The sequence below is a fragment of the Octopus sinensis genome, linkage group LG6, assembly GCF_006345805.1.
Source record: "Octopus sinensis linkage group LG6, ASM634580v1, whole genome shotgun sequence".
Lineage (NCBI taxonomy): Eukaryota > Metazoa > Mollusca > Cephalopoda > Octopoda > Octopodidae > Octopus > Octopus sinensis.
Genome location: NC_043002.1, coordinates 45784124 through 45928302, shown reverse-complemented (window position 1 = coordinate 45928302; position 144179 = coordinate 45784124). Strand labels below are relative to the sequence as shown.

The window sequence follows — 144179 nt, the reverse complement described above, 5'->3', positions numbered from 1 at the left end:
GATATAAAGAATGCCACAAAATTCTTCTAAAGAAATGTTTTTCTAAACTTTACCAATATTAAGATTTGCTTGACTAAACATTCCAAGGCTGTGTCCCAGCATAATAGGGAGACATTGTATAATGTAGGCATGGAAATGTAATGCTTGAAAGAAGTCATCACTGGAATGCCTTTTATAGAGTACCATACCAAATATTTGGCAAGCTGTAAACCAGAATTGGCCTGGATTTCTGGATTTTCAGTAGACAGCTTAAGAACAAACCTAAAATATGAAATAACTATGAAAAGTAAAGAACCAAACTGCATTTAAGAGATTCAAATTAATACACTTAGAAAGCAGGGTCTGTTTGATATTTATTAATCCACTTGAAATTTTTTAAATATAACATATTGTACTATGTACACAGTATAATGTTTCCAAGATGAAAATTAAATGAAGAAAAAGTTAAAACCATAATTTTACTTAACAGATACAGGTACAAATTAATACGCTTTAAAGCAGGGCATGTTTAATTTTTAATAATCCCTCTTAAAAAAGGTAATGCATAAAACTATTTTAACACACCATATGCAAATTAACCAACTTCAAAACAGGGTCTGTTTGCTCAATACAGGGTACAGTATATTGTACAGTATTTCTGGATTTCTGGAAGCCAAATGAGTGATTCAATGCTGTATTAGGCCTGCTCAATCAGGACTGAACTGGAGTTAAAGAACAAAAGAAACCATCCATCACACAAATACACATACACACCCCCAAGGAAGAGAATAAGAATAGAGAGATGATAATGTAAAAAAACATGCTAACAAAGCGTAAGCTTTAAATGTAAATAAATGCCTAAAAAATTAAAGGGTTCATTTGTTTCAGCTTTGTGAAAAGGTGCAGATAAGAAATCTCATACACCATAGGAAATGAAAAAGTTACAAAAGTGGGGATAAAAGTGTTTTTTAAACAACTGAAATTTTGAGAAACACTTTTTATTCAGAATTGTAATTATCATAAACTGAAACACAGGAATAATTTTTAAACATAGAGTAAAAAAAAATCTACCAACTTTTCATCTGGAACTCTAACAGACTTAAACAAGTTTCAAATCATACAGGAAAAAAAAATTATTGAATAAACAGTTTCAATTCTTCACATGAAACAACAAACTTTATTTTACAAAAATTTTTCTCTGTTTCAGTAAAAAATATGATTTCCTTTTTTAGCAAATGTAAATAAATCTTCTTAAAGACTCCAAGTGCATTTTCAACATTTTTCTTTAACCCCTCCCCTGCCCCATCTCTCTATCTATCTGTCTATCTATCTCTTTATATAGATATAGATATGGTCGCCTTTGTGCGTGGCAGATGTGCTGGAACAATAAGCCTTAAGGACACTGAGATTTAGATTCTCTCAAATGCCCTGGAGGCCCTCTTGAAGTAGTAAATAGTTACCTTGGTGACCAAGCAATGGCAGTGAATGCTCTGAAAGTATTGTTTCTAGAGTAAGAATAAGATGGATGAAGTTCAGAAAGCTACTATCTCTGTTTGCAGCAAAAGGACTCTGTCTCAGGCTGAAAGGTAGATAGTATGACACCTTTGTATGAATGGCTATACTCTGTGGTAGTGAGACGTGGGCTCTGAAGGAGAGGACATGCCTAGACTAGAGAGGAATGAAGGGAGTACACTCTACTGGATGTGCAGCATCAATGTGCATGAACAACAAAGTGCCAATGTGTTGAGAGAAAAGTTGAGCATAAGAGGAATCAAATGCAGCATCCAAGACAGGAGACTACATTGATTTGGACATGTGATGCATATGAATGAAGACAGCTGTATAAAGATGTGACAGTCACTGAAAGTAGATGGTACCTGTGGAAGAGGGAGACCCAGGAAGATATGGGATGGAGTGGTAAGGATTGAACTCAGGATGTTGAGGCTCACAGAGGAAATGACAATGAACCAAGATATCTGATAATATGAGGTTCTAGACAAGATTCACTCATGTCAATGAACCTGGGTTCCAAAAGTGTTGTGTTCTACCCACACGTAACACCAAAGTTTTCACACACCCTACCCCAACAAAACAAAACTACTAACTCTCTGGCTGGGTAACCATGTATTTCCTCTACAACAGCACACCTGTTTCTGCCCTCATTCTCGATTACTCTCTCTCTCTCCCTCTCTCTCTCTCTCTCTCTCTCTCTCTCTCTATCTATCTATCTATCTATCTATCTTTCTCTTGCTGGGTAACCATGTACCTCGTCTACAACAAAGCATCTGTTTCTGTCTTTCTGTCACAAGATCACCTCCTCCAGTGCTCTCTCTTCTCTCAAAGATTACTTGTCTTGCAAAGTTATTTGGTGACCCTTCCAGTGCAGGTGCCACTGAAAAAGCTTCCACTCCACATTGTAAAGTGGTTGACATTTGGAAGGGCATCCAGCAGTAAAAACCATGCTGAAACTAACCTCACCTGTACTGGTGCCATGTAAAAAGCTCTCAACCCACTCTACAGAGCAGTTGGTGTTAGGAAGGGCATCCAACCATAAAAAAACTATGTCAGAACACACATATAAGAATGGCACAGCCTTCTGCCTGGTCAGCTCCTGTCAAACCATCCAACCCATGGCAGCATAGAAGGAGGATGTTAAACGACAATGATGACAACAATATATATATTATTCAGACCAGAAATTATATATATATTTCTTTATAGCCTACAGTGGGCTAAACATAGAGGAGACAAACAAGAACAGACAATGGGTTTAAGTCAATTGCATCGACCCCAGTGCATAACTGGTACTTTTTTAATTGACCCCAAAAGGAGGCAAGGCAAGTCAACCTCAGTGGAGTTACAACTCAAAATGTAACAGCAGACGAAATACTGCTAAGCATTTCGCCTGGTGTGCTAACAATTCTCTCAGTTCAAATTTGTTTGAGACAAATTTGAATCTGTAAATGCTTTTCACTAAAGTTACCACAAAGGAAAATTTTCACTTTAGACACTATGATCAACTTAGAACGACCTCAATACACTTGTGGATACATTATGAACTCTTTAGTTCTTATCACTAGCTACCGAGACAACTCTGAGTTTACTAGAAAGCTTTGCTTCCTTTATCAAAAATCGGCAAATATCATTTTACTGATTGCGCACACTAACAAGTTAGGACAGAAAATAAACTTTTGATCAGTTCAGATATGTTTAAACCTGTAAAGGTTTTTCACTACAGTTTGCCATGGAGAAAAGTTCTCAATTAAGACCTAAAAGGTGTTAGAACACTTTACTGGGTTCAGAATTCTGTCTATGGACTGGTGAATGCATTTCAAACTTTATAGTTCTTTATGTCTCAGTCATATTTGAACTGGCCTAAAGTTTGTTTATTTTCTGTCACTGCTTAATGCACCTAACCATATATTTGTCCTGATCTAGCAGCCAGTGAGCACAATAAGTATATAACATTTACTGATTTCTGATAAAGGAAACAAAGCTTTCCGGTAAGCTCAGAGATGTTGCTATTGGTATGTGGTGCTGAAGAGAACTAAAAAGTTTGAAATGGATCCACCAGTCCATAGAAGGTGCTCTAAGCTGACAATGGTTTTACAATACCTTTGTATTTTGAAGTGAGAATTTTTCTCTGCAGCAAACTGCAGTGAAAAGCCTTTAGAGGCTCAAATATATCTCAAACATATCTGAACAGGTCTAAAGTTTATTAACTGTCACTGCTTCATACACCTACCCCACCACTACATATATGTATGTATATTGTCATCGGCTTTGTCTCGTATCCAAGAATTCAGTTTCTTCTTTGCTGAATGCTTTCTTTATTGTGATGCTGTTGATGACTGTAGACCAACTCTTGCAACCTCGTATATGTATACACACACACATACATACATGCATACATACACACACACACACATGTATATAGATATATGTACACACATACATATATACATATATATATATATATATATATATATATATATATATATATATATATATGTATATATATATCGTTTGTAAAAAACATAAATCCTAAAGAAGAACACTGTAAGATATAGAGCAGTATATATTTAAAAAAATAAGCCACCCTTCCTCATTTTATACATATATATATACATATATATATATTACTGATGAAGGCTAGTTTAGGGTTACCCTGGATTTCTCACCATAAAGGGTACCTTTATGCTGTATCTTTAGACCCTGAGACCTGTTGGCCTATGGCCTTTTTAAAATATGGAGGGGGAAATGAGATATAAACGATGGGGATTATCTCCCTTTACTGCTGGTCATCAGCTTCTGGTTGTGTCATCCTCCTTCGGCTATGCCACCTGTTGGCTATGAGGGTAAAAGGTAGGGGGTTATCTCCTACTCCAGCTGTGATGTAATTATTGCTAATACCACTATTATCCTTTCTGGAGTTCAGTATGTTCCCTGGTACATGCGAGTTTTTCAGGATTTCCATGTGTTCAGTTACGCATAAATTGCAATGTTTCGTTCCATTGATGTACGGACCCAGACAGTGGAGGATTTTCCATGATATTGAGTATGGAATTCCATCTTCCTTCAGTTGCCAGAAGAGTGATAGAGGGAGTTAAGAGCCATAACAGGAAGGCTATCATTAGACTTTAAAATGGCTTTTGATTCAGTACATAGAGGAATGATGATGAATATACTTAAAGCATATGATATTCCACCAGGAATTCTGAGAGCAATTAGTAAGCTGTATGAGAACACCAGAGCAAAAATGATCACTCTTGATGGAGAGACAGAATACTTTGAAGTCAAAGCCAGAGTATTACATGGCAACACGCTTGCACCTTATCTCTTTGCCATAAGCATATATATGTATATTTTATTAATAATTGGCAGAAGTTACAGAGTAACTCAAAGGCTAAGAGTTTTATGCATTGGCACTTCTGTCGATTATAAATAAAATATATATGTACACATACACACTCATGTTTTGAGTTCTGTTTTTCTTTTTGTATCCCCAAACATATATACATAATTTGATGATGATTACATCTAAAAAGGAAATGCTTTATCTTCACCTTTGGTGAATGCAGTTTTTGACCATGAAGAATTGATATCACCAGACAGTATTGAACATGTTTTGACCCTGAACTGTAACATCCTCCCTCAATTGGGTCACCAGTGTTGGCTAAATCACTTCCTAGCTTGCAGATTAACTCCTCTCTCTTACTCTATAACAGTGGCTCCCAAAGTGGGTGGTACTGCTCCCTAGGGGGGAGGGGGTGGAAAGTTCCAAAGGGGCATTGAAGAAAAGTGGGGTGATAATGGGGTAGTCAAAAATAACAAAATAATAGGTTAATTAGGTTAAGTTTTATTTGTGAAATGCAGTTGTTTTGAATTTGCTTCAGAAAGAGGTCTATGTTTGTGGTGGTAAGTTGGGAGGAGGGTGCTAGGAATGTAGCCTGGGTGCCAGCCCCCAAAAGTTTGGGAACCACTGCTCTATAACCAGCAAGAGACTCCTTCTGCTGTTTTTCCCATCATGTACATAGCTACTTTTTCTCCTTTTTTTCTTTTATTTCAGTGGCTGCAAGCATTCTCCATACTGACTGGGCAGTGAATCCTCAACAGCCAACTTGGAATAGCCATGCCTATCAATCTTTCTCTCTGCAACTTTCCAAAAGATTCTGGTACTTTGCATGCTTCCATTCAAAGATTAGTTACCGCGTAAATAAAGTGAAACAATTCTCGTTTTAGATTGTGTTATCTTTTGAATTCAACATCGTAAATTGAATCATCATTTGTACCTCTACGTAGTTGTTCTACTTGCTAGAAATAGCAGCCGAATCTTTACCACATCGCACCGTTTTCTCTTAGTAAAAAAGAAAGTGTGTATTGCATGTAATGCTACATACAGTGTTAAAACAACGGGATAGTCACGGTTAGAAAGTTTTTAACCTTATCTGTTCAAGTAAGGCTGAATTGGTGCTAAACGTCAATATAATTTCTAACAGAAATACAAAGTCTCAAATTTGGGGGCGGTTATAGAAGATTGAATTGATGCTGGTATTTGAATTATGTTTAATTTTGTCAGAAGCATAGAAGACGACAATTTTATGCAATAATAAATTGACTATCAAAGGGCAGATAACTGTAAATAACTTATAGAAAGAACTCTTTAACGTTTTCCATAAATTACTTCCTTTCAGCCATATTAAAAATACTGTTTGCGTAGTGAATTTTTCTCTCCAATCTAATCGCAAGTAATCTCACGTTTTAATTATGTTTAATTTATTTCAAAATAATTGCTAATTTGCTCCTGTTAATGTAGATGTTGATTATAATTTTAGTTTAATTGTTAACATTTATTATACCACATACCATAGCTTTAATTAACCACGCTAATTTTTTTTTTTTTACCTTTTCAGAAATGGTAATTCGTTGCGATTTGGCCATTGGCCTGAAGAAGGGTCATAAGGTTACAAAATTACCTGGTCGAAAATTGAAACCTTCCAGACGAAAGGATGTAAGTTTATATTCAGATTCTACATTTCATGTCTCATACTCATTGTTGCAATGAAACACGTGTTTGAAAATATCTATCATTACTATTATTTGCATTTCGATATCTCCATATTAATTGTATTCTCATATATTTAGTTCATTTCAGCGAGATAAACTCGCCGACCCAGCTAAAACAATCGTCTGAGTATAATAGAAACTGTCGTATCATTAATAAGATTTATGAGCGGTAAACAATTTAGAGTGAACGATGTACTGAAGTGTTGGTCACACTGGAACGTCTTCGCGTTATTCTTTCTATAAAATTTAGATTTGTTACAGTCAGTATATTCACAATACTGAGCAATATATGCACAAATACTAATTACATGTCACCGTGTCCGTTTTGGTTTTACATTTTGCTTCTGAACGTTTCAGCGTATGCGAAACAAGTAATGTTATAGTTCTGGTATTTTGATTTTCACTGTTTTGAGTTGCCACGTATATGTATGTATGCTTCGTTTATAGTGTTTCAGGTGAAAGTAAAGAATACGTACATCCTTTATTTAGGGTTAGGGTTTTTGTTACGCCGAAAACGGGTGGTGTACGTATTCTTTACCTCCGCCATGTTTCATATTTGCGGGACGGTTTCAGAATTCGAGCATGTAGCATTGCAGTGCACGATGATCCTTGTATATTGTGCTCGTTTCGCTTCGACAACAAGCACTTATCACTTTGTTTGGCGGTCGGCGAAATGCACCTCCTTGGATTTTGGCCAGGAATTTTTGTTTTGAATCAAATTAAATACCCTATTTAAACTAGCATTTTGTGTGGACTCTGTAGAACGTGTATCCTTAGTCCTTAGACTGTGGCCATGAATTTTTAGTCGAATGAATGGACTCCAGAACTTAATTTTTTAAAGCCTGGTACTTATTCTGTCGGTCTCTTTCGCTGAACCGCTAAGTTACAAGGACGTAAATATCAACACCTGCTGTGAAACGGTGTTGGGATATACACACACACGTTTGTACGACAGGCTTCTTTCAGTTTCCGTCTACCAAATCAACCCACAAGGTCGGTTCGGGGCTATAATAGAAGACACTTGTCCAATGTTCCATGCAGTGGGACTGAACCTGGAATGATGTGGTTGAGAAGGAAGTTTCTTAACACAAGCCACCTGCACCTAATCATTACAACTGGTTCTCATCAGTGGCCCATTCGGCCCAGATTGGATTTTGTTGTAAAAGATTATGTGCAATAAATTTGTTATTCCTGCAATACACAAAGTATTTCAATAATTTTTAAATATGATTTCTAATTATAATTATAAAAATGCAATAGGATTTTTTAAATCTAGAATGGTTATGAGGATCTAGTCAAGTAAAATAGGAATCAGGAACTACAGGCAAAAAATAATTGAAAGGAAATATTTTTTTTGCTGTTCACAAAACAAAAATGACTTAGCTTCGGCAGTTAAGCTATCCCACCAGTATAAAAAAAATTCAGGCCTTGCAGCCTTGTAAAGCATTCTATTCTTCTTGCATAACACATTAACTGTGTTGTATATAGCGTGCATCAGTAAAAGACAATTATTAATGATAATAATGAAATTATTGTATACAGTGCTCAGGTGCACCACAACTGCTCCTGCATCCACCACAATCCGTTCTGTCAAGGAAAGATAAAACAGTTGCTAAACTCGTATTTAGATGTTTATTTCATGATGCAATTCAAGTGAAATTTGATGGCAAATTTTTAAAAAGTATACTACTATAGGTACATGACTAGACTAATATACTACTATAGGCACTTGACTAGATCCTGTCGGAGCCCTTCCCCATCTCCAACGGCATAAAGCAGGGTTGTGTCCTAGCACTGACTCTCTTCAGCATGATGCTCAAGCATGCAACTGAAGATCTGGAGACTGGGGAATATTGTCAGGTACCGTCTGGATGGCAGCCTCTTCAATCTACGGCGCCTCAAGACCCAGGAGAGGCTGATCTGAGACCTCTCTTCACATACAATGCTGCTGTTGTCGCCCACTCAGAGCAAGCTCTGCAGCTCATCATGTCCTGCTTTGCGGACGCCTCGCGACTCTGGCCTGGAGGTCAGCCTCAAGAAGATGGAGATACTTCACCTGCCTGCCCCACATCACTATCTGCGGTACCAAACTGAAATCAACACAGTTCACATACCTGGGCTGCGTCTTCTCATCTGATGCAGGGATTGACAATAGACTCTCTAAGGCAAATAGCTCCTTTGGTAGATTGTACAAACATCTTTGGCACAAGAATAACCTAAAGAACAAAACAAGGATCAGCGCCTACAGGGCCGTGGTTATCACCACTCTCTTCTACAGCTCAGAGACCTGGGTCACATATCACAGTCACATCTGTCTCCTCGAGCGCTTCCACCAGGGATGTCTCTGCACCATCCTCAACATACACTGGAGTTACTTCGTCACAAACATTGAAGTTTTGGAGCAGGCTGAAATCCCCAGCATAGAAGCCATGCTACTGAAGTACCACCTCGGATGGGCAGGGCATGTCTTTGGAATGGAGAACCATCGCCTTCCTAAGATTGCCCTGATTGGCAAAGTCTCTCACCACATGTCGTGTTGACCACCAATGCTGGGCAGACCGTCATGCATGGCACCACACAATCTTCAATGCGGTCAACAAGTTTAACCCTTTCGTTACTATATTTCTGACCCTTATGTGTTTCAATTAATTTCTAACATAATCATAAATTTAGTCTGGTTTCATTAACCCTTTAGTGTTCGCATTCTTCTGCCAAAATCAATGCCTTTTTATCCACATTGTTTTGAACTAATCACGCATTATCTTGTAGCTATGAGATTTTGATGAGGTAGCTGTTAATTTTTAAACCGATATAGTAGGGTTGGTGTGAGAGACCAGATCTGGCCAGTTTAAATGCTAAAGGGTTAAACAACTATAACTTTTTTATTTATCAATATATAAATGTGATTTTTGGAAGATAATTTAATGAAATGTTCTCAACCAATTCTATACTATAATTTTTGTCACAAAGTGACTAATTGCAGGTAGATACAGGTAAATTCAACAAAATACAAAATTATTAAAATTTTTGTTCAAACATCGCTATAGAAAATGGGTTATTAGCTAATATTCAATTGGGTATACAACAAAATTTTACTATAGAATTTGTTATTCTGGGTAACTTTCTGATACTCATAATAATATTTATGGCAAAATAGGCCTTAATTTCATTTACGGTTGTGGGAAATCACAAACTATCCTTTCTTTCACTTTGTTTACTTTTAGCGTAACGGTTCGTTTCCGCCGTAATTTTCTGATACCCATAATAATATTTATGGGTAACTTTCTGATACCCATAATAATATTTATGGCAAAATAGGCCTTAATTTCATTTAAGGTTGTGGGAAACAACAAACTATCCTTTCTTTCGCTTTGTTTACATTTAGCGTAACGGTTCGTTTCCGCCGTAATGATTTCAAATAGGCTCATTTGAAAAAGTAAAAAGATATAGTCTAAGGCTTTACTCTCCTAGGAAAGACTGTGGCTTGGTCCAGTTTCTTCAGAAAAATCACTGAAAGAAACAGTTTTTAAATTTTCACTCCATTCAGGTGCCAATTCATTTTTTTTATCGCTGTCGGAGCTCTCGGATTCATTATCAAATACCACGTGCTTTTTTTTTCAGTCATAGAGTTAGATTTATCAAGGTCTTCAGTAGAAAATCCTTCGAATTCTGACTCACTGCTTGATTGATATAATGAAATTCGTATCCATTTTTTGTCAGAATTACAAATTTTGAAAACACAATAGGAACAAATTTCTGAAAAAAATCTCCCAAAATTCACGGAATTAAAATTACACTTCGATCATTGTACAAAACTGTAGATGAACTGTTTACGAAGTATAATCACGTGTTTTCACGAATGTACTAAGGAGATTTGCTCTGATATTCTCATTTAAATATGAATAGCTAATTACGGGCGGCATGGTCACATGAACCAAAATTTTTTTCAGGCGGCTTTGGGCGGTTTGGTAACGAAAGGGTTAAAGAACACAGAAGTGATGTGCATAAAGACGAGACGCAGGAAGAAGGCCAGAGCCACCTCTAACATCACACTGGATGTTACCTTTGTGGATACTGCTCACAGACCTGCCTTTGCTGCATTGGACTTGTCAGTCATGAGCGTGCCTGCAGATGATGTGGACAACCTTCCTAATCTTCGTTCGCAAAGCCAAGCCATGACTGGCATGGCTGTGTGGTAACAAGCTTGCTTCCCAACCACATGGATTTGGTAGACAGAAACTGAAAGAAGTCCATCATATATGTGTGTCTGAGTTTGGCAAAAGAGACTGATCAAATAATTACCAGGCTTTCAAAAAAAGTACTGGGAGGGGCAGATCCATTCAACTAAAATTTCAAGGCAGTGCCCCAGCATGGCCTGAAACTAAAGAATAAAACAACTTGTTTCATTATCATTGTCATATAATGTCCATGTTGGATGATTTGACAATGACTGCATCATGTTCTCATGTCTGCTTTGCTTAGTTTCTATGTCTGGGTGCTAGCACTATTAAGCCACATTGTAGATCGCAAGTCTTGTGTGTGCTGAAGTCTTATGTTAGTTGCTGTTAAGGGAAGAGCTTATGATGGAGCAGGTTGTGTGGATGGTAGGTAGGTAAGCTACATTTGTCAAGATTGGGTAAAATTGTAGGGAGTGGGGCAGTGTGAGTATGGGGGATTGATTGAGATGCTCATATATATATATACACCCATACATACACACACACAATATACCCATGCAGTGCTTCCAAAAGTCAGTTTTTCTATGATGGAAGGTTTTCACGAGAAACTCATATTGCCAGGGTCTTGAAAGTAAAATTTTCAGAAATACTCCATAAATTGGGTAGAACAAACAAAAGAAATGGGGCTTTATACATGAGTATATATAGTCTGTTATTTTTGACAGAAATTAAGGCGGCGAGCTGGCAGAATCGTTAGTATGCCAGGCGAAATGCTTAGCAGTATTTCGTCTTCCGCTATGTCCTGAGTTCAATTTCCGCTGAGGTCGACTTTGCCTTTCATCCTTTCGGGGTCGATTATACAGAGTATATTGGGTGCATTTTACATAGCACTGGCACAGGGCTCATGGAGATGGGTCAGTAAATTGAAATTATTTTGATCCATTATAAGAAGTAAGGGAGCAATTTATCACACTTTATCATATGCATAACTATCTGGTCCTTGACTACTGACATTTTCTAATTCCTGTTCTGTGGCATGTTACTCATTACACATGCATAATTGTGTTTTCCTGGCTGTGCCATAAAGTAAATGAAAATGTGTTTTTATTTCTCATTATTATATGAAGATTTTGTTATCTTTTCAGAGGTCATCTAAGCACATGAAATTTGTCAGAGATCTTGTCCGTGAAGTTGTGGGATTCTCTCCATATGAAAAAAGATGTCAAGAATTGTTGAGAATTTCAAAAGACAAAAGAGCTCTAAAATTCTGTAAGAAAAGGGTGAGTTGATGCATTTTAAATTTTGTTTTAATGTCAATGATGGCTTCCTAGATTCAATTTACAAATTTTTAGAAACCTTTAACTTTAGCAAAAATTAATGCAGATATTCGAAATAGTGGATTAATTTTCTGAAATCCAAAAAGCAAACATGCTTTGAACATTGATTAGGTGGTAAAGGACAAATAAATGTGCTTAGCCACATATTTAATCTACACAATATGAAACCTATAAGTATTTTATGAACCTGTTGTGGAGGAACCGTATGGGATGAAATGGTGAGGCATGATCTTCAAACTTTGGGCCTCACAGAGGCAATTACTAGTGACTGAGACCTTTGGCAATATGCTGTGCTTGAGAAGACCTGTCAGACCAAGTGAAATCATAGTTGTGGCCAAGCTGGTGTCGTGTGAACAGCACCCGTGCCAGTGGCATGTGAAAAGCACCTTTTGAGTGTTGGCCCTCACAGAGGCAATGACTGAGACCTTTGGTATTATGTTGTGCTTTTGTATTATGTCAAACCAAGTAAAATTGCAGTCATGGCAGATACTGGTGTCACACAAATGGCATGTAAAGACGTCCATTACACTCTCCTAGTGGTTGGTGTTAGGAAGGGTATGCAGCCTTCCAGCTGGCCAGCCCTGATCAAACTGTCCAACCCATGCCAGCATGGACAATGGACACTAAATGCTGATGATAGAATCATTGGTTCAAAATTTTCTAATGAGCAAATCTTAATTTACTTTTCTAATGTTGAGCATGACATGGGAATGCCCATGCCTCTTGGGAAGAATAAATACTACAAATTGTATTTTTGTGCAAATGCTCCAGTTTATTGATTTTGAAGTGCACATAGGCACAAAATATAAATATGCAGATATTGACATGTATCCTCAATTTCCATCTACCAGCTTATTTTAATATGACCCAATATGATGTCTGCAAAGTTTGAGCAATAGGATGTGCCAAATTTCTCTAACACTTAGCTACGTTGTTTAGAGAGAGTGAGTATGGTTAATTTAATCAACTCTCAGATGACAAAGTAAAATCAACTTGGATATTTATAATTCATGTACAGAGGTATAACTAAATAGCATAAGGCAATTAGTCCACTGCTGCTATTTCTGCTTTTAACCCCTTTGCTACCATATTTCTGTTGAAATCAACTGCTTTTGTTTCAGTTCATTTTTAAACTAGTGAAGAATTTGTCAAAATAACTCATTTTTAAGCTGGTGTCTGGAACATAAGTTACCATGAAATTTTGATAGGTTTTAATTTAGATGTCGTTAAAACTAGAAGCTTATATCATAGAATTAGGAGCAGTCTTAGGTAGGTTAGTATCAAAAGTTAAAAGTAATGGAGTGTTTTTATGTACCATTATATTTTCTGTTAGACTATGAGTTGATGCACAATGTTTATTGCTATTTACTTTCTGATTTCAGCTTGGAACACATTTACGTGCCAAAGCCAAACGTGAAGAAATGCAAATTATGTTGCAGAAAATGAGAAAAGCACAGCAACAGGCAGCAGCCGCAGCATCACATAAATAATTCTATTAAAAAAAGTGGAATAAAATATGAAAATTTAAGACTGTAATCTATGCGTTTTGTTTAAATGCTTTCAGGCTGTGGTATCTTGTCCAGGGAAAGTTTCCTTGAGACATAGTGTGTTAGATACCTCAAAATCAGGTGAAATAAACCATTCCATAAGTGAATGAGTACAGTAGATATCGATATTGCTCTGTTATTTAAGCTCATTGGTACCATAGACTTAGTCACCCTCAAAATCATTTCAGTCAGGTCCATATAATAAGCATGGGAAAATGCTCATTAAAACAATGGTTTTTGCAGTTTGACAGGCTTCATCTTGAATATTGTACCTAGTGATTGAAGTAATACTTTTATCATTTGATGTTCACATATCACAATTACTACACTTCATGGTTTCCTTGCACAATGTTACATCTGAACGTTTCTGAATTTATTAAATTCTCTAAAAATGTTTACCACAGATAAAATTTCAATGAGATTGTTCTTCAATCAGCTACCTACTTTCAAATCTAGACATCAGTTTTTGTCAATGAGATACAAAAAATATCAATCCTCTAAATGGTTGCTCAGCCTGAATGAAAAAATACCTTGCACTTACAGTACAATAGTTATACATAACTCTTGCTCGGTTGTAGATAATTTTGCTTTGGTAATTATACAACATAAACGTGCCTTTCCTCTTGTTTGTAAGTAAAGTTAGTAACAAGACAATATCTAGTTCTTTGGATAATGGCACAAAAGTCTACCTAGAAAGTGTTGGCTTTACTTCATATCTTATTTAGTCATACTTTATTTGAATTAATTTATAAAATTCCATGTTATTTTAGATAATTTTTGCCTTTCCGCATATATCATGATATATAAATATAACCTGTCTGATAAAGCAGTAATTCTTAAGAACTGATACTGGATAGACAGAAATCTTCAACATATCGTCTCTTTTAGCTCTTTAGTATTCAGGTTACTCCTGAAATTTAATGCTTAAGTATCCACATTTTTTAATTAATTATGCACTATCTTGTAGCTTTGAGATTTCAATGATGTCATTGGTTATTTTTAGAATGACACTAGGGTTGGTGTAAGAGGTTAGATCTGGCCAGTTTGAGCAGGTGGAATATTTGACCTGGTTAAATGGTGAATATTACATGTGTGATAAAATGGACTTGTTCCATGCTGTAATGAGATTAGCAGTAAGGCAAGGGTATCCAACTATTGAAATAACATACACAACAAAGGCAGTTTTTGTGTTGCTATGTGTGTACTAGGTGATGAACTGCAACGCATGAAAACAGACAAACTGGTGATGATGTCGAATAGTTTTATAAAACACTATTTCAATTTACCTTCTACTAATTAGTGTATTTAGGTAAGGGTACAAGCTTTCAGGAGTGGTTATAGTTTATTGAATTGGTCCCCAGTACATACCTGACATTTCAATGTCCTTAGAAGGATAAAGAGCAGAACAACAAACATTTTTTGTTTTTTTATAACCAGTAAGCAAGTGTGAAAGATAATATCAATTGTTATTGTGAATTCATTAGATAACCCTTTCTACTACAGGTACAAGGCCTGAAATTTTTGGGAAAGGGGCTAATCAATTACATCGTTCCGAGTGTTCAACTGGTACTTAATTTATTAACCCTGAAGAGATGACAGGTGCAGTTTGAACTCAGGATGTATGAAATGCTAAGCATTTTGTGTAGTGTGCCAAAAATGTTGTTGGCTTTCCACTTTAACTCATTCAATAATAATGGTTTCAAATTTTGGCACAAGGCCAGCAGTTTTATGGGGAAAGACAACTGCTTGAGACTCCAACATTTTTGACTAACATCAGGCATGACTCTTTCAGTGACTCTGTGTTTTGTCTGATAGTTTTTCAAACAATATAATATAAAATGTCTACAAAGAAGAAATTGTTTTCATCTGCTCCTCAAACTTCCATGAAGCAAAGAAAGGTCATCAACCTTGACACAAAAATTATGGTGATTAGACAGCACGAAGGAGGAAAGAAAGTGAATGAGATCTCATGTAAACTGAAGTTATCACACTCTACTGTTTCAACAATTTTGAAGATAAAGAAAGGATTCATGAAGCTGTAAAAGGTTTAGCACCTGTACAATTTACAGTTATAACAAAGCAGCAGACTGGGCCCATCCACAAAATGTAAAAATTGCTACAAATTTGGATTGAATATCAGATGCAAAAACAGATACCGTTAAGTCTTTTCAGTGTTCTGAAGAATACAGTCAAGAATTTTTAACAAGAACTGCTTCAAAAGATTTAAAGAAAGTTCCAACATCATAATGTTTGAGTGACTGGAGAAGTGGCAAGTGCAGATTAGGAAGTAGCTGGTAAATTTGTTAGCTATTTGAACGAAATAATTACGGATGAAGGCTATCCAGCAGAGCAGATTTTTAACATAGATGAAACAGGAGTGTTTTGGAAATGCATGCCAGCACGCACTTACATCAACAGAGAAGCCAAATGCATGCCTGGATTTAAAGCGATTAAGGACAGACTGACTCTGCTGCTTGGCAGGAACTTTGTAGGGTCTAAGATGAAACCTTTCTTAATTTACCACTTAGAAAACTCGCATGCATTCAAGAATGTAGATAAGCACACATTACCCATTTATTTTCGTTCTCAGCCTAAAGCATAGATGACATGAGGACTGTTTGAAGACTGGTTTCTGAATTGTTTTATTCCTCAAGTTCGTGGATATTGTTTGGAGAGAGGAATTCCTTTGAAGATTTTATTGCTTCTGGATAATGTGCCTGGACATCCATCTCATCTATCGGATCTTTGCTCCAACATGAAAGTGGTGTTTTTTCTGTTGAACACAACTCCACTCATCCAGCCAGTGGATCAAGGTTCAATTGCTATACTGTTGGCTAACTATCTTCAAGCCATAGAGCCACCAACCAAGGCCTATCACCGCAAGAATTTTGGATAAAGTACAATATTCTGACATTTATCAAGAATATTGCTACCACTTGGAAAGCTGTTACAAAGAAATGCATGAAAGGCGTCTGGAAAAATTGTGTTGGAAAATGCCTTGTTGACACTCTTGATGGATTTAACAGTGAACATGAACTTGAAATGATTCACAGGAAAATAGTAAAACTGGCTAAAGATCTGGAGTGTGTGAAGTGGAAAATATCAAAGATTTGCTAGCCCAAAAATTCAAAGAGCTTATTGAATTGGAGAAAGAAGAGGTGGTACCAGAAAAGAGTTTTACTACAAAAGGATTATCAGAAGGTTTATTTCAACTGAATAAACTTCTTGCACACTTTGAAGCAATGGACCCAAACATCGAATGATTTGCAAGGATTAAACGGATGGCATACAATGTGTTTCATCCGTATTATGAAATTTATGAAGAGAAAAAGAAACGAACAATTCAGACAAAGCTTACCATATTTATCAAAAAACTAACTCCAGCTACTACAACTTTTGCCTCAGTAAATGACATCAAAGATCCACTGCCAAGCACCTGTCTACAATAAATTTTTTTATAAGTTTTGAAGCTACATTGTGTATTTCTTGTATTTGCATTCTTTGGTACTTTTCTATGAACAAATAACACTGTTGTAGTGTAATACAGAATGCTGTGTGTGACTTTTACCTGAGACTGTACCTTAAGAATGTAAAGATATAAAACAAAGCTATGTAGGCCTATAGGTCGACTTGCAATCAGTCAGTCGGAACCAATTGTGGTCGTAAGTCGATGACAACCTGTATCAGTCATTCCTTACTTAGGTGTTTCTTCTTTCATAAAAGCTTTTTTTTGCTGTCATGACATTTTTTGTGAAACATTTTCAGGAGACAAGTCTACTCTTGTCTAGTAGAAAAGAAAAATAAATAAAATAAATCTTCTGAGAAGCAGCTGCTGAAATAGCTTCCTACTTGCAGAATGAGGCAATTAGGTGTGGCTGTTTAAATGCTGACAATTTGGCACTACTGACAAGACATTCAAAATATTTTGGTGACAGCACATCTTTGCACTGGAAGCAAACATATGCACAGTAACATACATATGTATACACACACACACATTATATATATATATATATATATATATATATCATCATCATCATCATCTGATGCCTCATATACCCAGTTTTTCTTTCAAATCATTTACACTCTGTCATATATGCACACTGACATTACCTATCCAACAGAGCATACTGGCTTCATTTCTTTCAAACTCTTGCATATCCTCAGTTGTCATAGCTCATGTCTCACTGCCATGTAGCATATCCGTTCATACACAGGCATCACACAATCTGTCTTTCACTTTGAGGGAGAGTCCTTCATTATTAACAAAGGTAGTAACTCTCTGAACTTCGCCCAGCTGATTCTTATACTAGCAACCATGCTTTTGGAAGAACTTCCTCCAGTACTAACTTGGTCACCTAAGTAATGGTAACTGTCTACTACTTCTAAGGATCCTTGTGGTCTTTGCTAAATTAACTCTAAGGCCCTTTGATTCCTGTCCATGCTTCCATACCTGAAATTTCTTCTCTAGTTCTGGTAGTGATTCAGCAATAAGAACAAGGTCATCAGCATAGAGGAGCTCCCAAGAGCAGCCAGTCTAAAATTCCTGAGTTATAGCTTGGAGGACTGTGATAAACAAGAGGAGGCTAAGAAACAATCCCTAGTGGACTCCTACTTTTACACTAAATTCCTTGCTATACTCATTGGTAAATCTCACCTTACTAACATCCCTGTACATGACTTGTACAGCTCTCACCAACCACTCATCTATCCTTAGCTTTTGCACTGTCCACCAGTAAAGGGAGCCTGGGGACCCTGTCAAATGCTTTCTCCATGTCCACAAAAGCTGGATACAGTGGTTTATTTTTGGCCAAGTATTTTTCCTGCAGTTGCCTCACCAGGAAGAGAGCATTGGTGGTGCTTTTTCCTGGCACAAATCTAAACTGCACCTCATCTATGCTCACTCTCCTAATTAATTGAGCTATGACCCTTTCAGCAACTTTCATCACCTGGTCGAGCAATTTGATGCTTCTGTAATTATTTCTCTCTAGGACATCACCCTTGCCTTTGTAGCAGTTGACTATAATGCTGCTAGCACCAGTCAATTGGTATGACTCCTTTGTGGACAACCTGATTAACTATATAGGTGACCAGGTCATATCCCACTCCACCAGATATTTTAACCATCTCACCTCTGATTTCTGATGGACCAGAGGTTTTCCCTGTCTTTATATCTTTAATTGCTTTATCTACTAAGCTACTGTTGATTCAGATAGCCAGCCTCTCTGTTGGATCCTCATTAGCAGGCTCTCCTCCCTTGCATTCTCTACATTTAGCAACCTTTCATAGTGGCACTTCCAAGCCTCCTCATTTGAAGAATCACTAACTGCAAGTGAGTCATAATCCATGCGAACGTATTTCTCTCCTACCACATCACTATTTTCTCTGACACACTGTCTCGCAATCCAAAACACTTCAAGCCTCTGGTCCCCGTGTCGCTGAGCATTGACAATCTTCTTCCTTTCTGCTTCTCTTCTGGCTAAGTATACCTGTCTTCTAGCCTCTCTTCTAGCTACCTGATGTAGTTCTCTGCTCCCACCATTCTTCCAGTCCTTCCATGTCTGGTTTTTTGCTCTAACTGCCTTGTCTACAACATTGTTACCCTAGGTCTGGTTGGGACTTTGCACCAGCCACAGATTTGGTCTGTGGCACTCAGCAAGCTGTCCCACAGGAGCTCTCAATTGCCCTCTATGTTACAAGACTGTAGTTCCTCTTCCTTCTTGATAAATTCGTCAATTAGTATGTCCCTAAATCTCAGACCATTTAAAGGATACTTAAGCTCCCAAATCCTTCTTCTCCAGATTGGTCTGATTCTTGGAATCTTAGCTTGAAGTCTAAAGTCACTGATAACTAATCTATGTGGGGGTTGGGGAAGGTCTTTGCATTTATGAGCAACCATGTATCTCACTTTCTGGTGAGAATGTAATCAATCTGACTAGTTTGGTTACACACACACACACACACACGTAGATAGATAGACAGACAGATAAGCAGCGAGAAAGAGAGAGAATGGAAGAAAGAAAGAGAGACATTACACATGCATATGAACATAATCGAATGCTCACACAGAAAGAGAGACAGACAGACAAATAGACAAAATTAAAGAAACATTAAAATGTTTGATGTCAAATAAGTCAGTTGAATTAATGATGCCATACAATAGTGCCAAAACACTTGTGCCAGGATGTCTTATCTTCCTACTTGGTGTCTCTCTTTGTAACAATAGTAGTAGCTATGATGATATCCTGATTATAAACTCTAGCATTCTTTCAAGTTAAATCCAGAACTCTGCCTTGCATCCAAGTCCAGCATTTTATTTTCCAGGAGTCAAACATTGTTTGACATAATTCCAGAAAAAGAAAAATATCCAGATCTTATCATCCATCTTTTATCTTTTATTTGTTTCAGTCATTGGACTGTGGCCATGCTGAGGCAATGCCTTGAAGGGTTTTAGTCAAATGAATTGATTCCTGTACTTATTTTTTAAAGACTAGTACTTATTCTGTAGGTCTTTTTTGCTGAATTGCTAGGTTACATAAACATAAACAACATTGGATGTCAAACAGTAGTGAGGGACAAACACAGACACAAAGACACACACACATAGATATGTACATACATACATATGTATGTATGTATGTGTGTATATATGTATGTGTATATATATATATATATATATATATATATCATCATCATCATCATCGTTTAGCGTCCACTTTCCATGCTAGCATGGGTTGGACGGTTCAACTGGGGTCTGGGAAGAAGTCTGCACCAGGCCCAGTCTGATCTGGCAATGTTTCTACGGCTGGATGCCCTTCCAAACGCCAACCACTTTGTGAGTGTAGTGGGTGCTTTTTATGTGCCACTGGCACAGGTGCCAGACGAAGTTGGCAAACGGCCACAATTGGATGGTGCTTTTTATGTGCCACCAGCACGAGGGCCAGGCGAGGCTCACAACGGCCATGAACGGATAGTGCTTTTTATGTGCCACCGGCACGAGGCCAGTCGGGCCGGCGTTGGCAACAGCCATGTTCGGATGGATCTCTTACGTGCCACCGGCACTGGTATCACAGCTGTAATTTCCATTGATGTTGATCGATTTCGGTTCTCACTTGCCTCAACAGGTCTTCACAAGTAGAGTTTTGTGTCCCAAGAAGGAAAGGTATGCATAAGTGGACTGGCTACATCCCATGTAGAGGCCACAGGTTATGGTCTCACTTGTCCTGCCGGGTCTTCTCATGCACAGCATACTTCCAAAGATCTCGGTCTCAAGTCATTTCCTCAGTGAGACCTAAAGTTCGAAGGTCGTGCTTCACCACCTCGTCCCAGGTTTTCCTGGGTCTGCCTCTTCCACAGGTTCCCTCAACCGCTAGGGTGTGGCACGTTTTCACACAACTATCTTCATCCATTCTCGCCACATGACCATGCCAGTGCAAACGTCTCTCTTGCACACCACGACTGAAGCTTCTTAGGTCCAGCTTTTCTCTCAAGGTATCTCATATATATATATATATATATATATATATATATATATATACATATACATACACACACAGACATGCACAACAACAACAGGCATCTTTCAATTTCTATCTACCAAATCCACTCACAAGGGGTTTGGTCAGCTTGGGGCTATAGTAGAACTACATGGTGGGACTGAACCCAGAACCATGTAGTTGGGAAGCCAACTCTTTAAGATACAGCCACTGCATCATTAAAGTTTTTTGAAAGCATTTGAGACAGAACTGCCATGAAGATGCATTCCTTAGCCATGAGTTCTAATTCTTAAAGAGATTGACTGATTCAGTTGCCTGTTATTCTTGAGTTATAAATTGATGTCTCACAAAAACCTTGCTCACTAGTTTAACACTGATACCCTTCAGACAATTTATCTTGTCTTTGTATTTGTTACAGTCTATGAAATTTACAAGATTGAGCAATCTGTCAAACTCAGATGTTACTTCAGCATACAGTCTATTGCAGTATCTGTACTATATGAGGGTTGGTTGAAATGTTCATTGGCTGACTGAAGGAGTGATGCTAGAACTGTAAAATCTTGCATGCATTAATTTCAACTCTTCTTATTAATAAGTGCATTGTTTTTTTACCAGATAAACTGACATTTGACTGTTCAAAGAAGACTTCAAAAGTAACTAGTAGCAAAAATCAACAAAATTTAGCATTGTAGTGTTATCAAGTACATGTGGAAAAAGGGTTTAGACCCCAAGGACATTCATGCTGACATGCCTTCTATATTAGGGGATGATGCTCCAGCTTTATCAACAGGCGTAGGAGTGGCTGTGTGGTAAGTAAGTTGCTTGCTTATGAACCACATGGTTCCAGGTTCAGTTCCACTGTGTGGCAACTTGGGCAAGTGTCTTCTACTATTGCCTCGGGCCGACCAAAGCCTTGTGAGTGGATTGGTAGATGGAAACTGAAAGAAACCCGTCGCATATATGTATATATATATATGTATGTGTGTGTATACGTTTGTGTGTCTGTGTTTGTCCCCCCCAACATCGCTTGACAACCGATGCTGGTGTGTTTACGTCCCTGAAACTTAGTGGTTTGGCAAAAGAGACCGATAGAATAAGTACTAGGCTTACAAAGAATAAGTCCTGGGGTCGATTTGCTCGACTAAAAGTGGTGCTCCAGCATGGCCACAGTCAAATGACTGAAACAAGTAAAAGAGTGCAAAAGAGAGCAGCTGAATTTAGGAGGGGAAAAGAATCTTGAAGATCACCCAAATCTGGACATCATGTAGCTGTCACTGTTGAGGAAAACATTGTCTGTGTTCACGACATGGTGATGGATGACCAATAAATCAAATAACCAATGCTATTAGCATATCCCATGAGAAAGATGAGAGTATTCTGCACCATGAACTTGGCATGATGACGGTTTTTGCTTGGTGGGTGCTATGTCTTGTGGTATCTGATTAAAAGTACACCAAACTGATCACATCATGGGAAAATATGACATTGTTTGAGGAAGATCCAGCAGGCTTCCTTGAACATTTCTGAAGCCAGGATGAGTGTTGGGTTTATCACTTTGAACCAGAGACAAAGAGACAATCCATGCAGTGGAAATACCCCTCCTCACCTGCTCCAAAGAAGACCAAGGTCATTTCATCTGCAAGGAAGGTGATGGCCTCAGTCTTTTGGGATGCAAAGGCATTGTGTTTATTGACTATCTTCAAAAGGGCCATATGGAGAACACTATGCCAAGTTGCTGAGGCAGTTATGAAAGGTTATCAAAACCAAACACACAGGAAAACTGACAAAAGAGGTCTTGTTTCATCAGGATAGTGCTCTAGCACACAAGTCCTTGTTGCTATGTGTGACTGTGGCTTTTATCTCGTTGATCACCTTCCATATTCTCCTGATTTGGCCCCATCCAACTATCATCTGTTCTCTAGCAGGAAAAAAACACTTGGTTGAGAATCAGTAATTGCAGTGATGATGATATCATATCTGTTTCTAATAAGATGAAAGCTTTTTCACCAGTGGAATCCAAGCACTGCAACACCAATTGAATAGGTGTGTGGACTGCCATGGGAAAAATGTTGAAAAATGAACTTCATTTGGTCACATTCCATAAGAGTATTTTGGTCACCCTATGAACTTTTCAGCTGACCCTCATACAGTGAAATGGCCTGATCTTGGTTATGATCAGGGTTAGGTTTAGAATCAGGATTAGAGTTAGGGTTAGGGTAAGTAAGAACTTAGAGTTAGAAGTAGGATTAGGTTTAGAGTTAGGGTTTAGGGTTAGACTTGTACTGCACACTAAAATGTAAATGTCCAGGTAACTACATGCTAAAGTAGCACCTTGAGACATACTGACTAGAAAATTTTCAAATGTTTAAGTGTTTGAATTTTGAAAACTGATGCCAACTGGGAAGGATATGTACTGGATCTTTTGGAATATAGAACTCTGTCCAGGTTTGACTGAAATATTACAAATCTGTTTTGGTACCAAAGAATTATTTAAACCCAATATGTACATGCTGAGCTGTCATAATGCTTAGTGGCATTTCATCTGTCTTTACATTTTGAGTTCAAATGCTGCCAAAGCTAATTTTATCTTTCATCCTTTCAAGGTTAATGAAATAAGCACAAGTTGAGCACTGGGGTTGATGTAATCAACTGCACCTCTCTCTACAGATTTCAGGCTTTGTGCCTATAGTAGAAGGGATTATGCTTAGTGACATTTCATCTGTCACTGAATTCAAATGCTGTCAAAGCCAACTTTGCCTCTCATCTTTTCAAGGTTGATGAAATAAGCAGCAGTTGAGCACTGGGGTTGATGTAATCAACTACACCTCTCCCCCTAGATTTCAGGCTTTGTGCATAAAGCAGAAGGGATTATTTATAGCTTTATTTACTTCAAGATTCACTGTCACAAAGAAAAAAAAATTTCATTCTCCTGAAGTTTCTAAATGCTTATGACATCCTCAATAAACTATTGTAAGAAGTAATGAAAAAATTGCTGTACACCAAAGACTTTATTCAATGAATAATGCTACGTCTCAAAATCCAACTTGTGAGAGTACTTACATGTTAAGTGATCCATGAATTATTAAATGAGCACAAAATCACAACATTACTCTTATATCTACTTTTATCACCCAGCTATTTTTTTTAAACCTCAAAGCACATAAAACATGTTTTTGGCCTGAACCAACAAGAATCTTCTGAGTAAGCGCTCAACCTGCTACAAATATCAAGCAAATTCTCAAATTACACGTCCTGCCATCCTAAATAAGACAACATACATTGGATAATGTAGTTCTTTATATGTCTAGGAAAAAAGTACATGATGGTCAATGCTGGATACCTTTGAATTCATCCCAACGTATTCTCCTAACTCACAAGCTACAAGTATTAATCCTGACATTAACTATATCCATCTGAATCACTGTCATTCTGATCTGATCGGGAAACCTCAACAGGTACTGACTGACCTATCTTTTCAAACGTCTGATGGAGGGGGGGGGGGGTTGAACATGTGAGTGTAGGCACGTGAGTATGACAGGAGAATATGATAAATATGCGTATATAAACGATATGAAAGCTTTTATTTTATAATCACTTGAACAAATAATTCGTAAATTATTCACATAGTTCAACAAATCGCTCTTACCATACATACCTACACACACATTTCAAATTATCAATATTATATATGCTGACGTTATTTTATTATTTATGTTGTGTTAGTATTATAATCAACAGAAAATACCTTGTAACTGCTAAACCCTCACACACAAAACCCCCCCAAAAAAACTATTGGTAAAGAAACCAACACATGCTTGGAGATGTGCCCTGGTAAAAAAAAAATCCAAACACAAGTATTTCTTGAATATAGGGACATCACAAATGTCAGCAAACACGTTTTTGGAAGGCCCGAACTAGAGACAAAAGTCACTAAGTAGTCGCTTAACTTGTACTTAGAAATAGCAGACAAATCTTCCACATATCACACCTTACCATCTAGAAGCTAGGATAGACTGGATAACATAGTACTAGGTATACTAAATTTGGCGTGGAGTGGTGGAAGATGGATGGTCACGGTTAGAATGCATTTGATTAATCAGAGTAGGACTGGAGCTAAACACTTTAAAAGTAAAAAAAAATTAAGAACAAGAAAAAATCGAAGTGAAGACGCAACTGTTGAATGTTATAGGTAAACTCTTCAACATCCAAACAACACAAGTATTGTATTTCTTCAAAACAAAGAAATGACAAAGGTCAGCAACACACTTTTGGGAGGCTTGTAAACCAAAAATAGAAGTCTCTAAACAGTCGCCTAACATTCTAGAAGTAGCAAAGTTCCCATATATCATAATCATACACCCTACCATCTTAAGGTAGGATACATTGGATAACGTAGTCCTAGATATACTAAATCTGGGACGAAAAAAGACGGGTGGTTATAGTTAGAACACCTTTGATTAATCAGGGTAGATATTGTGCTAAATTACAACGCTTTCGGTTTGTTTGTTGGGGTTTTTTTTTTTAAATTAAGAACAAGAAAAGTCAAAGTGAAGACGCAACTGTTGAATGTTGTAGGCGAACTCTTCGACTGAAAAAAGGTAAAATAAAATAAAGCTCTATCACAGTTACACCCCTTGGTTGCAATCGAGGATGCTGGCGTAAGCTCGGTAGTTTACTACACCAATCCCGTAAGTCGATTTCCTTTCGTTTTCTCTACAGTATATCTTTTTCCACTCTACCTTCTTTAAATTTACTTCATGTCTATGATAAACTTGTTAAGGATATAATTACGATACACAACAGCTATGTATACATGAATATATATATGTAATACATGCAGTAGGCTTCATAGATTGACTCTGAACAACCAGTTGGAGCAAATATTTTTGAGTTGCAAATCAATATTACATATAAATCAAAGTATAGACTTCGACATGTTCTCACACTTAGTTTGGTTCAGTTGTATTATAATAGCTATATGTAATATTTGTAGATATAGTTATCTAGTCATGTACGTGTATATGAATGACTGGTTTGATGTATGGTGGTGGATGTTAAAAATATTTTTACAAACTAAGTCGAATCTCCTGTTGATTGTGAAAGATTAATTATATAGCAATTGATAAGTATGTACATATTGTAAATTAAACATTATGTGCACAAACGACTTTAATGTATGTGCTATTTCTTCAAACCGAAGCCATAGCTGGTCATTCGCTTATGTATTGGTATGTATATGTGTGCATGTAATGCATCCATCTATTCCTGGAGTAATCCTACATTTCAGCTATCGTACACTAAAATCTATGTCTAGATTATCTGTGTAATCTATTTTACTATCAATTTCACAATTCAACTAATCAGATTCTGATCTGATGTCTCTAATTAAAAACGTTAGAGACTAAAAAGGGCGATAAAGGAAAGGATATCAAAAAAATATAATGCCTCGCTGTAAATTTCATCAACAACTAAAGTGCCCGCTGATTGTAGTTGTCAACTGATATGTTGTTGTACATCATGCATTAGTGATATATTTCACTTGTTGTGCCCCTCCCCTACCTTATCTCTGATATTTCACGAAGCTGTTTAATGACACTAGCACTTGCCTATGCGATATTTCTATAGCTGGCCTTCTGTTTATTAACAACATTACGTAGTTGATGGGTGATGGTCGATCGTAATCTTCTGCACTGATTTGTATTACGTCAATTCCAATAACCAATGTCATTACCACTTTAAGGATCACTCACTGGATGCACACACACTTATGGATGCACTCAATGATTTAAAGTCATTTTTTTGTCGCATTCCTTTAGAAAAGCCTAATGTTTGTCATGGACTTATGTTATTATTACACGATAACGAGCTTCCTCCATTGGTTCTTTCAGTTATTTTATTTCATTTTTATTCTGACGTATGTTCTTCCCGAATCCTCGGCGTTAACATTGTAATACGGAGTAAGTCTTTAGGACATTATCTTCATAAAAGCAACTTCCTTCTTTTGATTTACTTTAGAATCTGTTCGAAGTTCACAAAGTCCACCTTTGCGCTCAATTCAATTTATTCGTTGAGTAAGTTTCTATGGAACTGAAATTGTGCTCTCGTTTCTTGGATACCTGAATGCTATTTATTTTCGATTTAATAAATCTACGTGTTAAAATGCAATCAAAAAATTCATTCATTCAATTTCCGTGTTGATACTCTCTCTCTCCATCCCTCTCTCTCTCTTTTTCTCACTCACTCTTTCATGTCACATTTTGTAGACTATTTGAGATAAAATCTAAATAGTCTTGCAACATAATTTTCATTTTCTTTTTTTCTTTTGCGAAAATCAATTTCCCAATTTAGAATTCTCAATACAATATTGATTTTTGAATTATCTTATATTTATTTGTATGACTATAAGTACACATTTTAAATATAAAATGTCCTTTCAAAGTTGTTTTTTTTCTTTCTTGGGGACGTCTAATATAAGTCTATTATGTATTGCGGTTGATATTCAGAAGCAGAGTAAAAAAATACAAAAAAAAAAAAAAGTAGCACGCATAGCAAAAGATAGTCGCTAGAATTTGGAGAGATTATTGGTGGTTTGCATTGGCATGAGTCAGTTTCATATAAAGTAAAGAAGGGTGAGCTGTTGTATGTCATGAGAAGAAATCACTTACGCTCCGGACCAGGCGTTTAACTGTAGAATATTGTGTATGTGTGTGTGTAATATGCGTGGGTGCAGGTGTTCGATTGTATAAGAATGTGCTATTCTGCTATATGTCATCTTTTCTGGAATTCTTTGCCTAGTTTCCCTTACATTTGTTGCTAAAATCAATTGGAACTTGTTTTTCATTAACTTGTTCCCCCAACCTATTCTTTTTTTAAAAAAATTATCAATGAAACATTTTGACGTTGCATGTGTTTAACCTTTAAACCGTTAATCTAGTTATTACATCGTAAACATGTTTTCCAGTTGTATATAAAAAACTGTCCTATTTAAGAGATAACTGTTACTCTGTGTTTTCTTTAATAAACAATAACTCATTTATTTGATACTTTAAAAAAAAAAACAAAAAAGCTACTATTATTGTTTCTGCATTTGCTTTATTAACAATAATAGAAAATAAGTAGGTAATTGAATGGTTCCAATATACAATAGTTCTTGTCTCGAAAAGCAAAATTTAAAAAAAAATTGCTGTTTGAATAATAACCTTTAATTTTTCTATTGTCTGCACTAATATCACTTCCTCAAAGATAACGAATTGTAATATTCGCCTCACATTTGAAGGATGTAGTTGATTATAACGACCCTAATATTTGACTTATGTTTTATCGATCTTGATAAGATGAAAGGTAAAGTCAACTGACTTAAATTTATAGGAAATGGAGAGTCGATTTTTACATGAATGGTACTTATCAATAACACCAGAGGGATGAAAGGCAAAGTCAATGATGTATGATTTGAACTCGGGATGTAGAGAGGTAAAACGATGTCAAATGCTTATCATGTCAGCCAAAATGATTTGATTGCCACAAAGAATCATTAATTACTCCATTACAAGACAATACAAAATTATCAAATACAATACAGAATTGCCTAAAAATCTGAAATAGGTTGAGTCCCTACATGCTATGAGAACTGACTGAGTTCATCTGACCGTCAGTGTACACACACACTGTCTGGCATTACTGTATGTGTAATCTTCACTTTTTAAATTACCATAGTACCTTATAAAACTCATTAAAACTTTATATATACACCAGTATTATCGTTAATATTCTAAATATAGTAGAAATGAATGAAATACGAAGTTTTATTCACCAAATAAAATACAGGTGCTGCAAATGCAGTAAAATTGACTACTGTACTACTGTACTGATCCATTTTCATTACAGTAGAATGATTAACACAAATAAGTACAAGTTCTCTTGATTCTGATTAACATGTTGAAAAAATTTATTTCTTGGGTGCTGGTTGCTTGAGAGTTTCAATTTGAGTATTGGGTGAGAAAGAGTTCACTCTGTGTGTGTGTTGACCAAATGTATGTTTGTGTATTTATATATAAATGTGTGAAAAAGTACTGAGGGTCAATTAGAACTGTCAACATTTTAAATGCCCCCCCGTTAAGACAAGACTGAATAGATGAATTATATTCTCACATCAAATTGTCATTATCACTTTCCTCTCCAATGGATACTTGAAAAAACTAAACTACCTGATCTCATCTTTTGTCTATGTTCACACCACTGATTCTACCATAATCACAATGCAAAACACATTTTCCTGTCCAATCTTAGTAAAAGAACTTAGTGAAGCATTTGGCTCAATTGGATCAGCTGACAGCTAAATCTATCTTGTATACTTTTATGTAATAAGTTGTTTGATGTAACCCTATATTCCAAAAACACTGGATGAGTGCATGGAATCTAGAGTTTTTTTAAATCATTCTCTCCGTATTTACATAAGAAGGCAGGTCATAGTATTATATCTGTTTAGTATCTCTTGAACAGGTAGTTTCATTGCACCACTAAGACCAAGGATTTAGAAATATTTGCTTTCTACAAGGGTATTAAAAACAAACAGAAATAATTCTTTTTGCAGTAGTTTCAAGTTAATGCAATTATTTATGAAGTTTAAGAGAAAGAGTTTACAATGAAGATAGTACAGGATGAAATTTGAGAAGATTCAGTCTGGATTTGTTCCAGGTTGTGATATGACATAAGTTATAAATATGTTGAGACAACACAAAGTAGAATTCTGAGCCAGAGACAAATAACTTTAGTTCCACTGGATTAGTTTGCAACTTAGACACACCACCATCATTACACCATTGACATCAATTTTTCCAGTTAAGTATAGTTGTAATAGTTTTAGACAAATCAGTTCTCTTTGTTAATCCAGTGCATCTTACACATCTGAAGCTCTAGCTTCTTGTCCATTATGACTGGTGAAATCCTCTGCACCATTTTTGTTCCTATTGCTTGGTTCCTATTGAGCATATATTTAGTTATGGCCTACTCCTTTTCTGCATATTGAACAAGATTATTCCACACATGTTTCTGGACTAGTATTGTAGTTTGCCTTCCAATGTTCAATCTGTACTTGAAGCTCTTTAACGGATCCTATATTGTAAACAAACTCACCAGCACAACCAAGACTTCATCATCATCATCATTTAATGTTTCTTTTCCATGCTCACATGAACGTGGTGGTTTGACATGATCCTAATGTACAACATTGTAAAGTGGTTGGAGTTAGGAAGGGCATTCAGCTGTAGAAACCATGCCAAAGCTGATACTGGAGCTCAGTGCAGTCCTGTAGCTTGCTGGATCCTGTGAAATTGTCCAACCCATGCCAGCATGGAAAATGGATGCTAATTGATAATGAACCATGGATATATAGACCTGGGAGGTAATCCACATGTCTAACTGCTCAATTATGAAGAAATAGCGAGATGTAATTTTATTATTTATATAAATAGGAACAAGGTAGGTTATGTCTTCCTAAAGAACATAAAATTCTGGTTTACATGTGATGGGCTCTGATAGTAAAATACACAGTGATGAAAATGATCTTATCAGACCAATCTGGTCTTAACAGCCTTCTATTTGTTTTATAAACCAGAATTAAGTTTGCCCTGCTGAGTGTAGCCTTTTATATTTGCTCATTTTGCCCTTCAGTAATTTAGCTTCGTATCAAGCCACTGGGCTCTGATTTTCTTTTCTTTTTTTTTTTCTTTTTTGGTAGCAAAATTATGTTTGCCGTATCTTATGTATAGCTTGTCATAAGAAGTTATGACTAATAGCCAGATTTAATTAAAAAAACAAAACTATACTTTCTAAGACACACATACATATTGACTCTGTACATGGAGAAGTCTTTATTGCTGGAATGTATTTGAACAGTATCATTGATTGCTCTTAATATATACATTGCTCACACAAGCCAATATTTGTATTTGTATTTGCTCAACCTTCAAGAAATAGCAACCAAATCTTCTTCAAATTACACCTTACTATCTTAAAAATATTTTAAAAGATTGAACAATTTTGCTGCCAATATACTAAAATATATTATGGTCAAGGGTAGAATAACTTTGATTCTAAGTTTTCTCAGAGTAGACCCAAGGCTGAACAACATTGTTATACTATTTTCTGTGTACTGCATTTCATTTTCATTCCTATGTTGGCAAACATAAGAATGTAAATTTGAATGTTGTTCTTAGGTGTACATCTTTCTATCTACTAACCAGTCAGTCAGTGACCCTTTTTTACAGCTAGGCAGACCAAGACATGCCGAGTTGTGTGTCTCTTTAGATTCTTCAACAATGGCTCTTCTAAGTGTTTAAGTTGTGACCTTGAAACTAATAGTGAGAAACTTGACCTCGTAAATAATGTAACTTTTACTCCAGTCCTCACATACAGACTGGCACACACCTTTCATTTGTACACACACACACTCATGTGTCTCCTTTAATTGACCATTTTGTCACTTATACACATACACACTGGTATTTTGCATACATTCGCCTGCTGACATTCGTTGACACTACATCGAAGAAACCAAAGAACAAAAGGCCAAAGAAAAATGAAAAAAAATGCACTTGACACGAGAGCTGAAGACACCTCTGAAAGTGGTAGGGCTCTGCTACGTCAAAAATGGTAGAGGAATAGGAGCCGAAACCGGATGTGGTTCCTCCTGATGCTGTCATTAGGCACTGGATCCTATAAAGGAGCTGTTGAGGTAGTGAACCATGAGATGTGGTTGGAATTCCTCCACATATTTCCTCTTAGGCCAAACTCACTTCTCTCTCTCCCGCTTCCACTCATTGCTGGACTGCTTGACCACTATGTACTCTAGACCCATCCATGCACTCATGTATACATTCTTCAGCTGCTTCCATCCCTTTGTCATAGTTCTCCTCTAAAAAAAACCATCATTCCTTCATCCATTGGCTATTTCCTGCCACTCCACTTTGTAAATGCAGTCTACTTTCCAACATGATCAGTCTTTCTATGTTCTTTAACTTACACTCTTGGATTTTTTTACCATCTTCAGTTTATTGTTCTCTTATAAGCACAGACATGGTTGTGTGGTTAAGAAGTTTGGCTCCCAAGCACACAGTTTTAGGTTCAGTTCTACCATGGCCAGTCTTCTATTATAACCCTGGGCTAACCAAAGATTTGCAAGTGGATTTATCAAACAAAAACTGAAAGACGCCATTTTGTGTGTATGATTGTCATAAATGAGTGCCATGTATATGACTATGTATTTGTTGGTGTGTGTGTGTATATGTGTGTTGACATTTCAGAAATGGTTGAAAATTACTTTTCTGCCTTAATCTCATAATGAGCAATTTTGGAGGTGCTTTCATGGTTCTGGGGTCCAGAAATGAACTGAAAATTATTTAAAGCAAAATAGTCTGTTAAGACTACATTGGTTGAAACAGTCTGCTGCTATAATATACTGTATTTCATTAAAATCATGGAACAAACAAACATACTCAATTTCAGTATTCTTTTAGTTTCTATCACTCCCCATTGACCATTGTGCAATGAAAGATCACTTCCAGCACAATTGTCCTGTCATGTGCCAAGCTCATATCTGTTAGGTCCTCAATCAAGTCTTGACAGGTCTTTCTTGCTTTCTACACTCTGGCTCCCACTTAAAAGAGGATCTCACTGGTCTTAGTATTATAAAGATATATATCCCTCTAGGTACAGGCATGACTGTGTGTTTGCTTCCCAACCACATGGTTTCAGGTTTGGTCTCACTGTGTGGCAAGTATTTTCTACTATAACCTTGGGCTAACCAAATCATTGTGAATGAATTTAATAGATGAAAGCTCAAAGAAGCCTATCACACACACAAACACACTCACATATATGTATCTACTACATATGTAGAAATCTGTGGATATGTTTGTTTGTGGCGTTGTTATTTAACTCCTCCTACATCGTTATATCGATTTTGATGAAACTTGACACATGAGTAGAACTCATGTCTGGAAAACTAGTGACATACTTAGATTGTTGAAAAAATCGATAACAGGGCCCCTGGAAGGGATTTTTATATATACTATACATATAACTAATTATTATTTTTAAACATCCAAGGGAATTAACTCTTTCGCTCCCGAAAGGGATCCTTATATACAACCAAGAGAAATAACCCATTCATGTTCGTAAATTATTTTGTATAAATCAAATTGAGTAATGCTTATTTCTTAGTATTTCAACTATTTGAATTATTTTCACAATTTATCCAGTACAAAGATCCACTTATTTCGGTTAGTGACTTATTCACGAATATACCAACACTAGCACCGCTGAAGGTCATATATATATATATCTACACAGGGTGTCCCAGAAACATTTACCCATTGATATTTCTTAATGATTCAAAATAAACTTAAAATTTGACACACACATTCTAATGTAAATTGCCAATCCATTGCAGTACTTACATTTCAAAATTACCACCTTTTGCTTTGATCATAGCCTGAAAACAAGTGGGCACTGAGTTGCATGAGTGCTGTACCACCTCTTCATCCAGCTTGACCCATGATGACAGAAAGGCTTTCTTCAGGTTTGACACATTTGAATAGGAGCAACCAGAAACATTACTTTCTAAGATGGACCAGATAGCAAAGTCCATGAGATTGATGTCTGGACTTGAGAAGGCCATATCATCTTGTCCCAAAACCCACTGAAATTCTCTTTGTACCACCTCTGTGTCAATTTGGATGTGTGGGCTAGAGCCCCATCTTGGGTGAAGATGTAATGGTCACCAAAGATTTCTGTGACCCTGGGTAACACTTTCTCATCCACTGTTTCCACATAAACTTCACTGCTGACCTTGAAGCCAATATTGATGAAATTAAGGGAAGCTTGAACCCATCAGATGCAACTGTGGCCCACGCCATGAGTGAAGTTGGCTTCTGGCAATGTAAAGGACTCCTGTTACCTTCGGACAAGTCCCCTGCATTATATGCATAAAGTCTGTCATTCTGCCTGTTGGTAACTGCCTCCATGGTGAAGATCTTCTCATCGGACCATATCAACACTTTGTTAGCAGCGTACTTCATCTCAGCTAACATGGTTTTACCCCCATTGAGTTGTTTCTTGTTGGAAGCTGCTGGAATTGATTCTTGTATACAATTAGCTTTAAATCCTCTTTTAAAATCCTGTGCATTAATGATTTTGAAGTATCAAGAGCTTTTGCAGTTTTACCTGCACTCCTGCAGGGATTTGGATTCATTTGCTTCTTCACATATTCTGGTCTATTATTGGAATAATTATTTAATTTATTAAGGTAAAACTTATTCTGCTTAAAGAAATAATGATACCAACATTATTAGTAGTAGAATAACCAACTCCAAAATTATTACTAGAAAAAATGTTATTATATTTTTTATTATTTATAATGAATACTTCATTTAGTTTAAATATCTCTCTAATAATGTTTATTTTAACTTGAGCCCCATAGGGAATAATTAACCAAATTTTGTTCTTATTATTAACATTATTTTTTTAATATTATTATATTTATTATTGTGGAGGCGCAATGGCCCAGTGGTTAGGGCAGTGGACTCACGGTTGGTTTCGATTCCCAGACTGGGCGTTGTGTGTGTTTATTGAGCAAAACACCTAAAGCTCCATGAGGCTCTGGCAGGGGGTAGTGGCGACCCCTGTTGTACTCTTTTACTCTTTTGCCCCAACTTTCTCTCACTCTTTCTTCCTGTTTCTTGAGTAATGCTGCGATGGACTGATGTCCCGTCCAGCTGGGGGGAACACATACACCATGGAAACCGGGCCCATGAGCCTGGCTAGGCTTGAAAAAGGTGCATAAATAAAATAAATATTTATTATTATCAACCTAGCTAAAACCAAAGTACTAATAAGTAGAAAGGTAGAAAACCCACAAATATCATCAGGAAGATGGCCCTGCTCGATCTGTAGAAAAGGTGTAGGTAGAAACTCTATAAGATGTACCCAGTGTAAGCTATGGACACATAAGAGGTGCAGCAATGTCAAAGGTAGGCTAACTGGGAAGATAGTTTTTGTATGTGGCAGGTGCTCTGGAGCACTGACCTCCGAAAATCTGCAGAAAACAACTTCTGTCACTTTCCGGGGGGAAAAACTAGAAGTAGTTGATAGTTTCCGCTATCTAGGTGACCAAGTCAGTAGTGGGGGTGGGTGCGCTGAAAGTGTAACTGCTAGAATAAGAATAGCCTGGGCAAAGTTTAGGGAGCTCTTACCTCTGCTGGTGACTAAAGGCCTCTCGCTCAGAGTAAAAGGCAGACTGTATGATGCATGTGTACGAACAGCTATGCTACATGGCAGTGAAACATGGGCCGTGACTGCTGAGGACATGCGTAAGCTCGTGAGGAACGAAGCCAGTATGCTCCGATGGATGTGTAATGTCAGTGTACTTACTCGACAGAGCGTTAGTACCTTGAGAGAAATGTTGTACCTAAGAAGCATCAGTTGTTGTGTGCAAGAGAGACGATTGCGCTGGTATGGTCATGTGGCGAGAATGGATGAAGAGAGGTGTGTGAGAAAGTGCCAATCCCTAGCAGTTGAGGGAACCCGTGGAAGAGGTAGACCCAGGAAAACCTGGGACGAGGTGGTGAAGCACGACCTTCGGACGTTAGGTCTCACCATGGAAATGACTAGAGACCGAGACCTATGGAAGTATGCTGTGCGTGAGAAGACCCGGCAAGACTAGTGAAGCCATAATCCGTGGCCCCTACCTGGGACGTAGTCAGTCCACCTGTGCATACCTTCCTTCTTGTGACACTTGTGAAGACCTGTTGAGGCAAGTGAGAATAGAATCGAATCGTATCAAATCAAATCGAACCAAATCAAAATAGATGAACATCAATGGAATTTGTATCCTTGTGGTACCAGTGCCGGTGGCACATAAGAAAACCATCCGAACGTGACCGTAGCCAGTACCGCAATGACTGGCCTCCGTGCTGAGGGCACGTAACAAACACCATCCGAGCGTGGCCGTCCGCCAGCCTCGTCTAGCACCTGTGTCGGTGACACATAAGAAAACACCATCCGAGCGTGGCCGTCTGCCAGCCTCGTCTGGCACCTGTGTCGGTGGCACATAAAAAACACCATCCGAGCGTGGCCGTCTGCCAGCCTCGTCTGGCACCTGTGTCGGTGGCACATAAAAAACACCATCCGAGCGTGGCCGTCTGCCAGCCTCGTCTGGCACCTGTGTCGGTGGCACATAAAAAACACCATCCGAGCGTGGCCGTCTGCCAGCCTCGTCTGGCACCTGTGTCGGTGGCACATAAAATCACCCACTACACTCTCGGAGTGGTTGGCGTTAGGAAGGGCATCCAGCTGTAGAAACACTGCCACATCTGACTGGCCTGGTGCAGCCTTCGGGCTTCCCAGACCCCAGTTGAACCGTCCAACCCATGCTAGCATGGAAAGCGGACGTTAAACGATGATGATGATGATGATGATTAAACGAATTAAATTTATTCTTATCTTTTAGTCTATTATTATATTTATTTTTGTATTATCATAATACCTATTATTAAAACCATGATTACCTAAATAAAACTTATCATAATTCTTAATATTAGGTTTATTATTATAAATATCATAGGAATCATTTATATTATAATCTTTTATATTATAATTATATTTACAATTATTAAAGAATTTAATACTATTATTATATCCCGCCTCCCGCAAGGCTTCATTATGATAAGGTGCGTGTTTTTGGAAAATCTCAAAATTAGAAGAAAGCATCAATATTCTTTTACCTATATTATCTATCAATGATTTGAGGGTGGGTGATTACTATTAGCCTTAATATATCTAAGTTTTTCATTAATACCATTGAATGGTTGGGTTTTACCTGTTATTAGCATCTAAATAATTAACATATAGTAATACCTAATCCATATCTTTTTAAAAAAACTATATAGTTTCTTCTTATATAATTCTAGTGTTCTATTGGTGCAATTCTTGGGTAGTAATAAAAGGTAATCCTTATATAATCCCCCCTCCAACTTTAATTTTTCTAATTGAAGTTCAGATAATAAATAAATACTAAATCAGTCACCTGTTTACTTCTTATTTTCACAGCTAAAATACATATTTCTATCTATTTATTCTACAGTGTTTTCATGTGATAGATTTCTTAGAAACGCTAAGTTCTAAGTTTATTTTATTATTTTTAAATCGAATTAATTTTAATATTATCAATTTTATTATTATCGATTTAAAGATATAGTCACGAAACGCATGTAGTCAATTTAATGTTTATTTAATCTATTGATTTTTTAAAATAATATTTATTATAGTATATTTAAATATTTTCTATATAATATAGATAATGTATTTCACTATTGAATTGCTTAATTATAATTGTACTTTGGATAATGTAGTTTATAAATGTATGGTAACTTTAATGTATGATTATAATATGAATGATTACAATTTAAATGCTATCTATATAGGGTCGACTTCGAATAAAATTAAGAGTGGCTCAACATATGTATTCTTTTAGGAATAGAAATCTAATTAATTCAACAGGTCTCAGTAAATATATTTGGGAACTTAAATCTAAATGTATTAAATATAAATTAACTTGGGAGATAATTTGTAAGGCAAATTGTATAGGGAGTAATTCTTGTTTATTGTGTAATGATGAATGTAAGGAAATATTATTTAATAATGATTATTTATTGGTCAATTCACTAGAAGAGCGTAAGATTAAATGCAAACATAAATTAATTTACCTATATAATAGGTTTGGCTAATTTTCTGTATATATAAAACTCTATTTTATGTTACTTATTTATTGTAAATATAATTCAGTAGTATTAGTGTGTAAATTAGCATGATATTATATGTTATATTACTATATTTGAATACGTTTAAACTTGGATATTTCTTAATAAATAAATGAATATATAAATTTATTAAGATCTATTAAATGTATTTAGATATATTAATTATAGTAATATAAATTAATTTAAATATAATATGTATATTTTACATAATTATTTGGACTTTAAATTTATAGTAAATAGTCATTTATAGTTTTTTTGTTCTTTTATTCTTTGATTCTAGAAGCTTAAATATTTTTCATCATTTTCATTAATAAATATATTTCGTTATTTTCATTAATAAATTTATTCTATCTTTTTACATGCGTTCATGAGTTTAATTTCTTATAAATGCTAAGGCCTACACTTTTATGTTTAAAATTCAGTTATAAAAGTTTCTTCGATAAGTAACGTATTTAGATAACAATATTATTTCATTTTTGAATTGAATTGTGTTTGATTATTATTGTTAAAATATTGATTTATATATTGTTTCTTGATAGTTATTAGTTGCGATGCATATATTTATTTTATTATTATTATTATTATTATCATCATTATTATTATTATTATATTGTGAATTAACATATTAAATATAATTTAATTTGTGAAATAGTTTTGTAAGACTAAATATTATCTAATAGTTAGGAGTTTTGTTATGTAGTATTACATTTAAGTAATATGTGTGTGTATATGTATATATATATATATACCGTAAATTCCGGGCTATAAGCCGCTACTTTTTTCCCACACTTTGAATATTGCGGCCAATACTATGATGCAGCAAATACATGTTTTTTTTGTCATGTCGCAAAAAGCATTTTGCTTCACAACAGTAGACCAATCAAATTGATGAGTAGGTCACAGAGGTCCAATGAAGTTGTGCGATAAATCAAGAGCACTTTCACAATTCAATTACCGATATTGTAAAGCTGTCATCTGTATTCACCCTCATCAACATGGAAAACACTCAAAGAAAAGCATATAATGCAGCTTTTAAGTTGGAGGCAATCAATCTGGCAGTTGAAGAAGGAAATCAAACTGCTGCATGTAAATTTGGCATAAATGAATCGATGGTGAGATGGTGGAGACGCCAGAAGGAAGAACTGAGTCAGTGCAAAAAGACAACAAAATCCTTCAGAGGTAACCATAGCAGATGGCCTGAACTTGAAAACTTTCTTGAAGACTGAGTTAACACACGGAGAGCAAGCAGCTACAGTGTTTTCACCATGCAGATCAGACTGAAGGCTAAAACAATCACCACCGAAATGAAAATTGAAGATTTTAGAGGTGGGCCATCATGGTGTTTTAGATTTATGAGAAGAAAAGGCCTGTCCGTCAGGGCATGCACGATTTTGTGCCAGCAGCTCCCTCCTGACTATGAGGAAAAACTTGTTAACTTTCGCACATTCACTCAAACAAAGATAGCAGAGAATTCTATTGGGTCAGAAAATATCATAAATATGGATGAAGTACCTTTGACATTTGACCTGCCTCTCACTCGGACTGTTAATAAAAAAGGTGATTCGTCCATCACACTGAAAACAAGTGGCCATGAGAGAACTCATTTTACCTGTTTTCTGAGCTGCACAGCATCTAGACTAAAGCTTCCACCAATGGTGATTTTTAAGTGGATGACAATGCCAAAGGAAAAGTTCCCCAAAGAAATTGGTGAAAGTCAATAAGAAAGGTTGGATGATGGAGAGCTTAATGAAAGATTGGCTCAAAGAGTGCTATGCCAAGCGACCTGGGGGATTTTTTCACACAAAAAAAAGCATTGCTCGTTATGGACAGCCCATATAACAGATTCAGTGAAAGCTGCCATCAAGAGTACAAACTCAATTCCAGCTGTGATTCCTGGGGGCACCACTAAGTATTTGCAGCCTCTGAACATCAATGTGAACCAGGCATTTAAAGTGGCACTGCACCGTGAGTGGGAGGATTGGATGACAAGTGGCGAGAAATCCTTCACTAAAACAGGCCACATGCGAATGGCATCTTTTACTCAAGTCTGCCAGTGGATCCTAAATGCGTGAAGCTGTGTCAAAACATCCACCATCACCAACGGGTTTCGAAAAGCTGGACTGCTGCATGATGAAGAGGACCAGGTGCACTCAAGTGAGAGCGACAATGAAGAGGTTGAAGTGAGTGACGAGATCCTGAGGCTGTTCAATTTGGACACTGAAGAAGAGGATTCTGATGATTTCAGTGCGCAAGAAGATGAAGAAGGCGATCAATGACTTTTGACCTGGTAGGCTGCAGTGTGTGTATATATATATATATATATATATATATATATATATATATATATATATTAGGAGGAATGTTGTTCATGCACTGTTCAGTAAAAAAACATAAGCAATGTAATTTGTGTGTTACTGATACATACATATATTTAAAGGTACCCGTGTTACAGGCACTGTGCGAAAAAAAAGCATTTACAATGTGTTTATGTTACCATATGGATTAAATTAAAAGTTAAAATATCCTCACATGTAATATCTTTCTGTGTAAATATCTCATCTTACAATGCTGGACACCTGTGGCTTAAAATCTGGTGCAGCCTGTACAAATACAAAATTGATTTTCTTTCTAAAATTAGAGCATGCGGTTTTTAATCAGGTGCGCTCTGTAGTCCAGAATTTACGGTAAATAAATGGAGTTAAACACAGGTGTTATTCAAATTCTTTTACTTCCGACACATGTTTCAAAGATATCACTGGTTTTATTCCAAATGAATAAAATGTAAAACAATGCAATCTTCTCTTCAGGGAAATGAAGAAATGAAACTCATCAATAAGACATTTTAACAGAATATGATGGATATGTATAGTGATTAACTGAACGCTATTAAGTTTGTTTTAAACAAAAAAAAGAGGATATAATGTCAAAGGTAGCCTATATAGAAAGAGGAGGGGTAAAGGAAAGAAAAAAACAAATAAATGAGAAGTATATAATGATATGTAAATTAGATATAACTCTAAAGTCTTGGAAAAAGATATATCTAGTGAATGTGAAATGTAAGAAGAAAATTAATTATATATAATGATAGATATCACTTATGTGAACTAAAGGTGTGTTTCTGCCAATGTTTACATCTGTATGCACACTCTATAACCGTGTTTACAAGGGGATTTTTAGAAAAAAGAATAAACACACCTTTAGTTCATATAAATGATATCTATCATTATATATAATTTATACATTAATTTTCTTCTTACATTTACATTTTACTAGGTGCTGGCTGGATAGCGAACTCTAAAATCTTATCAGCCATGGTAGCTAGTTGATCTGCGGTGTTGGTATCAACCGCTGTGGCTAAGATGGTTTGCACATTGGGAGGGAGCTTGGAGAAGAAAAACTTCTATAAAAGCGAGTTGTCCTCAGTCTTGTCACTGGGCTCATGGAGATGCCGTAAAAATTGAGATGGCATCCTGTCTCCTAACTCCTCATCTTGCATAAGCTGCTTAAACTTAGACTCCGCGGATTTGGTGTTCCGTCAGAGCACCTTGGATTTGACTAATGCACCTTGATGAGGATCAGTGATAAGATCCCTGACTGAAGTAGCGAGTGATGCTGGAATGCTACAAAAGAGAAGATTTAACTGTTGCTGCAAAGATACAGCGTGTGCTGCAAAATACACCTCCAACTGAGCGAACCAAAGCGTGACATCACCAGTGAAATGAGGAAGATTGGGTGATTACATTTTTTTTGTGTGTTTTTTTTTCCGTCAGAGGAGAAAAAGAAATGGACAAAAAAACTGACAAAAGTGTTGTTGGAAATAGTAGCATGTGTGCGAGAAAAATAATTCTGAACAAAATTTATAGAATTGTGTACTGAATGCACAGACAAGAAAAAATTTCGTAGCCAAACCTGTTTTTTCTTTTGTGCTGAAAGAAACAAAAAAAAATGCAAAAAAAAGCACACTGTAATGGTATGTGTGTGCTTCTACCAATAAATATATTTTTTTCTTCTTTTGTCAGTTAAAAAATTGCCAGAAAGTGGCGTGCGACCGGTAAAATTCTGTTTCCACGTGGGGCAATTCAAATGTGGAAACAGGAACAATGGCTGGAAGTTGATGGGTGATTTGCCAGAAGTTGATGGACGGCTGGAGTCGTGGCCATTGATGTGTTTACCAGTCGGAAGCAAGTGAAAACTGCCAGACTGTGATTCGGTTGAGCATCTATGCAATGAAACCTGTGACTGTGGAAAAAAACCTTTTCTACATCGAGGGTCACCATTTTATAATGGATGGCAAGGTTTACGATATCGGGAGAATATCGCCTTCTTCCATTATCTCTTTTTGTTCTTTGTGTAGTTCAGGCTCTGGCAGGCAAAGAGAGAGAGTCTTTAAGTACAAATGCAATTTACAACTGGTTTATTTACAGGGTTCACAGGATAGATGAAGTGTGCTGCTCTCAGCAACCATCTTTAGCTGTGTGCGTTGTGTAATAGCTCCGTTAGTGTGAACACATTGCCTCTGGAGGTATAACATACAGACAGGCCTAGCCAAAGGAGAGCAATCAGCAAGCGCTGCTGCTAAGAGGCGGAAAGGAAAAGGCTGAATCTGTTTCTGTTTTGCCCTTATATACAGTTTGCCATCGCGAGCCTCGTGATCTTGTGCATGGCAAATGGATGCAGGTGACGTCTCGTTCCAGTCTTGGAGAAAGCAATAGCTGCCATGAGATTTCATCCAATATGGCGCTGACTGCTTGTGCCGCTACATATGTATATGTATATATATGTGTATATATACATGCATACATATATGTATATGTATATATATACGTGTATATATATATGTATATATATATATGTATATGTATATATATTATATATATATATATGTGTGTGTATATGCATATATACATATGTATATATATATGTGTGTGTATATATATATATTTCTGTGTGAGTTAGAGGTTGGGAAGCAATAATAATGACATTAATAATAATAATAAAGACAATAATAATTATAACAATAATTATAATAGTAATAAAAATAAAAACTAACAATACACATAACATAAAAAATCCCAATCATGGAAAGAAGGAAAATGACACCGTCAGGTTAATCATCCCATTTCCTATGCAAATTAAGAATAACATAGTTAAAACAATATTTAGATTTAACAAACATTTTATATAAGGAAAAAACAAATACTGGGAGATAATTAACAACAAAACAATAAGAATAGGATACAATTTAACACATAATCTGGCTACCATCATCTCCTTAATAAACAATAGAAAACTGGACACCTATTTAAGTAGAAAAAATAATAACAGTAATATGCACACTAAAAATAACAATAGCCACAATAATAATAATAGTAATGATGGTAATAATAGTAGTAATAGCGGTGTTGGTTGAAAAAAAAAATAATAACAACAATAATAGTAATATTAAAATCAATAATGATAATAATACTACTAATAATAATAATAACAATAGTAATATCAAAATCAATAATAACAACAACAATAATAATAGTGATACAAGCAATATTAACAGCCTCAATATCATTATTAGTATCAACAATAGACACAGCACCAACAATGCAATACCTAATGTTACCCACACAGCTATATAGAACCTGTGATTGTAGAATTAGCAGGAAATGTGTATTCAACAATAATTGCATTAGAAAGTAAGTAGTATATCAATATGTAGTAAGTACGCAATCTGGTAATAAGGTATATGTAGGAGCAACCCAGAATAATATGAAACATAGACTTAATCACCTTAGGTACACCTTTAGAAACAGAAATAGGAGAAATTCAATGGGATTGAGCAACTATGTATGGAAACTTAAGGATAGGGGAATTGATTATAACCTACATTGGAAGATTTTAACCACAGCACCAGTGTATAGTACAAAGAATAGGAAATGTATGCTATGTGTAAATGAAATTTTCTTCATAATTAAAACCAACCTTCCACTTATTAATTCTCTTTAGGAGAGAAACAATTCCTGCCTTCACAAGACCAAGCACACCTTTTCTAAATACCATTACTACTAGTTATTTAACCCCCACTAGCACTAGCGCCCCTCCTTATTCGTATCATAATAACAATATTCATATTATTAATACCTTCCTGTACATGGTCACCATACAATGCTTGCCATATTCCCCCATTGCGCTATATGCCCTGGTTCTTCCCACTCTAACTAGTTTGCGATTAACCTTTTCTAGGTAGATACCTGTATATACTTTTGTGTGTATGGATGTATGTACGAATATATGCATGTATGCTGTGTGTGCAGATGTATATATGTATGTATACATGTATGTGTGTATCTGTGCATGTGTGTGTGTGCACATATAAGTACATGCAGTTGTAACCCTATTTCTGTGTGGGTAAGTATGTGTAGGTATAGAGCTTTGTATGTATAGGTGAATATGCGTATTGTGTCTGTATGTATGAATGTGCATTGTTTGAGTGTATATGTATATATATATATATGTAAGTGTGTGTATGTATATATATATATGTGTGTGAGTATGTTTGTGTGTATATGTATCATCATCATCATCATTTAACGTCCGCTTTCCATGCTGGCATGGATTGGATGGTTTGACTGAGGACTATTGAGCCAGAAGGCTGTGCTAGGCTCCAATCTGATCTGGCAAAGTTTCTACAGATGGATGCCCTTCCTAACGCCAACTACTCCAAAAGTGTAGTGAGTGCTTTTACATCCCACCGGCATGAGGGCCAGTCAGGCGGTACTGAGAATGACCACGCTCAGATGTATTTTACATGCCAGTAAGGTGACACTGACAACGATCACGCTCAAATGGTGCTCTTTACATGCCACCGGCATGGGAGCCAGTCTCGGTTACTAGTCATTGCCTCGGTGAGGCCCAGTGTTCGAAGGTTGTGCTTCACCACCTGATCCTAGGTCTTCCTGGGTCTACCTCTTCTATAGATTCCCTCAACTGCTAGGGTGTGACATAAACCATTATGTACAATCGGATAATTGAGTATAATATAATGTAATTTACTATAGCTAAACAACCTAATACATCATAACCCATACATGCCTACACCCCATAGTTGACACCCTTATCTGAACACAAATACCTCCAATTTGCATCTGCAACTGATATTACCTCTTCCCTTAGACTTAAATTGAATACTATTCCAATATGGAATTAATTAATTATTTTTTCAATACTTTTCTCGCTGGATTAAGTGTTTGTTTCTCTTTTTGTCTGCTGCAATTTTATTTTTGGATCTTCTATATATATGAAGAATGTTCCTCTGTCTAGCTGTTTTTCTCTCTACAAAATGGAAAGTTGCATTCTGGAACAGTCATTTTAACGAGTTTATTAATTTATTTATCACCCAACAAGATACGTCTGCACCAGTGGATACTCTTGAACCAGTTTTTGTGTGTCCCACAATAGGAGTTGATGCTAGATGTGTCGAAACAATTGTAATTAATAATATATTCTTGTATATTCCATCTCCTGTCAAGTCCACCTGAAGATTGTCGATCAAGACAAGAAACGATTGTAGTGGCGGTTTTTTTGACTATTTATTAAAATTTTATGTATTGATTAAGTCTTTCCTTGTTTGTTTTGCAAAATAGTGGTTTTGTCTCGAATAATATTTTATATGTATATATATATATATATGTATATATATATATATATATGTATATATATATATATATATGTATATATATATATATATGTATATATATATATATATATATAATATATATATATATAATATATATATACACATATATAGATATGTGTATGTTGATATCAGTCAGTGAGAATGAGTGCTCAACACCACAGTGGGGAATAAAAATTCTTGAGAGTAAAGATTGTTTGTCAACATAACATGGCAGTCCTATTTTAGGACGAATGTTGTTGTAATTTAGTCCCAGGAGACATCATTTCCATCTGGCCATATGACACAATCTGTGTCCTTATATTTTCGAACATGGAAATGTAGCACCCCCACTCAGCTTAAAACAACATCCGTCTATTGCGATTTCCGGGTTATTTCCCTTCATCACAATACACAGATATTGTTTTGAGCTGAGTGGGGGTGCTAGATTCCTTTGTTCGAAAATATAGAGACACAGATCATGTTGTATAGCCAGCTGGAGATGATGTCTCCTGTGGCTAAATTACAGCAGCATTCATCCTAAACTAGGACTGCAATGTTATGTTGGCAAACAATCTTTACTCTAAAGTACTGTTACTGAATATCTCTTGTTTTGAGATTTAGAAATTGTAATTTTCTAAAAATTCTTTATTTATGGGTTAAGACTACCATTAATTTTATGTTAAGAGATAGATCCCTTAACAATTATCAAACCTGCCACATGGAACATCAGTATTCGTCTCCATCTTCGATTAAAACATAAGATTATGTAAGATCATGATAAAATGACACAAGATTTTGTGTCCTCCTGATTGTGTGTATGTGTGTGTGTGCATGCACATGCATGTGTGTGTATGTGCATGTGTGTCTGTGAATGTGTGTGTCTCCTTCTGTTGATATCACATGAGTTTTGTAAATGAATGTTTTCCATTTTCAATACTCTGTGAAAATCTCTTTGGCCATGGGGAAATGTTACCTTACTTGGAACAAGGTAAGAGTTAGCAACAGGAAGAGCATCTGGCCATAGAAAGTATGTCTCAATAAAGTCTTGAAAAATGAACATCAAAATGATGATGGCGATAGGTATGTAGTTTCTTGTAAACTTTTATCCATATATATATATATATATTTAGTTATTTATTTATTTATATTTATTTATTTATTTATTTATTTATATTTATTTATATTTATATATATATTTATATATATTTATATATATTTATTTATATATATTTATATATATATATATATATAATATATATATATATATATGTATATGATATTTGTTTACAGCCCTCATGTGATGCCAAGACAAGGGTGCATGCACACACACATGCCAAGCTTTTTTCGGTTTCCATCTATGAAATCCACTCACAAGTTATTAGGTAACCGGGGGTTATAGTAGGAGACACTTGCCCAAGTACTGTGCAGTGGGACAGAACCTGAAATCACATGGTTGGAAGCACAGCCATGCCATTCAGAATACAAATTTATCCAAATTTGAGAATGTTTTTAGAACCACCATCAACATCATTGTTGATACATTTCTCTTTTGCTTGGTTTCTCTGACCAGATACTCTTCTCTTCACCAAGTGTTTTGCAAAGTGTACTTGGGTATGTGTTATCATAGCATCAGCTTTAAAGATGGTGTGATGTCCTCAACAAGGTTAAAGAATTCTCTCAAATGAATGTCCTCTCAATCTGATCACTAATCAATTTACAAAGTGCATGGGCTGTGTTTTATCATCCACCAATACTGTTGGTGCATAGGGAGTACATATCTTTTGTCTCCCTCCTGATCAGCCTGCCAGGGCTTTACTCTCATTCAGCATTGCAACTGTGGGCTGGAAGAGGCCTTGTGGCAGGCCCCACACTGAATTGCTGGATGTGATTAAGGAAGATCTTCAGAGACTCAACGTCACCTTGGAAGATGCAGAGGGGCTGGCGCAGGACTGTCAATAACGGAAAGCATTGGTGGACCTGGTTGGTTCTCTGCATGGTGATGTCTCTGTGACCATTGACTTGAAATGATCCCAGCACCATCAAGCAAGGGCATGAAGCAAGCAATACTATTGTCTTTTGTCCTGTAAGACTAATGGTGACTTTGCTATTTTATGCTATGTCCATTCAATCAATGCAACTTGAATAAGAGGGTGACTAATGGATAAAATGACTATGGAGGAAACTAGGATGTGGGTGAAAGGGACAAGTGTTTGATGATAGTGACAGAAATAAGAGAGAGAGAGTTAGCTTCTCTAGATTTGCACTCTTTGAAAGATTTTCATTTACACAAGAAGACAAGACAGGGAATATTGACTCTTTGTATAGACAGCGATAGTTGAGTGTAGGAGGCTATTCAATAAAAGCACTAGACATATTTGTACCAAGGCCCCCTGAAGGGTTCCTTGAGTACATGTAGGCCCAGTACCATCCATTGTAACAGAGGTGGATGGCCTAGAGCAGGGGTGGGCAAACTTTTTTGATCGCGGGCTGCACAGTGCGTCTTTGGAACCTTGGCGGGCCTCATTTATAAAAATCAAGTGAAAATATTTTTAAAGGCGGTTATAGACCTATAAACACACAATTGATTGAAAGGAAATTTTGTGAAATATTCCTCTCGGCGGGCCGCATGAAAACCTATGGCGGGCCGCATGCAGCCCGCGGGCCGTAGTTTGCCCACCCCTGGCCTAGAGAGTAAGTGCATGTCAAAACGAGGGGAGGATCAAACCAATCCAATGTCTGTTAATTCTGTCACTTCTGGCCTCTTCCAGCCCACAACTGCTGCGTTTAATGAGAGTAAAGCCTCTGTAGGATGAGTCTTGTGGGAGATGGAGGACATGTACTCCCTATGGAAGCCACTTTGGCACTAACAGTAATAGTGGATGATACAATGCAGCATGGTATGTAGTGCATAGAAGAGAGGGTGAGGGATAGAGAACTGGGGAATAGGTGGAAGCTAGAAAGATAGGTGGTAGAGATGTGAGTGATAGACAGACAGGTGATAAAGAGATGAGCAGAAGAGAAATGAAAGAATGTTTGGTAGAGAGATGGGTAATGGAAAGATGAGAGAAAGAAAAGGGACAGAGAAACAAAGTGATGATCAGATAAATTTTGTTTCACTTTTATGTCATTGTATCAGAACAGTTAAAATATGTTAAAAGCCACTTAATTAAACCTGTTGAATGAATATCTGCTGTGTGACAACTATCAAACAGATACTTGTATCAATGTGGATTAGGTCAAGTCACTGTAGGTCAGTTGACTTTTATTTAGATAGTATATATGTATGTTAGGTTTGTTGATAAAGTTAGTATACACTAATTTTTCAGCTGATTATCTACATAGATTGCGGAGTGATTTTTAGAGTCAAGTCACACGACTTCTAGACAGTGATCCAATTATTAAACACATCCTTCCAGAAATACTAGACTAGTTAGATAAGTGAACTCTCTAAGCAGATATTAAGAGAATCTATCATAAATAATAATAGACAACAACCAATGAAGGAATCTCTATGGCCTGCTAGAAGTAACAGCTTAGTGTCCAAAAATAAAAAAATGGACATGTTAAATATTGTTGTTCAAGGTGTACACAATGCCTTAAAAAAGAAACAATGGGATGGTCATGATTGGAATGGCCTTGTTTATAGAGCTGGACTGAGGTTATATAACAATGCCATGTGCAAAATGTTAAGTCAAAGAGATTTTCTGTAAAAGAAAGATAATCCTATTTCAAATTAGGATCTTTTTGATAATCATCATAAAGTATCAACCAGGAATAAATACTAGAATAGCATTAAATATTAAATTGATTAACTAATCTCTGTAGTAATTTATTCAAGTTACATGCATATTTTTTACAAAACAGAACCATGTGATAATCAGCTTAATTCTAAGTCTGTTGTTGGTTAGTCATAGTTCAACAACAAATGAAAAGAGACCTATGGTCAAAGGCATTCCAGACATGGCAATCTTTTCATTTTACTATATTATCTACTGAGTTCTTTCATATTTTTTAGAGATGATTGTGATTTAACCCTTTAGCATTTGAATTACTCTGTCGAATGTAATGATTATTTATTCACATTGTTTTGAATTGATCCTGCATTATCTTGTAGCTTTGAGATCTCATTGATGTGATTATTAATTTTTAGAATGACATTGTAGGTTAGGTGTAATAGGTTGGATCTTACTGGTTTGAAGATAAAACATGTAGAATATTTGGGCCTGATATGGCCAATTTAAATACTGAAGAGTCAAGGGAGTTTTGGCTGTTTCTAGCGGATTCAGTGACCATCTACAGTCTCCCTCATTGTTTTAAAATTATGTAATCTATTATACCATCTGCCCCATATATCTCTCCATTATGCTTAGTGTGTCCAATTCCCCAGGCCCCACATTAGTCAATACACCTACCAAGTCCTTCCTTCTTAGAACATTGGCCCTCTGGAATTCATTCTTTATTCATATCTCTCTGACAGGTGTTGACTTACAAAAGTTGAAGAGAAATAGTAATGGTATCAATCTCTCAGGAGAGCCTGCAAAGATCATAGCCAATACCTCTTCCTCCAGACCTAGCAGATAACTTCCTCCTCGCTACCAAAAAAAAAAAACCCAATAATTTTTCATGCTTGGTTGAATGGGCTTATAATATGCTTTCAAAAAAACACACATTTATATATACAAATGTACTGAAAAATTCTTGGCTTTGGGTTAAAGAAAATACAGGAGGATCAGTTATGATTTTATTCAATATATTCCTCTCTCAGCTTTTCTAAGCCCTGTAAAAGGACTCGGGAGGTTGGGCCTCCAACCAAGCCTTTCGCGATACCCTTAAAACCAGGAACTTTTCAGCACCCTTGGTATATAGTGTTATCATACAAAGTCTTTACTTTGCCAGAACCCAACATGCTTCTTGCCATTATCATGAGCATGAATTGGATGAGTTAATAATACAGTTTTAGGCAGCAAACTGGCAGAAGTGTTTGCACGTTGAGCAAATGCTTAGCGGTATTTTGTCTGCCATTACATTCTGAGTTCAAATTCCGCCGAGGTCAACTTTGCCTTTCATCCTTTCGGGGTCGATTAAATAAGTACCAGTTAAGCAATGGGGTCGATGTAATTGACTTAATCCCTTTGTCTGTCCTTGTTTGTCCCCTCTATGTTTAGCCCCTTGTGGGCAATAAAGAAATAAATACAGTTTTAGTAATGCATCTTAATTCTGCATAAAGTTTTGATGGACATTTTACAATTGGATGCCTTCCCATCATCAAATTAATTTTGTGGTAGCAAAAGAAAAACTCAAAATCATATATTTCTTTCACTTTTTATTGTTTTCCATCTATTTATTTATCATTGCAGCATAGCTGAGGCAGATTTTCTTTTCTTTTTGCCTATTAATATATTACTAGATAGCCATGACCAGACAGTCTACTCTATTTCACAGCAGGAATTAGATGGTTTAGTAGAAAGTTAACCCTTTGGCATTCACATTACTCTGTCAAATATAATGTTTATTCATTCACATTGTTTTCAAGTAATCATTTATTATCTTGTAATGTTGAGATTTTGATGATGTGATTGTAAATTTTCGAAATGACATTGTAGGGTAGGTGTAAGAGGCAGGATCTGGCCAGTTTGAACAGAAAGCAGGTAGAGTATTTGGGCCAGATATGACCAGATTAAATGCTAAAGGATTAATGAATGTGCATTTGTTGTATATATGATATTAGAACTGGATATAGTACATCATTTAGCAGCTGTGAGGGTTGGTGACAGGAAAAGCATTCAATAGTAGAAAATCTTTCTCAACAAATCTGTCTGGCCCATACAAGCTTGAAAAGTGGATGTTAAATCATGATCACGAATGGTATTGCTAAAAACATTGTATGCCAAAGTACTTTGCTAAACACCTTGTTTTCCCATGCCATGTAAATTTATTCAAATTTTTACTCTTTACTGAATAATTTTTATCTAACAACTTATGTCATAGCTTTATAATACAAAAAGAAATAGCTGTTTCTTTAATTCATTAAGTTTTAATAAGCAGTGTGAATGTCTTTTCTATATTACTAGGATACAATATATATAATATATATATATATATAAGATTTGTTGAAGATTGTAGTTCTGTTTTAATTACAAGATAATCATATACTCTCTAATTTCATAGTTAGCCATTTATTAATTTAATTTTTTTTCATATTTAGACTAATCCGTTCTTTATGAGTTATTTTGTTAAAGAAAAAGAAAAAAGAACTTTTAAAGTGACTTTGACATGATTGCACTGTTGCTTTTCGTATTTGAACCATTTGAATGGTAACAAGGTTTCAACTGATTAGTCAACGGTAGAATATACAACATGACCAGTACTGCTTTATTGTCATGAAATATGGCTTCTGCATATTACAGACTAACCAAAGCATGATTACTCAGAAGTAGTGAGTGGATTGGCAAAAATCGCTGAGTAATATATTATCTGGTATATAAGTCAATGTAATATATAGTGAAAAAGTAGTGCGGAACATTCTCACTGTCTTTTTAAATCCTGGGGTCAATTTAATTCATGTCTGGGTGAATTCTATTCACAAAGTTTGGAATGGAATCCTAATAGAAGAGTAAGACTACTTTTCTTCTTCTTCAAAAAAAAAGAGGTCATCTGCACTATTTGTGGAGCAGCTCATCATACTATGCTGGTTAGGAGGTATTGTACTTTGAAATCTTGTAAATAATGATGACTATGTATAGTTGTGACTGAAATCTCCCTTTCTATCACTCTCCTTAACTGAATCAGATTGTAGAAATTTCTGTTAGTAATATTTTCAAGAACAAAATAGAACTCCATCAACCTACTTGAAACTGAGACTGTACCAGGGATCATCAGGGCTTTGGTGTAATGGTCTCTCAACTGCGCTTTTTCAACTGAGTTACAATTTACATTAATACAAGGGCAAGTTAAAAAGTAGTGCAATTTTTATTTGCATTAAGTTTTATTACACCCTTTTATATCAAAGGGTTGGTCAAAAAGTAATACAAATAAAAATTACATCACTTTCTGATTCACCCTTGCATATGCTTACTTTTATAATGAGAACATTTTGATAATGTATACCAAATGAAATATGTTAAATAGGTAGAGATAAAAACTAATTCAAAGTATAATAGATGTATTGTTTTAATAATACAATTTTATACACTTTTCTTTTACGTTTTAGGTTTGTTTGAAATCTATGTATTTACATAGATAATAGAACAGACAGATTTTTACAAACATTCTTTATAGCACCATCTGACTTTTACCATCAGATATATCTGGGTTAGATAAATGCACACAACAATTTCGTTGTCACTCAACCCACTGGAAGTAGCAACCAAGACTCTCACAAATTACATTCATAATTTAATACAGGTCATATCAAACAATATAGTTCATCATATACAAACCACGAGATTGTCATAACTTGAACACCTTTCATCACAGTTTTTTAATTTTTATTATGACTTATCTGGGATTGATGACAACATGAAAGTTTGCTATGAGCCAAGAACAGAAGGCCTCTGCATATGTCTCTGCATGTGTGTGTGAGTGTATTGCCATTGTTTTGACATTGGCTTTTCCATGCTTACTTGAAGCAAATGGAATTTATTTAGACAAATTTTCCATGGTTAGATGCACTTCTGGCCACCTAACCTGTTTCCAAGCAAGGTAATGGCCTGACATGTTTTTAAGAAAGATTGGAAATGAAGGACACTGCTTGTATGACAGTGACACTTGTTTACAACTATCACACATTGTCAAGATAAGGAGATACAAATACACACACACACACACACACTTAAGTAATGGGCTTCTTTCAGTTCCATGGTTTTGATCAGCCCAAGCCTACAGCAGATGACATTTACTTAAGGTGTCACATAGCAGGACTGAACCCAAAGCTATGCAGTTGGGAGGTGGTCTTCTTAACCACTCAGCCATGTCTATGTATGTATATATGTACGTATGCACATATTTGTCTGTGTGCTTGTTCACATTTATGCTTCTCTAAAAACCACTGAGCTGCAAGTGGTGACATTGTTATCATTTTCACTTATTAGCAAATCTTTGCAGCTTCAAGAACATGGGGAGTAAGAGATTTTACTTCAAGAATAGATAAGGGTCTTGCTATGTTTCTTGGAAGCTTTATATAGTCATTGATGAAAACAATGAGGTGTCTTCTATGTGGTTCTTCAATATTTCAGAAATAGTAATCAAATCTTCAAATTACATTGCTGTCTTTAAAAAAGAAAAATGGCACATTTGATAATTATACATGCAAATATATTGTCCTAAAGTAAGGTGGGATGATCCTGGCAGGAACACCTTTGATTACTTGTTTGCTCAATCAGGGCTAACTAGTGACTAAACAACATCAATCACTTGAGAACAGAGTTGTTAATTATGAAGTATAATTTTGTATCTTGAGATGTGACAGTAGTTGATACAAGTATGGCTATGTGGTTAAGAAGCTTGCTTTGCAGCCACATGGTTTTGAGTTCAGTCCCACTGCACAGCATCTTTTCCATTTTACTTGATTCAATCATTGTACTGCAGTCATGCTGGGACACCACCTTGTAGGGTTTTGCTGAAACATATCAACCTCAGTGCTTATTTTTTTAAGTCAAGTACTTATTCTATTTGTCTCCTCTGCTGAACTGATAAGTTATAGGAATGTAAACAAATCAACACTTGTCAAGTGGTGATGGAGTACAAACACAAAGACCCACACTCATAGACACACACATACACACATGCGCGACAAGCTGAGTGGACTGAGTACCTGGTTTTTACAGCTGGATGCTCTTCCAAATGCTAACCATTCACACACACACACAACACACACACACACACACACACACACACACACAAACTTCTTTCAGTTTAGTTTCCAGCTACCAAATCCATGTACAAGGCTTTGGTCAGCCCTGGGCTATAGTAGAAGACACTTGCCTATGGTGGCATACAGTGGACTGAATCCAGAACCATGTGGTTGAGAAGCAAGCTTCTTACCACACAGCCTATGTGTTGATGTTTCTTAGGTATAACTTTGACTTTATTCTCATTTAGTATTATAATATAATTATTGCTGTTTTACGTTTATGAATTTGTTTTGCAAGATTCCTGATGTGAAATCATGTGTTGGAACAGGTATTGTTATATTTCAAGATGATCACTTTTTTATCCTTGCTAAATAAACACATGCACTATATATTTGTTCTTCACCTGTTTATTATTGTTCTTATTTTATCATACGTCAAATGTCTGGAAATCTTTTGTTACACATCTGTAACCTCTTCAGCGACTCTTCCGTTCATGTGGTACCTCCTGTTCTGTTTAGTCCATTCTGAGACAGAATATATAGTGCCTGTGTTTATTTGACAAGGAAAAGAAAAATGATCATCCTGAAATAAAACAATATTGCTGTTTTTTTTCCCTTGATTATTAAAAAAGTGACATTTATTATCTTCCATTCTATTTTCAGATGCTTTGTGATGGGAACTACAGGGAATTTAGTTGTACCAGTTGTGCTGTGGGGGCACCATGCCCCCACACACTGTATTTCAGCGATTACCATGAACTCACAATTAGACAGTATTGTTACTGGTTGTAACGATGGTCAAATAGTCATATGGGAGGTCACTCGCTTATGGCAGGTAAGGTTTTTTTTGTTCATTTTTTCCCCCATTTCATTTGGGTTTTTCCATGTGACTTTTATATTAATAAAATAATTAGTTGTCATTTTTAAGTCTTTTATACATAAACAGTTAAAAATTTTGGCACAAGACCAGCAAGTTCAGGGTGGGGTTAAAGTCAATTACATCAACCCCAGTGCACAAATGAGAGGCTGGTGGAGGGCATATTTGTATTAAGTATAGTCAAGCAATTCCTGAAATATCTTAGTTGTATTTATTGACCAAGAATGAATTTTCATTATGGTTGTCTGGAAGCACATTTTAAAGAGTCTTTTACAGTTATTTGTTTCTGAAAACTAGTGAATTGGTAGAATTGACTGTGCATTAGATGGTTAGTCTTGTACTTCCTCCACTTAGGCACTCCTGACTCATTCATCCCACCACCTTTTGTCACACTTGTGTCTCTCCACCAGGCCCTGAACCAACTGCAATTCTCAGCCCTTCCTTCCTAGAACATTAGATTTGTGGTATTTGTTCCAACTTTCTATTCTCTGAGTTCCAATCCCACCAAGATCAACTTTGCTTTTCTTCTTTTGTGGGTCACTAGAAGAAATGTGAATACCCATCCAGTTCAGTAGCTTAGTAGTACTGTTAGGGTCTTGGATGAAATACCTATCTTGTAGTATGTGTACTGGCTCTCTGCATTTTGACAGCAATGCCTCTGATGACATGGGGTCAAGCTTTATTGATCTTTAAGAAATACCTTCCCTTTGCAGAACACTGATGACATGGAGAAGAGAGGTTTATATCATCATCATCATCATCATCATCATCATCATTTAACATACATTTTTAATGCTGGTATAGAATGGCTGGCTTGATACAATCCATTGAGTCGCAAAATTGCATTGACATCCATTGTCAGCTTTGGTGTGGTTTCTGTGGCTGGATACCATGCCCTTCCTATCACCAACTGCTTTACAATGTGTACCACACTGGTGAGGTCACCAAGTAACTTGCAAGACAGGAAAAGAAAAGGGGAAAAAGCCCTTAAGTGCTGGGAATATTTGAGATGGATATTTGACCCCAAACTAGCTGCTGGGGGGAGGGGCGGCTAAAGTATGGTAGAAGGACAAGCAATAGTTTCTTACCATAGAGGATATACATGGCTACTCCACTTTATATAAGAGTGGGTGGGGGTAGCTGGGGGGAAGGTAAAGATAGTAGTGATGGTGTACCAGAGCAAACTCTCAAAATATAAGATGGTGAGCATAAGAGAAGATACTGATAGTGGATCAAAAGGGTAAGGAGAAGAGGAGGTAATTTTACAAGTGTGCAAGAGGAACATCATAGGCAGAGATGGGGTGTCATATATATATATATGTGCATGTGTGTTCTTTGCTGATATATATTGGTGAACGATGTAAACAATGGTCAGTAAAATGAAAAACTAGTGCTTTCCAAGCAAAGTTTTTTGTGAAGTTTGCATCATTAGAAATGCAGTATACCAGAGTTTGGCACTTGGAAACCTTGTTATTTGCAATATTAAATCAAATAAAACAGATTAGGAGATATGACATTAAACTATTAATTCATGGATTTCAAGTTCAAATTTATTGCAGCTATTGTATTGTGCATTTGGGCAAATCAATGAATTCTGTGCACATCAATTTACTTAGATGTGAGAAAACAAGTATGAAAATGTTACCTGCAATAGAGCAGCTCCTCATCTACAATAATCTCTTATATACTAAACATCATAAAAATATCTAAAAGTAAGCCTACTATTGGCAGAGATATATGAAGAAAATGTATGGTGCAGGCTATGCAAAAGAATACGCTCTGTGTTGTATGTGATTGGTTGTCAGAACAGAAATAAGCCAATAAAAACATAAGGCATAGTAGATCAGATATCAGAAAGCTTCCTGGCTTCAATTACTATAATAAAGCGAATCAGGTATGCTTGTTTAGGTACCATCTTCAAGAATGATGTTTTCATGTTTACAGATATTTTGTAGTATTTTGATTTGTATTTTTGTAGTATTTTGATTTCATTTCTTATTAGAAATAACTGGATCAGTTGCCTTCACTATAGCTTACTGCATCCTGTCTGGATTAGCAAATGTTGAGAGCCTCTATGTGGTCAATGCTGTCTTCAGACATGGGTACACTGGGCAGTTGCCCTAAGGTCTAGGGAGCCCAATGTTAATCTATGTAGTCTGCAGTTTTGTATGCAGGGGCCTCAATGCATTGCTTTGCCTAGGAGCCTACAATACTCTTAAGATAGTCCTGTAAGTGGCTGCTCTCTGCAGCGCACAAAGGTTACTTTTGAAATTTTTTATTTGTATTTATATCATGCATTTGTGAACAACAGTGTTGTTGGCACACTGCATTTCTGATGGCTAAGAAGGGACTATCTGTGCAGCTTCAGTGGAACAAATATTGTACAGAGTATTATCATTAAAAACAACCAGTTTTTCAGTTTTCTTATTAATGTTCACATCTTTTGCTGACAGACATTAATGGAAGATATACACATATACATACCAATTATTAGCCACTTAATGCTATGGCAGAAGATACTTACCCAAGGTGTTGCAAAGTGAGATTGTCTCCTGGCTACAATATGAACGTCTTAATCACACAGTCATACTTTGCACCTTACATAGGCACAAGGTCTCTGTTTTATTCTAAAGATGGAAAATGAGATTGCTTTACAACCATGCTTTATTAATAAGTTTTAACCATGTAGGTAACATAAATTGGTATAACTGAAAATAAAAACTGTGTTTTGTAATCAGCTTGCTAAGATTTTATCCTACTGTATGTGAATGACAAAAGGAAAGTTATGAATAGACTTAATGATGTTCTTATGAAGACAAATTGTTTATAATGCCACCATGGCTATATGTGAAGAGAGTGTAAAAAAATAGTGAATGAAATAGTACCAAGAACAATATTTTTCAATGATTTCTCTTTACAGATATATCCACGACACATGCTGTTTGGACACACAGCTTCAATTTCTTGCTTATCATTCGGTAATGAGCAACATGGATTTCCTTATGTTGTTAGTAGTTCAGAAAATGGGTGAGTAATTGTTGATTTCTCATGGAAAGAAATGTATTTTTGTGTGTGTGTGTGGAAAAAAAATGTAGGATTCTTTATCAACTATATTAAACTCAGATTTAATCTGAACACCTAACTCCTTCCATGCTCTCTTTGTTGGTAGAAGTGAAATCACTAAAATGTAAGAAAGGACTCATTAGTCTTGGTAAAAAAAATTCTCTAAGTGCTTGTGGCCTAATGAAATTCCCTTGGTTCATGCTGTAAAAGTTGACAAGGCATGTAGCAGAAAGAAAATAGAAAACACCCCAAAATATCATGACATAGACCATACATGGGCAACCTTTTTCGAGAAGTGGACTGCATGAGACATGACTCATCATCAGGTGGGTCACATTCCTAAAAGAATTGAAGGTAATTTTTCATTAGGCATGTTATTCAGAAAGTCCTGTAGGTTGCAATTTACCCATGACTAAAAATTAGTGGTTTTCTTTGCTGTTGTGTATAATAGATACTAAAGTTACAAAACAAAATGCTATCCACTCTATTCCAGTTTGGAAAATTGGATTTAAAATGAATGTGTTAATGATAATATATGAGATTTCACAGATGAGAAGACGAAGAATAGGAGCACTTATATACTATATTGCAGATCAGTGTAGTATATGCCAGTGTGAAAAACACATTAAAATAAAAATTGTGGTAATACGGTATATAGTAATCCAATCAGCAATCTTGAATTCAAATCCATTGAAGGTGTTTCTCTGTTTATTTGGTTAGTATATTCAATTTTGTGCACTTCAGTTCACAAAACTGTTGAAAGCAAGTACCAAATATTTCAGGGAATATTAACAGAATTGTTTATAGTTATGTATACAGAGTTATGAGTTTAATAAGCTTAATAAGTATAAGGTGCAGGCATGGCTGTGTGGTAAGAAGTTTGCTTTTCAACCACATGATTCCAGGTTCAGTCCCACTGCATGTTACTTCAGACAAGTGTCTTCTACTGTATCCCCAGGCCGACCAAAGCATTGTGAGTGAATTTGGTAGACAATAACTGAAAAAAAATCCCTTTTATATATACAGGCATACCTTGGCTTAATTCATTTCTATTTAAGTCATTCTTGATTATACGTCGGATTTCAAAAATAATATATGGAAAAATAAAAATCAAGTCAAGTCATTTTACTCGACTTTATGTCTGTCTGCTACAAATATTGAAATCATAAAATTACTAGAAAACCATTAGAAGCACATAAAATTATGTTACTGTACAACAAATAAGAATGTAAGCATATTAAAACGTACAGTAAATGTTAAGATACACACCATAAAGTAGTGTAGCTTAGTGAACAAAATCATGAAATCAATTGTGTTGTCTTATTTAATCAGTCTTTCAGAGCTTATATTGCACTGTAGTTGCAATGTTTACCGTTAGGCATCGTTGTCACTCGTGATTCTCGCAATTGTTTTGAATTCAGATTTGTTTACATCTGTTTATCAGCTACTTTCTCATTCTCATTCATTTGTGACTTTATTTTTTGCCCCACCCCCCACCCCCCAACTCCTAAGAAAATTCATAATGAAAATGCTAAGCGTCATGCTATAATGCTGGAAGATAAACTGGCTATGATAAAATGCCATGAAAAGGTGAACAAGTGGTAGCAATTGCACAATCTTTTGGACTGAGTTGGACAACTGTATCGATGATTGTACATAATAAGGATAAGATTTTAGCACATATTAAATCCGAAGCCCCAGGGATGAAGAACACTGTCATCAATAAGAAAAGAGGCAAAATAGAAAGTTTTCTTTCTCTTTGGATTGTTAGGTTGAATTGTCAGTGTGCTACTATTAGCCAAGAAATCATTCAAGAGAAAGTGTTGTCTTTGTTTGAGGACCTGAAGAAAAAATATCCAAATGAGAAAGATATAGAGTTCAGAGCAAGTCAAGGATGGTTCATGAGATTTAAGGAACGAAGAGGTAATTGGGCAGGAAATTTTATGTTAAAACCATTGCTTGTGTATCAAGCACACAAACCCCGTGCCCTGAAGAACATACCCAAGACATCTCTCCCTGTTATATGGATGGCAAATTCAAAAGCATGGGTTATTGTTGTTGTTTTTGAAGATTGATTCTTCAATCAGTTTATCCTAGTAGCAGAGAAGTGCTGTAAGGAGAAGGAGATTCCTTTTAAGGTTTTACTTATCTCAGATAATGCTCCTGGCCACCTGCATAACATCGTAGATTTTGACCCCAACATTACTGTCATGTACCTCTCTCCGAGCACCACATCTCTTCTACAGCCAATGGATAAGGGAATAATTGCTCTCTTCAAGTGTTACTATATGAAGCATACACAGCAGCAAGCAATAGCTGCAACTGATCTTGATGAGTCCATTACACTTCATGACTTTTGGAAGAGATACGATAGCTACAAGGCTGTACAGAACATAACAGTGGCATGGAATGATGTACAGAGCATGGCTATGAATGGGGTATGGAAGAAGCTATGCTCACAATTCATGAATGATTTTAAGGGGTTTGATAATGTTGCCATCAACAAAACGTTGGTGACTACGAGCAAAGAACTAGAAATGGATTTGGAGGAGGAGGATTTCACAGATTTATTTGAAAAATGGCAAACGAGGATTTGATAGAGCTTCATGAGCAGCAAAATAAAGAAGAGGAAGTCAAACCTGAGCCACATCACCTTACTATTAAGAAAATGCACCAAGCATTTGCATATATCAAAAAAGGTCTTTCTATGTTTGAGGATATGGATCCAAATGCTCAACGTTTTTCCAAGATTATGGGGGTTTGTCACAAAGCTTTTGCTCCTTATAATGTAATCCTTAAGAAAAAGAAGACAGTTCAAGGAACTCTCAACTGGTTTTTTAAGCGCATCAAATAACAAGAACAGCCAGAGTCAGCTGATGATGTTGACGATCCACAGCCATCTACATCCGCAACATAAACCACCAAATTGTATGTACATATCGGTAAATTTAAAATAATTTAGTTGTTTTACTATTGCAAAATAATAATAATTACTGAATTTGTTTTTTAAGCTTAAAAAAGGCTTTTATTTTACCATGTCTTATTGCAAACATCATTCATAAATAAAGTGTCTGCGATGGACAGTAAACACCACCAAATTGTGTTTGTAAATTTAGATTACATTTTTTTTTACTGTACTGAATTAAAAAATAAAACTTATTTGTAAGCTTAAAATAGGTTTTTATTAACCTTGTATTATTGAAAATGCATTCATGAAATAAAGAACAGAACTGGGAATGGTTATTATCGGTTTAGCATAGAGACAAGTAAATTCGGCCTAGCCTAGCCTAGCCTAGAGACAACTTAAGTCGTGTCTCCTGGAACTAATTAATGATGTAGGGTGAGGTATGCCTGTATATGTATATGTGTCTTTGTGTTTGTTCCCCCCACCACCACTTGACAACTGGTGTTGATGTGTTTGTGTCCCCTAACTTAGTGAGGCTTAAAAAAATAAGTCCTGGGGTTGATTTGACTAAAACCCTTCAAGGTGGTGCCCGAGCATGGCTACAGTTAAACTACTGAAATGAGTAAAAAAAAAATAATTTATGTCTTGCTGTGAGATTAGGCCCACAGAGCCTTCAGCAGCTTAGGAGGATTGAACTGATTAACTTATTTTACTAAAGTTATTTTACTAAATTTTTTAATCATTTTCAAAATTGATAGTAATAAATACAGTATCTTTCAACCCTTAAATTTCAAGACAGTTGTTTCTACATTTCAACATAATGTTTTTCTAATTTGTTCTTACTAACAGAGAAATGTGTCTTTGGGATACCAGTGATGGACGTTGCCTTGAATCTACCAAATTACCTTTAGTTCATACATGTATTCAGGTATATTTCATTTATTCCCTCATTCTCAATGTTCTTCAAAATTTTTAATTAAAATCATCTTTTGTTCAAAATTAATAAAGTATTTTTTAAATTACCATGATGCAAAACAACTCTGACTTCAGTTAGATATTTAATGTTAAGATGAATTTTGATTTATAAAATAGAATTTTGGTTTATAAAGTATTTGAGTTGTGAGTACATTTGGTCAATAGAAACTGAAAGAAGCCCATCATATATTTGTAGTGGACTCTTCTATCATATGCTGAACAACCTACATAGATGATTTGTATATAGTGATCAAATGTTCATGTTGTACATGAGCTCACTCACTCTATTAAATTGATATTACCTGAACAGGTGCACTCAAATGTTGAAGTGATTGCAGAGCAACAGAATGAAATGAAGCATTTCGCTCAAGAACGCAACTTGATGGTTGTAAATTAGCATCATTGTCATTCATTTCAATTCCTCTGTGGAAAACAGATTTGGCCATGAGGAAATATTATCAATCCAGGGTGGTGGATTGGTATGACTATAAGGTGAGATTCCTTGTGGTATCTATTCTGGCTCTTTGCGTTCTGACAACAGTGTTTGCTACAACTTTGGTGTTAAACTGTATCAGCTCAAGTTGACAGCATTTCCATTAGACAAATATCAGTGATGTGGAGAGGGATAACTTGCATGCATGGACTACTGCTAGTCTTCCATAAAATATCTTGTCCGTGAGCAGTTACATGGTTGACTTTGACCCTATAAGTACTCATAATTTGCATATATGTTAATAAGCACAAACATGGTTGTTTGGCTAAAATGCTTGCTTCTCAACCATGTGGTTTTGGGTTCCATCCCACGATGTCACACCTTGAGCAAGTGTCTTCTACTATAGCCCCAGGCAAACCAAAGTGTTGTAAGTGGATTTGGTTGACAGAAACTGAAAGAGGCTTGTCATACAAGGCATGGCTGTGTGATAAGAAGTTTGCTTCTCAACCACATGATTCCAGGTTCAGTCCCACTGTGAGGCACCTTGGGCAAATGTCTTCTGCTATGACCTCAGGCTGACCAAAGCTTTGTGAGTAGATTTGGTAGATGGAAACTGAAAGAAGCCTGTTGTGTATATATGTGTGTGTCTGTGTTTCTTCTCCCATCATCATTTGACAGCTGGTGTTGGTGTATTTATGTCCCTATTGCTTTGCAGTTTGGCAAAGAGACTGATAGAATAAGTACTAGGCTCACAAAAAATAAGTCCTGGGGTCAAATTATTTGACACAAACAATTCAAGGTGGTGCTCCAGCATGGCTGCAGTCAAATAACTGAAACAAATAAAAGTATAGAAAGAATAAAAGAATACATATGTATATATGCCCACTTGCATGCGTGCGTGTGCATGTGCACGTGTACCTTTGTCTTGACATCATGATTGCAAAAGATCATCACCATCATAAAAGCAAGGTTGTTTGCCTCCAGTTTTCCATGAGAAATATTTCTGGCCATGAGGAATTATTATTTTGCTTTGAAACAGGTGAGGTTTGATGACAAGAAACACATTCACTCTTAGAAAATCTGTCTGAACCATGCAAGCATGGAAAAGGGAACATGAAATCTTGATGATGGTAGTGTTGATGATGCTGGTGATGAATGCTTATTCTGTATAGTTTTGTAATATTTCATTAACAGTATTTTAACTAGGTTTGTATTAATATTATTATTATTATTATTACTTTATTTTTAGTCTTACCGGTTTCGCGGTAGTCAAGAGATCCGTCTTGTTTGTAATGGCTTTTACCCAGAGATCCATGTTATGGATCCATTTGGATTTGAGATAATCTTCTCCTTACATTCCAAAGTTACTCCAAATTGGATCAGTGCATGCTGCATTTTAAGACCAGTGAAAGGAGAGGGTAAGTAAAGTTATTTTCTTTTATATATCAAGTGTAGTATTAAGAATTTGATGTTATACAACTTTAGCTAAATTTTAATTGTAAAAAAAAAAAATCTTTACAAATTTTTCAGATGATGTGGTAGTAGCAGTTTCTAATTCAGGTGCTGTTAAAGTTTGGAGTCTGTCTGGTGAAGAATCTAAGGTGAGTTCTGTGAATTTGTTGCTCTTAGTTATACTCAGGAGGTACAGATGTGGCTGTGTTGTTGAAAAACTTGCTTCTCAACCTTGTAGTTTCAGATGTAGCTCCACTGTGTGAAACCTTGGACAAGTGTCTTCTACTATAGCTGCAGTTTGACCAAAGCCTCATGAGTCTTGTGAGGGAATTTGAGAGAGGGAAACTGAAAGAAGCCCATCACATACAGTGTGTGTGTGTGTGTGTGTGTACCCTTGTCTTGGCATCACTTGGTTGTTGCAGATGAGCATCACTCTCATAAAAATGATGTCCCTTTCCATTATTTTGTGAAAAATATGTCTGCCCATATTACCTTGCTAGGAAACGGGTGAGGGCTGACACCAAAAAAGGCATCAAGCCATAGAAAATCTAACTCAATAAATTCTGTCTGAGACATGCAAACCTAGAAAAGTGGATGTTAAAAGCAATGATGATGATTATTATTCTTGTGCACAAACCTTTATAAACATTTAATTTATTTACTAAGTTTTTCTCAGTTGATGATCCAGAGCTTTATACAAGTTTATAGTTTCGTAAAATATCTTTGTTTACCAAAGTTATTCTCACTTTAGTTTGAAACTGGATACAAATGTTAATTTGTTTTATCAATATCCCAGATGTTTAAAGTATTTTGAATAATTAACACATCTTTTATAGTTGTTATTAGTTATTAGTTACTAAACTTTAAAAAGATTATTTACTTTTGTGCATTGGGGAAATAAAAAAAACATATGATGTTTCGTATTTTTGGAAAAAAAAAGAAAAAATTTAAAGACTATTTACAACGTATTTTCAATAGTGTCTACACTCTGACAAAAACAAAATATCCATTATGAAATGTTAAATTTGTCTTCAATGCCATAGGAATTATTGGCTTCATTAACTTACAACCACACTTCCTTTTCTGTTCTAGCTTATTTAACCAAGATGAAAGTTTTGAAAGTAATAGCAAATATCAGGACAAATAAAAAAAACAAGCAAAAATAACAACCTTCCCTCCCTCCAAAACAAACATTATAATGCTCTGAATAATATTCTTTTTTTTTTAAGACTTGCTTTCTTTGAGGAATAACTAACTTTGACTATTTACAGAAACATAAGTAATTAAAGTTGGTACTGGTGTATGCTTCCCAGCCACATGGTTCTATGTCAGACCCCTGTGTAGCACCTTAGGCAAATGTCTTTTATAGCTCCAGGCCAACAAAAACCTTGCTAGTGGATTCGGTAGACAGAAACTGAAAGAGCTCATTATATGATTGTGTGTGTGTGTGTGTGTGTGTACCTTTGACTAGATATCATGTAATGGTTGTAAATAAGTATCATCATCATATGAGGTCGTTCATTTCTAGTCACCTGTGAAAAATATGTCTGGCGATGGGAAAACATTGCCTTGCTTAGAAAAAGGTGAGGGTCAGCAACAGAAAGGGCATCCAACTATAGAAAAATCTGCCTTCATAAATTCCATTTGACCATGCAAGAATTGAAAAGTGTATGTTAAACGATAATGATGATAATGATGATGACCTATTTCAAAAACTACATCTATATTAATTACTTTTTTGTCTCTAAATGTTAATTTACAAATCCTCTATTATAAGCCTGAGGAAATGTCTAAGAATTTGAAAACAAATTAAAGAATAAATTAGATGCAGTTTGTGCTGAGAAGAACATTTCATTGCTCTTGATTTACTCACAACATTTTTTTGTAACAATATTCTATGCTCAAGAAGACCTGCCCACCACAACAGAATTGAAATCCTTAAACTAAGCTGCTACATAAAAAGCATTGGTGTGGGTGATGGTGCCAAGTAAAAATCACCCAGTATACTTTGTAAAGTGGGTGACATTAAGAAGGGCAGCCAGCCATAGAAACCAGGCCAAATCAGACCATGGGACCTGGTGCAACTCCTGGCCTTGCCAGTTCCTGTGAAGTCATCCAACCCATGCCAGCATGGAAAATGGACAGTAAATGTTGATGATGATCATGATTCAGTTTTCCACTAAATCAGATTAAATAAGGTATATTAAACATGTCAATCATTAAAATTGATGCTACAGATCTGTGCATGCATGACTTGTTAGCTGTGTTTGTCATCAAATTACAAAAGCAGATGCTTTCAGCTTCATTTACCAATTTTAACTCTTTTTCATTCACCAGCTAAAGCCTGTTTATGAAGATGAATCTAAGCAGATTCGTTGTTTAAATGCCCAAACACTGCGTTGCTGCCCATACAATCAGAGAACAGTTTTGATTGTCTGTTCTAAATCCTGGCAGGTGAGTTACATATTCCATTTATTACTTCAAACAGAATTGTCCAATATATATATATAAGTACACTTCTACATACATACAATCATAAATCTTGTCTGCAGTTTTAATGTAATATTGTCATATTGCTGACTGTTATATCTCTTCCCTTCCACCCTGCCAAAAACTATGTTTTTTCCCTCTTGATGCTTTACTTTGTTGACTGAACATGTAAAACATGGGAAAGTGAATTTTTGTTTCTAATTGTTTTGATTTGTTGTTTAGTAGTTATTTTTTTTCTTAAATATATTTCATTTTCAATATTACTGATGTGCATGTGCACATGTATGAACAAACATATGCACCATGCACAGAGACTATTAAAATCATGTGTGCATGTGGCTTTCACTTATATAGAAGTGTTTGCAATCTTGAAGATGTCACACATAGGAATACACATGTAGGTGTGTGTGTGTGCTTATTTTCATATACACGTTACTTGAGCACAACTTTACATGAATGTTAATTATTTGTTTCAATTACTTATCAGTAATATCTGTTGTTTAATGGATTATCAGTAGGCTTGTTTCATTTGTTAAAATAAAATGTCAGGAAAAGGAATTTGAATTTAGATGTGTGGTTTTGTTTTTTTTTTAATTTCACATTCATGAAATTTTCAATCAAAATGGACTGAAGTGGCTTATCTGAAGAAAAAAATATACTGAGATTATAAATTCTAACTTGAATCAAAGATTAAGAAAATGATAATAATATGAAATTTAATCTATAAAAAAATTAAAGTATTTTTATGTATTTTGCTTCAAGTTTGGATTTCAATTCCAAATGTTTTTTTCTCAGATATTGGTTTATAAAAGTATTTCAATTTTAACATATTAAAATTAAAAACTAACAAAACTAAGTAAAACTTTGTGTGACAAAAACAAAAAAAAACATTGATCCGATAGTTAAAATTATTAGAAAAATTTTTCACTTCTTTTGAAATGTAGCTATTTATTCAGCTAAAAATCCTCCTGATATGTCTTTGGTTTTTGTTTATTGATATGTCCTTCAGTACATAGTCTCAATTTAAAAATCGTTGGCATTTCTATTTTGTATGTAGCTCTGATGTAAAGCCATCTTTAGTAGTAACATGAGTAACTTTTCTATACTTTTGGCACAAATGATAAAAGTTGATTGTACATAAAAGCATGATAAAGGCTGATTGAATTATCAATCACAAGGATTGGATTTATATTATATACTGTATGCTCCATTCCAATCATTATCTTGCCTGACTGTCTTCAGATGTTATATTTATTATAATTTATTATGTGGGACAGAAGTTACAAGGAAAATGTAATCTAGCATCTAAAGATAATTGGTGAATTTATTCATTTAAACATAAATTTAAATGAAAAGGTGCAGAAGCTAAAGTGGTTAATTCAATAAGACTTTACAACTCTTTTTTTGTTCATGTGCCTTATGTATCCCAACCATATATCTTATGCAGCAAAATATAAATCAATCTAAATTTTGTAACTCTAGGGTGAACATATTTTACTAGAGTTCAAAATGTTAATTCATTTTTGTGTATATGCTCTCTCACATGGATAATTCTTCTAAGCCATTCTCAGTGTCTGTTCTGTGTTTCAAAGGATTCTAAAATATCTGTCAATGGTTTAAGAGTAAATAGAAATGTTTGCATTTTTTTTTTCCTAATAAAATTTTGTCATTGCCACTTTCTTCTAATATCTTTAACCCCTTTGTTATCATATTTCTTTTGAAATATACTGCCTTTATTTCTATTGATTTGAATATCATAAATAATTTAGTAAAATAATTTTGGCACTTTAATCTGGTATTTAAGGTGGCAAGCTAGCAGGATTGTTAGCTGCATTTCAGCCATCATTATATTTTGAATTCAAATTCCATCAAGGTCAATTTTGCCTTTCATCCTTTTAGGATTGATAAAATAAGTACCAGTTGAGCAGTGGGGGCAATGTAATCAACTTACCTCATCCCTCGAAGTTGCTAGCCTTTTGATTTGCTGTTAGTAGTTTTTTTTTTCTTAAGTATATTTCATTTTCAATATTACTGATGTGTATGTGCACACGTATGCACATGCATATGCACCATGCACAGAGGTTGGTTTTAAATGGTTAAAATTTGATGGTATTGTAAGAAATCTTCTAACATCAAATTGAACACATTTTTTAAACATCTACCTCTGTTTATAAGTCAACTTCTCTGTCATTGTACAATGATAATTCATCAATCTTGGTTAGAATACCTCAGCCAACTAGGATACACTGTGAATCTTCTTTCTCATTACCATCATATTTGCTATAGTTTACTGTCAAGTTTCCTGTGCTCATATGGTTTAAGGAGTTCTACATAGCAGATTATGCCTGTACACTTTAATTATGGGTTATTCTATCTGCAAGTCTCAATTTATTTCACAATAAATGTCTCTTTGTTTAAATGTGTTCTTGCTATGATGTTTCAGTTCATGGACCTTCTTTGCATCTATGTACATTACATAAGTACCAACCAATTGTTTTCTTAGTTTATTCTCTGCCTTTCTCTAAGTATTGAAACCCAATATTATTATGATATCAGACTGTCAATCAACATGTCTATTGCTCATAATCCCTCATTAAAAACAGTGCATCTCATTTGTGTAGCTGTATAATTGATAAATGTTGCTTTACTTGCAGTATTAAAAGTCACCCTTATAATCTTCATTTATTGTGAGATTGACTCCAATTTGTTCACTTTTTCTAACTATTCTTGTGAGGATAGATTTTATGAGTGTTTTGTGGGTTTCATGTAGTCTATCTTAAATTCATCACAAGTGCTGTGCTTATAAGAAAAATGTAGAAACATCTAAGAACACAGATGACATGTATATGAACTCAACAGTTTGTATACAGCCCTCTCATCACTACAAGTTTGTATTTACATTTTCACTTTTCACAACAATAAAGCATCATACTTTCGCATTACATAAGAATTATGTTTCATGCTGATGTCATCACTGGGTCAAACTTGCTTGGATTTCCAACATCTCTTTTGTCTCTGTCTTCCATAGGATGTGACATCTAGTGTCATTTATTAACTGATTGATGTATGCCTTCACAATGCAATTGTAACTGTGCTGAGGTGTCAAAAGTAGGGTGACACTAAACCAGCTCCTTACTTCTCTAACAGTGTCCAGCAAAGTGAAATCTTATGCAGATATGTTACTGCTAACATAGCTCCCTTTATCAAGGGCTGTTAGTGAGTCATTGTTCCATGCCATGATCTGTAGACTCAGAATAGATATTTTTCAAAGTGACTGTCATATAATAATTTTTAAGCTTGATGAATGCATGTCATTCTGAAACAGCTATATTATAGATCACTGAAAACTTATCTGTATTCATAATTTTTAAAATTTTGCTGATGCATTAAAAATTTGTTTTTCAACATGAAACTCATAAATCACAATTTTTCTCATTGTGTATATCGTTTAAACTTCAATTTTTGATAATTGCATACTTTTCTTAATTGATAACTTTAACGTTCACAATTTTCTATTGTAAAATGGTATTTGATGCTCATAAATTGTTGATTCATTTAAAGATTTATTGAAATTCTACTATATTCCATGCATCCCCCTTAAGATATACTTATATACATAATATCAATATTTCTTTCACTCCTATAGTCTTTTTTATGGCCCTTTCTCTCATCTTTAACTTTATACTTGTCAAGGAATTGCTCAAGCCTTACTAAAGAATTTAATGAAATATGTTTACTTGCATGTTTCCATTTCAAGCCTTTTCCAAGTTTTATACATCATGCAGCCTCCCTGGCTAAACTCTAGAATAGAAACCAGATGACCTGTGTACATAATTTGTCAAATCCTGTGCCAAATCTCATATTCTTTCATCAGGATTTCTAGAGCAAAATTGAAGAATTTGTGTTGAGGTCAGTGTCGTAAGAAGCATTTGCATAGTTTTAGAATTCTAACAAGAATAGATTTCCACGACTCATCAGATTTCTTCATCAAATATCACTTTTAAATCAATAAATATACGATAAAACTAGTCATTTCTTTTCATGCTGTTCAAGATAGATTTCTGTGATGTTTAGATATTTCTTTAACAAAAGTTATAGTTTCCGATTAAGATGCTATTTTATCTGAAGTAATGAGCATTTTCTGATTTTTCTTTTGTTATGAGCTAAAAATTTGCCACATGGAAGAGTCATTTTGGTTATTTAAGAACACACAAAAATTGTTATATTTATGAGCTGATTCTTTATCAGTAAACAAATTGGATATATAAGTTTTATATACATATTGCTTATATTTAAATGAATCATATGTGTTACTACTATTGCTTATAAGATTTCTTCAGTTAATTTGATTTAGTGTTCATGGGTACTTTATTTATTCATTTCCCAAGATTAACTCTAATATCACGCTACATGTATGGATGACTTGTTTTTTTTTTTAATGTAGATGTAATGAATTTTTGCTATGTATCTGTTTCTTTTTCTTTTTACAATTGTATTTCTTAAAAACAAGTTTTTCATTTGTTCTGATTTTCATTTGTTCTGATTTGCTACCTTAGTTCAAGAACATTATTTATCTCTGAAATTCTGAGAAAATACTTTTTCTTTAATTGAATATGATGTGAAGCAATTTAGAAAGATGTATGTATGCTTGCATATATATATATATATATATATATATATATATATACATACACACACACACACTTACACACACACACACACACACACACACACACACATGTATATATACATACACACTTACATATTTACACACACATGTGTATATATAGACATACACATACATGCTCACACATGTATGTATATGTATGTGTATACACACACACACACACATCAGAATAAAGACAAACCAAATGTTGATATTTTGATATTTTAATATATTTAATACAAGGTTTGATCAAAAAAGCATTGGGGCTGTTGCTATGGTAACAAACTAAAGTACACAGAACAAAGCTGCTTGTCACAGATTCACCTTGAACTCTGTTGCATATGCATGCTAAGTTATAACATTCTCACCAACTTCTGTTGTTTTTTAGCAGTGCTTGGAAGTAAAGTGTGCAGTGTGTGGTTGTCTCACCACACCACAGAGGTTCCACCAGTGACCATGGTAGGACAAAAAATGAGCAGAGAATCTGCATCAACAAGATTTCAAGACATTTGAGATTTCAAGAGCAGAGAATTTGCATCGAGATTTCAAGATGTTGATAAAATCTAAAAAGATGTGCTGAGGCAGCTGCTTGCTCTCCTGAAAAAGGAATTTCAGGAACACTTCCCTCAATAGAAATGCCACTTGATAAAGGGTTTTCTTCAGAAGGGGACTACTTCAAAGGAGATTAAATGCTGAATTGATGTGTGTTGTAGTTTTCTTTTTATAGAACCAGTTACAATACTTTTTGATCAGACCTTGTACATGTGTTTCCAGTAGTTGTGCAAGACAGTTCTTCGCTGCTCATTAGCTCACTCTCTCCTCGAAATTAACATTGCTTGTACAGATGCACTGTATGCCACACATCAGATGTGAAAGTAATTGCAGAGCAATGTGAAACAAAGTGTTTTGCTCAAGAACACAATGCACTGCCTGGTCTGGGAATAAAAACCACAATCATACAATTTTGAGTGCAACTCTCCAGCCACTAGGTCACATGTGTGTGTGTGTGTTTGTAGTGACATAAGATGGTTGTAAACAAGGGTCACTGTCATACAAGCAGTGTTGTTTCTTTCCATTCTCCTGTGAATACTACCTTGCTTGGAAACAGGTGAAGGTTGATAAGAAGACATCCATTCATAGAATATTTGCCTCATCAAATTCCATCTCACTCATGCACAGAAAAATGGACAGTAAAATGATGATGAGGAGGAGGAGGGTGATGGTACACACATATTCATTGATATAGGTTTTACAGCAGATTTTACATGGTAGTTTGGAGTAGATGAAACATTATCGAGGCATTGTTTACCTACCAGACATAAATATATGTACATTTGTTTTAATATATATATATTCAGATTATATAAGATAACTAGGAAGAAGATAAGATGGTAGTGATGGGGTGCTAGAACAAACCTTAAGGAGCTAGATAGGATATGGGTAATGAAGCAAGGGGGTCAAGTTAATTCATATTATATTTTCTTAATGTTTGATTTGCGTCAAAAGAGTCTCTTTGGTCAGGTGACATGTCATGTTATCAGCATATTTGTAAATATTTTGCTCAACTATAGCAATTAATGCTGATAGTACATGGAAATTGACTACACTTATTTTTTTTAGAATGAGGTGATGACACCAAAAATCAATGTTTGATTAGCTGGGTTCCTTTTTGAACTCCTCCCACAATTGATATAATCAAAGTGTATTCTTCCCAAAGTTTCCTAGGAATCAATTTTATAGGCAGTTGAGTTTTTCCTTTCAATGTTTCAGAATACTTGATGAAATCACAGGTAAATTTTGGCATGTGTAATACACACATAGCACATAAATTACCATGCTATAGAAACATTTGTATCATGGATTAAACTATCACTATTCATTCATCTTCATTCATTATATTTCTTCAGTGCACAACATATGTAACTAATGTTGTTAGAATGATTGGAGTTGTAGAATACCTGATATCATTAAACAGCTCTGATTATGTTGCTTAATCTTGTAATTGGATCGTGTAAGGGAGATTTTAATTTTTTGTAGAGTTTACACCACTAGCCATTTACATGCCAGAAGCTACTGAACTAATAAGCATGATTGGCAAGATTCAAATCAGTTGATATATGTGTACTTATCTGTATACATTTATGAATATATATACATTTATAAGTATAATATTAAGTATGTTATAGAAAGTATGGGGTATTTACGGAGTGCTCGTAGAGAGCCAATGTGAAATAATACAATGTGGAGGAAAATGAAAACACAAATCCTAGGCAGTCAACCAAATTCCTGAATGCATAAAAGAAGATATTCAATCAATGTAATTGAATCATATTATACACATCAACATAATACATGCAAGTATAGGCATAAAGATTCTCCACTGGTATAAAGAATAAAACCAAACATACATAAAAATATAAGAGAGATATAAAAGCATATAAAAATACATATAAAATCACATATAAATAAGGATTACATATAAAAAGTTATGCATAATAAATACAGGAGGCACAAAACGAATGAGAGGTTGATAAATATAGGAATAAAAATGTCAATCTTTAAAATGGCAGACTGCTTAAATCATCTAAAATTTCTAATGCATCTAAGATATGCAATAAAAGTGACACAAGATATCAAGGTTAAGAACAGTAAATAAAATGGGTCCGAAAAATAGGAGGGTGTTTCATATATGGCCATTTCAGGGATACATTACCGGTCAGGGTAAATCCTTAAATCCATAAAAATGTTTTAGCCTGAAGGCCGCAGCCATGCTGGGGCACCGTACCTATTTTTTGGATCCTTTTTATTTACATGCATATTTATACATACATATACATACATATTTATATATATGTGCACAAACATGCACACATATACATAAGTGAAGAATGTTTATGGTTTATAATTATTTCAATAATGTGAGGCAATTATCACAGACCAAGTCTATACACACAGATGATAATGACAATTTGGTCATGCATATCATGTAATGTATGTTATATTATAGCACCAGCAGTTGTTTTTTCAGAACTGATTCAATATAGATTACAGAGATACATTAGGCTGCTTGCTTAAGTGTAGGTCATTCACCATTAATTAAAAGTGGGTAGTAATATAATTTGAAATGATAACAGGATGAGGAAGGCCAGTCAAATGTATACAATGATTTTATAATTAGGAATCAGTTAGTTTGAAGCCGATATAAATCATTCAAGTTGAAGTACTGTCTTGGGGACTGATTGAAATGTATCATGTTACGTTCTCTGGTAGCATAAAAATTAATTGATCTAAATGACAGGCATATTGATTGCAGTTTGTATACTAATATTGTTGGTATGTGCTTGCACATATAGACAGACAAGGCACATTTACTTATATGTGATGTACAATAAAATACACACACACAGAGGAAATTGTTCTCTATACAATTTCAGATAGCCACTGATCATTAAATGCTTCCTTTGGTACACACCTGGATTGTCTACTCTCTTCCTGCATACTATGTGTGTGTGTGTGTGTGTGTGTATGCTTGTACATATATGTATACATGGATATAGGTGTATGAGTGTATATATATATATATATATATATATATATATGCATGTCTATATATAGATATGTATTTATATATATGCGCATGTAAATATGCATATATATATATATATATATATATATATATATATATATATATAATATATATATATATATATATACACACACATACACGTGTTTATATATGTATATATATATGTATTTATATATTTATAGATATGTATATATATATATACAAGTATGTATACATACATATACATATGTATGTATATATACATATGTATGTGTGTATATATATATGAGTATGTATATATACATATGAATGTGTGTGTATATATATATATATATGTATGTATATATATATCATAAATATATTATGTATGTATATATATATATATATATATATATATATGCTAGCTGACTTACCCGGTAATTCCTTGGAAAGCGAGGCTTATCCCTTGGTTCCATTCTCATAATTGTTTCGCTCATCCAATAACAATAATACAAAGTATGTAGCCCTTAAAACGGTTTATGTGCATCTACAGAGAATACCAAGCTGTCTTACACAGGATCTTGATTTTAGGAATTCCCAATAAGTTATGAATACCCAGATTGTGAAGTCAGTTATGTAATAACATGAAATTAGTTACCCAATAGTAAGAATTCAAATAAAGTAGCCCCAAAAAGTGCTTTAATGTGTTCCCAGAATATGTAGAACTTAGGAGGAAATACTAATAAGGTATGTATACTAAAATTGTGAAGCATGTTACGTAATAACAGGCTAATCAGATATGAGATAATAACAATTCAAAGTAAATAACTCTGAAAAGGGCTTTTGTGCATTCCCAGAGAATATTACCCTCAGCAGCGCTAGTGTTGATATATTCATGAATAAGTCACTAACCAAAATAAGTGGATCTATTGCTTAGGAAAATACCATTTACCTGTTTAACAGTTGTACTGGATAAGTTGCAAAAATAACTCTAACAGTTCAAATACTAAGACATAAGCATACTTAATTTGATTTGTACCAAAAGATTTAGGAAAATGAAAAGGTTATTTCTCTTGGCTGTTAAACTGAAATATATTAGATATATATAAGAATCCCCTCTAGGTGCCCTATTATCAATTTTTTTCAACAATCTGAGTATGCCATGAGGTTTCCAGACATGAGTTCTACTCACGTGTCAAGTTTCATCAAAATTGATAAAACAATCTAGGAGGAGTTAGCTAACAACTCCACAAACTCATCAACAAACAGAACTTCCCACATATGTAGTAGATATATATATATATGTGTGTGTGTGTGTGTATTTATTTGTATGGTGCCACGAAAACATGCACCAGTTATGCCCCTTGAAATAGTTGGAATGTGGAATGGCATGCAAGCATAGAAACCATGCAAAAGCTGTAGCACTGGAGCAAAGCATGGTTCTGCAACCTTTTCTTTCCTGTGAAATCACCTAATACCCTAACACATGCCAACATTGAGAGCAGACATGAAATGATAGTGACAATAGTAGTATATTATCTACAGCAAGCAGACGCAACCATGCACACACACACACACACACACACACACATACACTAACATACACATTCACATATGCTCACACAGACACATATGCAAGTACTTTATATTTCTTATTATTTGCTGACTTAAATAATAATAATCATTCATGTATTTTTTTTTTCTGATTTATCTGATTCGCTTGCTTCAGTTGAAGGATTTGCAATGTTCTTAATTCTGTTGTCTATCAAATCTTTCAAGGTCTATAACTATGACCTGGCGGCCGGAGTGTCCGCAGCAAAAGACGCATTGGTAAGCTCTAACAATAGATGATTGTAAACCTTCATACAGGTAGTTTGTAATGACTTGGCTATTGCATTGAACTTAATTTTAGAAAGCTGATTTGGTGTGAAATATTTGTTATAAATTGGGATATTCCCCCCCTAATTTCTTCCTTTGTGTGTCAATTGTGTAGCACTTTATTTTGTTGGGTTTGTTTTCCATCCCTCTAATTTCTTTTCCTTTCCTTTTTCTTCATAATTTCATTAAAAGTTAATGTATTTTGCATTTTTGACACTATTAAATTTAGTTTTTTTTTTTTTTTTCTTACGCTTTTACTGTCTAGAAGATAGATTTATTTGTTTTCTTATATCATCATAATCAGTATTATTATATTTATTATTATTACATTTATTATTATTATTATTATTATTATTATTATTATTATTATTATTATTATTTTTGTATTTGAATTATTTGTATTTCTCTTTTGTGGTAGAAGGTTATTTCTTTTTTGAATATCTAATCATTGTGCATTTAGATGTTTGTCTTTGAGATTAATGAATCATTACTTTTATTAGCACTTTTATTTTTTGTGTGACTAACTTGGACAAAAAAAAAAAAGCAACGTAAAAGAAATTAATGCCTATTTTGTGTACTTCATTACCAATACATTACTATTTCGCCCTCATGACTCTGAATTGTGAGAGGTGAAATTGATACCTACAATCTATTCCAACTCTCAAAATCCCAACAATTTTATATAATGAATCAATAGCATAAATATATAGCTTTATTATCATATTTTCTTAACCCTTTTGTTACCATATTTCTGTTGAGATACTCTGTTTCTTTCAATTAATCTTAAATATAACAAAGAAATTCATAAAATAACTTAGTTATCATTAAGCTAGTGTTAGGAACATATATTGTGACTATGGTTTGGTGGAAGATTTTAATTCAGAACTTTTGAAAGCAAGACATTTATACTACAGAGCCAGAGGTGGTTTCAGCCGGGTTGGTATCAAAAGGCTTAAAGTCATTGTGATCTCTCATTTTACTAAGATTAATTACAAAGTAATCATAACTACCATAATAAATGCCTCTTAAGATTCAAACAGCTTATAATAAATCTTTAGAAATGCCAGCTATGCCTGTCTCCAATAAGGTTTTAATTAAAGTGTTCTGAAAAATGCAAAGTTGGCCTGAATGGTAAATGGAACACAACATACACAACTACTCTGCATCTAACATAAGCAAATATGGTATGGTAGTATAATGTTGATGGCAGCGAGCTGGCAGAATCTTTAACACACCGGGCGAAATGCGTAGCCATATTTCGTCTGCCGTTACATTCTGAGTTCAAATTCCGCCGAGGTCAACTTTGCCTTTCATCCTTTCGGGGTTGATAAATTAAGTACCAGTTACACACTGAGGTCGATGTAATCGACTTAATCTATGAGTCTGTCCTTGTTTGTCCCCTCTCTGTTTAGACTCTTGTGGGTAGTAAAGAAATAGGTAGTATAATGTTACACAAGTTTAAAAGTGATATACCTTGTGTGCTAGGTTTGTCAATCACATTTACATAGAATATAACAGGCACAGACATGGCTGTTTGGAAGAAGTTTGCTTTCCAACCACATGGTTCCAGGTTCAATGCCACTGTTTGACATCTTAAGGCAAATGTCTTCTATAACCCTAGACTAACTAAAGCCTTGTGAGTGGGTTTTGTAGACAACAACCAAAGGCAACCTGTTGTATATGTATACAACAGAGGGAGAAAGCTAAAGAGAGAAGAAACTGAACATATTCAGTTTCAGAAGATAAATAGTGATAAAGGAGTGGGTAGTAAAGAAATAGGTAGTATAATGTTAAACAAGTTTAAAAGTGATATACCTTGTGTGCTAGGTTTGTCAATCACATTTACATAGAATATAACAGGCACAGACATGGCTGTTTGGGAGAAGTTTGCTTTCCAACCACATGGTTCCAGGTTCAATGCCACTATTTGACATCTTAAGGCAAATGTCTTCTATAACCCTAGACTAACTAAAGCCTTGTGAGTGGGTTTTGTAGACAACAACCATTGTGCTTGTTCCCCACCATTGCTTCACAACTAGTGCTGGTTTGTTTGTCTCCATAACATAGCAGTTGAGCAGAAGATGCCTATAGGATAAGTACCAAACTTAAACAAAAAAAACGTACTGAGGTTGATTTATTCAGCTAAACCCTTTCAAGAGAGTGTCCCAGCATGGCCACAGTCCAATGGCTGAAACAAGTAAAAGATAAAAAGTATATCGAATTATTTCAGTCTATAAAAGCTTATTAAAATATGCTTTTAAACATAAATATTCATTCATCTGCTGTAGCTCAGCACTTTACAAATGGCTTTAGTTTCAGTAGAACAAACTAGGGTTACTTAACTACTTTAATAGCTCTTCACTTCAGCTATACATTCTCTAATATATACTGCTGCTCTATGATAGCTACTACAATATCTTTGGCGATTAGTTTCTCTACCCTCCCAGTAGTAACTGTCAACTCATAGTGGTCTTGTAATAAATGTAAGCTTGCAAGCAATTAACAAAAGTGATATGTCCTTAATTCATATTGTTTACGTAGTCTTGAGTAAACAATATATAACTTCAATTTGAATACTGTTCAGCTTTTGTGGGGATTATTAAACTCTGTACAAAATATCCAGAGCAAATCACAAACACTGAAATATATCATTAAAACATTCTGCACAATATACATATCAGTTATCAACTTGAATCACTTAGCACTCGATGCTGTTTTAAATGAAGAATTTTATTTTCTTGATGCTTTTTTCAATTTCTTTTTCTTTTTAATAAAAATTATAAGATTAATAAATCTTGTCACTTAATGTTGAAATAAGATTCATAGTTATTCATAAATCATAGTTATTCATAAATTATAGTTATTCATAAATTATAATTATCTGTTTATTTATATGAATTATTAGGAATAACTCAGAAATTATTAAAGCTTGAATTCTGTTTTTCTTTTTTGTAAAAGTTCAACTTTATAATGTTTAACTGTTCAATTTACTCGTTTTTACTAATTAATGAAGCTATCTTGTTTATTAATCATGTAACCTCTTAAACTGACTTAAACACAAGTTAAACATATAATGTTTTTTAGTTTCCTTTGCAAGATTGAAAAATTCAGCATATTAATGCAATTAGATTTAAAGATTTTTTTTTTATTTCATGAACTGCCATGCTTATGTCTGTGTGTGTGTGGGGGGGGGGTGCACACCTGCATGTGCATATTTAAATGCAGGCAATTACTTTGGAATACTTGTGGCAACAATATGGTTGTGTGATTAGAAAGTTTGATTACATGTTTAATCCCACTGCAGAGCAGCACCTTGGGCAAGTATCTTTTACCATAGAGTCAGAGGGACCATTGTCTTGTGGGTGAAGTTTGGTAGGAGGAAAATACCTGTCATGACTACCCATCAGATAAGGGTACACCAGGCACATGCATCACAACTATGTGTATGACATGGTGAACTCATATCAAGATAAACAGTGCATGACCTTGTAGATCAGGTTCAGTTAGAATTTTCTTCAAGTCGAATAGCCCATCCCACTGAAAAGGTCCTTGACTATGATGCTCCCCCACTACTTCTGCTCATGATCAGAGATGCACATATCGTCAGCCACCAAGTGACATGCTCAACTGGTTATGGTCAAACAACTGACAAGCAAATCTGTGGTATTGAGCAGAATATTTGTTGTAGCCCATATTTTATACCAAGACAAAGCATGTATATGATAACACTTCCAATCAATTAAGATCGGAAACCATGAGAGCCAGTACCTGGTACTGCATCAAGGCATTTATTTATTATTTATTATCATCATTATCATTATTATTATTATTTATGGCAACAAGCTGGCAGAATTGTTAGCAAGGCAGGCAAAATACTTAGTGACATTTCATCCATCTTTACATTCTAAGTTCAAATTCCACCAAGGTCGACTTTACTTTTCATCCTTTTGGGGTCAATAAACCAGGATGATGATGACGACGACGATGACTATTATTATTATTATTATTATTATTATTATTATTATTATCATTTCCAGTTGGCTCTTGAAGAAAGGTGAAATACTTTGTAGCCTCTGCCTGATTGGTGAGATTGATGCCTTTATTGCTCCTCTTGAGCGATAGGAAGGTGACACAAGCAGAAAAGATACATTATGTTTACATTATGAAGATTTCTTTTCCTTTTCGTTTTTTTTCGTTATGTTTTAAAAAATGTTTTGCTAAAGCCTTGCTTTATAAATTAATATTTTAAAGAAAAATTTGTAATGTTTAGACACTTAGCATTATTTTGTGGTTGTAATAGCGGCAGAAATATCAGATATGAAATATAATGAAATGACAAAAACTTGGGGGGAAAAAAAGCAAAAATTTAATTAGTACTATGTGATACAAATTGCCTGAGCAGTGAAGAAACTAATGAATAATCTCTTCTGGTTTGCGTGAATATGATAATTGCCACAGAAATTTCATGTGAAATATCATGTCAGTGTTTGGTGTATTTATGACTGAGTACTAACAAGAAAGTGAGCTGACATCTCAAAGCTTTTTAATGTTGGCTTTTATTTACTTGTTTCAGTCGTCAGACCATGGCCATACTGGGGCATCACCTTCACGGGCTTAGTAGGACAAATCAGCCATAGTACTTTTTTTTTTTTTTTGAAGTATGACACTTATTCTATTGGTCTCTTTAGCCAAACTGCTAAGTTACAGGGACGTAAACAAATCAGCACTGTTTGTTAAATGGTGATGATGGTGGTGTGGTAGTCACCAGTACAATGACACACACATACATATATGTGTGTGTGTGTGTATTGTAAAATAAGGATTCAGATAGAATCAGGTACTTGAAAAAATATGCACCAAGTAGGGTTTGATAAACCTATGGTTGATTAATATCAAATAGGATATTCTGGTTGTGTACACAGAGAAAAACCAACCCTATGAGTATTTAGCACCTAGGGGCTGGTTCAAAGCACACATTACATTGAGTGTACATTGTTGGTATACTCCAGGGTGTCCGACAAATTGTAAATCCCCTTGGTGTATTATAATCAAATGAATGATAACAGACAATGGATAATTGTCAGCTAATTTCAGCTGTTTCTTGTACATTTTTTTAATCGAAGAATGAGAACATTATTTCATTACAAAAACCATAATCATCAGATGAAACATAATTTCACTAACAAAATATCCTAAGAATACGGCAGTGATGTGGCTAAGGTCTGTTGAGGCTAACTAGTTATATTTCATCTGATGATTACAGTTTTTCTAATTAATAACGTTTTTATTATTCATTTGAGTTTATATATATATATACATGGTAGGCTTTCATGCAGATTCTATTTACCAAATCCATTCACAAGGCATTGGTCAAGCTTGAGAATATATTAGAAGGCACTTGTCCAAACCCATGTGGTTGCAAAGTGAGCTTCTTCTTAATCACACGGCCATGCCTGTTCCTTAGAACATATGACCAAAATATTGACAACATACTGGCAATTGTTCTCTTACACATTAATCTATAAGCATATTATATAATTTTCAGCACATGACTGTTTGTTTAAATGCAGATAATTACTTTGGAATACTTATGATAACAACGTGGTTGTGTGATTAGAAAGTTTACTTTGCAATGATGTGATTTCATGTTTGATCCTACTACACAGCAGTGCCTTGGGCAAGTGTTTTTTTACCATAGACTCAGAGGGATCAGTGTCTTGTGAATGAAATTTAGTAGGTGGAAAGTTTGTGAAAGCTTCTTGTGTGTATGTGTGTTTTACTTATTTCATTGGAGGATGAAGCAATGCTCATAGCCTTCACAGGCCCTTGTCTCTCTGTCACACTCTTACCTTTCATCATCTGGCACAAGATTACTTCCTCCAATGCCACCACTCCACTCTCTAAGGATCTTTGTCTTGTAGGTTACTTAGTGTCCCTGCCAGTGCTGGTGTCACATAAAAAGCATCCAGTCCACACTGCAAAGTGGTTGGCGTTTGGAAGGGCATCCAGGTATAACAAAAAAAAAAACATGCCAAAATTGACCTCACCTGTGCTGGTGCCACGTAAAAAGCACTCAGTCTACTTTGCAGAATGGTTGGTGTTAGGAAGGGCATAAAAACCATGCCAAAACAGAAAGCGAAGCATGGTGCAGTCTTCTGCCTAGCCAGCTCCTGTCAAACCGCCCGACCCATGCCAGCATGGAAAGTGGACGTTAAATGATGATGATAATGATAATAACTAAGAGTTTTAGTGTAATGCCATATCACATTGTTATAGTATGATACTTTGTTCATGAACACACAGAATAACAGACCATCAGAATGTCTTAAAATCTATAAAGGCATGTTAACTTGTCAGTTTATGCCATTACCATCATGTGATTCATGTCGACATAGCAATATAGTAACCAACTTTTTCTGCCAAGTAACCAAATGCACTATATACTTGTTCTTCACTTCAGCTTTATTATTATTATTATTATTATTATTATTTTAGTTTCCTTTATCTGAAATCTTTCATCACACCTCCTGTGACCTCTTCAGCGACTCTCCATCTCACATATGTGTCTCCTTCTGTCCTGTTCAGTCCAGTCTGTCTTTCTGTAATTTCAGACAAATACACTAAAATAATAATAATAATAATAATAATAATAAAGCTGAAGTGAAGAACTACTATATAGTACATGTAGTTTTTGGCCAAAAAGAAAAAATCCCCATCCTGAAATATAACAACATCTGTTTCAATACAAGATTTCACATCAGGAATCTTGCAAAACAAATACATAAACATAACCTTAACACTGTTTGCACGCAGTAAATATGCATCTTTTCTCTTTTGTTTAACATGACCTACACAAGAATAGTTTGACTTTCTATTAGAGATTATGTTACTGTCTTTTAACAATAGGATATTTGATTAAAGAAGAGCTGTAACAGATGTTCTGTCAATTAGAGACCTACTCTACTCTCCTTTTGCACTTTGTACCTACCACTTCTTGTTCTGCAAACTTTATAGTTTTGTTTGTATGATTCATGTTTTCTGAGCCAGGATGAACACTTACATGTGTGTGTGTGTGTGTGTGGGTGCATGTGTGGTGCAGGCATAGCTAATAGATGAGGAAGAGGACAGCTGTAAGGGCTAAGTGAGAAATCTGGAAGGTGTGAAAGAAAAAGATACTTTCACACCTTCCAGATTTCTCACTTAGCTTGGCAGAAAACAAGATGTCAAGTATATCAGGAAACAATATAAGAATAAGAATGAAGAATCAGTGTTAGGGGAAAGAGTGTAGCATACTGGTAGCGAGTTCCCCTCTCCTGTCTACAGGGAGAAGTGATAATATCTGCCCTTATCCAGTTAGGCTTTAACAAACAGGATAGATGATATTTTATACAACAGAACCGTTCCAACCTTTATCATCATGGTAAAGCGGACATTTACGATGATGAGGATACTGGCTACATTGGATTTATGTATTGATGTGAAGTAGTAGATTCTAACTGTTACCATTTGTTTTTATCACCTCTCTATCCTTGGTTATCCTTTAAAACTAACATTGTTTGTATAGCATGCATCAAAGTTTTATTACATTAGCAATTTTCTAAAAGATATTTTGAATCATTAACATTATAAATATATATTGTAAATATTATATTCCTTGCTATCAATTTACAACTAGCATAACAAATTGTCATCCATTCTCTCATTAGTATATGTAATCAATTTATAACAAGTGAATATAAATAGTTTATAAATTATACAACAAAACTTGAAGGATCAGTTTAAAGCAAGTTATTCCTTATAAATTGGTTTGTATCATGTCTAATATATGTCCATTTTATAAATAATTCAAATAAAAGGTTAATTTCTATTCTGCTTGTATAGTTACACTTTTTTTCTTGATACATATTAAAGTGAAGTTTGTATATTAAACTAAATATAAAATATATTCTAGATACCTTACATATCTGTGATGGTTTATCTGTCATGTACATAAACATTTTGGTTCACTTGAAAATTTTCCTGCTAGCTAGCAAGTCATTGCCTATCAACTATCAGCTCTTCTGTTTCTTCAATAGTGTCTCCTCTGAGATTTCCAATTTTAGACTTTATGTCCCCACCCCATCATCACTGCTATCCTATGTATAAACAAGCCTCTACATCAGTGGTTCTCAACTGGGGTCCGTATGGCCCCTGAAGATACAATATAAGATTTTTGAGAATCCACATTATAATATAGTAAATTGGGGATCCACAATAGTATTTTAAGGGCCCTTGAAAATTTTTTTGTTTAAATGTATTATTGGTGTGTATTGCAAAAAACAGTCAGGTTTCTTTCTCTAACATTTTTCATAGTTCAACCTACACAAGTTAATGTGTGAAAAACAAAATGGGAATTTTGAAAGAAGTTTCTATAAAACTAGTTTTTAAACATTGAATACTTATGGAGGTCCACTAGAATAAAAAAGGGGTCCATAGATAAAAATGGTTGAGAACCCCTGCATGGTTGCTTATGTTATTAGAAATGTCAGCTAAATCTTCAAATGCAGACGCAGGATTAAGAAAATTCCCATCATGGCTCTTGTGGTTCCAGACTCATCTCACTACATGGCAATTTGAGAAAATACCTTCTACCATAGTCTCATATTGACCCAATCCTTATGAGTAAATTTGAATTGACAGAAATTGTGTAGAAAACCGTTTGGAGGATTGTATTTGTTTTTAGGTGCTACACTTAATTTTTTCCTAATTTAACACAACCACCTGGTTCTTGGGTGCCATTAGCAGAGAACATTTTGATTCAAACATTCAAAGTCTCTAATATAAGAAAAACCCACAAGTTTTACATTCCTTCGTGGGGTCAGAAATGCTGTCTTCCCTCCTGTGTAAGCCATTAAAAATGATTTTAAATGGAGTAATAAAATAGTTGACAGTAGGCAAGTAGTTGTTGAAAATAGGACTATAACTGATTTTTTTATGAATTTTCCATTAGCTTTTGAAGTTTGTGGGTTTTATTACTTATTGTACTTTTACAAGTCTCAGCATACCCAGAGTAGGATAATTTGCATGTATATTTTTTTTTTTTCACAAATAAGCAATTGAACATGAAAATTCTATACAGTACAATAAGATTGTGATGATTTATTGAGACTTAATAATAGCAATAATAATAATGATCTTTTACATCAAACCAGTAACAAACATGACAAAAATAGACCAAATAACTGTTGATGATATGTATTGAACATATTAGTGGGTCATATTTTCCATATGACATATTTGTGTTTTTGTTCTTACCTGTGGTTCAGATCTATTGATGGTGATTGTTAGCATTCACTCAGATATTTAGATGGAAACCACTGTATAGAAATAATTTTATAGTTACCTATATGTATGCAAATTCTTGCAAACACACACACACAGTTCCTCTGCCTGCATGTCTGTCTCACACATACATAGATGAAGTTAAACTTTCAGTGATTGGGACACATATAGATACTCCAGTTAATAATTAAACAATCATATATCTATAAATATCATATTTTCTTGCTCATCATGTGATTCTCTTTCACACATTCGAACCTTAGTTTTTCCTCTTTTTTCTTTCTTTTTTTCTCCACCAGATTTATGATGCTAGTGATTTCACATTGTTGTGTTCAGAATCCAATCGAAATGGAGAGCATTGGGTTGGTGGTGATTTCATATCTGTTGATAGGGTAGTTGTCTGGAATAATGAAGGGAAAGGCTACCTGTATAAGCTCCCTACCAAGTAAGTAGAGATTCTATTTGATTATATTCTGTGTCCCAACTTGTTTTTCTTCATGTAATTCATCTTCTCTTTGGCATCAGTTGAAGACATTGCAGCATCAGTTCATACTATGATGATTTACTTTTGTATTTAATAACTGTAATTCTTTACTTTCACTTTATATATATATATATAGGCTTGGAAGGTCTGGAAAAATGGGGGTAGCAGGGAATTGTATCAGACTGCCAACAGAGAAGCTAGGAGACAGGTTTATTTAGCCAGAGGGGAAGCAGATAAGAAAAAATTTGCCAATGTTCTGCGCCGTGAGGACCAAAGACTGGAGGTGTTTCGTGTTGCAAGACAGTGTGTGAGAGAGAATCGTGATGTGGTAGGAGAGAAGTGTGTTCGCATGGAAGATGGTTCACTTGCGCTAAATGAGGATGCAAAGAGAGAGGTTTGGAGATGCCACTATGAAAGGTTGCTGAATGAAGAAAATGAATGGGATAAAGAGAGTCTGCCGAATGTTGACCCAACAGAGGGACCAGCTATCCGAGTTGATAGTTCCGTGGTAGCTAAGGCAATTAGAAGCATGAAGACAGGGAAAGCCCCAGGCCCATCAGGAATCACTGCAGAGATGCTCAAAATGTCTGGTAGTGTCGGCTATAGCCTAGTCACCCGTATAGTTAATCAGGTGATACACAAAGGGGTCATACCCAATGACTGGTGTAGCAGTATAATAGTCAACTGCTACAAAAGTAAAGGTGATGCCCTAGATACAAATAACTACAGAGGTATCAAGCTGTTGGACCAGGTGATGAAGGTTACGGAGAGGGTCATAGCCCAACTAATTAGAGAGAGAGTTAGTTTAGATGAGATGCAGTTTGGGTTTGTGCCAGGGAAAAGTACTACTGATGCTATATTCCTGGTAAGGCAGCTGCAGGAGAAATACCTAGCCAAAGATAAGCCCCTGTACCTGGCTTTTGTTGACATGGAGAAAGCCTTCGACAGGGTCCCCCGATCCCTTATCTGGTGGGCAATGAGGAAACTAGGGATAGATGAATGGTTAGTGAGAGCTGTGCGGGCCATGTACAGGGACGCCGCTAGTAGGGTGAGGGTTGGAAATGTGTACAGTGAAGAATTCCGGGTAGAGGTAGGAGTCCACCAAGGCTCAGTACTCAGCCCCCTCCTATTTATCATAGTCCTCCAGGCAATAACGGAGGAATTCAAGACAGGATGCACTTGGGAGCTCCTCTATGCTGATGACCTTGCTCTAATTGCTGAGTCGCTATCAGAACTGGAGGAGAAGTTTCAGGTGTGGAAACAAGGATTAGAATCGAAGGGCCTCAGAGTCAATCTAGCTAAAACCAAAGTCGTAATCAGTAGGAAGGTAGACAAATCACAAACACCTTCAGGTAGATGGCCCTGCTCGATCTGTAGAAAAGGTGTAGGTAGAAACTCTATAAGATGCACCAAGTGTAAGCTATGGACACATAAGAGATGCAGCAATGTCAAAGGAAGGCTAACTAGGAAGATGGTTTTTGTATGTGGCAGATGCTCAGGAACAATAAACACTGAAAATGCTCTGAGACCAACTTCCGTCACTTTCCAGGGAGAAAAACTAGAAATAGTTGATAGTTTCCGTTACCTAGGTGACCAAGTCAGCAGCGGGGGCGGGTGTGCTGAAAGTGTAACTGCTAGAGTAAGAATAGCTTGGGCAAAGTTCAGAGAGCTCTTACCTCTGCTGGTGACAAAAGGCCTCTCGCACAGAGTGAAAGGCAAACTGTATGATGCGTGTGTACGAACAGCCATGCTACATGGCAGTGAAACATGGGCCGTGACTGCTGAGGATATGCGTAAGCTCACTAGAAATGAAGCCAGTATGCTCCGATGGATGTGTAATGCCGGTACTCACACTCGGCAGAGTGTAAGTACCTTGAGAGAAAAGCTGGACCTAAGAAGCATCAGTTGTGGTGTGCAAGAGAGACGTTTGCGCTGGTATGGTCATGTGGCAAGAATGGATGAAGATAGTTGTGTGAAAAAGTGCCACACCCTAGCGGTTGAGGGAACCTGTGGAAGAGGCAGACCCAGGAAAACCTTGGACGAGGTGGTGAAGCACGACCTTCGAACTTTAGGTCTCACTGAGGAAATGACTAGAGACCGAGACCTCTGGAAGTGTGCTGTGCGCGAGAAGACCCGGCAGGACAAGTGAGTCCATAACCCGTGGCCTTCTACATGGGATGGAGCCAGCCTACGTATGCATACCTTCCCTTCTTGGGACACAAAACTCTACTTGTGAAGACATGATGAGGCAAGTGAGGATCAGAATCGAAATCGATCAATGGAAATTGCGGATGTGCTACCAGTGCCGGTGGCATGTCAAAACTCTGCTTGTGAAGACCCGTTGAGGCAAGTGACGATCAGAATCGAAATCGATCAATGGAAATTGCAGATGTGTTACCAGTGCCGGTGGCATGTAAGAGAACTTTCCGTTTCGCGACCGTTGCCAGCACCGCCCCGTTTCGTGTCCGTTGCCAGCCTCGCCTGGCCCTCGTGCCGGTGGCACATAAAAAGCATCATCCGTTTGTGGCCGTTTGCCAGCTCTGTCTGGCACCAGTGCGGGTGGCACGTAAAAAGCACCCACTACACACACGGAGTGGTTGGCGTTAGGAAGGGCATCCAGCCGTAGAAACACTGCCAGATTTGACTGGGCCTGATGAAGCCTTCTGGCTTCACAGACCCCAGTAGAACCGTCCAACCCATGCTAGCATGGAAAACGGACGCTAAACGATGATGATGATGATGATATATATATAATTAATTAATTCATTGATTTGGTAGATTGCTAACAGCATGACTAAAACTTTAAATCTTCTGTCACTTATGGTGTCACTGAATAACATATAAATCCATTTTGCATTATTGATAAAAATCCCTCTTTCTCTCTCTTGCTTCACAGTTGTCAGAAGCATAATGAGTAATAAAAACAATTACTCTTATTAAAAAGACACCCCTAACCCATGCTACCATGCAAAAACTTAACATAAAGATGTAGTAGATGTATGACATTGATTTCCTTGGAGCAGTTTCAATTTTTGTAGGGGAGAGGTATTAATTGATGGAACTGACCATAATATGTTAGCGGTATTGAAATTATTATGGAAAATCATTTTTCTTTCTAATAATTACATTGAGAAGTTATGGAAAATAGGAATCTGCTGCTACAGTTTACTTTCTGATCAATCCTGATCAAATGATCTCTGGTCAGTCCTAGTCAAAGGCATACTAAATGATTTTTTTTTTACTGATATGCAGTTTTTATTCGACTATTTTATCCAAATTCAATCTTACAATTGCCTTTTCTATTTCACATAATTATTTTTAGTGCACCACAGCTGGCCTAACCTAGATTGCATGGCTAAATGTATTAAAATATGTAACTTTTACAATATACTTTGGTGTCAAGAAGAGAATTCAACCATAGGACCATGCCAAAATTGAGACATTTTACTCAAGATGTGGTCCTTAACCCGTCTAGGAGGATTGTGACTTCAATAAGGACTCACTGAGATCTTGTCAAATTATCCAAACTGTGCCATTGTGGAAAGAGGATGTAAAATATTCATGATGATGTTGATGAGGATACATTAAAAAGAAATATAATTTAAAAATGTAAAACAGTGAGGGAAAGATGGAGGGGAAGAAATAGTTTTAAATGTTATTTTTTAAAAATTAAGAACATGCTATTATATTTAATCTATATTATATAAACGTAATATCTAATATTTCCATACAAAATAAAATAAGTTTAAGGATTGTGCTTTTCATATTTCCTAAGTTTATAAAGTAAATACCAACTAATGATATATTGGAACTAATCTATATAATGATATCTGTCTTGATAGATTAGATAAATAAATAATTATTACGGAGATGTACTTGCATAGCAAGTGACCTGATCTGAGATCATGTGCTGGAACGAAAACAATTGCTGTGTGGAAGGTATTTATAAGCCATTTAAGAAACACACAAAACCGTTAGATTCACTTCAACATTTAAATTTAATTTGTCAAAATATTTTCATCGCTTTGAGACCACGACCTGTTCACTGACAAAATTCTGTACTGCAGCATGGAATTTTGTCAGTGAACAGGTTGTGGTCTCAAAGCGATGAAAATATTTTGACAAATTAAATTTAAATGTTGAAGTGAATCTAACGGTTTTGTGTGTTTCTTAAATGGCTTATAAACACCTTCCACGCTGCAATTGTTTGTTTAAATAATTATTGTTTTCCAAGAAATTATGACTTTTCTTAATTATAATTTTTTTAGTAATTTGAAGAGAAAGAATGTTTCTAAAGAAAAAGAAATAAAAATGTATTGTAAAAATTTATTCCATTATATATTTTATATACTGATAACACTGATTTGAAGATTTGTATCACACTTTCTGTTTACAAATCAACATAGTAAAAAAATAAATCAGAAATAATGTTGAGGAAACAAAATTTAGATTATCTAGCTTAAGTTTCTGGAAACAACAGTACAAAAGCCATGTGATGAAAAATAAATTTACATACATACATATCTAGCTAACTTTAGCATGTTGACAGTAGAATTAATTATATAGGTCTGTAGTGCAAGCACTTAACACAATACACGTTAATTCTTGATTTGGCTGACATAATAATGTTGAACAAAATTGACAGTTAAACATAGAAATAACTAATATAACCATTTTCTGAGAATCTCTGAAGATCCTGATTTAATATTTGTTAATTATTTATTTATTTTCTACAGTGTTTGCATTACACATTCCAATGTTTATTGGGTGATATTTCTCTTAATGCTGCTAATGTTTTGCTTTTTTTTTAACCTCTGTTTCAACTTAAATGTAATATTTTATTTCATTTTCTTTTTTTTTTGTTATTGACGGAAACATATGTATTATTTATGATAACTTTGGCCAGAATTTATTATTCAACAATTGGTTGTAAAGGAAAACAAATTTGACAATTGTTAACAGTATACAGTTTTATGTTTTTTTGTTCACATCCTTTCTTAGTGTTTGTTAACAATGATCTAACTTGCATTTTTACATTGTTTCTTATTTGCAATACTTGTTGAAAGGACTTCCTTGGTTTTGTTTTAAAAGGAAGTTTGGTTCATTATTTCAATATACTTTATGGAAGTCTTTCAACTAATTCTTTATAAACTAAGATTCCAGCTGTTCCTGGATCTACACATATATCACCAAGGAAGGTTTAAAAAAAAAAGAAGAAAAAATGAGAAAAGGATTTTCACAAAAAGGGAAATAAATAAAAGAAATGTTTTTGAAATTAAACTAATGAAAGCAAGACTATTGAATATTTAGATTCTCCAAAAGAACTGGAAAAATTGTCATAAAAAAATGCATCTTACCTCCCAAAGAAAGTGGGGGACAGCTTAAATATGAATGCCAAAGTAGGTAAAAAGTTATATATATATATTTATATATATATATATATATATATATATATATATATATTATATATATATATATTTATATATATATATATATATATATATATATATATATATATATATATGATTCCTAGTCATTTCAAGAATACTAGAATGATCTTTGCTCTTCTATTTTTCTATATCTGATTTGTTGACTTGATTCTTGTTAACTATTTTTCTAACTTGATATTGTTTTCAGGCTTAATTTTTTTTATTATTGTGAATTTGAACTGCTTGCTTCTACTCATTTTTTTTTTTTTAAGATAAGAATGAAATTTTTTTTTTAGTTTTACTGCATGAGGATAAACATATTTGTATTGCTGTATGATTTAAAAAAAAAAAAAACTTATTAGTCTGGAATTTTTGACTTGTTGTTTGCACCAATCTATAACACATTTTGTATTGTATGTACACCACAACTCATTTTAGTTAATATATATCAGTCAAGTCTCACCTCTACCACTTCATTTCTACTCCATGTAGCATTTTGTATGAGAGAAAAACTCTATAACTTTAATCTCAGAAGAAATGGTGTAATCTGGAGAAAAGGAATTATTTCCTCATTATTTTTATCACTTTTATCTTTCAGTCTTCTGGTGATTGTGTATTTTTGTGGTAGGAAAGATTATCACAGTTTAGAAGGTAGCAACAATGCTAGGAATAAATAAATATCAAGAGGATCTTGTTTAGAGTTCAAGAAATCTGTCTCAGTTTGTGTGTGTGTGTGTGTGTTGCAATATATATTTTGGTTCTTTATATGTTGAATGTGTTCAACATATATTCATAGTCTCATGTGCATTTTTTTGAAACCAAGTCAGTTGCTAGTGACTGACTTTTAGTTAAAGCCAGTATTGAAGGTAGATTGAGAAAATTTATCAAGAATATAATTTTAAACTATAGAGGCTAGTTTGATTTAGGTTTTTTGTTTTAGGCTTTTTTTCTTTTTTTTTAATTAAAAAAAAAATTGATGGTACTTCAAATATTCAAAGATAAATATCTCAGTGGTGGCAAAAATTTAAACATAGAATATATTCAGTATATATTTCTTTTTTGTTTAAAGAGCAAGGAATAACACAACTAATAATAATAAGAAATTAACAACAAAGTAAAAATTTATATCCTTTCACCAACATTTCATTGTACCCTTTGGTGAAAGCAGGTTGCTTTTTAATTTATAAGAATAGCTTAATTTTAAAATTCAATCTCTATTATGTGATCTTAAGAAAAGAAAATAAGAATCTAACACAATTAAAAGCTTAAAGACTAGCCATTGCTGAAGTGTGTTCCATTAATATATAGAAGTTACCTGCAATTTTCAAGAGGTGGCCAATTATAACTTTTCATGTATTATTTAAAAAAATATCTTAATATATTTTGTGAAAAATAGTGTCCTTGGTTATGTTTCTAACAAACCAACCATTCATTCAATGGCAAAATGTTTTTCAAAGAGCCAGTCATGTCAAATTCTGTGTCACACTGAGTCTACCTGAGAGCTATATTAAGGGTACGTGTGTCTGAGTGCTCAACCACTTGCATGGTTAATTTCCCGAGCAGGCTCTTCTGTTGATTGGAACAATTGGAACCCTTGTCATCGTAACCAATGGAGTGCCAATTTTTTTTTTATATGATAGAGTATGTGACGAGGAGCATCTGTACAACTTGTGCTGAACAAACACCAAAAAGCATTTTTATTTGAAAGTACCAACTTATTAATTTTCTTACCAATGTGTACATTGCCAAAAAGTACTCAGTATACACATGACAGGCCTCTGTGTATTTTTCCACATACTTTTTTTATTCATAATGCATTGATTACCCAAAAGTTATGGCTGAAGATGCATTACATGCCCAAAGTATAGTCATGTGGTTGCAAAGCAACCCAACCATTCCTAAGAATTCCAGGATATTAATTACTCCAAAATAACTGAAATATGTTTTTGGTTCTGACTGATGTTGAGAATATGAGATTTTAATTAGTAAACATAGGATGGCAAGTATGCTAAGTATTCATTAGATTTATTCACTTATATAGTAAAAAGACAAAAATATTCTTGCATTTCTTCACCAGTCTCTCTGGGGGAAAAAGAACCCTCTTTGCACACATATTCACAGTCATTTCTAAATCTTCAGGAGTGACTAGATAAGCATGCAAGTCACGAAATTCTCATACAATATCATCACAGTAGAAAGATTGCATATCTAAAATGTATATATTCACAAATAGGAGTAGCAAGCCAATTTTAAATGTAATCTGTTTATCTACTTAGAAAGCTTGATGACAGTCTCTTTTACAAGTTGAAATAGCTAACTTCAATAATACTTGTAGCATAATATGTTTTTAATATATTTTTCAACATCAAAATTCTCTTGTTTACCTAAACTTCATATTGGTTGTTATTTGAGGTCTTTTGGTTAAACAAATTCTAAATACTAAAGCTGATGCTACAAGAAAACAAGTTAGCTTTAAATTATTGAAATATCTTAAATTCAATAGTAGTTTGCTTTATATATATAAATAAATAAGGACTCATTATGCATATTATTTCCTAGTAGAATTCTTACTGAATACATCAGGCACAGTGCTTATGAGGTTTAGTTGAAGGACTACTTCATATGGTCACAAGTACAAGCTTTATTACAACCACTGTGTTTGTATATTTAGCTAAGACATAAAACTTAGTTTTCACCTTTCCACATGATTGTGAAATAGCTTCCACTTCTACTTCACAGTCATTGTCGATTGGCCATACTGTTGTAAAAATAAATTCTCCAGCAGTATGCAGATGTCTAAATTTGTAAAAATGTATATCATTTATGATAGCATATAAAAAAAAATAATTATAAATTTTAACAAAACTATCAAAAGAAACATGATCCAGTCTTTGTTTCTGTTTAGTATATAATCAAAATTTGTTCCTAAGCAATTCTTTATTCATCATATCAGTCAGCATTTCTTAAAATCAACCTCACTAATTATCTAAATATCTCATTAGCAGTATGACATTTAAAAAAAAATGAAAACTTCAAACATTCATCAAGCTTATCTTTATCTTTTTGATTTAGAGAAAACCATTATAACTATGCGATCCAGTCTATTTAGTATTGTTCATTCTATTTTTTTTTTCAAGTCTACTAAAAGGAAAGGCACTGAGCAGGTAAGGAAACTTCTTGATTGGGTCTATATCACTATCACTCTGTTCTTCTCATTTCTTCGCTCCTGTTCAATAGCTTTCTTTGAAATGACTTGCGATTTTTCTGGATGTGTGCAGCATTGCTCAAAAGTGTCTAGCTTTTGAAACAAGATGTTTTAAAGGGGTCAGCCCTTGTTGTGGTACTATAGACACTTGTTTGATAATGATGATGAGGAGGAGGATAGCAGAAGAGATAATAATAATATTTATAATTATTTATTAGTAATAATAATGAATGATATTAATTGTAGTAATATTATTATTAGTAAAAATAGTAATAATAGTTATTTTCTATAATAATAATAATAATAATAATAATAATAATAATAAAGGATTGAGGTAACTCCTCCTGAAGATATAGAGTCAAAATTAAAATGGCACTCTTCTTTTAATTTTGACTCTATATCTTCAGGAGGAGTTACCTCAACCCTTTATATATAAACCAAAAAGGAAGTAGATTGACAAATTTATTTTTTGAACCAGTTGAAGACACACAAGATGTCGAAATATCATTCACTAGATAACAATGGCACTCTTCTTTTAATTTTGATTTAATAATAATAATAATAATAATAATAATGGCAATAACACTTTATATTAGGTTTAAATCTTTGGAAAGTTCTTCATTTCATTATGAGAAAAGGTTTTTAACAAATATATTCTAATAATATTTTTCAAGTTTAATGATTTTTTTTTTCTTTTGAAGTTCAATTAGTTAAAAAAGATTTTCTTTTCTGTTGCTCAGTAGTTGTGAGATGAGAATAAAACAAGCTAAAGTGTGTGTGTGTGTGTGTGTGTGTGTGTGTGTGTGTGGTGTGTGTGTTCTGTTAAGATATCTATACCACCACATGGATTATACTCTATCTAAGGCAAAAGGAGGCATTACTTTTCAATTACTGATGTAGGTTGTTTGAATTACACATGTTGGGAGAGTAATTATTTCTATATATAAAAGCACTTCTCTACATAGTTTCCATCACATATTTATACTATCATTGAACCCATCTTTTGAATCTGTTTTGAGAAAAATCTGGGTGTACACTGTTGTACTCAGTCCTTCACAGCTGGTTTCACCTCATCTGTCTCACAAATTGTTGTCCCTGAAGACTGTCCTTCATTGAACTAAAGAGGTAAAAGTTTGAGGGAACCAAATCCAGATTATTTGGCGATGAGATACCACTGACCAACCTAGTTTTTTGTTAGCAAGTGATTCAAAAAGCTTACTATTCATGATACAACTACATTCCAGAAAATCAAGGGAAACAGTATCCTTGTTACCAAAATCTATCACCATGATTTTCTGTCCCTTAAACTCCTTAAACCTTGGAGAAGAGATGTGGTACTATTTCATAGACTTAGCTTTAATTTCCTGATTATTGAGATACACTGATGTTTCAATTCCTTAGACTAGAAAAAACAAAAAAACATTTGTTTTCAAACACTTTCAGCAGATTTCCACCCTTCTCTCCTTCATTTTGGGTATCAACTGCCAAGGTACCCACTTTGCACACACTTTCTGGTACCCAATTCTGTAGCATGTTCCATAATGATTTGTGACTGCAGTTCACTTGTGTTCATATATCGTGAGTCATTTGTCATATGAATCAATTCATCCATGTGCTGAGGATCCCTGTCAGTGGGTGTGGCTGATATTCTCCCACTGCATGGCTTGTCTTTAATACTGGTTTTCCCTTCTTTAAATTTTGTCATCCATTTGTTCACATTACTCCTGTCCCTAGTGTCATATCCACAAACAACCCATCATGTTCTGTCAGTGTTGGATAGCTTAAAACCCACCTTTTTCAAGAACTCATTGATGGCACTTTGGTTCTTCCTGAAACCCATTATTTGCCTGCAATGAAGAAGAGAAGTTACTACAAAGGAAAAGATACTCTATCAACACATGCAATTTGGATGACCTGTCTCAGTTTATAAAATGTTATGTCTCCTTTTACATTACTTTTGGTACAACCATCATAGATTATGCGTTAGATCACAAATGATTCAATTAAACTGAGCTTTTCATTTTTTTCCCTTTTCTCTGGTCTGCTGCTTGTGTTTGCTATGACTTCTATTTCTTAAATTACTTTTTTAAAAATACATTTCTCTAACATTTAGAAAATGGCTATTTTATTTATGCTCATTTATTTCAATGACTAGTAGCAAAAGTATTTATGTTAATATTTTTACACCACTGAATTACAAATACATGGTAACTTATCCTGTTATGTTTGGGTTCCAGTGTGGAAGAGGAACGAAAACAGTAATTACCATTTTTAAAAAAAGATGATCATTCTGTATTCTGTTAGCTCTGGAGAGTAGCTTCAGTATAGTTATAAAGGAAATGAATGAAAGGAAAGCAGGGATAGTTGTTGAGGTGCTAAAAAAATATTAGATCATGTTAATCATATATGTTTGTTATTCAGTTAAGTGGTGCAGGAAAGTGTTACTCTCTATGGCTGGTGTAGCACTATCGTTGTAAACAGAATCATGGGAAAAGAAGAAAGGAGTGACTGCTGTCATTTGAAACTAACAAAGCCTGTCTTGAAAGTAGCTGAGGGAGTTTTTATTAAAGTTAGTTAGGATTAGAGTTAGTCTTGACACAGTACAGTTTGACATATACCAGGACATGGAACGACAGATTCTGTATTTTTAATGAAACAAGCCATTCTACTTTGTGTAAGTTGATATACAGAAGGCTTTTAACAGGGTACTTTTCTCTGTATTTTAGTGAGTTCTAAGGAAATTAGTGTAGGATAGTGGCTTGTGAGATCTGTACAATTTATATAAAAGGATACTCTTAGGAAAGTTAGGTTTCATAAGAAGTTTAGCAAGAAATTTGACATATAAGTAGATGCCCATCAGAGTTCCATTCTCATCACTTTTAGTCATTATAATCCATAGGAAGGGTTGTTCTTGGAAACTTTTATATGTTAAGGAGCATGTTTTTGCTGCAGATTCAGTCAAAGAGTTGCGAAAAGTTCATACTGAAAGCACGATATTGAGGCCAAATACCTCAATGCCAGTGTGTCAAAAACCAAATCCAATGTTAAATGGAATTGGTCTTATTTGATTTATACAAAATGGCCTGATAAAAACTCCATACTGTGAACTCAATGAGGTACATTAAAAGTGCAATGAGGAGACAAAGAAATACAACTTCAAATGTGATAGCTGTGAAGGAGTGTTTAGAAGCAGTGGAACCCAAGAAATAAAATCAGTGGACTTATCAGATGGTTTATTAGATATATGTATTGGTTTCTGTTATCTAGGAGGCCTAACTATTGTGAGAGACGGATATAGTGTCTGTATAGTAGCTAGAGTAAGACAGAGTGCATTAAATGTAAGTAGCTGTTGCTTTTATTGGCAACAAAATGTTGTTTATGTGTGAAAGTCAGACTGTATGAAGCAGGTGTAAAAATGTGTATCTGCATGGGGAAGATTTGCAGAGGTTGGGGTAAAATGAAGGAGGTATACTCTCTTACATGTGTATTGCTTGCATGAATGCAAAGCTGAACACCTATGAAATGAGAGAGACTAAATTGTAAAGGAGAGGCAACTGTGCTGGTATTAATATTTGATATTATGAAATAGCAGTGTCTTGGACGGAAAAAAATGCCATGTTTTGTCAATAGAAGGTCCCCTGTGGAAGAGAATGTGTGGGAAGAGTAAACTCAGATTCCAGGATACCAGTCTTCACAGACAAGTTGATGAAAGACCATGATTAGCAATACACTGTTTGGCAGGCTTGTCTAAATCACATCAGCATAGAAAACTGAGCATTAAAAATTATGATGATGTAAGATATAATTTTGCTCACTAGCAGTTTTTTTTTTATTATTATTATTATTATTATCCAGATACTTTTATTTTGTTTATGTCCATTTCTGTTCTTTGTCCTGTTGAAATATTTTAATGCTGGTGGTAAAGGAGTGTGTGGTTATGTGCTTACTATATAAACTTGTTTGTGCTGTGGAATGTGGTGTTGGCATGTAGCTTCTTCTGTGTAACTTCTGTTCTGTTTTGTTCTTTATATCTACAGAATGCATCCATTTCAGTCTCTTCCTTTGTGATCAGTTATTTCTTTAGTTCAAGAGAAAGTCAGAATTATATCTCTTCATTTTCACATTCAGCTATATGTGTTCCAGTTGAGTAAACTTACACCTTTTACCTCTTTTCAGGAGCATAATGTATTTTTCACTAAACATGACAGTAAACATTTCTAAATACTTAACTTTTAATGACATGCTATTCTAATGGATGGACAATCTATATTTTAAAGCATTTTGCTGGCAGCAAAGTTCACTAAATTTGTAGTCAACTCCATATTATTATTGCTATTGAGTGAGAGAGCAGCGCATGCCATCAAAGTGACACTGGGGTCAAATATATGAAGCCCATATACTCATATATACTCATCATGATCACCCATCTGATAAGAGTACACCAGGCACATGCATGACATGATGATTTCATATCAAGATAAGCAATGCATGACCTTGCAGGTGGGGCCCAGTTAGGATTTTTTTCAGGTCGAGTAGCCCATCCCACTCAAAAGGTCCCTGAATAAGGGTTGTTTAAGGATGTTGAATGAAACGTCCATGTTTCCAAGGGTGAATTATTCAAACCCCAAAGAATTCCTCTTGACACATGGCTATCATGCTCCCCTACTACTTCTGATCACGACCAAAGATGCACATATTGTCAGCCACCAAGCGACATGCTCAACTGGTTATGGTCAAACAACTGTTAAACAAATCTGTGGTACTGAGCAGAATATTTGATGTAGCAAGACGTAAAACATGTACATGATAACTCTTCCAATCAGCTGAGATCAGAAGCCATGAGAGCCACTACCTGGTATTGCATCAGAGCATTTATTATTTTTATTATTATTGAGTAGGAGAGCAGTGCATGCCATCAAAGTGACACTGGGGTAAAATATATTAAGCCCAGCATACCCATCATGACTACCCGTCTGATACGGATACCCTAGGCACATGCATCACAACCATATGTGCATAACATGGTGATCTCATATCAAGATAAACAGCACATGACCTTGCAGGTGGGGCCCAGTTAGAATTTTCTTCTGGTCGAGTAACCCATCCCGCTCATGATCAGAGATGTACATATCATCAGCCACTAAGGGACATGCTCAACTGATTACGGTCAAACAATTGACAAGCAAATCTGTGGTATTGAGCAGAATATTTGCTGTAGCCCATCTTTTATACCAAGACTATTAATATTATTATCATCATTATTATCATTATTATTATTATTATTATTATTATTATTATTATTATTGTTATTATTATTATTTAGGTGGTGAGCTGGCAGAATTATTAGTGCATCAGAAAAATGCTTAATAACATTTCTCCTAGCTCTTTTATGTTCTGAGTTCAAGCGTTGCTGAGGTTGACATTACCTTTAATCCGTTCAAAGTTGATAAAATAAGTACCAGTCAAGCTTCTCACCAAACCTAACTGGGATTGATGCAATCAACCTCCCTTCCCATTAAAACTATTGAGTTTATGCCAAAATTTGAAAGAATTATAGTAATTATCATTTGAAAAGGTGGTGAACTAGCAGAATTATTAGCATGTCAGGAAAAATACTTTGCAGCATTTCTTCTGGTTCTTTATGTTTTGAGTTCAAATCCTGCTGGCGTCTACTTTGCCTTTCATCCTTTCATGATTGATAAAAAAAATACCAATTGAGCAAATGGGTCAATGTAATCAACTTCTCCCTCCCTTCGAATTTCCCAGCCTTGTGCAAGAATTAGAAAAAAAATTATTATTATTATTTTTTGTGCCAGTCCCAACAATATATGACTATACTCCAACTGAATAAACATTCACAATGTATAAATATTTGTCGTTAACAACAATGTATGCTCAAAGTAATTTTCATTTCTATCTAAAACTGTAAAGTTATGTGTTTGATGGGAGTTATAGATAATTTCCTATTTGTCATAAATGACATGTTTATTGGTAATTAACTGTGACTTTTTGAGAAATCCTAAGTTTGTCCATTAGGATTTAACAGAAAAGACTTGATGATTCAGTAAAATAGTTTGATTAGGATGCATTTTCATATTTTTTCACAGGTGTATACTCAGAATTGGTCCTTTCACACTAACCATTTTCCCAACCTTTTAACAAATTTTTCAACCCACCTTTTAACAAATTTGCTAGAAGGCAACACCCTCACTTCCTTTCTCAAGTGAATCTTGAAAAAGTTGATGAGGTCTTGACCAAAGACGAAAGTGCCTGTCTTTAGCCCTTTCAAATATGTCCACCCCACTACCTCTTTTGCTACAGCCACCAGACAAATAAAAATTGCCTGCCCCTCCCGGTTAAAGGAGGGCAGTGGGGTAATCTTCACTATGGATTCAGCTTATAGCAGGATCCATCCTGCATGTGACAGCAGCTGTTCGACATAAACTCACAAGTCAGTAAAGCTTGGGTGCTGGACGAGAGCATACAGAATGGTTTTGCCGCTCTGTGGGCACCTTGGGCAGGCTCAGCTGACAGCACTTCCATGTCTGTAAAGTTTATCCTTGGTAGCACTACTAGGCGAGGGATTCCTGGAAATTCTCCTTAGGCCCCAGTCCAAAAGTCCTCCAGAACAGACCAGTCAGTTGATTTTGTTGACACCCTGAGTATCCCTGAGAACATCATCACACTTTTCCTCCACTAACCCTCTATAGAACACTATAATAAGGTGAGCTGGCAGAATCATTAGTACACCGGCTGGAATATTTAGCAGTATCTTGTCTGCCGTTATGTTCTGGGTTCAAATTCTGCTGGGGTCAACTTTGACTTTCATCCTTTTGTAGTCAGTTAAATAAGTACCAGTGAGACACTAGAGTTGATGTAACTGACTTACCCCTCCCCCCAAATTTCAGGCCTTTAGTAGAAAGGATTATTATTATTATTGTTGTTGTTATTACCAAAACCAATAGTGCTGATTTAAAAATTTAATGTTGCACTGTTCCAGACTGTAAACTAAGTGTTTTATAATGTATTCTGACTTTAAAACCTTCCCAGTTTAATGTATTTTAGCTCCCTTATACGAGTAAACAAATAGTAAATATAATTGGGATACTTCAATTGCGAGAGAGAGAGAGAGAGAGAGAAAAGGAGTTCATCCTAATTAAACTAAATTACTGAATCATCAAGTCTTTTCTGATAAAACCGAGGTCAATAAATAGAAAAATTTAGGTCTTTCCAAAAAGTGTTCGTTAATTACCAATAAAAATGTCATTCATGGCAAATAATCATTCAACTATTTTGAGCATGTGTTCTGCTATTACCCCACACTTTATACATATATATATATATATATATATATATATATATATATATATATCATTTTATTAAAAGAGCTGCTAATAGTTTCATGCTTTTATGATACTTTAACTAGGCCTATTTATAAAATACGCCATGTATCTCCAAGCTATCTTTCACTTAAAGTATCCTAAAAACATGAAACCATTAGTAGCTCTTTTAGTATATGTATTTAATTGATATCTATCTCTCACTGGATAGAGTACTTTTTTTTTTGTTGATTCTACTTCTACCTATATTGCATCTATAAACTACATATATATATATATATATATAGGGAGAATTCATGAAAAAAACAAAAGACGAAGACAGGTGGTGTAGAAAACAAACAGATGTATTAATATAACGCTCGGGAATTGAAAAAGTCTTTTACGTTTCGAACCGACACTCTTCCACAGAAATAAGCAAGGAGAGAAAAAAAATGTGTGTAGTGGCTACCGATCTATCATATAAAATATATGTGTGTGTTGTGAATTTCCTTTTGGGTAGTGTGTAAATCTTAAATGGTTGGGACTGTCACTATCAATAATAATCCTTTCTACTATAGGCACAAGGCTTGAAATTTTGGGGAAGGGAGCAAGTCAATTACATCAACCCCAGTGTGTGACTGGTAATTATTTCATCATACCCAAATGGATGAAAAGTAAAGTTAACCTCAGCAGAACAACAATAATAATAATAATAATAATAATCCTTTCTACTGAAGGCACAAAGCCTGAAATTTGGTGGAACGAGGCTAGTTGATTACATTAACTTCTAGTGCTTGACTGGTACTTATTTTATCAACCCAGAAAGGCAAAGTTGACCTCAATGAGATTTGAACTCAGAACATAAAGACAGATGAAATGCCTCCAAGCATGTTACTCAGTGTGCTAACGATTCTGCTACTCACTGCCTTAATAATAATAATAATCCTTTCTACTACAAGGCCTGAAGTTTTTTGGCAGGAGGGGAGTAATCAATTAAATCAACCCCAGTGTTTCACTGGTACTTAATTTATCAACCCTAAAAGGATGAAAGCAAAGTCAACTTCAGTAGAATTTGAACCCAGAATGTAGTGACGGGCGGAATACCACTAAGCATTTCATCCAGCATGCTAATGATTCTGTCAGCTCACCACCTTAATAATGATAACAAGAATACTGGTGATTTCAAATTTTTTGCCACAAGAGCAGCTTGAGGGAAGGGATTAAGTCGATTACATCGACCCCCAGTGCGTAACTGGTACTTATTTAATCGACCCTGAAAGGATGAACGGCAAAGTCGACCTCAGTGGAATTTGAACCCAGAACATAGTGACGGGCGACATAATGCTAAACATTTCGTCCAGCATGCTAATGATTCTGCCACCTTAATAATAATAATAATAATAATAATAATAATTATATTTAAAATAATTGAAAGAAACACAGATCATCTCAAAATAAATATGGTATCAAAAGAGTTAAGCATGTTTTTTTCTAAGTGCATGTTCTAACTAAAAGTAATTAATTGTCTAACATATGTGCTGAATTTGTTTCTGCAATATACTTTTTGCTGCTGCAAAGTTTATAAATTGAAAAGAAAAAAAGTTTTATTTTTTTTAGCATATTCTTAAATATACCAGTCACTTAGAAAAAAATATTTATCTTACTCTTTTACTCTTTTACTTGTTTCAGTCATTTGACTGCGGCCATGCTGGAGCACTGCCTTTAGTCGAGCAAATCGACCCCGGGACTTATTCTTTGTAAGCCCAGTACTTATTCTATCGGTCTCTTTTACCGAACCGCTAAGTTACGGGGACGTAAACACACCAGCATCGGTTGTCAAGCGATGTTGGGGGGTACAAACACAGACACACAAACATATATACACACACACATATATACATATATACGACAGGCTTCTTTCAGTTTCCGTCTACTAAATCCACTCACAAGGCTTTGGTCGGCCCGAGGCTATAGCAGAAGACACTTGCCCAAGATGCCACGCAATGGGACTGAACCCGGAACCATGTGGTTGGTTAGCAAGCTACTTACCACACAACCACTCCTGCGCCTATTATCTCGTTGATAATGTTTGAGATTCATTTTCAATTTGATAAAACAATTTTTCTTTTTTATATATGAAATGTTAAAAAATGAATGAGGGTTATTACAACACTTATGCCATCTTCTTTCTCCTCCTCATCATCATTAACCTGAGACTTTCAAGTGACATTAGTACCACTACCAGTTCTCTGTTTCTGGCTTCAATTCTTTTCTTACTTCCATTAATTTTAATGGGAGTCAAGAGCAGAATGCAATTTCATTCTTTTCTCTGTGTGGGACTTTCATCTGCTTTCTATTTTATGATCTTTCCATTGATTCTAATTTTCTCTTTTCATTCATGAGTTTTGTAATCTTTGAATTTAAGTACTTCTGATTACTTTTCTGTTGATTGAATGGATATTCTAGGAATAAACCCATCTCGTCACAAATAGAGGGAAGAGATATTTTTCATCAGATTTTATCTTTGAAATTAATTTTGTCATCTTTTATTTCTCATTTCATTGAAGAATGGAAGGATCAGCCTTCGTAAAATGGACTATTCATAAATATATTCAGTAATGCTCAACTATGAAATACCTAAATGGTAGTGGCTAAGGAAGATATTTAGTTTTGTACTAACATCTATGTTGTTTGACATTGGAAATTAATGTGGAGTATCATAAAAGCAATCTAGTTAATATGACTAATCATTGTCTTGTAAATAATTACTTCCTCTTTCTACAAGTTTATAAAACTTAATAGAAAACAAGATTCCACTCTATCATAGTTTTCAGTAAAAAAAAAAAAAACAATTTAAGTTCTCCCCCACACACTGATATTGAACTTTTAGTTATCATCTCAGTTTTGATTTTCATTTGGACTTTAATTATGCTTCTAGGACTGCATTCTTGATTTTTAAAATGCCAGTTCTTGCATATTTGTTTGTTACTTCTAAAAAAAAAACTGTCTTCTATAATGCTGCACACATCTGTTTACTATTTACACTTTTTGGTTTGTTTTCCATTAACATTTATTTATAATAATAATATTCTTATTTGAAGTTTTTATTGTTTTAATTCATTTTCTGACCCACATTACTAAAAGCAAGACTTTATGACATGCTTCTATATAATTTTTGTTCATTTTATTTTCCTTTTAAAACCAGTGTTTTTTTTTTGGTTTTTTTGTGACCTCTCTAAACTGCAATAAACTGCAAACTCTGCTTACAACATCTTTTCTTAAAATGATCAACAGCTCTCTAAGCCCTAATCATTTTATCACATTTCATATTCTAAAGCATAAAAGATATTTTCTTTTATATTATATAATTTACAATTTTACAGTCAAATAAACAAAGAAACTATATTGGATTCTGTTGAAAATACCATAAATTATTATTAGTCTGCAGGAATGGTTGCCTTAATAGAAGAAAATTCAAAATAACACTTATTTCTTTTAAGATGTTTGCTTCAAGGAATCAAAAAACAAGAGAAATCATGTATTTAGCTAAAGTCTGTCCAGAGTTGCCGCCCTTTGGTATTTCCTATTGATAGTGGCTAAAGAGCTAGAAACACATCTGGGAATCTGAGAGGGAGCAGCACTGGACAGATATGGTGTTTTTACATCTTTTTACCATAAGAAAGAATTTTTCTCCATGGTAACTACAGTGAATTTACCTTTAGAAGTGGAAATATGTTACAAGCATATTTGAACTAACCAGAAATTTGCTTATGTCTCTGCATTGCTTGGCACTGATGCAGCTGTAATATATATATACATATACAGATCATTTCACACACACATACACACACACACACACACACACCTCATATATCATCGTCGTTTAACGTCCGTTCTCCATGCTAGCATGGGTTGGACGGTTATATATATATACATATATACAGGGTGCTCAGGCTAAATTTGATAGTTTGCAAAAATATTAAAGGAAAATGCAATATCCCATTCAAAAATAAAAGTATCTTTTAAAAAATCAAAAAACATCAACTTGACTAGATTACGACTGGGATATTACATCATGTAGATTGTAGGAAAACCACCTGTTGTTCTGGGTGTTGTGCTACTGATCATAATAGAGAAGAACCAAATCCATCCTTAGCTTATACTACAGCCCCAATACAGCCCCAGAACTTGATGCATGCACTCTTCACTGTGTCCCTAGGAAGATCTTTGAATATCTTCTTGATCTTGGCCACCAGCTCAGCCTTGGTGCTACAGGCAGAGCACTTGGTGTCTTTTTCACCTGTGCCCCACGCATAGTAATCCAAGAGATTACAATCAGGGGAATTAGGAGGCCAGAAATTTGGGCTGGTAAAGTCATAGAAATTTTCTGACAACCATTTCTGACTCTTTTTTTACAGAGGCATGGCAAGAAGCCAAATCCTGCTGTGACACATATAGTCTCCAACAGCAACCATCTCTGGCCAGGGTTTGACCACCACAATCATCATCAGCTTCACATAACTGTCTGAAAGGGCCCTGTTGAAAGATGTGGTGTGGTATGATGTCACCCTCACTGAAGACACACCCAAATACTATCACAGTTTGGGGTAACTTAGTTTTCATGATATGTGGGACATCATGTAGATTGTAGGAAAACCACCTGTTGTTCTGGGTGTTGTGCTACTGATCGTATTAGAGAAGAACCAAATTATCCCTAGCTCAGACGGATGCCTTGGCTTGTTCAGGAGCTTCTTTGCCTTCATCAAATAGTTCTCCCTGGCTGTCAGTTTTTGCCCTTGCACCTCTTGTATGAGTGATAGTAAAAGTCCTCATTCAAGGCCAACTTCATGGTGGTTACTCCAACACCCATCTCGCTCAACAAAGCCTGGATTCTCTTGCTCAGATCTTCCATCACCTTGTCCTGCAGTTGCTGGATGAGTTCTGGTGTGTGGATACCATCAAAATTCCTGCTTTGACACTTCCTGTTGGCCATAGTTTCCTAGTTTCCATTGTAGCTGTCTGTGTCATATCTTACCTTTCCAGAGTTCACAGTGCATTAAGTAGTAGTCATGATGCTGGTATTTTCGTATCCAGCACAACTCATGATGACAATGTAACTCTTTTCCAATATTCTCTATGTCAGCTAACTTCTCAGTTGCAACCTTTATCTTTATGCTCTCCAGTGCCACTGACAGTTCACCAATACATCAAGCTGTCCCTAAAAAAAGAAAACTTAAAAATTTTCATATTTAGCCCCCAAACCGTGTGTGTGTGTTGATTGAGTTGTTTTTACAAAAGTATGTTCACAGAAGGAGATCTTTGGTACTATGCAATGCCAGCCACCAAACTGTAAGACACTACATAGTACCAGGGTCTTATTCTTTTACTTCTTTCAGTCTTTTGACTGTGGCCATGCTGGAGCATTGCCTTTAGTCAAACAAATCGATCCCAGGACTTATTCCTAGTAATTATTCTATCAGTCTCTTTTGCAAAACTGCTAAGCTACTGGGACGTAAACACACCAACATCGGTTGTCAAGTGATGGTGGTGGGACAAACACAGACATACACACAAATATATATATATATATATATACACACACACACACACACACACATGATGGGCTTCTTTCAGTTTTCATCTAGTAAATCCACTCACAAGGCTTTGGTTAGCCCAAGGCTATAGTAGAAGACACTTGTCCAAGGTGTCATGCAGTGGGACTGAACCCGGAACCATGTAATTGGGAAGCAAAGTTCGTACCACATAGCCACAGACTCATCTTCAACACTTTGACTAAGAGGAATAGTCAATAGTTCACAAAGTAACAATTCTTATGTGTCCAAAGGTGATAGTTCTGTCCATGTTCATCCTTCTTTTGAATTCAATCCTTATCAAATTTGTTCCCGAGATTGTATGAGTGGTGTTAAAGTAAGTAATAGGTGTGTATTGCAATCAATTCATCTATCTCTCTCCCTCTCTCTCTCTCTCTCTCTCCCCCTCTCTCTCCCTCCCTCTCTCTCTCTCTCCCCCACACACACAAATTTGTTTTATTATGTCAATTGTTCCATCAGCCTTGGGTTGATAAAATAAGTGTCAGTAATGTATTGGGATTGTTCCAATCAACTGACCCCAATCTTTAGGAACTTGTGGCCATGTCCAAAACAGTATTTTTAAGGCAGAACAATGACAGACTATAAGAAATGCCTTGCAGTGTTTAATTGCCTTATGTCATGTTCCTTTCCATTCTGTGTTCAAATCTTACTAGATTATCAAGTTTTGTAGTTGATAACTTAAGTGTCAGTCATGTACCGGGATTGATTTAATTGATTGTCACTCTCCCTAGAAATTTGTGTCCTTATGCTTCTGTCAAAAATTATTATCATTAAGGTGGCAAGCCAGTAGAATCATTAACGCTCTGTGCGAAATTTCGTCTGTCTTTACATTCTGAATTCAAATTCTGCCAAAGTCGACTTTGCCTTTCATCATTTTGGGGTTGGTAAAATGAGTATCAGTTAAATATTGCAGTTGGTCTAATCCACTTACTCCCTCCTACCAAATCACTGCCCTTGTGCCAAAGTTTAAAACCATTTTTATCATCATCATTATTATTATTATTAAGTCTGTGGGCAAAATCCTTAGTGGGCATTTCATCCATCTTTACATTCTGAGTTGAAATTCTGCTGAAATCAACTTTGCTGTTCATCTTTTCAAGGTCGATAAGATAAGTACCAGTGAGTACTGGGGTCACTGTAATTGACTATCTCCCTCTTACCAAATTTCAGGTCTTCCTATATAGTAGAAAGGATTATTTTTCATCCCTGAAAGGATGAAAGGCAAAGTTCAAATTCTGCCGAGGTCGACTTTGCCTTTCATCTGTTCAGGGTCAATTAAATAAGTACCAGTTACACACTGGGGTTGATAGAATTGATTTAATCTGTTTGTCTGTCCTTGTTTGTCCCCTCTGTGTGTAGCCCCTTGTGGGCAGTAAAGAAATAAGAAAGGATTATTTTTATTATCAAAGCAGAGAGCTGACAGAATCATTACTGCACTGGAAAAAATGCTTGGCGACATTCTTCCATCTTTATGTTCTGAGTTTATTCTGTGAAGGCTGATTTTGTCTTTCATCCTTTCAGGGTTGATAAAATAAGCATCAGTTTCACACAGGGGTCAGTGTTTTCAATTAGACCCTACCCCCACCCCTAGTTTCAGTCATTGTGCTTTGACCAGAAAGGATTATTATTAACAAGGTAAGCAAGCTTGCAGAAAGATTAGCACACTGGGCAAAATGCTTAGTGGCATTTCTTCCAGCTTTACATTCTGAGTTCAAATTCTGCTGCTGTCAACTTTGCCTTTCATCTTTTCTGGGATCGATGTAATCAACATACCCCTTCCCCTACAGTTGCTCGCCTTGTGCCAAAATTTGAAACCATTATTATTATTATTATTAGAAGACCCATCAAGCCAAGTGAAATTGTTGTTGTTGCAAATTCTGGTGTCCTACAACTGGCACCTGTGCTGGAGGCATCTAAAAGCACTCAGTACGCTCTTGGAATGGTTAACATTCGGAAAGGCATCCAGCTGTAAAAACCATCAGGCTGGAGTCTGATGCAGCCCTTCAGCTTACCAGCCCTGGTCAAACTGTCCAACCCATGCCAGCATGGACAACAGACATTAAATGATGATGATGATGATTAAATTGGTGAGCTGGCAGATTTGTTAATACACCGGAAAAAATGCTTAGCAGCAGTTTCTTCTGTCTTTATGCTCTGAGGTTGACTTTGCTTTCATCCTTTCAGGGTCGATAAAATAAGTACCAGTCATGCACTGGGATTGATATAATCAACACATCTACTTCCTCCAAATTTCAGGCCTTGTACATGGAGTAGAAAGGACTATTATTATTCCTTAGGCTGTTTATTAGAAGAATTGTTAAAGCATCACACAAAAAATACCATTCAGTATTTGAAACTGGCTCTTTGCATTCTGTGTTCAAATCCCATGGAGATCAACATTACATTTTATCCTTCTAAAATTGAAATAAATTAGTCAAATACCTAAGTAAATGCAATTGAACAACCCCCATCTCCCAAATTTCAGGCCTTTGTACCTATATTAGAAACAGTTATCATTCCCAGATACATTATATTTTTAGGTTTACTTCACTCCCAATGCCATATGTAAAGACCTTGCCACTTTACATCATGTATTTTTTCTTAGCTTTATTCACCATTCTTATCTATAATGCTTGCATTACTCATTTCTTGGTTGTAACCATACTATAATGTTGGCACAGCCATGTGCTTACCACCATTTTTCATCAAACTTGTTTCCTCCATGCTCAATGTTTTCAGTATCTCTTTTCCTTTAAGTTGCCTGCTTTTTTTCTCATCTTTTTTATTTCTTTTCATTTTATTTGTTTTTGTTTTGTTCTACACTACCAACATCTCCCATATATTACTCATAATTTAGGACTAATTCATAATTGCATACATTTTATTATAGAAAGTTGTTTATATATAAAAAAAGAAATTTAAACAATTCTCCATAATGAAATAATGCAAAAAAAAATATTTTTATTTAAAAAGTAAATTTTTAAAAAAATCAAATAGACTTTCTCCATTTTCTTTTTTTTTTTTTCAGCGTATAATAAATTCTTTTGTATAACATCATATGATGATATTGCTTTGCCTTTTTGCAAAGAGCTTACACTTCTAATTTCTAATTGAATAGAGAACAATTTGAACTAAATCCAGCTTGAAAAGCAATTGCAATTGTTTCTCAGTGTACAAATTTTCAAAAGTCTGGATGTAAAACAATAAGAAAATGTGTGTGTGTGTGTCAGCAAAAGAGGCTGATAAAATAAGTACTGGGGCTGATTTAATCAACTAAAACCCTTCAAAGTGGTACCCCAGCATGACTACAGGCCAATGATTGAAACAAGTAAAAAGCAAAAAAATACACAAGCACACACGGCGGGCTTCTTTCATTTTCCATCTATCAAGTTCACTCAAAAGTTTTGCTAAGCTTGGGACTTAATATAGAAAATGCTTGCCCAAAGTGCCACTTAATAAGACTGAATTAGAAAATATATGTGATTGGGAGGCAAACTTCTTAACTATGTGCATTTGTGTTTCATTAAACACAAAATATGACATTCTCATATTTCCTATCCTCATCCCTTGAATGTCATGTCCTCACCATGTTACATGTTGCTACTACATGTTTTCTAATGTTCCTATCGCCAAAGAATTACCTTTTTTTATAGATAAAAAAATTCATAGGGGTTTTAAAAAGTCACAAGAAAATTGGTGCGTTTAAAATTTTTGACTCCATTGAGTAAAGGTCATTTATTTTGACTTCAGTCCTACAAATTAACAAGTTGATAGATGAATCAGATTAGTATTTTGATATCTTAATCATTATACTTTCCATGCAACTTCTGAAACGATCCATTGTCCTTGCTGTCAACTGTTTTGCTTCTCTTTTACTTGTTTCAGTCATTTGACTGTGGCCATGCTGGAGCACTGCCTTTAGTTGAGCAAATCGACCCCAGAACTTATTCTTTGTAAGCCTAGTACTTATTCTATCAGTCTCATTTGCCGAACCGCTAAGTTATGGAGACATAAACATACCCGCATCGGTTGTCAAGCGATGTTGGGGGGGACAAACACAGACACACAAATACATACACACACACACATGCATATATATATATATATATGTATATATACATATATATGACGGGCTTCTTTCAGTTTCCGTCTACCAAATCCACTCACAAGGCTTTGGTCGGCCCAAGGCTACAGTAGAAGACACTTGCCCAAGGTGCCACGCAGTGGGACTGAACCTGGAACCATGTGGTTCGTAAGCAAGCTACTTACCACACAGCCACTCCTATGCTTCATGCATTAATAAAATAATTACTAGTAAATGAAATGTTAAGTTGTTAATCAACTGTGTCTGATCTCCCCTTTGCTAATTTTTCTTTTTTTATTTTATTAGCCCTTTAGTTTGGTTTAGCTGCCATGGCTAAGCATACTGGAACATCTTTAGAGTTGAATCTTCTAAATCTTGGGGTCCATTGTTTTCTATTGGGTTTTTCAATATTGTTGTATCTCTGGTCTGTGCATTACTGCACATGGCAAAAGACAGATGCTACAAATTTCATTTTCCTTTCTCTTGAGTTAAGACACAGGATTAATTAAGAAACCATAATGCTGCGTAACAAAATTTTCTTTTTGTCTTTGGTCAGCAAGTGTTATTTCCTATTTGCTTCATTCTAGAAATCAAAGAAAATTACTACTATTCCCTTCAAACTTTGCTTTTGCAACTTAGACGTCAATGTTTTGAAACTGACCTGTTTTCCATTGCATTTCAGACAGATTCAGCTCTGAGTTGCTGAAGCAGAAATATCATTATAGCAAATATTCTGCTCAGCACCACAGATTTGCTTGTCAGTTACTTGACCTTAACTACTTAAGCATATTCCATTGTGGCTGATAGTATGTGCATTTCTGATGATGTGTAGGAGTAGTATGGAAGCATCATAGCCATGTATTGAGCAGGATTCTTTGGAGTTTTAATAAGGAAAGCAAAGTTTGAAGGAAATATTAGCCATTTTTCATACTTTTTAGGGGTAAGCAAATAGGAAATAATAGCTGCTACCCAAGGATAAAAATAGTGTTATTATATGTTATTATATTGGCTGAGTTAAGTTGTTCAAATCATAGTACTATATAGAATGTTGACAATTTAATCTTAACATATTCTTTTTTTCCCTTAGATTTTTATGGGGAATATGTATTATTCCTGCATGTGTACGAACAGCCATGCTACATGGCAGTGAAACATGGGCCATGACTGCTGAGGACATGTGTAATCTCGCAAGGAATGAAGCCAGCATGCTCCAATGGATGTGTAATGTCAGTGTGCATACTCAACAGAGTGTTAGTGCCTTGAGAGAAAGGTTGGACCTAAGAAGCATCAGATGTGGTGTGCAAGAGAGACGACTGTGCTGGTATGGTCATGTGGCGAGAATGGATGTGGATAGCTGTGTGAAAAAGTGCCACACCCTAGCAGTTTAGGGAACCTGTAGAAGAGGTAGACCCAAGAAGACCTGGGATGAGGTGGTGAAGCATGACCTTCAAACATTGGGCCTCACTGAGGCAATGACTAGTGACCGGGACCTCTGGAAATATGCTGTGCTTGAGAAGACTCGGCAAGCGCAAGTGAGACCATAACCTTGTGGCCTATGCCAGGAGTGTAACCAGTCCACTTATGCATGCCTTTCCTTCATTGAACACTAAACTCTGCTTGTGAAGACCTGTTGAAGCAAGTGAAATCGAAATCAAACTCGGTGACTGGCATCCATTGCTAGTGGAGTGCTAAGAGTACCATGCGAGTGAGATCGTTGCTAGAGCAACAAACTGGCCTACGTGCCGATGGCACATTAAAAACACAATTTGAGCATGATCATTACCTACATCGCCTTACTAGCACTTGTGCTGGTGGCACGTGAAAAAAACATTCGAGCGGAGTCGTTGCCAGTGTCACTGGACTGGCTCCTGTGCAGGTGGCACATAAAAAGCACCATTTGAGCGTAGCCATTGCCAGTACCACCTAACTAGCCCTCGTGCAGGTGGCACGTAAAAGCACCCACTACATTCTCAGAGTGGTTGACATTAGGAAGGGCATCCAGCTGTAGAAACTCTGCCAGATCAGATTGGAGTCTGGTGCAGCCATCTGGTTCGCCAGCCCTCTGTCAAATCATCCAACCCATGCTAGGATGGAAAGTGGACGTTAAACGATGATGATGATGATGAACACTGAAATGTACAAATAAGACAGAGACTTGGCAAGCCATATGACACATTGTTCATTTTAGGAGGGCATCAGCTCCAAATAAGAATTGATACACTTCAGTCTCCTCACTAGTACTGGTAGCACATTAAAATACACCCAGCTCATATTGTTAGATGTACAAAAAGAAACAGAGGATGATATTCAGTGTTGTTATGTTGTTTTGTGAACAAGATGACATAGGCTATAGTGACCCATCCAACTCATACCATCATGGTATACTTTAGATGATGCTGGTGGTGGTGGTAATGATGATGATTAATAATATTAATGATAATAATAAAAGAATTTCTTACTCTGGAAATGTTTGGGAAAATAATAAGAAGTAACAAAAGTTTAAATGATTGTTGTTAGGAAAGCTGGACCATACCAGAAGCAGGAACATACAAGTAAGATATGCTCCTTTGACTTATCTAGGAAGGTAATCATTTTAAACAAGAATTGGCTTGGAACTGGGACAGTCCATCTAACCTATTCCGGCAGAGAAGGTGGAACTAAAATAATTAAGATTTAATTTTTTTTAATGAATACAAATTTATATAAAAAGTAGTAATTTTTTTTCTACTTTTTTCTGGTAAATGGATATTGTTTCAAGTGTTATTTATTCCTTGTCTTAAGCTCCTGTTGTTTTATTATTAGTACTAATCCAGAGAGTCCAGACTACCATGCCCACTATCAACCTTCATCTCCCCAGGCCTATTATGTATTGAATACACTAAAAGAACAGGTATGTATATCAAGTTATTTTTTTTTTCCTTTCTTATTTGCTGTTGATGTTGTTTTGTCTAACCCAAGCCAGCATGGAACATGGACATTAAATGACAATTATGATGATGATATTCAAGTTAATGATTGTGAAATAAGGGTACTGGTTTACTATTATATGATCTTGAGATCAAACATTGTTACCATAGCCATCATGCTTTTAACATAATCATGATAATATTGGTGACAGTGATGATGATTGTGTTATATAAATCATACAGAACCTACTTGCTGCTGGACAAAATCTTAGTGGCATTTCATCTGTCTTTATATTCTGAGTTCAAATTCCGCTGAGGTCAACTTCGCCTTTCATCCTTTCAGGGTCGATAAAGTAAGTACCAGTTGAACACTGGGGTTGTTGTCATTGGCTTACCTCCTCCTGCCATATAAGGGTGAGCTGGTAGAAACATTAGCATGCTGGGTGATGGGCTTAGTGGTATTTTGTCTGCCATAACATTCTGAGTTCAAATTCTGCCAAGGTCGACTTTGCCTTTCATCCTTTTGGGGTCAATTAAATAAGTATCAGTTATGCACTGGGGTTGATATAATCAACTTAATCCATTTGTCTATCCTTGTTTGTCCCCTCTGTGTGTAGCCCCTAATGGGCAGTAAAGAAAAAAGAAATAAGAATTGTTGGTCTTCTGCCAAAATTTGAAACCGTTATTAGTGGTAGGAACTGCATCTAGCTATAAAAGCAATTGTACCCAAAATCTGCAAATGCCAAAATTTTTGCAAAAGTTATTCCTTGCATATTAGCTTCAAAATATGGATGTAAAAACATTGATAACATATCTGAAAATCAGAGCAATAAAACTATATCCTGGTTTATTGCATATCTCAAATGAAACACCTCCAAACAGTTCACAAACTGTTAGGAATATTGTAAGTCATGTATATTTGTTAAAATCATCTCAGTTAAACTATCATAATGATTATCAAGAATTACTATTCAATAATCAGTGATAAATTTGTTGCCTTGTTTTTTTCTCTCCTTCTTCAAGCAATGTGTTTGTTCTCCTGCAATGGATTTTCAACGTGGTGGTAAAAACAATGATGAAAAGTTTCTCTTGTGCGGTAACTCCGAGGGACAGATTCTTGTATGGAATCTACCAGATATTTCAGAACCTAAAACAACCTGTATCAAACAAGATAACTATTATAATCTGCCAAGTAAGTAGAACAAATTCATTTTATAATTACCCATGTCTCCACCTGGAACCAGATATATATATATATATAAAGATAAATTAAATATAGAGATATTCAATTGACAATCTAATAATTTATTTATATTACAATATTACATTAAATACTCTGAATATAATATATAACATAACATAATATTATATAACGTAGATAATTATAAAAACCATAGGAGGCCAACAAATTGTTTCAGCTTATACATATATTTTTTCTGATATACATAATCACAGTTCCATTATATATATATAGTCACTTCAGGGTCGTGGCTTTAGAAAAAGATGAAATTCCATGTGAGAACATGGCTGGATTGTATGAATTAATACAAATGTCTGTGTTATGAGCAATGTCTGTGTTATGAGCATTAACCATTCAATCATGCATTAATTACAATTAAATAACAACAAAAACACTTTAACAGATGATATAATTGAATTATACCAATATTTATATGGTATCCAACTAACGTACCAGTGAACTGGATGTTTAATACACCTCTTTGAAGGATTGCTTTTCCTCAGTTTGTTACTTTATATATGTATATATGAAGTAGTCCTTTATTTTTAGTATTTTTGATATTTACATTGATTTTTGTTTTTTTATTTTAGACCTAATCCTTTAATATTTCACTAAAATGATCATAGCTAGAAACAGCATCATAAATTAATACCCTTATATATACATATATATATATATATACATATATATATATGTATATGTATATATAAGGGTATTAATTTATGATGCTGTTTCTAGCTATGATCATTTTAGTGAAATATTAAAGGATTAGGTCTAAAATAAAAACAAAAATCAATGTAAATATCAAAAATACTAAAAATACACTTTGATAAAATATGCTTGAAAAGAACATAATCAACTCTTACATATATTTATGTACAAATATATTTTTATGTTATACTGTTGTATATCTGTATGTTATTCTATTTTCAAGCCCTTTACCCAAAAGTGAAAACAGCTCTCCAAGATTTATGGGATGAAAATCCAGCTACCTCTGTTGGATTACTCGATCAATTGGTGAGTCAAATCAGACTTATTTCTTCTATTTATATCAGTGTTGTGTGAGAAGTAAACTCGTTGAGCAATTACATAATTTATTGATTATGACAGCACAATTTATCAGGATAAGAATGCCCTTTGGTTTACTTTTGTACCATGGATGCCATCTTCTTAACGATATTGTTGCAGGAGAAGTATCTGGTCAGGTGTAAGTTCCTATCCCTGGAGTTTGTTAACCTAGAGAAGGCCTTTGATAGGATTTCATGCTCTGTGATCTGATAGTTACTGAGGAAATTTGGGGTAGATGAATGGCTTGTAAAAGCAGTACAAGTCCTGTACAGAGGTGCAGTTAGTAACTAGTGTTGATCCTACTGCTTTCCTTGGCTTCATATTTTTAATGGTCCTTTCGATGGTATAGCAGCCAACCCCAGTAACTTGTCCTTCTGTTTAGTCTACTTGGGATAGCCTCACAGTCTCCCCCACCCCATTCTCATCATTCAACAGTCTCTTGTAGTAATATTTCCATGCTTCTTCTTCTCCATACTAGTAAGAGAAAGTACATTGTTATTGTTCCACACACACACACACGCTTCTTTCCAACATCTCATATGTCACTGACCATATTCCCATTTTCTTTCTCTAATGGATTCATTTTAAGGAAGAATTTGCAGCTATTTGTATTGAGTTATGATGATGCTGATGGTGTGTATTGTTTAGCCTGAAACTACCTCTGATAGAGCAGACCCTATGATCACAGATATTCAAACCAAGTTGATATCCCATTTGGCTGCTATTTCTGTTTAGCTATCACACAGAAGGCTCTCCTTTCCCTTTTTTATTACATAAGTGCACTTTGATTTAATTGATTATTTCTTTTTATTTCCAGTGTGAACAAAAGAGAGGTCTTGAAATTACTGCTACTATTCACATTCCATCTCAAGGTTTCGTAGTATGTGGTCGCCAGGATGGCAGTTTAATTATTGCACCTGCTACAAAATGTGTTATACTTCAACTGCTGCATAAGAAAGAACTAACTCCTAATAGTATGTATTTTTTTTTTTTGTAGCTACCAAAATTTCTCCTAAATTTTATTATAACCACTGTTTTTTTTTTTATTTTTGATTTTTACCATTTCTTTACAAACTGCAACTGTTATGTTAATATATAATTACTTAATATATTATTTATTTAGTTTGACCTGTCTTCTCAAGTACAGTAGACCAGATCTTAGGGTGATGTGTTGTACTTGAGAAGACACATCAAGCAAAGTAAAATTGGGGCCATCCATACACTCAGGCATGTCCTCTATGGCCATACCCCCACTCTCTCTCCTAGCTGAGATTCTTTGTTTTGCAAGTGCTGGTTCCACATAAAAGTATTTGTGCCAGTACCGTATAAAATTCTCTCATGCAGGTACCTCATAAAATGCATTCATACTGGTGCAGTGTAAATTCACCTGTGCCAGTGGCATGTAAAAAGCACCCAGCACACTCTTTAAAGTGGTTGGCATTAGGAAGGTCATCAGCTGTAGAAACTATGCCAAAACAGACAAATGGGGCCTGGGCAGCTCTCCGGCTGGCTAGCTCCTATCAATTCATCTAACCTATGCTAGCTTGGAAAATGGATGTTAAACGATAATGATAATGACTATATAATTCTCTGACTCTATACCTGAAGGTGTTGATAGTCATGGATCTGCAAGCCAAAATCTGAAGATATTTAATTTTTCTTAGGAAAGATGCAGCAGTGATTTCCTGTTGCCTTCTGCTGGTTTGTTTACAGTATAGTATGTTAGTCTCCTGTTCTTCTGAGCCTTCTCTTTAAGATATAGGACCTAATTAATCCTATTGTTAGGTACTAACTGCTTGGAGACAGAGCAGATTGAAGAGTAATGGTAACTAAAAGATAAGTCCATACTTCCCAAATCTCTTGGATTCCTGAGCTGGAGCCTCACTACCAGATGTAGTTTAATTTCTTACCTTCAACTATTATATGATTAATTTGTATATAGTTCATGTGATATGGATGGATGTAGACAGCTGCATAAAGAAGTGCTGATCACTTTAAGTGGATGGAGCTCATAGTAGAGGGAGACCCAGGAAGACCTGAAATGAAGTACTGAAGGATGACCTGAGAACCCTGAACCTTGTGAAGGGGATGATGAAAGACCAAGATATCTGGTGCCTTCTTGTACTCAAGAAGGCCAATCCTTCACAGCAGAGGTGTTAATGCTGTTCCCCTTGCTGAAGAGGATTGGCCTGCAAGAGCCTTGTGCTGGTGGCATGTAATATGGACCCTTGCTACTTGTCACATAGTAGCACTTGTGCCAGGACCATGTAAAAACACCTGTGCCAGTGCCACATAAAAAGCACCCAGCACACTCTGTAAAGTGATTGGCATTAGGAAGGGCATCCAGACATAGAAATTGAACCAAATCAGACTGGAACCTGGTGCAGCTCTCCTGCTTGCTAGCTCTGGTCAGACTGTCCAACTTATACCAGCATGGAAAACAGACGTTAAATAATGATGATGATGAAGAATTATGATAAAATAATCCTTTCAGTCATGTACTAGATCTTGCTTATTAAGATATTTAAATTTTTTAAAATTATCCTATATTCCAAAGACATTGTCATTATTATGCCTTGTCTTTTTATATGAAATTGTATAATCATGCATAAATATTTAATCCAAAATAAGTATTTTTTGTTATTAACCCTTTTTGATACCAACCTGGCTGAAACCATTTCTGGCTTTGTAGTACAAATGTCTTGTTTCAAAAGTTCTGAATTAAAATCTTCCACCAAACCTTAGTCACAATTTATGTTCCTAACACTAGCTGAATGATAACTAAGTTATTTTACTTAATTCTTTGTTATATTCAAAATTAATTGAAAGAAACACAGAGCATCTCAACAAAAATATAGAAGCTGAAATTCTAAAATTTATTGATAATAAAGTCTGATAAATCTTTGTCTAATTTCAATCAATTCCCTTTTTCTTTCTTTCTTTTCTAATTCTTTTTTGACTTTTCAGAAATCAGTGTAAAAGTATTACAGGGACATGATGGACGTGTCACATGTTTACTATATCCATGTAATGAATCTACTCGTTATGAGTCTGCACATCTTATTTCTGGTGGAACCGACTTTTCTGTGATTCTTTGGGACATGTTTCAAGGAATCAAGCTCCATACGTTTACCGTTCATGGAGGTGAAATAACACAACTTCTGGTCCCTCCAAATAGCTGCAATGTAAGTATTTTTTTATAATGTATCATTTTTTTCTGTGGATGGGAGGAGGGTAGGTCTTTATCATTATGTAATAAGCTTTTATCTTTATATATAAACTGTTTAAAACTTTATTAATCTTTTGACCTCTTATGCACATATATGACTTTTTCAAGGCCATATTAACCATAATACACTGCCTATATGTTTCAATTAATTTTCTCAGTATCAAGAATTTAGAATAGAATCTAGTAAAATATTTGTTAGATGAATACATGTTTTCAAGGCACTGTATTCAGTTTGATGCCTTTCCTGTTACTAACATTTACTCATCTTTCAAGTAAAGGCATTTTCACTTCTTTCATCTTTGAAAGTACAATGTTTCCACATGATCTATAGATACAAAAATAAAACAGTAAACATTGTCATTGTTGATCACCATGTTTTTTTTTTAAAGAATTGCAGATGTAGAGAAAGAGACAAAAACATATGCACATGCTCTCTCTCTCTCTCTCTCTCTCTCTCTCACTCACACACACACACACACACACACACACACACACACACACACACACACACACAGTGGGCTCTCTAAAGTTTCTGTCTGTCAAATTAACTCACAGACAATTAGTTACATTAGATGGCCCAAGGCGAAAGTAGAAGACACTTGTCCAAAGTGTCACATGTTGGAGCTGAACCCAAATCCACATGATTGTGAAGCAGACTTCTTTACCACTCAGCCATGTCTGTATATATTATAATTGTTTTCATTTACTGATAAAGTACTTTATTCCATTTCTTCATACATTGAATCATTACCAGACATTTTTGTTTTGCCGTAGTGCATACATTTACACACAAACTCACATATGACAGGCTTCTGCTCCCAAATTTCCTTTACAAAGCATTGGTCAGCCAAGGCTTTTGTAGAAAACACTTGCCCAAAGCTTTGGGATAGAATCTGAAACTGTATGGGAATATTAACAAAAACCGTTTCATATGGTACATAAAAAGCACTGGTGAGGGTGCTACATAAAAAGCACTGGAAACCATGCCAAAACAGACTATGAAACCTGGAGCAGTCCCTGACATTGTCAGTTCCTGTCAAGCCATCCAACCCATACTAGCATGGAAAACAGACACTAAATATTGATGGTAGTGGTAAGTGAAACAGTAGAATATAAGGAAGCTAATCATGGTCTCTGTTAGTAAATACAAAAAGTTTTGCTGAGTGAAATATATTAGTTTGCTATGAAGAAAAGGAGAGATCTGATGTTTCAGACACAGTCTTTCATTGAAGAACGCAGAAAATTTAATGTAACATCTTTTAGTTGCAGAATACTATGGATTTATTTCAGCTTGTTTTGATAGAGCTGCATCTATTAGTCTGTAAAGGCAAATGATAATGCAAGGCTCAACAATCTTATGCAAATGATAGTGCAAGGCTCAACAATCATATTTAAAAGCACTGTCAACTAGTGTTGTCTTGGGGCTGGGTTTTGTGTGTGTGTTGCCATCATGGTGAAACAATGCTAGAGTGTTCTCTCCAAAGTGCAGGCCTGGCTAGATGAAGTTGTATAGAAGACTAACAGTTTCATTTGCAAAATCACCTGTCTCCACATTAACAATGTTGTCCAAAGCAAGAGCAAGGGCTGATGCAGTTTGGCACCAGTGTTGTCATAGAAGTTGCCAAGAAGAAGCTGAATTCAACATCAAACTGACTTACAGCCTCTAACTTCAGATTTATCCTCAATGTTTGCTCCTGAAACATTTAGTAGGTTGGTATACTTGCTAGGCAGTAGAAGTTGAAGTCAGAATTTTCTCTCACTTAGCTGGTCTGCCTTTCCAGGCTGATTAGTTCTGTCTACCCAAAGCACTAGTTTTATGGTGCCAAGATCTGCTTTGTCCTCTTCTCTTGCCAGTAAAAACAGTTCCATTGAATCTAGACAAAGGCTTTGTTGTGAGAGATTGTTTTAGATGCTTGCTATGAGGAGCATTTTGTAGGTAGAAGAAGCTTGTCCTCACTACCATTTCTTTAATTGTCGATCTTAGTATTGTTAAGAATTTTTTATATTTCCAGTGAAGAGCCTTAATTGAAATGTCAATCCTCTCCTCTTCTTATCATACTTTGTTAACTTTATGCTTATTTAGACATTGATCAGTAAAAAAAGAATTAATGCAAAGCAAATTTGAAGCTTCTGCCATGGTGTCTATGTATAAATATATATATATTTTTCATCTACTTAAAGCCTCGGATTTTGACAGCTATATGTTCGGTCGCAAGTGATCACTCTGTTACTCTCTTGAGTTTGCGTGAAAGGAAATGTATCATGTTAGCTGGACGGCATTTGTTTCCTGTTCGGGTAATAAAATGGCGGCCTCTGGATGACTTTATGGTGGTAGGTTGCACTGATGGGACAGTATATGTCTGGCAAATGGAAACAGGTGAGCAATGCAAGTTTAAAACTTCTCTTTGTACAGCTATTAGTAATTTGATTCGATAATTTTTCTGAATATTTTTCAGTAGTCAAAAAATAAAATTAATATTCTTTTCAGATCATTCATCATTTAAAATAACTGAAGATTATAACATAAGAAGTGAAGATAAACTCTTCAGTAATTCTTTTGCACTTCATAAAGCAGATTAGTGTATGATGTAATTCTTTTTATTTTAAACATGTATAAGTTTTAGAAAATAATTATGCCATGTTGGACCTCAATTATAACATTTATCTATTATTCATGATCACCAATACTTTCTATAGAAGTTAAAGATTTCAGTTTTTTCCATAATACTCCAACATTTCTAACTTTTGTTTATTTTTTTTTTTAAAGGTCACCTTGATCGGTGTGTTCATGGAATCATTGCTGAAGAAATTCTCAACAATTGTGATGAACATGCAGTTGCAGTAGAAGCATTAACAAATCCAAGTATTACACTCACTCAAGCCTTGAAGCGGCGTAATTTAGCCACTTTCCGGAACCTTGCTCAACAAAAGCTAACACAAAATCCTGGGCCTACTCAAGTCCAGCCTTTGATATCTGCTGCACCAAAACCAGAACTAGTTAAGCCACAAGCATCACCCTTACTTATACAGGGTATCCGCACTAACACCAACAATCCAGATGCCCATTTGTTATTCTTTGATACAGAATCCCTTATAGGTAAGATAGTAGTTATTAAGATATCTTTTGTTTGCTTAGAATCCTAGTTTTTCTTTCTAGAAATGGTAAAATTATTCATGTTTTTTAATGAAATATTTTTTAATGATAATAATTTCTCATCTTTCAGACCAGAAATTCTTTTTTGCATCAAGGTTTTTCTTACCCACCTTTGCTTTTCAATTTTTTGTTTGTAGTTCAACTCTTAACAGAAGAGTATGCTTTGATGACGCCAGGTGAAATAGAAGCATTTAATACCACCAGTCCTACCATGGAAAGGTTACACAATGCAATACAACCAGAGGTCAGTGAAGCGGCTGTGAAAATTGCTGGTAAGCTCTAGATTACCTGTAAGAATTTTTGTATGATCTGTCATGTTTATTTGGAACTAAGGAACTAGCATTAACATGCATTCTATTTATGTCTTTTATAGGTTTAATTGCTAAAGTGAAGGACAAGGCAGAAAATGTTGGCCACAAGATACAAAATAAAGTTGAAGCCACACAATATTCTCCTCAATCATCTCCAAAACAAAGCAATCGGCCATCTGTGACATCACTTACCTCAGAAAAGCATCGACCAAATAGCATTCACATAAAATCAATTGACATAACCATGGAAACTGCTCAGCTATTTATGTCATGCTTGCATGCATGGGGCCTTGATCCTGATCTAGACAAACTTTGTCACAGCAAGCTGGGCTTGCTGCGACCCAAGAGAGCCGTGTCCTTTGGCTTGTTCTCTCGCCATGGGCACATGTCTCTTTTGCTTCCTGGTGGGCACAAAAAGCAGTTTCGTCTTCAGCAAAACCTTTTACTTCAGAATGTGATCTCAAATAAAAAACCAACTTTAATAGAGCAAGTACGCCAGAAATCTATGGAAGATTTAATTACTTTCGATGAATTTGAAATGGATTCATCAACAGAAAATGACGACAATGAAAGTGATGCTGCTTTAGCAATGAATAGTTCTAACACTGGTAATAGTTTTCCTGAAGATGAAATTCACAGATTCTCTACCAAATCTCGCTGGCAGATATCACAGGCTATTACTACTCAACATCTTTTGAGTGTCATTTCTGTTGCTAACACTTTAATGAGTATGAACTATGCTTCTTTTTTGGAAGGAAGTCATTTGAAACGAATAAAAAGGTAAACCAAGCTTCTTTTTTTTGTAATATTCTTTCTATTCAGTTAATATTCTATACTAGATAATCTCAGAGAAACAAAAACCACTTAACCAAAGAGTAAAAATATTTTTACAGAGAAAACAGAAGATAGGCTGAAAATGTATGCCATGCAGTTTGATTTTGAATAGCATCAAGAAATTTATATTCGTTACTAAATAGCCGCAAGTGAAGTCAAAACACTGTCTTTATCACTATTCCTTAAGTATTTGTATTCATATTGAGGCAAGTGAAGTTGGTGTCGTGGCCGATGACAGTACCGCCTGATTGGCACCCTTGCTGGTGGCACGTAAAACAGCACCATTTGAGCGTGGTTGATGCCAGTGCTGGCTGACTGGCTCCCATACCAGTGGCATGTAAAAGGCACCATTCGAGCGTTGTCGTTGCCAGTGCCACCAGGCTGGCTCCCATGCCGGTGGCATGTAAAAAGCACCATTCGAGCGTGGTTATTGCCAGTGCCACCTGACAGGCTCCCGTGCTGGTGGCACATAAAAAGCAGCATTCATGTGTAGTCGATACCAGTACTGCCTGTCTAGCCCTCATGCTAGTGGCATGTAAAGAGCACCCACTACACTTTCGGAGTGGTTGGCATTCGGAAAGGCATCTAGCTGTAGAAACTTTCCAGATTGGATTGGAGCCTGGTGCAGCCTTCTGGCTTACCAGCCCTCAGGCAAACCATCTAACCCATACCTGCATGGAAAGCGGACATTAAACAATGATGATGATGATGATGACATAGAAATCTAACTTGCTAGCTAGATAGATAGATAGAAGAGAATAAACATTTCCCTCATTGCTCTCCCATCAATTGATACCATGTTCATCATAATATTCATTTTCCTTTAAAAACTCTCTTTTCTTAGACGGAAAAAACAACAATCATTAAGTACAATGGCACAGACAGACCCTGATAGTGATGAGGAAGGAGAACGAGCATCAATTCAACAAGCTCAAATTAAACAAGGTTGGAGCTTACTTGCAGCTTTACACTGTGTTCTTTTACCAGAGCTAGTTGGGTCTGGTAATTACCAGGCACCACAAGTAGAAATGTTGGCTAGAAGATGGCAAGACAGGTGCCTTGAAGTAAGTGGCTTTAATTTATTTGATAAACTTATGGGAGTTGAACCATTGCCTTTCCATTGGACCATTATTCGCATTACTATACAAATATAATTTTCAATTTTTTTTATACTTTGTTCAAATGAAATTGAACTGTACAAATAAAACTGGGTCTACAGATAATTTTTTAAAATCATGGAGTTTACTTGCTATTGTTGCTTTGACTCAGGTTCTCACTGAGTGGAGCTATGATTAAAGGTGTTGCAGCCATAACCATCCTTTTATATATATATATTTTTTTAGGCACAAGCATATGTAGGACTATATTATCCTTTTTCTCCTTTACATTTTAACATGGCAGAATATAATTTGAAGAAGATTAGGCTGCTTATTATTTTTGATTGAGTAATTGCATTATGGCTTTCTTATTGGATTGGAGCTTGCAAAAGTAATTTGATGTTGAAGAATGGTGGCACTGTTCAAATAGCAGCTTTGAGCTGCAGCCAACTTTTGCTTTGTTATCCAAAGTATCTCCATCAGTGTCTTTTCACAAGAAATTTGTGAGCACAATTAGATTAAAACTTTGTGAATATTTTCTGTCCTCCCAGAATGTGGAGATGATGGATAGTCTGAATTTTGTGAACTAACATCTCAGCAGTTCACTGTAAATAGTGCACAGCCTGGTTATCAAAAACAACCACTACACAATGTTTGGTTGATCTTGCCAGAACATATATGTCTCAAAGCTTAAATTGAAGTTCATGTCTTTCTTTTATTTCATTTACATGGTGAAAAAGTTTCTGGAGTTGATGGTCTGAGCCATGATCTGCTTTATATCTGTTTCTTTATAATGATATGGATAACACTATACATACTTTACTAATCAGTCTGAGATATATGTCTGAAGAATGATCCTGTCTAGAATATCAGAGCTCATCTCTCCTTGAGGTACATGGACATGTTTTCTTTTATGAGTATTATATTAATCAGCTACACTGAATGCTGTAGAGGAGAGATAAGTATTTAGTGAACCAAATCTATCTTATTTTCAACATTCTGTTTCATTTACTCCCAACACTTTGAGAAAGATATGATGTTATATGTTCAAAATGCCATCTTTTTTATAAATGTCAGGTTTTGGGTTTGGATAACAAGTCTTAATTGACTAAACAAGCAGAACAATGACTTTGAGGTAACGATTCATCATAAACAATCTTGATTAATGTATGTGAACAAGAGACAACTGCTGTTGTTTGGAGATGTAGTATTTATAATATATTAAGTAAATAAGTCCTTAGAATTGGTGTAAGTAACCGAGGGAAATATGAGAGAATGTCAATAGATCAGATCAAAGAATATCTTTCCTCATAAATAACATACATAGGATTGAGACACATGAGATAATGTTATGTATATCCATCTAATCTAGGCTAGTAAGTGGATACCAAGACAGTAATGATAATGACAACAAGAACGAGGATGGATGGATTGGGAGATAGTAAGCATAAACTTCCTTTAAATGATGTTTCCTTCTACTCCTTTGGGTACCGGACTTATTGACTTGTAATTTTTTGTAGTGAGGGATGTTGAAGTTTACCCTAAATCATCTACGGTTCACTTCCTGGAATTCTTGTCATCATTGATTAGGAACCTCTTTCTGTCCAGATGCATCATCATTTTACTTGGTTTCTTTCTCACAAAAAATATCTTTGATTACTCTCTTCACTTTTACCTTGTTTTGTGCAGATTCGTGAAGCTGCTCAGGCTTTGCTCTTGGCTGAATTGCGGAGGATAGGTCCAGAAGGTCGGAAGAAAGTGGTTGATGAGTGGGCTCCACATCTGCCTACATATGTTGATCCTAGTGTCAGTCTGATGAATGAGAACCTTCATAAAGGTGAAGGGGATGAAGAGGAAGAGGATGAAGAAGAACAGATATTAACTGGTCAGTTAATTCAGTTATTTTATTGTTATATCAAGCAATACATGTTGGTTAAGGACAGTGCTTTTAGTCTCTGCAATAAATATATTACATTTATTTGGTTAAGTTCTTGGCAAGCACAAAAGCCACAATTTCAGTTCAGTTTCCTGTTGTAGTGTTTGTAGTGTACCCAAAGCTTCACTGGTTTGGAAAACCTATTACTTAAGCACTTGTCCAGTCCCTAACTTGCTGAATTAGGGAAGTTCAAAATGTTTGAGTATATATCAGATACCGTAGCAACAAATTACAATTTTTAAAATAACTCATCATTGGTCAGAAATGATGCAACAAAACCTGTTATTTAATTTTTCAAAGTAATCAGAGAAGGAACATCTGGTTTATTTATTTCTATTAATAAACTGTGTTATATATTACCATAGGAAAATTTTAACTATGATTTTTTTTTCTTCTTTTTTTTTTCAGAAGGTGAACCACCAGCCAATAAACTCTCCAGCAATTTTGAGTCACGCAGGAAACAGGCCACTGCAATCATCATGCTTGGAGTTGTAGGAGCAGAGTTTGGGCATGAGATTGAACCTAGCAAACGTAAACCGGACACAGACCAAAAGAAGCTTCGCCGTGCAGGCCAAGAAGGTTTTAGCTTGTCAAACTATTCACTAGCCCGTCTTACTAGTAAGTAAACATGAAACTTTTCTTTCTTATTTGTTATAGTTGTAGTAATAAGAAGACAACTATAATAGCTTTGATTTATGATTAAACATTTGCTTCTGGTTGTTTATATCTTTTATCATCTTCTAATTATTTCAGTCTGTAACCATACTAGGGCACTGCCTTAAGGATTTAATGAAGCAAATTGACTACAATACTTTTTTTAAAAGTCTGATACCTATTTTATAAGCCTGTTTTGCTGAACCCACTAAGTTATGGGGGGTGGGATAAACAAACCAACACTAGTTACCAAGCAGTGATGGGGGGCAAAAGTCACTGAGCCTTACAAAGGAATGACAAAGAACCAAGATATCTGGAACCTTGCTGTACTCAAGAAGACCCATCCACCACAGATGAATTAATACTGGTGCTGGTGCTACATAAAAAACACCCAGTATACTCTGTGGAGTAGTTGGTGTTAGGAAGGGCATCCAGCCATAGAAACCATGCCAGAACAGGTAATGGAGTCTGGTGCAGCCTCCAGCCTTACCAGCTCCCATCAAACCATCCAACCCACTCCAAAAAACTCCATAAGATGTACCCGGTGTAAGCTATGGACACATAAGAAGTGCAGCAATATCAGAGGAAGGTTAACTGAGAAGACAGTTTTTGTGTGTGGAAAATGGACAGGTGCCATAAACACCAAAAATGTACAGAAAACAGATTCCATCACATGCTAGGGAGAAAAACTAGAAGTAGTTGATAGTTTCCATTAGCTAGGTGACCAAGTCAGTAGTGAGGGGTTGATGCTCTGAGTGTGTGGCTACTAGAATAAGAATAGGCCAGGCAAGTACTATATTATCTAGCTTGTCCTTCCTTCTTTAACACCTTGGAGCTTGATTTAATAGCTGGTATTTCTAACAAATGGAGCAACTACAGAAGAGTTCTGTTGTTAGTTGGTTACAATTTTTGTTGTAGGTGATCATATTTTAATATTGCTTATTGTTCAATAATGACAGATGACAGACAGATGTTATAATACCAATATGTTCGCCTTAACCAATGTAAGAATCAAACTGATGTTAATCATAGATGCAGGGATGGCTGTGTGGTTAAAAAGCTTGCATTGCAACCTCTTGGTTTTGGGTTCAGTCCCACTACATAGCACCTCCGGCCCTCTACTATAGCCCCACTTGACCAATGCTTTTAGAGTGAATTTGGTAGATGGAAACTTTGTGGAAGCCTGTCATGTGTGAGAGAATATTTTTGTGTTTCTGTTTGTCCCTCCCTCTCCACTCTGACAACCCAGTTTGGTTAAAGAGACCAATAGACTAAGTGCCAAACTTAAAAGCAAACACTGGGATTGATTTGTTCAACTAAAGCCTTCAAGCTGGCATCCCAGTATGGCTGTGGTCTAGTCCAATGACTGAAACAAGTAAAAGATAAAAGATACAGAAATACAATCATAATAAATATTTTAAAATTATCTTCACATGACCTTATATGTTATTTGGGAACATATTGTTTAGTTCAGGGATATGAAGTATATGGCCTGGAAGCCAGATTTAACCTTTAACATGCTATAGGTGCACCCTGTCACTTTATGAGTTATCTCTCCTGTAGCAGTAGGGCAGTGATAGGGGAAATAGTTCTAGAGAAAATGCAATGTACTAAAGGTTAACCTGTAGCAATGCTTAGTGTGACCCCCAAGTTCACTTTTATATAAAACAAATTCAACACCCATGGTTTAGTTTTTGAAATTCTTCCTGTGTTCAGTTGTTAATGCTTATATATCCTAGTCATTACTAGTAAAGATGAAGAAAGATTTTTAGTTTCTCCTTGTGCTGAGCAGTTTTATTGTTTATGAATATTTTCTTTTTAGGTCATGCATTAACATTTTTGCTGTCACAACCAGCATCTCAGCGAATACCTGCTTACACACCTATTCGCCGTGCATCCATAGATTTGCTTGGAAGAGGTTTTACTGTCTGGGAACCTTACCTCGATGTATCTGCAGTTTTACTTGGACTGTTAGAGCTTTGTGTTGATGCTGATCGTTTGGTTCCAAAGTATGTTGATGCCATCTTTCATTGCATTGTTTCACAGAGTATTTTCTTTTAGTGATTTTAAAGAATTTTTTGTGTTATAATTTTAAAAAATATTTTTCCTTTTTCTTTTTTAGTATGACTTTTGGCCTTCCATTGACACCCTATGCTGATGCTAGCCGCACAGCTCGGCATTCATTGTCACTGATAGCCACAGCCAGACCACCTGCTTTCATAATCACAATGGCAAAAGAAGTTGCTCGTTATAATACATTAGCTCAAAACGCACAACCTCAGCATCCGCAGTTAATGAATTTGGTCCTTGTCAGAGCCAAAGCAGAAATATTGCGTGTTGTAGAACTTTTAGTAGATAAAATGCCAAATGATGTAGCAGAACTCCTAATTGAGGTCAGTATCAATGTCCAGTAATTTGTTTCCTTCCTGAACATTTTATGTTTTGCAGAAGCCTCCAGTTCTGTAACTCTCTTGTTTAGGAAAATAATTTATTAATATACATGTAGGATCTTTAAGAATAAATATCTACTTTCAATATTTTGTGGAAAAGAAGTATTAAATAATTAGCAAAATATAAAAAAAATCATTCAAACCATTAAGAAATTAATGATTATATATGCAGCTTATTGTTACATAAGTAGCTTTTTAAAATGAAGTCTTTCTAGGTGTATTCGAATGCAAGTGAAACAGAATACAATATCTTGTTTCTTTCAATATTAACAAGTCTGATAATACTTTACTTAGCTTCTTTAATTAAAACCAACAAACATCCAGTGATAATTGTGAATAAGAATTTCTATAAATCACATATTTGTTAATAAGCTCTCAATGAAAGTCTTCTGTTGTAAAGTTATCAATTTACAGAAGCTTAAATTTATTTAGTGTAAGAGCATTTCTATACCTATCTTTTTTGTATAAAGTGGTACCTTACTTACAAACTTTTGCAAAAAAGAGACTAGCATTTGTTTTGGGCTGTAACTCTTTATAATTTTAATGAAGCCAAAAGTAAAAAATATATTTTTTTTATAAAACAAAAACTTGAAAATGACTCAGTCCAAACTAACCTTATTTCATACATACATCATACTTTCTCCTTTATTACGAAAGATCAGCTTAGCATACAATTAGGTTATAGTTGTAAAAATTACAAATGTTCTCTTTGAAAAGTTCAAAGTAGATTTGTACAAGATATGTAATTGCTTTTATTTATTGGGATCAGACAAATTTGGAGCAAATTGTATAATATTAATAATATTAATTTAAATCTTTAAACCGGTTCTTGAAAAAAAAATAGCCTTGTTACTTTTTACCTAAGATCTAAGAGCTAAAAATCCTGTTTTTAGGTGATGGATGTCGTTGTACATTGTCTTGATCTTTCTCAATTGAAAAGTAAAGGATTACAAGAAGTATTCCCAGCTATTTGCAGGTATTTCATTTCATCTTTTATCTTTTACTTGTTTTAGTTATTAGACTGTAGTCATGCTGAGGCACTGCCTTGAAGAATGTTTTTTTGTGAAGCCTGGTACTTATTCTGTCGGTTTCTTTTGCCAAACTACTAACTTACAGGGGCGTAAACACCCCAACACCAGTTGTCAAGCAGTACTGGGGGACAGACGGACACACATATATGTATCTTCTTTCAGTTTCCATCCACCACATCCACTCACAAGGCTTTGATCAGCCTGAGGTTCTAGTAAAAGACACTTGCCCAAAGTGCCACACAGTGGAACTGAACCTGAAGCCTTCTTACCGTACAGCCACCCTATGAATTATTGAAATATTAGTGGAACAGGTACGGTAATGTCCCATACTTAAATGTGTTTAAGTATTTTGTTTTGCTTCTCAAGGTTTTGCCTTCCCTTTAATAAGGGGGAGTGGAAAAATATTTCTCCAACATTTATGGGTAGTCCTAATATTTGTCAATTTGAGAATCACTGTTATAGGATAATCTCTTGGCAAGATTAGTGAGTTTGTATTCTACCACTGGTACCATGATATGCTCTGGATAAAGAATAAAAAAACACCCTTTTTTCCCCCCTACTTAACATCCCCTAACCCAATAAATATCCATTTTTTGCATCACAGTGCAGATTTTAAAAAATAGAAAACAAATCAGTGTACTGTTTGGAGGATTTACAATGAAGATATTAATTGATATTAATACTTTGGATTAATCTGGCATGCAAGTCAATGTAGTATGTAGTGTAAATATGTATTAAAGACATTCAAACATCACTGTCTTTCCAAATCTTGCTACTTATGGAATTTTTAGTCTCCCAAAGTTGTCTTGGTAAATAAGTCAATTTACCTCTTTTAGCTGTAAATTTTGCTCTGAAAAATTCAACTTCTATGCCAGAAAATACTGAATTTATACTGTGAGCATTAAAACCAGCCAAATTTAATGCACACACACATTTGTTCCATTCAGCTACATCAATCTTTACAGGTACATTAAATTTCATAGTAAAAATCATTCACATTCATAGCTTCAAATAAGACATCATTTTTTTTTAGTTTTATAATTTTCTCATTTTTACACGAATACCTCAACACATCTCACATATGATTTCTAAATGGGTTAAGGTATATTTTTGCTTGTTTTTACATTGATGCTGTGTCACCATCATCTGTGATGGAATGATAATTACTGAAAAGATAATGGTAATGTGAAGTACATGTTTTGGTGTGGAAGTCAATAATGATCTTCATTATCATGAGTATAGATTTTTTTTTTCATAAAATAAATAATGCAGATTCTGTCATTATCATCACTACAACAACAATAATAATGGTTTCAAATTTTGGCACAAGGCTAGCAGGTCTCGGATAAGAATAAGTCGATTACATTGACCCTGAAAGAATGAAAGGCAAAATTGACCTTGGTGGAATTTGAACTCAGAATGTAAAGATGGATGAAATGCCACTAAGCATTTTGCATAGCATGCTAACAATTCTACCAGCTCACTGCCTTGATAGTGATAATACTAATAATAATAAAAATCCATTCTACTATAGGCACAAAGCCTGGTATTTGTGGGGATGGGAAGAGTAGATTACATCGGCCCCAGTACTTAACTGGTACTTATTTTATTGATCCTGGAAGGATGAAAGCAGGATTTGAACCCAGAAAGTAAAGACATGAAATGCTGCTAACCATTTCACCTGGCATGTTAATGGTTCTGTCAGCTCACCACCTTAATAATAATAATAATAATAATAACAATAATAATAATAATCCTTTCTACTATAGGCACAAGGCCTGAAATTTGGGGGAGGGGACTAGTTGATTATTTGACCCCAGTGTTTCACTGGTACTTCATTTATCGACACTGAAAGGATGAAAGGCAGAGTCGACCTTGGCAGGACCTCGGAGTGTAAAGACAGATGAAATGCTGCTAAGCATTTTGCCAGACATACTAATGGTTCTGCCAGCTCACCACCTTAATAATAACATTGTTTTGTCTTGGTATAAAAGATGAGCTACAGCAAATATTCTGCTCAATACCACAGATTTGCTTGTCAGTTGTTTGACCGTAACCAGTTGAGCATGTCCCTTAGTGGCTGACGATATGTGCATCTCTGATCACGAGCAGAAGTAGTGGGGGAGCATCATAGCCATATGTTGAGAGGGATTCTTTGGGGTTTGAATAATTCACCTCTGGAAACATGGGTGGTTCTTTCAACATCCTTAAACAACCCTTATTCAGGGACCTTTTGAGCGGGATGGGCTACTCAACCTGAAGAAAATTCTAACTGGTCCCCACCTGCAAGGTCATGTGCTGTTTATCTTGATATGAGATCACCATGTCGCGCACATATGGTTGTGATGCATGTGCCTGGTGTACCCTTATCAGACGGGTAGTCATGATGGGTATATTGGACTTCGTATATTTTACCCCAGTGTCACTTTGATGGCATGCACTGCTCTCTCACTCAATAATAATAATAATAAATAATAATAATACAGCAATAATAACAACAAAGATTAACAAGTAGAATTACAAGTTTAATTTTTGGACTGTTGCAGATTTGGTATGGTTACATATTGTAGTCATAACAAGAGAATTTGGGTTGGTGCCAAAAATGGAACTTTGGCTTTCTATGAATTAAAACCACATTCAAAGTGTACTGTAAGTATCAACATAATTTTAATATCTAATTATTGGATGGCAATCTGATGTATTAGTATAATATCATTTTTTAAAATTTGTTTTTATTGTTAATACTTAGGAAGAAAGTAATTGGTCAAAATTAATGCAATCAACGAATGGTAGGTTAAAACAGAACAATGGTAGAAAGAAAATTCCAGAAGACTGCAACACATGATTAGTTAAAGTGCTTAGTATAAGGTGTGAGAAAGAGAGAGAGAGAGAAAGGCAATGAGACAGGTGCAACAAATAGTTTTAGCTTGAAGTTATAATTAAAATGAGTGAAGACATAAGTTGAGATATAGTTCCATTACTCTTTTACTTGCTTCAGTCATTTGACTGTGGCCATGCTGGAGCACCGCTTTTAGTCGAGCAAATTGACCCCAGGACTTATTCTTTGTAAGCCTGGTACTTATTCCATCGGTTTCTTTTGCTGAACCTCTAAGTTACGGTGACGTAAACACACCAGCATCGGTTGTCAAGTGATGTTGGGACAAACGCAGACACACAAACATATACACACACACACACATATATATATACAATGGGCTTCTTTCAGTTTCCATCTACCAAATCCACTCACAAGGCCTTGGTCGACCTGAGGCTATAATAGAAGACACTTGCCCAAAGTGCCATGCAGTGGGACTGAACCCGGAACCATGTGGTTGGTAAACAAGCTACTTACCACACAGCCAGTTGAAGACATTTTGGCACAGTCATTTTGGAGCTGCCTATTTGGTATTGCTGATTTGGCACTGACTTGTTTGACAGTAGATGTAATGTTTCTCTCTCTCTCTCTCTTTATGTGAGTAAGCATATTTCTCTAATGTGTATCAGGAGAAGGAAAATGGTAATGTCAGTCATATTTAATGAATAAATTGTAACGGCTCTCTCTCCCTCCGTATATGTGCATGTATTTGCATATGCATGTGTGCGTACATGTGTGTTTGCCTGCAGTTTCAAAAGTATTGTTCCCAAAACAGGCTGATTTCCTGTCCAGTCATCCATTCCAAACTGTCAGTGTCCAGAAAACTACACCCAATTGTTTCACTCCATTACTTTATAAAGTCTTGTTAACTGAATGAACTGTCTTTTTCAGAGCAGTACTAAATACATACACTTGGCAGAACCATCCTGAGTGTGTGCATGTGTATGTAGTATTCATTGCAAAGTGCTTTTGTGCTGTATGTAAGATCAATAACTTTTTAAAGGTTGAAATATTTTCTGTCTCGAAATGGGTACAACTATGTGTGAAAACTATGTGGTTGAGATCAAAGATCAGAGATTATAGCTAGCCTTTGCATCAAGTGAATTTATTTTAGATCTGTGTTCTTTGTAAGATGTAATGTTAGTATTATTTGTATGTTAACATTGGTGGAACTTACTTTCAATTATTAATTTGCATTAATTCATCTTATTTCTAAAAGATTTTGTCAATCTACTAAAAGGCATTAATGAAATTGATTTTAAAACTATTATAATTTTTTTTAAAGCCTTTCATGAAATTTTAAATAAAATATCTGAATAAATTGTTAGGATATTTTTTTTTTTTAGATTGTGAAACTACAGTTGATTAATTTAACCCTTTAGCATTCAAATTTACTCTCAAATGTAATGCTTATCTATTATTACTGTTCCGAATTAATCATGCATTCACTTGTAGCTTTGGGATTTTGATGACATGATAGTTTATTTTTGCAATTGTGATGATAGAATTTTTGTCAGTTATTTCAAATATGTAATTTGTCTATAACGTGATTAAATTTCATATGTTGTTAACCTAAGAAATTTCACATACTCACACATTTTGGGGGATACACACATATGTGTGTGTGTATGTATATGTATGTGTGTGTGTGTGTGTATATATAAATAATAATATAATAATGAAATTATTGTATACAGTGCTCAGGTGCACCACAACTTGTCAGAAAGTGCATATAAAGTACATGCAGTAATGTAGAAATGTCTGGAAAGCGAACAATGTATGAGTCAGATGCATGCTTGTGTGTGTATGGAGGGGAGAAAATCAAGTGTAGTGTTGGTGAATCTCAGGAAGTTTTGAAGGATGCAGTGCTCCGACAACTAACAACCGATGCCAGCAGTTTGTTCCATGCTTCAGCAACTCTCAGCGTGAAAAAATGTTTCCTGAAGTCATGGGAGCTGTATATATATATATATATATATATACACATACACACATTATATACACTTATACAAGCATAAATATGCACGTGCATGCATGTTTGGTAATACAAACAGAAAAATAGATCTCAAACATAAGGATATGTTTTATCAATTTTGACAGGCAGCAGTTACTGACTCAAGTTCTGAGAGTTTCTGTATTGGCACTTATCAAACTGATAAGTCTTTGATAAGTGCCAGTGCACGAAACTCTTGGTTTTCATGTCACTTTGTAACTTCCGTTAATTAATATATATATATATATAATATATCATCATCATTATTTAACATCCATATTCCATGCTGGCATGGTTTGGATGGTTTCATAGCGTTCAGTGTATCTAAGTACTGCATCGTGCTCCAGTGTCTGCTTTAGCATGGTTTCTATGGCTGGACTCCCTTTTTAATGCCAACCACTTTATAGTATGTACTGGGTGCTATTTTTGTGCCACTTGTATTATTGAAGTTGCCATGCAGCTCACAGAGCTATAAACCCTGGTGAATGCGGTGGTGGTGGGTGTCAGCCTTATGTTAGAGGATGAGTGGATTGAATTATGGGGCTTGGGTCAGAACAGGTTCTTGCAGAGGATCTGCATTGCTACTCACATCTACTAGGGGAGAGATAAATCATCATTGTCATCATCATCATTTAATGTCCATTGTCCATGCTGGCATGGGTTGGACGATTTGACTGAGCTGGCATGCTGGAAGGCTGTACCAGGCTCCAGCGTAATGTGGAATGGTTTTCTAGGCTGGATGCCCTTCCTAATGCCAACCGAGAGTGTAATGGGTGATTTTACATGCCACCAACATGGGTGCCATTTGCGTGACACCGGTATCTGCCATGACTGATTTTGCTCAGCTTGATGGATCTTCTTCTCAAGCATGACATAATGCCAAAGGTCTTGGTCATTGCCTCTGTGAGGCCTACTGTAAAATAATAGTAATGGTGGTGATAGTGATGATGATTTCTTTTATTTTCCATCAAGGCAGTGTTTGAGGAGGACAGTACAAAGACAGACATAAAGTGTGGGGATTTACATTTGGTGAAATGACATAAGTAGTAATAATAATAATAAGCCCCCAGACCAGATGGGATTCATGGCTTCTGGCTGAAGTGATGCCATGCAGTCCATGAAAGACTAGCAGCCCAATTGAATGAGTGTGTCCAGAAAGTCCCTGTGTGGATGGTGACCAGGAGGACAACATTTACAATGAAAGATAGAGGAAAGGTGAATTTCGACTGATTATACTTGAGACTGCTCCTATCTTGGCCAGCCCCAAGGAAAAACTAAGCTAAGAACATAGATTCCTTGGAAGAAAGCAGCGAATGTATACAAAAACAAGGATGAAAAAAAATGGACAATGTTACACAAATAAAATTAAAATAATAACAGGACATAACAATGGGTGTCTTTCGACTAAGGACGAATTAAATTAAGCTGGCATGTCTAGAAATGAAGCCGGTCACGTGGAAAGAGAAGATGCCAACTTAATTTAATTCGTCCTTAGTTGAAAGACACCTGTTATTATTTTTATTGTATTTGTGTAACATTGTCCATTTTTTCCACCCTTATTTCTGTATATATTCTCTGCTTTCTTCCAAGGAATCTAATGCTCTTAGCTTAGATTTTCCTTGGGGCTGGTCAGATTGGAGCACTCTCAAGTATAATCAGTTGAAATTGCGAGGATAATCTGGTACTTGACTGAGGAAAGAAAACTTCGAATGACCCATCCTTGTTTTCTTTGTATCATCTATCTGGATGTTTTGTTGTCCCATTTTTGTATCACCTAACTGTCCAGATGTTTTGCGTTCTTGTCCCATTTTGTATTTATATATATATATAGTAGCGTACATACACTTTGGTCATATATATATATATATATATATATATATATATATATATATATGAGTATATATATATATATATGAGTATATAAGGATTTATACACAGAGAGAAGACCTTCAACAGGACCTCTTACATGCTAAAAAGAGCAGTTAAACCCAAACCATGGAAAAATAATTCTAAAGGCATACCAATGGCACTAGAATGAATAGAAGCAAAAAAAATTATTAGTTAATCCTATACTTGAGTTTTATTATGCATGTGAACCACTGGTAATAAATTATTATAATTTTTTACCCTCATAATTTACAGTATACACACACACACACACACACACGCACACACACACACATGTTAAATCACATTTATCTATTTGTTTTGCAAGATTCCTGATGTGAAATCATGTGTTGAAACATATTGTTATATTTTGGGAGTGTCATCTTTTTTTTTTCTTGACTAAATAAACACATGCCCTGTATATTTGTTCTTCACTTCAGCTTTATTATCGTTCGTCCTTTGTCTTAAATCTTTCATCACACGCCCTGTGACCTCTTCAGCGACTCTCCATCCCATGTGTCTCCTCCTGTTCTGTTTAGTCCATTGTGTCTTTCTAGATAGAGAAAATTAAGACAAAGGACAAGCAGTGATAAAGCTGAAGTGAAAAACAAATACTTAATGCATGTGTTTATTTGGCAAAAAAAAAAATTCCCATCCTGAAATATAACAATATATAAAATTAATCTTTGATATATTCTTTCTTAGCATACTTTTAAGCAAATTAAACACACCTTTCCATTTATCATATACTCAATAAATAATAGCTGCAATAAAAAAATATTTAGATGTATATTGTACTTGTTGCTAGAAGTAAATGTATTTTTCTGTCATACAAATATACCTTACTTTGAGTTTTTTATTGCACATATTAATCCATAACACATTTTTTTTTCTGTTAGACTATCAGTGCCCATACTGGTCCTGTTATAGCTGTTATGGTTTCTCCAGATGGCAAACATTTAGCTTCATACTCACATGCTGATAGCAAATTAAAATTTTGGCAGGTAAGTTTTTATATATTTCTTTACCTTTTACTTGTTTCAGTCATTAGACTGCGACCATGCTGGGACACCGCCTTGAAGAATTTTTAGTTGAATGTACTAACCCCAGTACTTATTTTTTTTCTAAAGCTTTGTACTTATTCTATCAATCTTTTTTGCTGAATTGCTAAGTTATAGGGACATAAACACACCAGCACTGGTTATCAAGCAGTGTTGGGGTGAGGGCAAACCCAGACACACACACGCACACACACACACACACACACATAATGGGCTTCTGTCAGTTTCTGTCTACTAAATCCATTCACAAGGTTTTGGTCAGCCAAAGGTGCTATGCAGTAGGACTGAACCCTGAATCATATGGTTGGAAAGCAAGCTTCTTGCCACACAGCTATGCCTGCACGTATTATGGTTTTTAATCTTCACATAAACTTGACCAATTGAAATTGAATTCACTGTTGCAATTTGGTTAACACACCCATAGCATTGAAAAGAAAAATCTATCAGTAATCATCTTATTTGACATTTAACCCATACTTACAAGTGCCGTTACCACATAAAATGCACTCATGTCAGTGGCACATAAAAAGCCCCCAGCACACCCTGTAAAGTGATTGGCATTAGGAAGGGCATCCAGCCATAGAAACCATGCCACAACAGGCAATTGGAGTCAGGCCAGCTCCTGTCAAACTCGTCAATCCATACCAGCATGGAAAACAGATGTTAAATGACAATGATGATGATTCTCATAGTAGGTAGTTATTGGGTTTTAATGTATTGTAACTAGGGCCAGTCTTTGTTGCAATGTGGGGGCTCATATGTCTCAACGACCTTGGGAGCTATGCCAGCAGAGCACAAGCTCCTGGTTGGTTCCCCCACTCCACCCCTATGTTGTACTGGTCAAAGGATAGAGGCCAAACTAATATCGACCAACTCTTAGAAATAAAAATTAATTTGTCTAGGACAAACGCCCATACCTAGAAAAGAGAAAGCAAAGTTACAGAAGTGTTGATGGCAAGTCAAAATGAACAAGACCTAAGAGAGTCTCTCTTATTAGCTGGGAACCCATCAGTTAGAGCTGAAAAAATAGGGATCCAACTGGAGAGAAGCAGAAAATAGAGCCTGAAATTGAGAAAAGTGGAGGAAAGTCATTGATGGTCTATGTCAGGTATATCAAACTCACTTGAACAGGGGACCAAAACTCAAAGCACACTTTAGGTTGCAGGCCAAACAGGATAAACATTTATTAAACAGACTAACACTTTTTGAACATGAACATGTATTGAAACTGATGGTATATAATTTAATTCCAAAAATAAATGAACTTAAATTACTTAAAATATTTTGTTCTGCATAAAAATATCTGTCAAAATTATAGAAATTTAAAATAAGAACAAGTTGCAAAAAAGAAAAAGAAAATATAAATAAAATATGTGCTTTTTAAAATTATAAAGCAAAACTCACTTTGTGATTTTGTTTTAGTTAAAGAAGTCTGTTGTAATATGAGATTCCTCTTCAACTTGTCTACCTTTCATTGCTTCTGCTCAGCAGTGAGGTATTTATACTTCTCCTGATGTTTTATCTCATAGTGGCATTTGATATTATACTCTTTAAGTACAGCAACATTAGCACCACAATTAAGACACATGGGTTTGCCATCAATGTCAGTAAACATGTACTCGGTTTCCCACCGGGTTTGAAAGGCTCTGTTTTCAGCATCAACTTTTCTCTTGGCCATTGATATAGATAGCTACTACTACTGAATGATCTTACATGAAGATGATCACCCAAAAGAGCAGTAAAGCGGCTGTTGCAGTGTATTATAGGATTTGATTTTGTGACATCAGTGCTTCACAACACGTGATTAGAGAATCGAAGGAGGTGTTTCCCAGCATGCTTTGTTGTAATTACAATTAAAACTTGTGACTGTGTTATCATGCCTCTTTAATGTGTTTTTTTTTTGTACAGACAGGGTGTAATAGTTACAGTGGTGTTGTTTCTAGTTGTGTATTAAATTATTGCTACTTTTGGGGACACAATAAGAAAGGTGGTGCAGTCAGTGCTATATATAATGTAATGGCCTGCTTTAGCCACACACTATGCATGTGTAGTTGTAACAAGAAGGCATGGGTATTGCTGAGGGCAGCAAAATATTCTATTTACTGATGCCGCCATTTGGACCAATTTCATGCTGATATCAAAATGGTCCTGCGGGCTGGATGAAATTGTTACATGGGCCAGAAGAAGCCCGCAGGCTGGGAATTTGACATGTCTGGTTTATGTTCATAGGGAGTGAAGGGTGTAAGTAAGTAGTAAATAATGTAGGGCTAGATTAAGGCCAAACTAATAAGTATAGTCCAGTATATCTGACATGATATTAAAATGTAAGTTCTGGGTGTGAAATGATAGATTAAAATTTCAATTTTTTTTCGGGTTGGACCCCACAGCTATATAAAATAGAGCCTATGTTATTTGAATTTATTTGTTTAACACTAACCAGCATAAAGCAATACAAATTATTTTCCTTAAATTTCATTAGGGCAATCGAGAAAAAGTACAAATTTTCAACACTTTCTTCTTTTTGAACTGTTATAAGGCTTTGATCACCCCGAGGCTATAGTAGAAGACACTTGTCCGAAGTGCCGCACAGTGGGATTGAACCCAGAACCATGTGGTTGTGAAGCAAGCTAAGGCTTTGTAACTAAATTGATGAAAATAGTGTAACTTGCCTTAGAGTTTAACTTATTGCAACTTTAACAGTTTAAGATAATTGATGTATTGTTCTGTAAAATGTATTTGTGTGAAATTTTCTTTATTTTACAGACAGCTTCATCCAACATCTTTGGCATCGGCCCCCAGCAGACTAAGTGCGTAAAACAACTGTCTACTCCACCTTGTCATGTAACTCCACTCACTAACTTATTAAAACTGGTTCGACTGGTGTGGCTGGACAACCGAACTGTGGTTCTGCTCACGGTTGATGGCACAGAGGCCAAATATACAATATGAAACAGTAGTTGGTAACTATTGCATCTGGAATTACTTGCAACCTGCAAGCAACATCTGTCCAAGTATGTATGAAAACTAGATTTCCATTTAGGGCTGTGAGAATCAAACATTACTTGGGCTGTTGGTGAAGATGCCAAAAATAAAACACTTTGGCCAATTTATTCATTATGTCATTTCTTAACATGTTTAAAAAGTCATCTGATTCAGTTGCTTGTGACATTGTGTTTAGAACTTATTCTTATTCCAATTCCATTAATCATTTTCAAATCTGTGGACTTCTAATTTCTTTCTAACATGGGCCAAGCTAAATCAACTTATTTAAAATATTTATATGATGACTGTCAGATATAGAATGAAATGTACAAGTCTTTTATTATTTTGTTTAAAACTTTTTTTTTTAAGAGAGAAACTTGAAAAATTGTTTGTTTTTTGAGATTTTTATCTTAAAAACAAAAACTGCAGAAAACAATATTGTTATTGAAATTTAGGAAAAATACAATCTTGATATATTTCTCATTTTCTTTCTTATAAAGAATACATTCTGTATTCTGTTTTGGTCAAAAACAAAAAAAAAATGGCAATTGGAAGCTATAGGGAAAAATGCCCACTTGGAATATTTCAACTATACACATGGGAAATAAAATGAATTTTTAAATAGTAATAATTCCAATATTATACTCATCAATATCATGGTTTTTTTCTCATCATAGTCGAATTAAAATCTTCGTAGAAAATACTATGATATTAATATTTTAAAATCTTTTGACTTTGAAGGTTAGTTTTAATCTAAGTTCAGTAGAGTTAATTGTGAATAAAATCAAATAGAATATTATAAAATTATAATATTATGAAAAATTACCATAAAAGTGTTTATCTTCTGAGCATTTTAGTTACATCTTGCTATAAAAGAGAAAAGTTTCCTTTTCATCACTTCTCAACATCTTTTTATCTTTTCTCCTTTTCCATTCTTTTGTAAATGCATCAGGTCGGTCTTTGTTTCTCTTTACATAAGTATAGAAGTGTGCATGTGTATGCTGTGTGTATGTATATATATATATATATATATATAAATATATATATATATATATATATATATATATATATATATATACACACACACACACATACATACATACATACACACACACACGTATGTATGTATATGTATAATTCCTATTATTATTAGCAATCATACCAAAGGTTGCGGACGCTATAAATATAAACTCTCATAGACTTGAGTCTATAAACATAGTTTCTATCCCAGCTATAGATATTTCACTTCAGTTATGTTAATACCATTGAGAAAGTCATGAATGACACATTATCCATTTC

The 144179-nt window shown here is 35.2% G+C and overlaps 2 protein-coding genes and 1 long non-coding RNA gene across 6 annotated transcripts; 2 read left to right on the top strand and 1 right to left on the bottom strand.

The window, feature by feature from the left end:
- The first annotated feature begins 6087 nt into the window (after positions 1–6087).
- LOC115213140 (60S ribosomal protein L36) lies at positions 6088–13597 on the top strand. Of its 2 annotated transcripts, none has more exons than XM_029782073.2 (4): positions 6088–6227; positions 6393–6490; positions 11870–12004; positions 13444–13597. In XM_029782073.2, the coding sequence occupies exons 2-4, from the start codon at positions 6395–6397 to the stop codon at positions 13549–13551; spliced, it is 339 nt and encodes a 112-aa protein (XP_029637933.1). In that variant the 5' UTR covers positions 6088–6227; positions 6393–6394; the 3' UTR covers positions 13552–13597. The 2 variants fall into 2 exon arrangements, with proteins under 2 accessions (XP_029637933.1, XP_036359761.1); XM_036503868.1 differs by having other exon boundaries at positions 6152–6223.
- A 12063-nt stretch (positions 13598–25660) lies between these two features.
- LOC115213026 (WD repeat-containing protein 7-like) lies at positions 25661–143474 on the top strand. 3 transcript variants are annotated; one of them, XM_029781926.2, is made up of 28 exons: positions 25661–25792; positions 55099–55270; positions 58233–58339; positions 62130–62208; positions 63938–64106; positions 64219–64289; positions 66478–66594; positions 76620–76670; positions 86339–86484; positions 95090–95116; positions 114975–115062; positions 116102–116270; positions 117253–117335; positions 118204–118360; positions 120354–120571; positions 122797–122992; positions 123383–123712; positions 123907–124041; positions 124143–124860; positions 125759–125978; positions 127701–127896; positions 128356–128565; positions 130424–130610; positions 130724–130994; positions 131945–132027; positions 134629–134731; positions 139737–139841; positions 142662–143474. In XM_029781926.2, exons 2-28 carry the CDS (start codon positions 55109–55111, stop codon positions 142845–142847), a joined length of 4584 nt encoding a protein of 1527 aa, XP_029637786.1. In that variant the 5' UTR covers positions 25661–25792; positions 55099–55108; the 3' UTR covers positions 142848–143474. The 3 variants fall into 3 exon arrangements, with proteins under 3 accessions (XP_029637786.1, XP_029637789.1, XP_029637787.1); XM_029781929.2 differs by lacking the exon at positions 76620–76670; XM_029781927.2 differs by lacking the exon at positions 95090–95116.
- On the bottom strand, positions 30332–52637 carry LOC118763906. The gene is made up of 3 exons (XR_004999666.1): positions 52627–52637; positions 48337–48345; positions 30332–30408 (listed from the first exon to the last, which is right to left on the bottom strand). It is a non-coding gene; the product is annotated as an uncharacterized LOC118763906 (long non-coding RNA).
- Positions 143475–144179: the final 705 nt, after the last annotated feature.

Excerpts from the sequence above, each read along its gene's own strand:
- LOC115213140 (XM_029782073.2), top strand. The coding sequence starts at position 6,395 with ATGGTAATTCGTTGCGATTTGGCCATTGGCCTGAAGAAGGGTCATAAG. Across the intron at positions 6,491-11,869 it reads AACCTTCCAGACGAAAGGAT|AGGTCATCTAAGCACATGAA; the intron begins GTAAGTTTATAT and ends TTATCTTTTCAG. Across the intron at positions 12,005-13,443 it reads TAAAATTCTGTAAGAAAAGG|CTTGGAACACATTTACGTGC; the intron begins GTGAGTTGATGC and ends TTCTGATTTCAG.
- LOC115213026 (XM_029781926.2), top strand. The coding sequence starts at position 55,109 with ATGGGAACTACAGGGAATTTAGTTGTACCAGTTGTGCTGTGGGGGCAC. Across the intron at positions 123,713-123,906 it reads TGATACAGAATCCCTTATAG|TTCAACTCTTAACAGAAGAG; the intron begins GTAAGATAGTAG and ends TTTTGTTTGTAG. Across the intron at positions 128,566-130,423 it reads TTCACTAGCCCGTCTTACTA|GTCATGCATTAACATTTTTG; the intron begins GTAAGTAAACAT and ends TTTTCTTTTTAG.